This window comes from Euleptes europaea, chromosome 1, assembly GCF_029931775.1.
Source record: "Euleptes europaea isolate rEulEur1 chromosome 1, rEulEur1.hap1, whole genome shotgun sequence".
Classification (NCBI taxonomy): domain Eukaryota; kingdom Metazoa; phylum Chordata; class Lepidosauria; order Squamata; family Sphaerodactylidae; genus Euleptes; species Euleptes europaea.
This window is the reverse complement of record NC_079312.1, coordinates 91,877,272-92,013,636: the sequence shown is the minus strand read 5'-3', so window position 1 is coordinate 92,013,636 and position 136,365 is coordinate 91,877,272. Positions and strand designations below refer to the sequence as shown.

At 44.1% G+C, this 136,365-nt stretch overlaps 1 protein-coding gene and 1 pseudogene across 1 annotated transcript; one reads left to right on the top strand and one right to left on the bottom strand.

Annotated features, from left to right (window-relative positions):
- Window positions 1-24,129: 24,129 nt before the first annotated feature.
- Window positions 24,130-86,098, bottom strand: LOC130475842 (40S ribosomal protein S9-like; annotated as a pseudogene).
- On the top strand, window positions 65,098-117,101 carry TGFBI (transforming growth factor beta induced). Its single transcript, XM_056861397.1, has 17 exons — window positions 65,098-65,222; window positions 69,216-69,314; window positions 84,224-84,288; window positions 93,495-93,652; window positions 94,344-94,508; window positions 94,812-94,958; window positions 95,101-95,242; window positions 98,513-98,725; window positions 100,503-100,640; window positions 102,109-102,245; window positions 103,481-103,617; window positions 106,053-106,183; window positions 108,670-108,794; window positions 110,204-110,306; window positions 114,558-114,637; window positions 115,128-115,152; window positions 117,016-117,101. The coding sequence occupies exons 1-17, from the start codon at window positions 65,098-65,100 to the stop codon at window positions 117,054-117,056; spliced, it is 2,031 nt and encodes a 676-aa protein (XP_056717375.1). The 3' UTR covers window positions 117,057-117,101.
- Window positions 117,102-136,365: the final 19,264 nt, after the last annotated feature.

Below are 136,365 nucleotides of genomic sequence, written 5' to 3'. Positions count from 1 at the left end.
CCCTGTTGCCACCGTTAAGGATCAGATTGTAAGTGATGGGAAAGACCTCAGCCTAAGACTGAAGAATCACTGCCAGTCTGAGTAGACAATAGTGACTTTGATGGATCAGTGGTCTGGTTCAGTGTAAGGCAGCTTCATGTGTTCATTGGTAGAGTAACAATGTATACTTACCATGAAAAAATACCCTTGGTTTTGTTAAGTATATAAATGCTAGCTTAGAGATGCAAGCTGGAAAGTGGAGAGAAACCATTCCAGGTTGCAATATATCAGACCTGTCACTGCTGGCCAAGAAATAAGCATGCAGCAAAGATGTTTTCAGAGATGCTTGGTGTTAGAGTTGCTGCCAGAAGCACGTACTCCATACAAGCACTTTCCATACATTTTTTTTTGCCAGTATATGCTCTTCCTCATACAAGGACAGGTATAGAATACCCCCTGCTAAGCCTAGTTTACATATCAGAGCACAATTCTTCATTTGGCACACATTCCACTAATTAGAGTGAGAATCAGATTCTACATTGGTGAAAGGCTTCAGTTGTATGTATGCTTATTTTGTAGCAAGCCCATGTTACTTTGAACACATGAAATAGTAAAATGCATGTAGTCAGCCCATACTGGTGGCTGATACTAGTCTGTATTGTACTAATCCTTGCTTCTACAAAAGGGCAGTGCTGAGTGTCTTACTTTAGCGTAACATTTTCGCCTGAGCCTTTGGCATTAAACAAACCAGTCTTTTTATGACATGCAGAATTCTTTTTGAACCAAATTGTTAATCGACCTGTACACGTGTAAGCCTTAAATGAAAGTAAGCACTAAATGAAGCCCTAGTAGACACTTCATTTAAAAAGATGAGATAACATCCCATTTTCCTTAATAAGGCAAGCTAAATGCACATTTTCTTTGAGGGTTTTGTTTGTATCCATTTACGTTCTGTAACTGGATGGCTCAGTTCAGATCTGAAAAACAAAAGACAAAACTGAGATGACCCAATTTCCTTTGTTTAGAATAATCCATACCTACCAAACGTTGAATTGATTTTATACTGCAAATTGGAATATATACAAACTTAAAGACAGACCTCGTGTGGTTGGAAGAAGAAGAGTTGGTTTTTATATGCCGGCTTTCTCTACCACTTAAGGAAGAATCAAACCGGCTTACAATCATCACACCTACAGATGTATAGGCGGCCTGCAACAAGGACTTGGAGATAAAGAAGCATTGCTGCTTGTCCAAAGTGATGACTTCTGGTGAATTAGATTTATTAATTGCCTAATAACAGCTGCCTTGTTTGTTCTGTATCACAGCAATGAAGGCAAAGAGCTTGTCCTTTAAACAGACTGAAAAGCAATTCTCCAAGTTTCCGATTAAAGCTATCTGTATATAGGACCTTACATTATAGAGTCATATCAAGTTTTTAAAACCTTATAAACCCTCTTCAGCTCCTTAAGGAGTCTATTCCAGAATACGGAACCTATCACTGGGATCAAATGGGCTCTAGTGAATGCCAAGTGGACAATCTTAAATGGGGGATTGACAGAAGGTAGGGACTAAAGAATTTTAATCGGCACTCAGGATCATAGGCTGACAAACCTATTATGGGTCTCAAGGCTTCATCAAAGGTTATAACCAGCACATTCAATTAAATTTGGAAATAAACTGGTCCTCAAGCTATTGGTTGTGGGAATCTTTTAGCTGGTCTCTTCCATCTCTGCTGGCTTTGCCTCTACTGGTGCTTCAAAAGTGCCAAGGAAAGGAAAAATACTAGCATTTATGGCTGAAGTACTTTACATTTCTACATTATTAAACATAAGTAACGGCTTGCAGCTTTCTTGTCTATCCTTATTTTCACTGCCGCTGGTATAAACTGAACACTGTTATCCAATAAACACTGCTGCTATTCTTAATAGTGGTCAGCAGAGGGAGCAGCAGATCTTTTTAAAGCTTTCTTTTAAAATTGTGGCTCTTGCTGTACAAGGATTGAGCTAATACTTCAAGGGATTTTGCTGTCCCCATTTATTTAAAAGGTACAAAAAGCAATGACAAGTGGGTGTGGTTCATAAAAGCTGATGCCACAGTAAATTTGCTAGTCTGTCTCACAGTTTTTAAAATAATTACCATACATTTTTACATCATAAAGGTATGACATCAACAATCTAGTTGGAATGCTATCAAGTACATACTAATGCTAATTATCAAACACTCTCTTACGATATTCGATTAAACGTTTGATTTTTCTATCTTCCTGGATTTGCCGGGGGCGGGGGTGGTGGTTGTCAATAGGGATGCCAACTCCGCTTTGGGAAATACCTGGAGATTTTGGGGTGGAGGGTGGGGTTTGGAGAGAGGAGGGACTTCAAAGTCATAGAGTCCAATTGCCAAAGTGGCTATTTTCTCCGGGGGAACTGATCTCTGTCACTTGGAGATCAGTTGTAATGGCGGGAGATCTCCAGCTACCACCTGGAGATTGGCAACCCTAGGTGTCAAACACAAGGAGCTCACACACAGTACATGGCAAGTTAGCTGAGTTCTGTTCAGTAGGTTATAAGTCTGTCGCAGTAGCCCTCTACAACTGATACTACAGATGTTGAAGTCAGTGTGTGTAAATGGGGGAGGAGGCACGAGCACCCAGGCTCCACCCACTTCCATGTATGGTTGCAGTCTCATGAGCAGAAAGTACACGTGTAGGTTCCCTCCCTGTAGCTGGGGGCACTTTAAATAATCAGCATTCTGAGCCATGCAGACAGAGTTTATGCTCACACATTTTGTATGCATGCAGACTCTGTGAGCATGAGCTGGCTGTTGCGCAGAGGCAAGGACAGGGCCAGTGCGCTCAGGCCTACTCACCTGCTGCATATGTTGATTTCAAGGGTCGTGGTGTAATCTGTAGATGGTGGTTATTTTCTCAGGTTCACATGGTATTACATAGTTGGGTGGCACTCTGTGGGTCCTGGGATTTTTTTGTTTTCTAATTCTGGAGTATCCATATCCCCACTCTCCTGTACGTAGACACACCTCCTGGCCCAAAAAGTCACGCAACGAGCTTTACAGTTTAAGTGGGAATTTGGATCTGACTCTCTCCACTCCTATTTCAGCACTTCAACCACTGCACCATTCAAGCCCTACACTTGCCTGCCACCTGATCTGCTATTTGTCGAGAACTAGGCCAAGGTTTGTTCATGGCAACCTTATCAAACAGCATTATTTAGTCCAGTAGTAAAATACTTCCTTTTGTCCCTATCTGTACTACCAACTCCATGGAGACTCCCCACCAAGTTGGCAGTGGGGGCAGTACGGAAGTGAAGAACTTTATTGCAGGAAGGAAGTATGGCTGTTTCAGCATAAAGGTATGAATGCACCCACAGAGACTTAGTATAGTTTAATGGCTAGAGAAGGATAGGTGTCAGACTAGGACCTGGGAAATCCAGGTTCAAATCCCCTCACATGCCATGGAAGCTTGCTGGGTGACCTTGGACGAGTCACACACTCTCAACTCTGACCCTGGCTAGTATTTGGATGGGAGACTGCCAAGGGATACCAGGGTCATGATGCAGAGGCAGGTAATGGCAATATGCAGGATGTTTTTCACTGTGGTGGCCAGTGCTGAAGGGAAGGGTCTTCTGTCCATAGGCAAAAGCACTTTTATCTTTTTAACTGACATTACATATGTTCCCAGGCAATCTCATGACACTAAACACAGCAGGTACCAGGGCTGAGCCTGGCTGAAATTGTTTTCTACTGGTAGGCTATGGTTAGGCTATTCATATGCATTAGATTTTCTGTACCATATTGGTTTCCGGTGACAACTGCTGCTGAAGTACCAGTTTCCATTACATTGTCACAGAGCAATTGTTGCTCCCCACAGCTGAAAAAGCCAGTGTGGTGTAGTGGTTAAGAGTGGCGGACTCTAATCTGGAGAACTGAGTTTCCTCCACATGAAGCCTGCTGGGTGACCTTGGGCCAGTCACAGTTCTCTCAGAACTCTCTCAGCCCACGTGGAGGCAGGCAATGGCCAACCACCTCCAAACGTTTCTTGTCTTGAAAACCCTACAGGTTTGCCATAAGTCATCTGTGACTTGATGGCACTCTCCACCACCGCAGCTGGAAGAAACTATGACATCAAATGTCCTTATTTTAGTTCTAAAGGGTGCATCCTGCACAGTTCTGCAAAACATTTAATATTATCCCTTATTTCAAAAATATGAGGCCCCCTATAAGACAGACAGTCAGACAAGTTTCACCAAACCTCTTATTTTGATCTTCTGCCTGACAAACCTAATGGCATGCATTGTTGGCAGAAAGGTAACAAAATATTTAAAATAATTTGGTTTATTTCACATTAGATTAGACCAGTGGTTCCCAACCTTTTTTTGACCAGGGACCACTAGGACTTTTTTGTTAGGTGAAGGGACCCCAAGGTTCAAAATAAAAATTCCAAGAATTTGAAAATAAACTTTAATCATAACTGTTAGTTAAACATTAAATTTCAAATAATATTTGAATATATATATTTTTATAATACAGAACTTTTAATTGAAAATATTAATTTATTATGGGTTTATAACATTGTTTAGTGGACCTTAATTTAGTTCTCGCGGACCCCTGGGGGTCCACGGACCCCCGGTTGGGAAGCAGTGGATTAGACTGTGCTCATCTTCCAATGACTGCACCTACCACACATTCTCTTGGGGAAATAACAGTGATCATGGACAGAAACATGATGTACCTGTCACTATAAGAGGGTTTCTTACTGGCTACACTCCATGATTATAGCTAAATTTTATAATTTCTAAGTGCAAATAGCTGCTGTTGTACCTGTGTAGGAGTTGTGCTGCAACACTCCTAAATCCCCCTATGAGCCTCTACTTCTTGATACAGAACATCCAAAAGACATATCCACAAACTGATTTTGAAACTCCTCTGTTTCAAAGGGGCTTTGGTATATGAGGGATTAATGTAAAAAAATTAGTTTGAAGCTGCATAGGGCACAGAGAGCTTGTTCTTTGGGTTGTGGTTTGTAACAGGCAATAAAGTACCGCAGTGCAATCTCTTTGCTCTCCTGTTGGCAAACAAGCGCGTACATTATTTATTAAAACCAATATAGAATCCTCAGCCACAGGATGTAGATGAAACGCCTCCTATCCCCAAATGTGAGGCTAATACCTCTTCAGGGTCCGAGTTGCTACAATTACTGCTGCTGCTGCATTGATTGAAGCACTTGAGATACAGAGGTATTAACTCAGTTCTGTACTGCTCACCTGCAATCTGAAGCAACCATTACCGTATGTCCCTGAGGGACTTCTTCTCAGGCTGGGCTAGTGAGCCAAAGAAGAACCCCTCCTTCTTTTCTTCCAAATTCACCAGGTGACCAAGGCTAGGTATGTACGCAGACACTTCATTTGTTTTCAGATTATTTTGTTCTATATTATGTTCACACTCTTTGATAACATCACGGCACAAAGTATTTCATTCAGGTGACATTTGCTGATTTCAATGAGAAATATCCCCCTTAACTTTTTTTTTGTCTCCCAATCAACTGGGATGGAATTACCAAGGACTGTACACCTCACCAGAGGGATCTTCTCTCCCAACTTTAGGGAAGTTAGAGAAAGCATTCCCATTTTAGAGGTAATTAAATATTCACTTGCAAGCCAGGTGATTTCCCAGAACTAAACCATCACCTTATTGCTACCCAACATGTTCCTATGTCTGCCTTCCCTGCCCTCAGAGAACTAATAGCAGCATTAGGAGAGGTGATTTAGTTGAAATAAAGAACATGGGAGAAAAGTGTTATATTGTGGGCAGTTGTGAATTTGTTGATGTCCCCTTATTGTATGGTATAGTTATTTTAACATGATCCCTTAGGGTCAAAGCCTTTGCTTTATTTTCATTTTTCACTTGTGTTGTTGCTTGCTGGCTGTGACTGATTATGGCCTAGCAGGGACCAGACCAGGCCTTGGTTTTGTTCTAATAAATTCTGTTTTGGTACTGGGTGCTGTGGAGTTATTACAGAAAGGGTTAACATCTCATCTCCTGGCACCTCTTCTCCAATCTTCAAAGTAGTCATACGGGGCTGCTACTTAAAAACAAGAAAAGAAAAAAAGCTGAACATTTTAGTCATTTTCCCTGTCATATTTACGTAGACCCCCTCAAAAATCAGAACAGATGGGATGGGATCCTATTGGTTTCTTTAATCACCTGATCTCATCTGGGCTGGGTTTTTAGTATCACCCTCTGGCCATCTGCAGAGGGGTGATCAGGGTGGCACAGTTCAGATCAGGGTGACAATTGTCTCTGCTTGTAATCTGCAACAAGGGAATGGGGCGGGGGGAGTGGCCTTGGTCACCATCAAGTTTCCTGGATTGAGACACACACACTTCTGTTCAAGCACTTTATACATTAAAGAGTGCTGTATGGGAAGGGGGGGGGGACAAGCACCTGGACTTGGTTTGAATGGAATAGGTGTGTCAGCCTGGTGAGCAGCTACTGGGCCAGGGAGCATCCAGATAGTCTATATGGCCTCTTATGCATGGTCTGATTCCACTGGATCTGCTGCTCTCTAACTGTACAGTATTTGCAGTTGAATTCTCAAAACACTATGCACAGGGCCCTTTCCCCCTGAAAAAATTCCAGGAGTACCTTGTGATTCATTATGCATCCCCAGCAAAAATTTAGAGATTGTGCACCCTTCCCCATGAAAATACACTACTAGCCCCCATCAGCCTCGGAGCAGGATTCTTTGATTTTAACTGAATCAAGTGGCCATTTTACAGCCAAAGCACAGAAGAGTTCGGCTAACACCCTCTCCCAACAATTTTTTTTTCTGGCTATCTCAATCCAGAGGTCATAAGAACATTAAAAACACTCACACAGTCATTTCTACTTCATTGTTCTATCATAATCTTGCATTCGCAAACGAAAAAAGACTTTCATGCCTATAAGTGGACGTGAATAGGGGGATTGCAGAAAATCAGCCCGACTCTGTTCAATTCCCAAGGTCCGAAAACACTCATTGAGAAACTGACCAAGAGAGGGGGGAATCAGATCAGCTCAGTTCAATTCCCTAGGTCTGAAAACACTTGCTGTGAAACTGAACAATGGGGGAGGGAATCAGCCCAACTCTGTTTGATCCCTGAGAACGGAAAACACTTGCTGTGAAACTGACCAGAGGAGGCATATGAGGGGAGGGGAGGAAATCAGAAAATGGGCATAGGTAGACAAACCTGAAGAAAAACTATGCACATGATCAGCTTTCGATGTGGGATTGAGGCAGACTTAAAATTCATGGTGAAACAGCATCCGGAAAATGCTAGGAAAATGCAGTGGGAGAACAAAGTGACTACTGAAGGTCCAAAAAATCATGCATAATTCCAACGAAGCACCAAAGTGATCTGGCAGTGATCGCAACGCAAATACTCATGCGTAAAAGGCCTATGTGAAATTTGCTGATATGTGTAAATCTATGGACCAAGGTGTATGACTTTCCCCAATACACATGAACATGAGATCCCTCCCCCCAACTTTTATGAAAAGGGAATTCCTCCCCAAGCATCCCTTCTCAAATCTTCAAAGCAGCCACATGGGACTACTAACCAGTCACATCTCATTTGACACTCAATTGCTCACTCTGAGCAGCTCCGACATGATAAAACAATATATAGCAAGGTTTTCTAATCGAAAAGCTCTTATTTTAAAGGAAGTTAAAAAGAAAACCACCACCACTGCGGCTGCAACCCTATCCACTTTTATGGAAAGTAAACCCAACTGAACTCAGAGGAACTTCCTTCAAAGTAAACATGTATAAGATTGAACTCCATATTACTTTTCTTTTACCATCATCTAAGCTTACAATACTGTCTGAAATTAATTAATTCCCTGTTCTGCAGAAGGACAGCCGTTCTGTGGATTTGTTACATTAGTCAAATTCAATTTCTTTCCCAGAAAGCATCTCAGTATTTCCTTCTCATATGTGATTTCATTTCCTCACTTTCAACATGAATTAAGAGTCAGCGTGTCACTTCCAAGTTGGTCTGCCTCATATCCCCGTGGCAGGTTAAGTGAAAATGGTATCCATTTTAAACAATAGTTTGAATTGCCAGGATTTTAAAGCTAAATCATGATATGAATAACATGCACAGTTGGTTACCTACATTAACCTTGTATGATGAGATCATTTCCAGTAAACTCTTGAAATACAGTAATGTGAAAAACATCTGGCTGATGTACACTTGTATTTGATTTAAACTTGGACGCCTCAGACCAAGGAGACTACATATTTATGCATCAGTTATTCTCTTTTTGGAGGTTTCCATGCAGTTGACTCATTAGACATCAAAAGCAGGGAACGTCTCTGACTTATTGCTTCACGTTATTTACAATTCCTCTCCTGCTTTAAAATATTTTCTAAGCAGGCCTATTATTCTGTTTCTGACAGCCTCTGCTGCAAGGAACCCAAATGATGTAGCAGAGATTGCCAACCAATGTCACGTGAAGGCTAGTTGAAACCCTTACAATTCAGGGTTTACAAACATAGGTGTGAGAGTCCTCTGTGGCTTTGTTTTTTCTTAGCTTCCACCTGCCTACCCACCACTGAAGGTGTCACTCCTGCCACCACACACTGAACTGAACCCAGATCAGGGTTTTTTTTTGGAAGTTCAGTTCCAGAATTCTTCCCCCCCACCCCCAATGGTTTGGTTCAGACAGTTTAATTAAACTAACTATATTTAGGGTTATCATCTGAATGTGAGCCAACTACCAGCTAGAATTAGGACTGGAGACATCAAACCAAGACATTGTTTTATTAACCACAGTTAGCCTTAACTTGCCTTTGCATGATGTACAGCCATGAACTTCCTGGCTTAACCCTGGCTTGATCCCCAGTGCTGTTTCAGCTGTTACTCAGGCCAGGACACCACCAGCCAATCAGCCATTTTATATGGTAGATATAACAGAATTCCTCTGTTACAGGGGTTGTCCATGCATGGCTGGGGGACCTGAACACCTAATTCATGTCTTATTGCACTGTAAGTTTTACTTGTTTATATCAGACTTTTGTTTTGATGTTGAGTGCTCAAGAGTTTTTCAGACCAGCAGTTGGCTTGTACGTGCTCCAAGATCACGTGATCATATTAACAATGTTATTTTAATGCTTCTATAGATGATTTGGTTTTTGTAATCTTTTATAACTATGGTGTGATAAGTGTCTAATAAAGGCGGTGGTGATGATGATACCACCAGCCAAATCTCTGTGAGGAAAAGAGCAACAGCAACAAAAGCAGCATTTGTTGAGCAAACTAGAATTTGGGTTATTATTTGCAAGCCAAATACTCTCAAACTAAACCATGGTTTATTATTGAACCACGAGGGAAGGTGGGGTACAAATGTTTCAACAAAATAAATAAAAATGGGTTCATGATGCATCTGAACCTAGCCACTGTGATCAAGTAGGCTGGGGATAGAGGGCGGGATATAAATAGGAAAAAATAAATAAAAGTCTGATCTGGTCTTGACCCAAAAGATTTTGAACCCTTCAAAAATAATTCAAGATTCATAAATCATTTGGATTGGCCCAAGTGGGGCAGGGAGGATTCTTCTAAGGCTCAAATGTTTGAATTCGTTTTCAGTTTTCACATTTAACATTGAACTAGGGTTGCCAACTTCCAGGTGGTCAACACTGAACCAAAGTTACCTATGCTGAATAACGTTAGTTGCAAAAATAAACAGCACACAGCTCAATATTACAATAAATAGAAGCTATTTAGTAAAGTTCAAGGTAATAAACAAAGGCAAAAATAAATATAATCAGCCAAAGCCTTAATTACATGACACAAATATGAGGGCAGGATTCAGATTCTGTTGTCATGTCCAAACATAAATTCCAGAACCAAAATAGTCCAGTTCAAGTCAGTTTCAAGTAGCAGTGTTTCCGTCCAAGACTAGTGGAATTCTACCATCAGAATGCTTAAAAAGAAAAGTGTTCCACATACGGTTACTCCACCGCTGTGTCAAGAGTACAGAAAGTAATATAGTCGCAAACGGTTAACTCCACCGTAGTTCCAAGGAAATAAAGAAACCAAAACGATACTTCCGGATCTCGTGATCGTTTTGCGATAGCTTCTTCAGTCATGTATTCTTATAATTTATACATGGTGGTATTCAGACCTAAACCACAAAATTAAATGAACCAATAATAATGTCTTATAATATACAATATATCCAATAATACAATATATACAATATATACAAACAGTAGCCAAATCATATTATGATATGTCAAAGCTTACCAGTTACTGACCAGCGACCCATATGGGCTTCTTACTATCTCTGATAGCTGGTAATAGGTGAAGTTCTGCTACCTTGTTATAAGCAGAGTGGTTCTATCTACACAGCTGAATGAAATCAAAGTCTTAAAGGAAACAAGTCAAGTCAAACTCGCTGTTGAGTCCTGCAGGTGACAGTGATTTAAACAAATAGATATACCTCAATTCCTGTTGGTGTAATATTTTCACTATGTCTTCTTGTTGAAAAGGACGAGGTCTGTATTGCCACAGAGCAAAAAATAAAATATCATTTTCTGAATGGCCATGTTGTAAATAGTGTTCCGTGAGCGGCGCCTCCAGGGTCCTAGAGCGGATCCTGGCTCTGTGCTCACTGATTCGTATTTTTAATTGGCGAGAGGTGGAGCCAACATAAATTTTTAAACAGGGACACAGGACCGCGTAGATGACATTTTTAGATAAACAATTGGTAAATTGTTGCAAAGAATATTTAAACTTGATGCTGGATGAGCTGACCTCCTTAATGGGGAGGCTGAAGGGGCACATCGCGCATGTGCCACATTTGTAGTGACCTCGAATGTTAACTCTTGGTTTACTCACAGGGCTATCAGTACAAACCAAGAAATTACGTAGTGCTTTGGTCTTTCTCAGACCAAAAGTGGGTGGTTTGGAGCAGCCTGGAATATTGAACAAAATGTGCCAATGGCGTCTAATAATGCGTTGGATCTCATGGGTTAAATGGTTGAATTGAAGGGAGGCAAAAATGCCAGTAGAATCCTCTTGTTGAGCCAGGGACGGTTCCAAAAGAGATTCCCTATCCTTAAGAGCCACTCTGGCGAGGGCTGAAGACAGAACGGAGTCATCATACCCCCGCAATTTTAATGTGCAGCATAGATCTCGTGCTGCTGGACGGAAGTCTGATGTGAACGTAGAATTTCTTTTCAGCCTAAGAAGTTGGCTGAAAGGTAGGTTACGGCGCAAATGCAGAGGATGATTTGAGGCAAAATGCAGCCCTGCGCCCACGTCGGTGGGTTTACGATAGGGTTTCATGGCAACAGTGTTCTCCAGGGTCCTAAAGACCCATAGATCTAAAAAGGCAATTGCCTGTTTGTCATAAAGCCCTGTGAATTTAAGGTTAGGATTTAAAGAATTGAGAACTGAGAGAACGGAATCAAAGGCGTCAGCTGTATTCAGAATACAAAACAAATCATCTATATAACGAAAATAATAAAGAACATTGGTTCTTGTAGGTTATCCGGGCTGTGTAACCGTGGTCTTGGAATTTTCTTTCCTGACGTTTCGCCAGCAGCTGTGGCAGGCATCTTCAGAGTAGTAACACTGAAGGACAGTGTCTCTCAGTGTCAAGGGTGTAGAAAGAGTAATATATAGTCAGAAAGGGGTTGGGTTTGAGCTGAGTATTGTCCTGCAAAAGTATTGTCCTATAAGTATCAAGATAATGTGCTAATGAGGGTATGGTATGTTAATATGGAACCATTGTATCCTGAAGTGATCTGTTAATGTGTGTAATCCAAAACTAATCTGTATGGCTATTGTTGAATGTTGTCTTTGTCTGGAGGTTTTTCAGGGCAGGAAGCCAAGCCTTATTCATTCTTAAACTCTCCTCTTTTCTGTTAAAGTTGTGCTGATGTTTGTGAATTTCAATGGCTTCTCTGTGCAATCTGACAAAATAGTTGGTAGAATTGTCCAGTCTTTCAGTGTCTTGGAATAAGACCCTGTGTCCTGTTTGTGTCAGTCCATGTTCAGCCACTGCTGATTTCTCAGGTTGGCCAAGTCTGCAGTATCTTTCATGTTCTTTTATCCTTGTTTGTATGCTGCGTTTTGTGGTCCCGATGTAAACTTCTCCACAGCTGCAAGGTATACGATATACTCCTGCAGAGGTGAGGGGGTCTCTTTTGTCTTTTGCTGATCGTAGCATTTGTTGTATTTTCTTGGTGGGTTTAAACACTGTTTGTAGGTTATGTTTTTTCAAAAGTTTCTCCATCCTATCAGTGACTCCTTTAATAAATGGCAAGAATACCTTTCCTATGGGAGACTGTTTTTCTTGAGTTTTCTGATTTTTGTTTGGTTCAATGGCCCTTCTGATTTCATTCTTGGAGTAGCCGTTTGCTAGCAGTGCGTGATTTAGATGGTTAGTTTCTTCCTTGAGAAACTGTGGTTCACAGATCCGTCTTGCACGGTCCATTAATGTTTTGATTATTCCTCTTTTCTGTCGGGGGTGGTGGTTGGAGTTTTTGTGTAAGTAGCGATCTGTGTGAGTTGGTTTCCGGTAGACCTTGTGACCTAACTGAAGGTTTGATTTACGGATGACAAGGGTATCAAGAAATGGGAGTTTACCCTCAATTTCCTTTTCCATGGTAAACTGAATGTTTGGATGGATATTATTAAGATGGTTTAGAAAGTCCATTAATTTTTCTTCACCATGGCTCCAAATGGTAAATGTATCATCTACGAACCTGAACCAGACTGTAGGTTTGTAAGGTGCTGATTCTAATGCTGTCTTTTCAAAATATTCCATGTAAAAGTTTGCTATTACTGGACTGAGTGGACTTCCCATAGCTACTCCATCAATCTGTTCATAAAATTCTTGATCCCATAGGAAATAACTTGTTGTCAAACAATGGTGAAATAAGGCTGTTATATCTTCTGGAAAAATCTGGTTAATCAATGAGATTGTGTCTTTAACTGGAACCTTGGTAAAGAGGGATACAACATCAAAACTGATTAATATATCCTTTGGATTGAGTCTTAACGGACTGATTTTGTTGATGAAGTGAGTTGAATCTTTGATGTAAGAAGTGGTTTTTCCAATGTGGTCCTGTAGGAGGGTGGTCAAATATTTAGCTAATTCATATGTTGGGGAACCAATGGCACTCACGATGGGTCGGAGTGGAACGGAATCCTTATGAATTTTAGGTAGTCCATATAATCGTGGTGGTTGTGCTTCAGTCTTGCATAGTTTTCTGTGTGTGTCGGGATGAAGAGTGGAATTCTTGATCAGAATGCTAGTTTTCCTGGTAATTTTGCAAGTTGGATCTCGTTTTAGTTTTTTGTATGTGGCAGGGTCCAGAAGTTCCTCAATCTTCTTTTTGTATTCTTCTGTTTTCATGATCACTGTGGCATTGCCTTTGTCAGCTGGTAGAATAATGATTTCTGGATCTGCATTGAGGGTCTTGATGGCGTTTCTCTCCTTGCGTGTTATATTGCTAGCAGGGGGCTTTGCTTTTCGTAGAATTCTTGCTGTCTCTCCTCTTATTTCCTCAGCATCTTCTTCAGGTAGATTACGAATGGCAGATTCTACATTTGCAATGATGTCTTCCACTGGAATTTGGGTGGGAGTGACTGCAAAGTTTCCTCCCTTAGCTAAGATGGAAGTTTCTTCAGGTGAGAGTTGTCGGTCTGTCAGATTGAAGATAATCCGTTTGTTGTCAAGTTTTGGACTGTTCTGTCTTCTTTCCTGTAATTTGTTAAACTTTTGCTTCTGTCTGGAAGTATGGCTGGTTAACCCCTGTTCCATTTTTCTGTAGGTGAGATTATCAATCTTGTCCCAATCATGGCTTCTCATTTTGTGGCTAGTATTGATATGTAAGGAAAACAACTCCTTGTCTGTGGCAGCAAGTTCTCTGCGGGTAGTGTGAATTCTCTCTCGTAAGAGAGCCCGTTCTAGATGGTCATAAATGCGGTTAGCTCGTGAAGTTTTAAAGATTCTTTTACTTGTGAGAAAAGATGGTTCCAGTGTCTCTGCATCGCAGTAGAAAAGTTAAAGAACAAAGTAGATGTGCTTTCTTGTTCCGAAGTGTTTCCAATCTCCGGGTCTGTTGAAATATTTCCTCCTTTTGCAGTGTCCTTACGTGTACTAATTTAGGACTAAAATGGATTATACCATGTTTTAACAAATGTTCCACATTTTCTCAAGCAACTTTGGAGCAAAAGGTTCAGTTCCTCTTAGAGGACTCTGACCCTCAGTGTACTTATTTTGTTGCTCGTTTTTTGGAGGCTGCAGAGAAGAGTCGAAGGGAGGTGTTTTTAGAGATGGGTCTTATTTAAGTTTTATGATTTTATTGTTCAACACCTCTGTCTAAGAACAGGGGAGAAACAAAGAAAGAAAGAAAAACTACTATACATGAGAGAAAGAATCAGTCTGGCTGTCATTGGAATGTTGTCTTTCTGCAAACAGGAACATTGCTTGAATAGGGAAGCATATAAACCTGCAAACACCTCTCCTGATTAACCACCTGCCTTAAAAATCTAGTGTTGATGAGCTATGGGGTTAGGATATACCCCTCATAGTAACAGTTGAAACAATGCTGCAAATGACTGCAGATTAACATAAAAATCAAGAATTTCTTGAAAAGAAACACTGTTCTAACAAGGTATGGCATTCAGTAGTTTCCTGCCACGTGAAAAGTAGATTTGAAATAGCAAACTTTTACATGGAATATTTTGAAAAGACAGCATTAGAATCGGCACCTTACAAACCTACAGTCTGGTTCAGGTTTGTAGATGATACATTTACTATTTGGAGCCATGGTGAAGAAAAATTAATGGACTTTTTAAACCATCTTAATAATATCCATCCAAACATTCAGTTTACCATGGAAAAGGAAATTGAGGGTAAACTCCCATTTCTTGATACCCTTGTCATCCGTAAAATAAACTCTCAGTTAGGTCACAAGGTCTACCGGAAACCAACTCACACAGATCGCTACTTACACAAAAACTCCAACCACCACCCCCGACAGAAAAGAGGAATAATCAAAACATTAATGGACCGTGCAAGACGGATCTGTGAACCACAGTTTCTCAAGGAAGAAACTAACCATCTAAATCACGCACTGCTAGCAAACGGCTACTCCAAGAATGAAATCAGAAGGGCCATTGAACCAAACAAAAATCAGAAAACTCAAGAAAAACAGTCTCCCATAGGAAAGGTATTCTTGCCATTTATTAAAGGAGTCACTGATAGGATGGAGAAACTTTTGAAAAAACATAACCTACAAACAGTGTTTAAACCCACCAAGAAAATACAACAAATGCTACGATCAGCAAAAGACAAAAGAGACCCCCTCACCTCTGCAGGAGTATATCGTATACCTTGCAGCTGTGGAGAAGTTTACATCGGGACCACAAAACGCAGCATACAAACAAGGATAAAAGAACATGAAAGATACTGCAGACTTGGCCAACCTGAGAAATCAGCAGTGGCTGAACATGGACTGACACAAACAGGACACAGGGTCTTATTCCAAGACACTGAAAGACTGGACAATTCTACCAACTATTTTGTCAGATTGCACAGAGAAGCCATTGAAATTCACAAACATCAGCACAACTTTAACAGAAAAGAGGAGAGTTTAAGAATGAATAAGGCTTGGCTTCCTGCCCTGAAAAACCTCCAGACAAAGACAACATTCAACAATAGCCATACAGATTAGTTTTGGATTACACACATTAACAGATCACTTCAGGATACAATGGTTCCATATTAACATACCATACCCTCATTAGCACATTATCTTGATACTTATAGGACAATACTTTTGCAGGACAATACTCAGCTCAAACCCAACCCCTTTCTGACTATATATTACTCTTTCTACACCCTTGACACTGAGAGACACTGTCCTTCAGTGTTACTACTCTGAAGATGCCTGCCACAGCTGCTGGCGAAACGTCAGGAAAGAAAATTCCAAGACCACGGTTACACAGCCCGGATAACCTACAAGAACCAATGAACTCTGACCGTGAAAGCCTTCGACAATATTTTAATAAAGAACATGTTCCCGGAAGATGGAGTGGCTCATCCAAGTGTCCTCAAATGCGATCATATATACATTGGCCACCGACGGGGCGCAAGCCGCGCCCATCGCTACTCCTTTCGTTTGTAAAAAGAAAGAATCCTTATACCTAAAAAAATTATTTTCAAAATAATTTGGAGGCCTCCTGGGATTACAACTGATCTCCAGGTGACTGAGATCAGTTCACCTGGAGAAAATGGCCCCTTTGGAAGGAGGACTATATGGAATTATACTCTATTGAATTTCCTCCCCTCCCCAAACCCCATCCTCCTCATTTTCACTTAACCTGCCACAGGGATATGAGGCAGACCACCTTGGAAATGACACACAAACATGATAACGTCACTTCTGGCGCAACCCGTGATCATGTCACTCTGGTGCAATGTAAGGATGCTCTATCACTCTCCTCAAAACTCTATGGAAACCATAGAGTTTTGGGGGCAACTGCTAGAGCATCCCCCTGGTGTGATGCCGGCGCTTCCACATTAGACCAGAAGTGACATCATCACAGGTGCGCCAATCACCGCCCCCTGTACCTGTCCCCCCCCCAGATCGCCCACCATTTGCCAGGAGGGACTTGGCAACCCTAATTCCATCAGACCAAAAATATCATAACATTTCATGCTATCTTTAGCACATTAAGCTCAAGTTTTCTTTAAAGAGATGGCTTCTGTAGGCTGTTGGTTCATGGGGGCAGGAGTATCAAATTGCTGCTAGCTGTTTTAAACTTTCTGTGATTTATATATTTTTATTTATTTTTTACTTGCCTAAGATAAATTAAATGAATGAAAGAATGGTGGACTGGCTCTTGCCAAACATATCTGCTGACAGAAGGGGGCATTTTTTTTGCTGATTTCCCCATCTTGTACCAGACCTCTGACTCCCCCCTCATGCTGTTCTTGGGGGTTCCCCAGGAGCAGCATTTGTCTGGCATTTTGAGCTGCAGCAGGAGGGGGAAGGAGAGAAAGTCATGTTCTGTGAATAAAAATCCCTTCTATTTGCAGAAATTATCAGTGGATCCAAGCCATTGTCTTCAGTCTTCTGTACATCCTCCTTAGTTTTCTTTTTTAAAAGTAAGTTTCAACTTATGACCTGCATACATTACGTGAGACGTGCAAAAATAATTCTTGAAGGAATTGCTCCAAAGTACAGTATTGTATCGGTAGTTGCTACTTCCAAAAACTGTACACAAAAAAAGAGAGGAATAGCTATGCAGTGTATCAGTTACCATTATAAGTATGTATTTAGCAAACTGTATCATGGAAAGTTCTACAGCTGCCATTTGGCTCATTTAATGCAGATTCTGATACTTCTCTTTACAAATGTAGAAACAATTCTCTATTTTGGCATTTATTTATGTAGCATGAACTTTCATGAACTAGGAACAACTTACTAAAACACATGAACTGTTATCCTCAGTTGGCAGAATATATATATATCAATTTTTGCCAATGGAAGGGAGGGAGATTTTAGCTGATTTCCCCATTTCATTGGAGACCCTCAATTGGCTCCTCATGCTGTTCCTGAGGTTTCTCCCAATAATAGCAGTTTGGATAGCTCAGTAGGCTACAGCAGGAGGCAAGTGCCTTCTATCAACTGAAAAGGACCACTGGATCTTTGGGACTGTACTTGATTGCTTTGAGTTCCACAGAAGCAGAGTTGGAAGGGGTCTAACAGACCATCTGTTCCTATCTACTGTTCAATCCAGGAAATCTAGTGTTAGGACATCCCTGACAGATGGCTGTCCACTAGCCTTTGCTTGAAAACTCCAGCAACGCAAAGCCCACCTCACCCTCAAGTAACTGGCTCCTGTGTCAAACTGATTCAAATGTAATGTTGCTGTATTACTGCTTTTGACATTTTCTAGAAGACGACAGGCTTGGGTTCAGAGAGGTTCTCTTGGGTAGATAATTTCAAAGAACTTGGTTGCCCCCTAACTAGGATCTCCATCTCCGTATATAATTTGAAGAGGTGGACACATGTTTGAGAAAGGGAAAACACCAAACTCCTTGCACTCAGCCTAGAATCTTACTTTCATTCCTTGAGCCAGCATGGTGTAGTGGTTAAGAGCTGTGGACTTTAATCTGGAGAACTGGGTTTGATTCCCCACTCCTCCACATGAGCAGTGGACTCTAATCTAGTGAACCGGATTGGTTTCCCCACTCCTACACAGGAAGCCAGCTGGGTGACCTTGGGCTAGTCACACTCTCTCAGCCCCACCTACCTCAGAATGTCTGTCGTGGGGAGGGGAAGGGAAGGTGATTGCAAGCCAGTTTGATTCTCCCTTAAGTGGTAGAGAAAGTTGGCATATAAAAACCAACTCTTCTTTTTCTTCTTGTGATTGTACTATAACTTTGGCAGAGTTGCAGCTCTACCCCCTCATACAGTGCATGAGTACACATTTTTTCCTGTACAGAGAGCAGGAAAATCATCACATATGAAGAGCTACCTCAAGCCAAGAGGAAAGGCAGGGTATAAATATTTGAATAAATAAATAAGAGTCTGCACAAATAGGAAAGCTAGAAGCAACAGCAGTCTACAACAGAAACCTGGCACAGAGACTATTACTACAAGGCAACAAAAAAAAGTAATTCCATATTAACCTTTCTATTTAATCACGTGCTCTCCTTTTCCTATGAATATAGTGACTTTAACAATTAAGTTCTAACTTTGGCAGAGTTAAAACCCAGTCTAGGCAATTAAGTTGATAAAACTGACTGGGAGACTCAAACTAGAGGAGGTACTAGGTGTTTTTGTGTTTGGATCTTCCTAACATTTTTCTTTGTAAACGGCAACTGTGTGGGGACCCTATTTGGATCAGGGAGATGTAATAAGAGATGAAAGCCTTAATCCTTCCCTTTGCACAGCTTTCCTGAAGCAAAATGTTGTTGAATAACTACTATTTGCCTCTGGGGGCATGCATACAGATATTATATTGGTGTGCTGAACATTTGCCCTAGTGGGACAAAGAGCAGCTACAGAGAGATTGTTTTTCAGGTCAAGAAAATGATGCTGGATGCTCTTATCTGAATCATTCTCCTGCTACAGCCACTATTCACCAATAAAAAGACAACCACTGTTTCCCCAGTTTCTTAATTTTCATCTGACCCTTCCCTTTGAATGCTTTTTATCTATTTTCTCTCATCCTTCCCCCATCCATTCGTTAGTGGAAGGAGGTGTATTTAATTTTATTGTAAAATCTCAAAGATCCAATGATATATAAAATAGTCCTTGTCTTGAACAAGTGAAGTAAATAAATTCTTTTAACATATGAACTTCATAAGCTGTGATTTATCATATCCTAATAAACACTGCAAATTATCCACACGTGGCCTTATCAATAGGAGTATTTTGCAAAGGAATTTTCTAGGGGGCCAAATATTTTGAGAAATGTACTTGAATTAAAAAGGCTCTTCCATATAAATTGCTGCTGGGAACAGCTCTGCACAATACACAGAATCAAACAGCAGGACTCTGAATCCTAGAATGGTGAGAGGGTCATTTTTGATGTCTTCCCATGTTTTAAAAATCTTCCATGTGCTAAACAAATAGTTCAGGGACAGGGCTGCTCCTTTATACTGAAGTGCTAGTTTATAACATTTAGAGAATTATTATTACGCAAATCTAACTGTTCTACTGCAAACCAGTATGGCTACCCTCTGAAATTATCTTCATGGAATTATTGTATGTGGGAAACATGATACACACACACACCCTTCAAATCTAACACTCCTCCTCTTCAAAGCTGCAGTGGTACAGCCTAGAATCTGCTGTCAGTCTACCATCTCTAGGAATGGGTAGAATAGCTCTGTTTTAAGAATATAAGAGCCCTGCTCACTTAGACTGAATGTTCAGCTTTTCTAACATCCTATTCCTATTGCCAATGATCCTAAAATCCTTTATTTTTCCTGATTGCTTATTGTCAGCTTAAATGTTGTTTTGCCAAAGATTGCGCTGCTGTTTGTTCTAAAACAAGCAAGACTTACACTTTTTTAAAAGGAAGACTTCTTGCCTTTTATGCTTTCTTTGATCCAGCTATATAACCACATTGGCATTCTCAAGGGGCTTGGTCATACATTCTCCAAACTGTGATTGATTTTAAAGTTCAGCAGAGATTTGCCTTTTTCCACTGAAAGGGAAAACCATCATTTAATAGCGATGCCACTAAATTTCACACTTCATGAGACAAATTTCATGGGTCCCAAAAATCTCTAGCTTGGATGGTGCATGTGGTTTCCAACAGAGCTGGAGAAAAAGGTCCAGGGTTAATGTTATAAGAGGAGACCCATGGTGCAGAGTGGTAAGTTACAGTACAAGCTCTGCTCACAACCTGAGTTCTATTCCGATAGAAGTCCGTTTCAGGTAGCCGACTCAAAGTTGACTCAGCCTCCCATCCTTCCGAGGTTGGTAAAATGAGTACCCAGCTTGCTGGGGGTAAAGTGTAGATGACTGGGGAAGGCACTGGCAAACCACCCCATAAACATAGTCTGCCTAGTAAATGTCATGATATGACATCACCTCATGGGTCAGTATTGACCTGGTGCTTGCACAGGGGACTACTTTTACCTTTTTAATGTTATTAAACATGTGATGCCATTTACCCTTATGCCATTAAAAGCTTTGACTGCCCATTTCTGCCCATTTAACAAAGGGCTAGGACATTTTTATCAAGACTGGTTGGCAACCTTAGTGGTACATCCAAGTGGGAAAAGACCACCTTCCAGTTCTCCTCATCCTCCTTCCCCCCCCCCTCTTTCCTTCTCCATCTCTTACTTCCTATTACTGCGCTGCTGTGATGGTGGGGGAGTCAGTTAGCCAGACATCTGGCTGGCTGGGAAGAAGAAAGAAAAACCTCTTTCTATCCTTCCTGCACCTGATTTGTTCCATCATTCACTGAAATTCCCAGTGCATAATGGGAAACATAGTTTCAAGCCAGAAATGATGGGAGTTTTCTTCCTTTCCACCAGCCAGCTATCAGGCTGACTGGTCAGCTGGCCCACTGACCACTGCTCGCCTGATTGGCCCACCACCATCCCACTACAGCCATCTGCTTGGCTGACGCATCCATGGCTACAGCAGGAAAGCAGGCAAATTGGGTTGGGAGCTTCAAGAACCACATGGCTCTTCTGACGATGTCAGGGGGAGCACCATGTGGTTCTTTGCCCGCCTGAGTGCTTGTCATCAAGCTTGGAATAATAGCGGGGTTTATGCAAGTATGATTATGCTGCAAGCTGAGGAGAACTTGCCTATTTTTAATTTCATTTGGGGGAAAAAATAGAATAATCTCCAGAAATTGAATGGGAAAGGTTTCTGTGAACCATGTGAGAAAAGGTCGTACCCAGGGGACAGAGACAATTACAAATGGTCAGGTACTGGAAAATATTTCTCCAGCCAAACCATCTGTACATTTAGTCTGACTCATCTGAAAACCAGACCAACAAGATGAGTTACCTCTAGTAATAAAATAGCCAACGCATAAATATTCGTTTCAAGTAGCCACATTACTCTATATGTAAAGCATGTTTCAAACGCTGCTGTGGGTATTTTCCATGAAAGCACAATCTAAGCACGATAATCCCAGCTACTCTGACTATATAACATCTGCTCCCAATTTTCATGTGATTTATGTTAGCATATTGTAAAGTATACATAGGTTAAAATCCTAGCTTCATATTAAGTAGAACTAAATTATCAAAGTTTTATATTTTAGATTGTATAGAGACACCATGAGAAGGGCTATCCTTCATGTCACATGTTTTAATTGTGGCACATGTTTTAATTGTGTTTGTGGAAAGTGCCATCAAGTCGCAGGTGACTTATGATGACCCCTTATGGGGGTTTCAAGGCAACAAGGTGGTTTGCCAGTGCCTTCCTCTGCATAGCAACCCTGGTATTCCTTGGTGGTCTCCCATCCAAATACTAACCAAGGCTGACCCTGCTTAGCTTCCAATATCTGACGAGATTGGGCTATACCATGCTGCCTTCCCTCCCTGCAGGCTCATATACTGTTAAAAATATCTTCATACCAACGTTTTGCATAAGTGATGCATAAGTGATACATAGAGGACATTAGACATTGTGTTCCAAGGCTGTGGTTGCTGTTTCTTTATTGATAATGGTTTACCCCTAATAAGGCTGGGTGGTTCAGGGATGCACAGTCAATCAGTCTAATGGCTCAATATTTGTTTGCTGTCTTAACTTCACCTAAAGAACTCTGGGAATTTTAGCTTGCTGATGATCCCGAGAACTCTCAGCTACCATCTCTAACCCCTCACAGAACTACAATTCCCAGAGACAGGGAATGATTATAAAATCAATATATTACTTTAGAAACTCTGTTTTCCATATAGTCCTATTGTATGGTATACCAGTTTGGCATGGACACTCACTACCTATTAACATTATTATGGATAGAACCACTGGTTCAGATTATCTGTACTGATACGCTCATGGACATACATGCTTCTTCATCCTTCTCCATAGTCCATGCTGTGACAGTGCTCCATATGATTTAGGAGCTCTGTTTTCATAACATACCTAACAACGTGATGATGTTTTAAAATTTTAAGCTGACCAGCTTCAGGGAGCACACAGAATGTTGTTCTAGGTGGACCACTAGTCTGATCTTGTTCAGCAATTTCACCTCTCTCTTTATCTTTCTCTCTCTCTCTCTCTCTCTCTCTCTCTTCTTTAAGGTAGGTGAAACTTCCTAGCACTACATGGAATCCATCCTCACAAATCACTGCTGCTTCTCCCATGAGATAATAGGCAGTGGGAACCAAGCTGGGAAAAATATATTAATGCCTGTCATTCACCAGTTTTGGTTTATCCAGCATACATGCCCAGAGAGTGAGCTCCACCCTTGTTTGCCACAATGATGTAAATAGGGCCAGACATATCATTCCTCAAAACTGAGAAGACCAAGAATGATGACAGTTTCACAGGACCATGTGATAATTACATTCATCTGGAGCATGGCAATGCTTTCTGCATGCATCCATTTCATGGATTGTACAAGGCCTTTAATTAATTTTTGGAAGTCCACTGTCCCTTTTAAACTCATGAGATGCACAGAATACATTTACCATCTCTGCTACTCTGCTTTCATATCAATATATCTATTTCCAAACAGCACCATACTGAGGATAAGATCAGTAGAACCACAAAATGGAGCTAGGGACAGACCGCGGGATTCTCCACAAACCTCAAGGAAATTCCAGGGTTGCATAAAAATCTAAAAGCTAAAAAATAAAATACATCAAGGGATTAAAACTCCCCAAAATAACAGAAACAATACCCATGGCTTTAAGAAAAGAATGCCTGCTGAACTCTGAGTGGCTGTTGGGAATTGCTAGGCAGCCACAACAATATTGCCAAACCTTGGTTTCTGTAACACAAAGCCATAGGGGGAGCAAGAATGGATAAGGAAGCCAAAATAGATCTAGAAAAGGTCCAACCTCCCTATACTGTCAAGTCCTCTGATGGAGGAGGACTTGTCAGGAACAGGCCCAGCAACAACTACCAGAAACCCACTAGCGACAGAACTCAGCCTGGCCCAACAGTGGCTACCACGCAGCTCAGCCCAGCCTGGCCCAGTCCAGTGTTAACCACTGCACAACTGGTTCCGGTCACTTTGCAGCCTGACCTACTGCTACTTGAGTTGCCAGGCTGTGCCTGGAGCTTGAGGGTAGGGAGATGGGCTGGGGTACATGGCATCTCATGTACTATGATGTCTCTTCCAGGCAAACCATAACCTTTCCACGATTCCTAGAGCCACCCAATGTCACTTCTGGGTTTTCCCCAGAAGTGATGTCACAGTGCACACAATGCCAACTTTTAATCTTTGTCCTACAGCCACTCAGAGTGGCAGTGGGGCAACAAGGGTTGCCAGCAGGAAGTGGTTTCTAATACGAAACCACTTCCGTCATATCCTAAAATAGGTATACTATTTCAATCTTTTTTTTCCTTTCCCACAAGTATTTGTATTGTGTAATTATACAGTAAGGCAGGCATGCTCTCCCCCCCTCCCACTCCACAGCTTAATCCTCATCATCATCATCATCATCCCCACTGCCAGCACCGCCCTGGCCCTTCTTGGCATTCTTCCTCTTGACACATCCTGGATGGCCACCACCATACGGCGAACAGAGGGATGAAGGGAAGGCACCCCGAAAGGGCCTTGGGGAAAGCACGCATGGTGCTTTGAGGGAAGATGCATACAGTGTCTTGAGTTCCCGAGATCAATCTGAATTGCCCCAGTGATCTCTCAGTTTTATTAAGGAATATTACAATGGAATAGCAAATGTCAGTCAGTGATTACACAATGGAACTAAAATAAGGCATACCAAGATTAATGATTAATGAGATCAAGGCATAGAGAAGACAATGACACATTCCTCTGGTAGCCAGCATCCTTGAGCAAACATTGGCTGTCTGTTACATAGAATGATGAGATTAAAAGAAGCTAATCCCTTTAAGGCTGCTACACTGAGGTCATTAGGTCACTATACAGTCAGGAGACTTTGGCCAGGAGCATTTCCATAGACCTAGAATTTGTTATGACCAATATTTCAATATGGCAAGAATCAGGGTTCTGTGGAACCAATATTAAAATGGCTAGGGTGTGCCCAGCGGCCAATTAACATGATTTCATAAATCTCTACAGAGGGAGAAGTCAATATGCTTCTGAGAATCCAGGTGGACAATGAAAGAAGGGATGTCCACCATCTGCTTCCTTATGTGGATGTGTCTTTGGCAGATGAGCACCCAGGCATGGATGGATTTGGCCAGGCTCAGCTTGAAGTCCTGGGTTTGGAGACGTCATTGCAGGAAATCCCCAATTTTCAGGCCCAGGATGTAATCCAATTTAATCTTGCCCTCATTCAGCACCCCACTTCTGACGAGATGGCGTAGCAAGGCATTACCCTCAAAAAGGCGCCTCTGATCCTTCTCATCCAGGATGAGCAGCTCTCGGTTAGCTCTGCAGATCTTGGCCAAGGTGAACTTCACTCGCTGTACTTTGTGCTTGTTCGGCAGTCCATACTCACCAATCAGCTTTAACTCCTGGTCAAGGGCCGCCTAGGGGTGAGACATGCCTTCTGATACACCCAACTCCTTGCAACATGCATTCTGGCCTAAAGAGACTGAGACCAGGCCTCTTGGCACCACCGGCTACAACGGCTGGAAAAGGTATACGATTTCACTCTTGTATTTCCATTTAATAGATTCAGTTTAGACCAAATATTATTCATCCATCCATCCATCCATCCATCCATCCATCCATCCATCCATTTGACTTTTATCTCGCTCTTTCCCAACAAAAGTCAGGTTCAGAGCAACTTAACAATATTCCATATCATTAAATAAAAACAAGAAGTTACAAACCAGTATAAGACTTTAAAACTTGAATTAGCAATTTGTCTAAAATAATGAAAAGATGGTGTCCTCAGTTATCCCCTTAACATTAGGTGAACAAGCAGCAGCAGCAGCAGCAATGGTCAAAATAACAGTAACAAGAACAGGGGCACAGCACAAAGCAAGAGGTCATGACCCTGGAAGGGTCAAGCAGGGAGGCCGATATACAATCATCGCTGCCCTCGATCATAGGCCCAGTGGAACATCTCTGTCTAAAACCATTGAAGTAAAATTTAATTAGACTGTTATTTCATATTATAATGTTGTGTGGTATTCTGTGTTTTTTTTAAAGGCAGGAATTAAACAGTACTATGGCACACTGTATACTGAATTTATGTACAGTGTGTTACTTGGATTAGATTAAGATAGTCATATTTTCCAAAGCACAAAATACCCCCAACAGTAATCCCCCACTCATTTCCTCTGCTCCAAAGCAATTGATTTTGACTGACCTTTATTTTCCTCATTCCTTAGCAAGTCTGGTACCCAGCATGTCATGACTAAGCATGTTGTTGCAAAAGATGCCATAATGGCATGATCTCAGTTGCTTATAAAAATCTTTTCAATGTTGGTAAATCAAATGTAAGAGGAAGACTGATTTCAAGCATATGTGATAGATCTGTCAAACAATCCGAAGGGGGCAGCGGAGCCGCATAGGAGCCAGCGTGACCCCCTACACCGGTGCCCATGCCACTTGCGCCTGTTCCTTCTAATTATTAAAAAGACAATGGTGCTTTCAACACTGGGACAGGCATGGGTGTTTCCCCATTGCTGCTGCAGCTGCCAATACAGCCCAGCAGCAGTGGGGCTTCCACGTTTATTCATTATTTGTTAATAAATGTTTTAACCCGCCACCTTTCTCCTTTACAGAACTCAAAGCGGCTTACAATTATAAAAACACATCAAAAGCAATATAAATAAAACACAAACTATAAAACAGTGGCAGGTTTCCTCACAGTTGCCCTGCCCCAGTCCCCCACCAGTGGCCATTCCACCTTCCTTGAGCCACTGAGGCTTTTCTCATTTTCTTTTTAATATCTCCAATTGAATATTGTCACATCAATGTACCGTAATAACAATATGTATATTCGATTCTCTGAATTCTCAGATTCCATTTTTTTTAAAAAGTCTCTAGCCTCTTTCCTTGTAGAAATATGCCGTTCCCCTTGTATCTCACAATGTATGGGGGTAGTGACTTATCCATTTTTAATCAAAGCTTGGGAGAGAAGATGAAGGACGAGGTCAGGGAAAATGGCTGCCACGTCAGTGGGGAAATCCAAACTTTTCCACCCACACAACAGCCATCAAGGTTTCACTGCAGCCTTTCCCAAAACTTCACAGCAAAGAAGGTCTGAGAAAAATCAGAGAAAAGCTGGGAAACCACAGGAACTGCATGAGCGCACCGCAATACTTTGGGGGAGCTAGGGAGGACATCTGAGGCAAATAACCCACATGGAAATGGCCAATGTTATGACTTCTCAGATAAACGAAAGGAAATCACATCAACGTGTTTAGGGAATATGTCTCTTTAACGGTTATTACGCAAAGCCTACCAAGATATCTGAAATGATTACTAAGCCCATTCTTCTCACTATTTCATTTTAATGCTCACTACCTTGCACTATCATGTCTTTTATATGGCCAAATCAAGGCAAGATTACAAGGCAAATCGAGGCAGCTTAAAAGCTGTATGAAAGAAAGAAAAAACGGCCATGCCCGTAATTCAGAAGTGATTTGTACAGACAATTTACATTAATGCTGCTGGAAAATATGCACGTAGAAACCGCAGGAGTAACGTCAAGGAACATGTCAAAAAGCCCTGCTAGTACATTTATAGCAATATGTAATGATTTAGTCAGAGCACATGTCAAGAAACCAACTGCTTAAAAAGGGGGAAAAACTTGATTGAGTGCACAAGGACAGAGTCTGAAGTGGTTTTGATCATTAAAGGGGCGAAAAGGGAGAGCCCTTCTGAACCAGAACACCGGCTCCATGTTATTAAGCATCAACATTCAAGGAACATTTTCCATAAAATAGCCTTGGCATTTGAAGCGAATGCCTGCGCCAAGTGAAAATGAATGGTTGGGTATTAGTTTCTCATGTGGGTGGTGGTTTATGGAGTGAACGAAGCTAAATTTCCTTCTGACTCTGCTGCTGTCCATCCCCATAACATGACTGAGGTGGCATTTTGGAGTATTTCAAAATACTGAAGTATTTCAAAAAGCATAAGTGTTCCCTTGGAAGGGGAAAAAAAAAATTAGGGATGCTCGGGGCCTAATCCTGAAGGCACAGCATTTAGGATTTAGTGCTGGGCTAAGTAATGCACAGCCGGAATGACACTGTGGCTTTGGCCATGGACCTTTGGGCCAGAAATACCTAGTAAAATTGCTTCTGCTAGGGGCCAAGAGAGTGTGCCAGATGAAGTCATTATTATTGGTATTTGTTCAAAACTTTTGTATTGGGAAGAAGGGAAGGGCACACCTATCTTAGCCTCTTCCTGGCCTTCTCACACAGCAGTACCATAAGCCAGTTTACTTCAGAAAAGTGGCTGGGAGCAGCATAGCTGTTCTTTCTCACCTGAGCCAGCTGCAGTGTTGCCAGTACCAGCTTGGGAAATTCCTGGAGACTTAGGAGTCGTGCAGTACCTGGGGAGGGCAGAGCCTGTGGAGGGGAGGAAGTGTGGTGGGTATTTGATGCCATAGACTCCATCCTCTGAAACTGCCATTTTCTCCAGGGGAACTCGCCTCCGTAGTCTGGAGATCAGTTGTAATTCCAGGAGAACTCCAGTCTCCACCTTCAGGCTGGTAACCCTAGCAAGCTTTGACCCATAATTAGGGTTGCCAACCTCCAGGTGGTGGCTGGAGATCTCCTGCTATTACAGCTGATCTCCAGATGACAGAGATCAGTTCCCCTGGAGAAAATGGCCGCTTTGTCATTTGGACTCTATGGCATTGAAGTCCCTCCCCTCTCCAAACCCCGCCCTCCTCAGGCTCTGCCCCCAAAATCTCCAGGGAGCTGGCAACCCTAGCCATAATATAAAGGGCTATAGGGATTCATCTTCTCTTCTCTCATTGACTCTCTTGTACAAGACATCCTTTGCACAGCGAACCTTCCCTTACGGGGGAATCACAGTAGAGAAACTCAATTAACTATCTTCTGCCTGCTGATATTTCCATGTAATGTCTCCCCTTTTACATTTCTCACAAACACACAGTTTAAACTCTGCTGTGGGAAAAGCCACATGAGGTGATTCAGAGGAGGGGGAAAAGCAGACGGAGAAGCAGTTAAGGATATCCCCCTCCCTACTTCTTCATTCCTAATAACCCTTTGAGAGTAGCTTTTCATTCTGAGAACACCCAAGAGAACTTCAAGGGGGCATACACCTGTAGTCTGAGAGATACCGATTACCCTAGACATTTGTAAAATTTCCCCTAGAACTGGGGGAGGCAAAGAAGTATCCCCACACAAATAAAGCTGGCATCACATTGCTCAAATCACTAGGGCATATTCACACCTAGCTGTCAAATCTTGGGACATAAAGTATACCTAATAAGAGGCCAGCATTTCAGCCCAGAATAAGCCAAGGCCCAGGTGGGGTGGAATGTCCGGCTGCGGAGGTTTTGTTGCTGACTTCATGCTTCCATTTGGGTGAAGGCAAGGAATAAATATCAGTGCTTCAAGAATGCAAGTTTAATTTTCTAGAACTAGAGAAGGGCAAAGCTCGCAACCAAAGCCAAAAGAAAGCAATGCAGGAGGCAGGCCAGCCTAAATCAGGGCTCACCGAACTTTTATTTAACAAGAGCGACTTCTGAGTAATTAAAAATATCCTGAGCTCCCCCCCCCCACCTCCCCGGGCATATTACCAAGTTTTGTTATGTGCTAAAAATAGAACATGGACTGGGAAGAGCACTAGAAATGAAGCTAAGCAGCACAGAGAAAAATCCAATGAAATGCAAGCCTTTTTTAAAGCATAGAGTAGATTTTTTCACAATTTTGTTGTGGGTCTACTAGGGCCTACACGAGCCATTCCACAGTAGCTAGCAAGTGACCAGTAGCTCCCAACCTATCTTTTGGAGACCCCTGAAAAAACCCGGGTGAGCAAATCAAGTCTTCAAATGTTTCTGTTGGCCTGCTTCAAAGGGGTGGAGGACATCAGGAATTGTTGTCAAGAAGACCCTGATCATCACCTGTACAGATTATACTTCCAGGAGGACAAAAACCAGACCATGAGTTCAATCCACCCCAGAGGGGAGGGGCATATGGCAGAAGGCACCTGATCAAATAATTCAGTATTGGGTTACAAGGATGTGCACATTTATTTGGAAGTAAGTCCCAGTAAAAGTACAACTTACTTTTGAATAAACATAGGCCATTTATGCATGGCTGTTTCCTTGCGGTCACCCCACTGACTACTTCGGGACTTTGCTTTGATTATGCTTGCATTTTCTGACCATCTGAGGTCACCTTGCTCTCCCCACACATTTCTGCATGTTTCCTCCACATTTTCTGGATGCTGGCTAAACATGAATCCAGAAAATGCAAGCAAAACGTGCAAAAGTGTGCGGGGAGAGCAATACGACCTCTGACAGTCGGAAAAGGCAAGCATAATCAAAGCAAAGCCCTGAAGTAGTTGGCAGGGTGACCGTGAGGAATCTGCCATGCATAAATGGCCTTAGTTGAGATCAAGCTCTTAGCCATCTGTGTACATGATGTAGCAACTATGGAAGTAAAGGTAAAGGTAAAGGTAAAGGTCCCCTGTGCAAGCACCGGGTCATTCCTGACCCATGGGGTGACGTCACATCCCGACGTTTCCAAGGCAGACTTTGTTTGCGGGGTGGTTTGTCAGTGCCTTCCCCAGTCATCTTCCCTTTACCCCCAGCAAGCTGGGTACTCATTTCACCGACCTCGGAAGGATGGAAGGCTGAGTCAACCTTGAGCCGGCTACCTGAAACCAACTTCCGTTGGGATCGAACTCAGGTCGTGGGCAGAGCTTTTGACTGCAGTACTGCAGCTTAACACTCTGTGCCACGGGGCTCCTTAACTATGGAAGTACTACAGAAATAAAACCAAATTAAATGCAAATATATGTATTTTAAGATAGAAAGAAAAGAACTCTTTCTTCCAAGCCATGTTTATCTGAATGGAATTCCATTAAGGATATGATTAGTATTGCAGTGTAGCTTTAGTATTCAGGCAGGAATCATTTTGTGAAGAGTTTGATGGATTTGATTGCAGCAGGAAAAAGAAAGGCTCCTGCAGAATTACTTTGGAGATTGTAATGGAAAAGGTAAAAAGAAATCACAGGCTGCCCTCCTGGGAAACAGCAGCTGTCATTAACAAAGAGGGAGCAACTTGTCATTAGTTCATGGCAGTGTGTGGCAAACTCCCTGCACTAAACATCTGGAAATTATTTATAGGGGAAATCTCATTAAGACTTTAGATCCTGTGACAACGCTAATCTATTTTATTTTTCCCTTTCTAGATTCATCAGCAAACATTCCAAAAGCAGAGGCCAACAACAAAAAGAGAATAATATCAAAAATAATATTTAAGAACATTACATATATTGTACAAAAAGAATACAGCATTATGTTTAATCAACAAGCCAGAAGGAGAGGAATCAAGAAGAAGCTCAAGTAGGAGGGAAAATGTCTCTCCAGTGAGTTGTTGTAGAGGATGGAATGCGAAGAGCTCATAAAAAGAGGAATTGGGCTAGCTGCTATCACATTTGGAAAGCATCAAAAGATTTGGAAAGCAAAAGCATGATGAGAAAAACAAAAATCTCCTATATATGAGGTAATTACCATGCCAGAATATTGATATGAAGATCAGTGGTTAGAGACAGAAGTATTTGTGTGGCATCTTAACTAACAGATTAGGGGAAGAGCTGTGTCTCAGTGGTAGAGCATCTGCTCTGCATGCAGAAGGTCCCAAGTTCAATTCCCAGCTTCTCCAATTTAACGGATCAGGTAGCAAATGATGTGAAGGTGATGTGAAAGACCTTTGTTGGGCCAACGGTCTGATTCAGTATAAGGCAGCTTCATGTGTTTAAGTGTAGGCAGGCATTTGCACAAAGCAATCCTATCATTTCCTCAATAGCTCTCTGGAAAAAACAAAAGAAATGGGATGAGGGCAAGTCAGTCCTACCAGAAAGAAATATGCAAGTAGCACAAAATGGACCTTTTGGCCAGCCTCAGAACATCAGGAGGAGATAAGCTTCGAAATCCTAACTCTCTAGCCAAGCAGCTGTAGGATCACGTAGAAGAACAAGTCATGAGGTATGTGGAGATAATCCCAGATAATGGGATTAGCCATGACTGATAGCATTCTGCAATAGCACGGAGTAGTTTATGTGATTGAGGTCCCAATTGGAACACATGGATATGATTACTGACACATAGGATTGCCAGGTCCCTCTTTGCAATCGGCGGGAGTTTTTTTTCTTCCGGCGGAGCCTGAGGAGGGCAGGGTTTGGGGAAGGACTTCAATGCCATTGAGTCCAATTGCCAAAGCAGCCATTTTAACTAGGTGAACTGACCTCTATCAGCTGGAGATCAGTTGTAGTAGCAGGAGATCTCCAGCCATCACCTGCATGTTGGCAATCCGAGCAATGGGCAGTAGTTTTACCAACACAGAACATGCTAGCGATTAAGAGAGTCAAGCCATTTAGGTGCTCCTGCGGTCCCCATGCCTCATTCCTCTCCGGAGATTGCCTTTACTTTTAAATTCACTTTTGGGGAGGATAGCGTCGTTATTGGGACAATAATCGCCTTTCCACAGTTGTACAATACCGCTGGCTATTTCTTTATAATCTGCTGCATGTAGCCAGCTGGTGCTTTATCAGTGAACCACAGCCTGTCTCTATGTAAGTGTTTGGACAGCAGTTGTAATGACTAGAAAGGAGTGCCTTGTGTGGTGACCCACAGATGACTCCCTAGGGTTGCCAACTGCCAGGTAGTAGGTAATCAAAAACTGGCTACAAGTACACAGAGAAGATAAGCAATCAAAATTATGCACTTGCGAAGCTGGCAATACAAGCACAAACTGAAGTGTAATGCAAAATGGTCTATTCAGGGGAATGACCTGTATATACAAAATACAAACAACAAAACGTGCTCAACAGAGCAACTGACAAAGACTGACCGCAGTACAATATCAAAGTCACAAGGTAAGTATAGGTGTACAGTTACAATTTCCCAAAGGTAAGTCTAGGTGTCAATAAAAGCATCTGCAATTCAGTCAGAAATCCAACAATACAAAAATGATGATGCATAGGCAATAGTCCAACATCCAAAATTGGTAAGTATCACAGGGCAACGGAGTACTATTCAACCGCAATGGGCTTCCGGTAAAATCCCCATTTCACAATCTTTTTCAAGCTTTCAATGTTTCCGTATGCCAATAGAACCTAAACAAAAAGAAGGAAAATGCAAAAACCTCCAATAACATTATACAGTCTTAATATCAAGTTTATTAAAAATTCCTATTATATACATACCCTTTTGGGAATAAAGCTTATAAGCTTGCAATGTGGACAACTTTCTGAAGCGTCTAAAGTGACTTATGCCAAGTGCTGAATATATTTTTTTCTCTTGATTCCACAGGTGTCAGTAGTTCGCCATCTTTCCTGGTGTTACCGTATATTTTGGTGACAAAGCACCATTACAATTTATAAAAAACTTGAAAGATCCATAAAAGAATTTAAGCCATTTGGAATAATAGTATCAAATAAAAAAATAAAGCGAGACTCTTGTTGTGACAATATTCTATCCATGTCCTGATTTTGAAAAGTCCTCCCTCGGTACTGCCATATAACAAAAAACTGCATTTCTGAATCAGAATGTTTAAGAGCCTTATAATGCTCTGTGAGTGGTGCCTCCAAATTCATATTTCTGATCCTAGATCTATGCTCCCCGATACGAAGCTTGATGGCCCTCTTCGTCTTGCCCACGTACAAAAGACCACAGGGGCAACGGATTAAATAAATAACACATTTACTGTTGCAGTTGCTAAAGTGTCTTAATGTAAAGGTAAAACCCGTTCTGATATCCTTGAATTCCTTGACAGGCAGCGCCTGCGCACAAGCACAGAAAAATGGCCACTTTGGCAATTGAACTCTATGGTATTGAAGTCCCTCCCCAAACCCCACCCTCCTCCGGCTCCGCCCCAAAAATCTCCCGCCGGTGTTGAAAAGGGACCTGGCAACCCTATGACTTCCTGCTGCCTTTGCTGGTGCCTTGTGAAAGTTTACGCATGTATGTTTTATAGGCTGCAGACCTCCCCTTCCTATACAATGCCTGCTTTATGCCCCTTGTGGTCAGAGACAGTGCAATCAGCTGCTGAGGGAGAAACGATGGTTAAGCCAGTAACCACATTTTGCAAAGGAGTGAGACATGGGAGAAAGGCTCAGAGATCATATGTGGGAGATGGAAATTTTACTTGTGTGAAGCAGATTGTTCTTGCATTGGAAAGCAACAGAGGACAGAAGAGCAAGAGGGATGTTTCCGCTGGATGTTTGTATCCTGGTGCATAGTTCTGTAAGGGATTCTGAGAAGATGAGCTTGGACAATATGCTCTTCCTCCATTTGTTATCAGATGTGGCAAAGCGCCCTTTCCCCCAGAATTCCCATTGCCAAATTCCTGTTCATCATGTATTCTAAGTGTATTCTAAATGTATGCAGTGTAAAGCCAGAGTGATATTGTTCATGTGAAATGCCCTGTCATCTGAGATATGTCGGATTTACTTAGAATCCTGTGCTTTGTGAGGACCATGAAGGCAAAGTTACAGTTACAAATGGGTGCCGAGTGCCTTCTGCATATTGGTGACCCAGCTCAGATCTCCAGATGACCTCTCCCAGTGGTTTTATGGAGATGTTAAAAACTTGGCAGGGCCTTTTTGATTCTATATAACTAGGGAGGCCAGGTCTTCCACTTTGGCAGGAGAGCTCCCACCCCACCTGCTCGGCCTACCACCAGTCAGCTGAGTGGGGGTGGGGGATGCAGAGGGAACTCTGGGGAATCATTGTCTTGCCAAAGCCACGTCATTTCCAGCATCAGGCTGGCAATTCTGTATATAACAATGAGTCCTGGTTGCCTGAGCTGTTCTGGTATCTGAAACTGCATGTGAGCTAGACAGGGCAGGGAAAGGCAATGCTTGTATCCACTGGCACATGAGCAGGGAACATGGGGGCAGAAGAGGCAGAGGTTATGGTTTGTCCCCTCCTTTGTTAAGCAGGCAACATCAGCCAGCCCCATTATGTCCCGCAGAAGACAGAGTAATTTTTTTGTATCTGAGTGGAGCAGATGGGGTGTGTGTGAGGTAAAGAAGAGCCTGTGATTCCACAGCATAAACGAAGAAGGAAATGCTGCAGAGACAGGTGAGGGTCAGCCCCCACCCCAGCAATAGGATTAGTTTATGTTGTAGTTTAGAACATGCCTCTGCAATCTTCCGAGGTCTCTTGGAAGCCGATTCAATGTAAAAAGGGTTATCTGACGGAAACAACACTGCTTTATGATAATTAAGCAGGGTTGGTGTGTTGGAATATTACCTAACAAGTGAAAATGTCATCAAGAAGATCTGATATGCATGGCATGGAAATATTTCCAACTGTGTAGGCTAAGGTTTTTGTTTTTTTTCTTTTAGGCAGAAAAATAGAGCCTTTAAAGCAGTCATAGTGCTAACTTGCACTGGGGACCAAAACACCTTTCCTTAACAAAGAATGCAGGAAGATCAGTTAGAAACTCCAAGCTCTTCATCATCTGGTGTATAAGGTGCTGGCCAGCCATGGTGTATGTAAACAGCAACTATTGCCAGTGTGCACAAGGCATTTCATTGGCCAGCCAACATCCAGTAAACATTTAATACCATTGACTAGCACCTCTTTATTTAAACATATCCAGACATAAACCATACTAGGGAAACACCTGGCTGCTCCTCTGGATTACATCTGACAGCAGCCTTTGTAAACTTCTTGAACATTTTACCAGAAAAGGTCTGATCTCTAAACGGCTTATGTTTCTTTTGGAATGGAACCTATACAAGTCATGTATACTAAGTGCAGGAGCGCATGCAATTTCTACAGGCAGTATCCTGCTTGGCACCAGAAAGAACCATGTTGTAGTGAAAATTGATGGGAATCCTAAACAGAATTACACCCTTCTAAATCCATTGAAGTCAATAGGCTCGGAAGGATGTACCTTCGTTTAGGGTTACAGTTCAAATATATCATCATCCCTTCTCCAATACCCGTGATCAAGAATTTTTCTGTATTCTTAGAGTATTTTCCATCCACATCTGATGCAAGGAACTTGGGACCATATATGTTCTAAAGTTGCCAGACTTAAGGAATTATTTGAGTGTTGGCGACTATAGATTAAATACACCAGTGTTGCGCAACCGAAGAAGAAGAATTGGTTTTTATATGCCAACTTTCTCTACCTTTTAAGGATAGTCAAACCGGTTTACAATCTCCTTCCCTTCCTCTCCCCACAACAGACACCTTGTGAGGTAGGTGGGGCTGAGAGAGTTCAGAGAGAACTGTGACTAGCCCAAGGTCATCCAGCAGGCTTCATGTGTAGGAGTGGGGAAACAAATCTAGTTCACCAGATTAGCCTCTGTCACTCATGTGGAGGAATGGGGAATCAAACCCGGTTCTCCAGATTAGAGTCCACCGCTCCTAACCACTATAATACATATTGCACCACAAACCGTTTCAAGCTGAGTAGTCTTTTAGAGATGTATTGCACTATTCACAATATCTTTTCAATATAGGATAAACCACTGAAAATATCAAGACATGTCAAAGATGGTTCTAACCTTTTCTGCGGTGTCTGATTTGGTGTCTAAGCAGTGCTGAAGTGGAAGTAGGCAAAATGATGTCAGCTCTCCTCATATAGTTTTAAAGATTAAAACCACATGCCTTGAAAAAACCTTGTCTTCATAGACAGCTATTCCTTGCTGTATTGTCCAACAAGAAAAGCAGACTCCCTTGTTTCTTTTTTGCTCTGTTTATTTTAGAGTTTAACAGATACAAATGATTCTTAGTCTAAATTAGCACATCTCAGGGGGATAATAAACTACAGAAGCAAAAGTTTCTGCTTGCCAATTTAACATTCATACAGCGATTTTTACTGAAGGTGCCAAAAACCTTCTGAACTGCAGACTCCGATGAGCAAAAGTGATAAACACCAAATCTGTCTGTTTCGATCAGGCTACAACATATAGATGAATCCTGCTGGAATTTTACATAGATTACATCATGTTATTCATGTACAGTATATATCACTGATGACTTTTAAATATTATAACTGTAGAAATTACTTTCCCCTTGGTAATAACATGAGACGGCAACAGCTTGCTGTAATGACATTTTCTCGTGCTTGGGTTATACACGTCTCAGGATGGAAAAATTCACACAATAAGATCCCTGAGTTCTAGAGGGAAGGACTAGTAGCATCTCAGTCTCAGCATGCATAGCACAGTGATTATAGTGAGTCACCACCAGGTTGTCAGGATTGGAGGAGGGGAGTATACTGTGTAACCTAAGAAGTGAAGAAAGGGGAATGTTTTTTGAATTACACTGTGAACTTGGAAGGCCTTCTGACCATAGATGTTCCAAGGATAATATGGGGGGGGGGTTTAGGACAAAATACAACTTTGTGATAGACAAATCAATTCTACCGATTACTCAGATGATCGGTTAAGGGGAGCACAATTTGACCTCAATTTGTCTTGTCCAACAAATACTGGCTCAAAGCCTGAGCTCATAACTTCTGGCCTTTCTACTCGCACTCTTACATTCTTATGTTTAGAGACTTTTGACAAATTGTTCCAGTAAAGGTGGTACAAAAGTGTGATGCTTGGTTGTTTCCTTCTAGGCTTCCAAGCATTCACAGATCCTGTATAGGATGTCTGAAACCACTGGACTATAGCAAAGTAAATGAATTTAGGATTTGTGTGCAAGGGGGGAATCAAGAGGTGTGTGAACTTAGTGCTCAGCTAAATCAGAATTGATTTTTATAGGAGAATACATAAAAACAGTTCTGCAGATATCTGAAGAGACAAAAACGGCACATCACATTTAGTCTCATGTAATTGTTTTTCCTGACTCCTTTCGTTTTTTCAAGATGCTGCTGTAGAGGCACATCTGCAGTGGAGGGCCCACAGGACGGAGGGGGGAGGACTTCTTAACCCTTTTCCCCTCCAGATTTTTTCCTGCTGATAATAATTCTCACTATCCTGTTGGAGCCGCTATTTCCACTATTGGTAGGGTTACCAACCTCCAGGTGGTGGCTGGAGATCTACCGCTATTACAACTGATCTCCAAGTGCCAGAGATAGGGTTGCCAACTGCCAGGTAGTAGCAGGAGATCTCCTGCTAATTCAACTGATCTCCAGCCGATAGAGATCAGATCATCTGGAGAAAAATGGCCGCTTTGGCAATTGAACTCTATGGCATTGAAGTCCCTCCCCTCCCCAAACCCTCCCCTCCTCAGGCTGCGCCCCAAAAATCTCCCGCCGGTGGCGAAGAGGAACCTGGAGTGTTCACCTGGAGAAAATGGCCGCTTTGGGAGGTGGACTGCCTGGCATTATACTCCACTGAATTCTCTCCTCTCACCAAATCCTCAGGCTCCACCCACAAAATCTCCAGATATTTCCTAGCACAGAGCTGGCAACCCTACTCATAGGGAGAATATATGTGTGTGTGTTTCAAGGCAAGAGGTGCTTGGAGGTGGTTTGCCATTGCCTGCCTCCATGTGGGCTTAGAGAGTTCTCAGAGAACTGTGACTGGCCCAACTGTGACTGGCCCAGCAGGCTTCATGTGGAGGAGTGGGGAATCAAACTCAGTTCTCTAGATTAGAGTCCGCCACTCTTAACCACTATACCATGCTGGCTCTCAGGGGGAAAATATACAGCTACTCATATCGTTTAACATGTAGTAGAATAAGGGAATAATGTTTAGAGGAAAAACTACTAGATGGGAAATCTGCAGTGCAATCCTAAACAGAATTATACCTTTTTAAGTCCATAATAGTCAATCAGCTTAGAAGAGTATAACTCTGGTATTAATTTCTTTATTTACTGGCGTCACTAGCTGCATTACAACAGATTTAAAATATTTTTAAAATTCATTTATTTAAACGATTTATTAACCGCCTTTCTACCTTATAGGAACTCAAGTCTGCTTACAATGTAAATAATGATAAGATACAATACAAATAAATACATAAAAACCACTAATTAAAATAAATAATTTAAAACTGCCAGTCAGCAGAACTAATCAAATGTTGTCATGAATAAAACTGTCTTCAGCCTAAAGATTGTGAGTGGGCCAGGCGCACCTCCCTGGGAAGGTTGTTTCATAATTGTGGCCTGCCAATGAAAAGGCCCTCTCTTGTGTACCTATGAGACAAGCTTCTTTGATAGATGGGACAGTCAATAGGGCCTCTTCCTGTGATCTTAGTTCCTCGGCAGGAACATATGGAAGAAACGGTCATTTAGATACCCCAGTCTCAAGCCATGTAGGGCCTTAATAGTCAAAACCATACCTTGAATAGGGTTGTCAGCATTGCCAGTGACTTGGTGACATCATTACTGGTGCACACCGGAAGGGACATTGCCATGTTGCCAGCGGTGCAGGCTTAGGCATTCTTTTGCTGGTGGTAAGTCCCCCGCTGGCCAGTTGATCAGTGTCAGGGGAAGGGCTTTGAACTAGGGGGATCCCCAGGCCCTGGTGGAGGCCTGGCAAGTCTAACCTTGAACTGGGCTCAGAAGCATCAGTAGCCACTGTAATCGTGGTAGGATTGTATCACATGATCCTGGTAACTGGCCCTGACCAGCAGTCTAGCTGTAGCATTTTGCACTAGTTGCAGCCTCCAAACACTCTTCAAGGGTAGCCCCAAGTAGAGTGCCTTGCAACACTCCAGTATAGATGCAACTAAGGTATGGATCACTGTGGCTAGATCAGACTGAAATGGGAACAGGCACAACTGGCACACCAGCTGGGCGAAAGCGCTCCAAATCATAGCATCCACATGATTTTTGAAGGTGACCACTGTGTTAAGCAGCACTCCCAAGTTGTGAATCTGACTTTTCAAGGGGAGTATAACCCTATCCAAGACATGGGAGATCTCAAGTCTGTGCTTTGCCTTTCTACTAACCTAGGGCACCTCTGTCTTGTCAGGATTAAGTTTCAGCCTGTTCATCCTCATCCTGCTCATTACTGATTCCAAGCACTGGTTTAGAGCATCAAAAGCTTCCTCAGAATTAGGTGGAAAAGAAAGGTAGAGTTGGATATCATCCGCATATTGGTGATACCGTAGCCCATACCTCCTGATGATCTGTCCCAGTGGCTTCATGTAGATATTGAATTGTGTGGGGGATAAGATAGAACCCCACAGGCCAACAGCCATTGTGAAGAACAGGAATCCCCTCGCATCACCTTCTGGGACTGGCCTCCCAGATAGGACTTGAATCACCATAACATGGTTCCCATTAGTCCCAGCCCAGAGAGGCAGCCCAATTGGATACCATGGTCAAAACCACTGCAAGATCCAGCAGAAGTGACAGGGTCACACTCCCCCTGTGTAGTTCTCGGTAGAAGTCATCAACCAAAGTGACCAAAGCAGTCTTTGTTCTCAATCTCAGCCTAAAGGCAGATTGAAATCTGCTCCAGAAAATTAGACTCTTCCAAGAACCCATGGAACTGAGAAGCAACCACCCGCTCTAGCACCTTTCACAGCTCAGTGAAATGCTTGTGGAGATGGTGCCAAATGAACTTCTCAGGGCAAAGAATTTCACAGCTCAAAGGGTTAAGCTTAGGGTTGCCAGGTCCCTCTTCGCAACTGGTGGGAGGTTTTTGGGGCAGAGCCTGAGAAAGGCAGGGTTTGGGGAGGGACTTCAATAGAGTCCAATCACCAAAGCGGCCATTTTCTGCAGGGGAACTGATCTCTATCAGCTGGAGATCAGTTATAATAGCAGATCTCCAGCTAGTACCTGGAGGTTGGCAACCCTAGTTAAGCTGCCCTCCTTGCCAGTTGTCCTTCTCCTGCACATTGTAGCCTCTGCAGTTATTTTTTTTAAAAACGTGGAGGGAAGAACTCCACATAACCAAGCATCTCATGGAGTTTGGCCACAAGGCACCACCATAGTGGCGTGAAATGCTTTGAAACGTGCTATGAGAAACATTTTTGAGCTTTTTGAGATAGACAATATTGCTGTAATTAATGGCTGACCTGAAAATAAACTGGCTTGTGCATTAAGCTCTCTTTATGTATTATTTATACAGAGTGTAACATATGGTAGTCAAATTTAGCTAATGAAGTGGGATATGAAAGGATAGATCTAATGTTCTTTATCTGACTGGTTGTTAATCAAGAAGCTTTTATAAGAGTCCTAAAAAGTCTCTTTTTTACTTCTCTTCCTATAAACAGTTAGCATCTTTTACCAATTATCTGTTTAACTGTAATCTACAAAATTGTTCTTGCTAAATTAAAACATATGTTTTTGAAATAGAAAGATAGGAATATATATATATATATATATTCCTGGGACTGGCTAAAATGTACTCAGAGTAGGGCCCAAGGGTGAAGGAGATGGCTGGCTGCCATTTTTCCACTCTGAGCCTGGGCTAACCTAGAGTCTAGCATCATGATGTAATGGAGCAAAGGAAAGAACTCTATTAAACATCTCAGTGTCCAAGAAATTAATTAAATAAATAGTCACTTGGCACAGCAATGCTCAAACACATGGACGTTTAAAAAGATTCAAATTCACAGTATAAACATATTGGGGATGAACACTGTTTGGAACTCAGAAAATCCTTCCCTAGCATAGATGCCAGAGATGGGGATGAAAACTGGATGGATGGAGACTGGAGCTCATTCAGTTCAATGGGCTTAGACTGGAGTAACTCTCAGTAGGATTGCACTGTAAATGGCATGGCTAAACAGAGCCTCCCTGTTAAGGAACAGTGTACCTTGTACTATCAGATGCTTGGCTTAAACAACGAGCAAATAGTATTGCCTTTGTGTCCTGTTTGTGAGCTTTCCAAAAGCTTCTTGTTGGACAAAGAATCATATGGCCATTGGTTTCATCTACCTAGGATGTTCTTACATCTCTCCCTTTCCATACTTTATTCACACCCTTCATTCATATAACATAAAGTTGCAAAGAGATTATTTGTCCTTCTTTCCTCCCACCTTTAGAATCATTATATTGCAACTTTCCCCAATATTCATTACTTCTACCTCCCAGTACTAAGGTTCTTCCATGGCTCTATGATCCCGCTGCAGTCTGTATTCCCAAACTATCTCATGAGCTCCCACACTCTTCCATATTCAGGTGTCACTTGAATAGATCTCTGAATAACATTCCCACTGAAAAGATGATCAGGCTGCTTACCGAACCCATTTCTCCAGGGTTGATTCTGACATATTGCTTATCTTCTGAGGATATGCATATACGATATACCGTATATAGTCGCGTATAAGCCGAGTTTTTCAGCCCAAAAAAAGGGCTGAAAAAGCCAAACTCGGCTTATACGCGGGTCAATACGGTAGAGGGGGGAGGAGGGAGGAGGGAGGAGGGAGGGGGGAACTTACCATCACCGCCGCCGCCGGGCCCAGGCGCCTTCCTCTGGCCGGGAGAGGCCTGCCTGCGCAGGCAGGAGGCCCCCGCCGGCCACATCGCCACTGGCCGCGCGCCTGGCCGCCTCCCTCTGGCCGGGAGGGGCCTGCCTGCGCAGGCAGGAGGCCCCCGCCGGCCGCGCCGCCGCCGACCATGCACCTGGGCGCCTTCCTCCGGCCGGCAGGGCCCTCCTGCCAGCCCAGGAAGGCCGCACCACCGCCGCCGCCGCCGCCGATTCGCCGCCTCTTCAGGTAAGTAGGGGGTTCAGGGGCTCTTCCCCCTCCCCCCCTTGGATGGCACTGGGGTCGGGGTGGGTTGGGGTGGGTTGGGAGGGCCCAGAGGCTGGCGGGAGGGGGACCTGGGGCAGGGGCCCTGCGCTCTAAAATGGCGGCCGCCATTTTAGAGCGCAGCATTGCCGGTAAAGGGAATTTCTTATTGACCCTCGGCTTATACGCGGGTCAATAAGAAATTCCCTTTTCTGGCCTCAAATTTGGGGGGTCGGCTTATACGCGGGTCAATAAGAAATTCCCTTTTCTGGCCTCAAATTTGGGGGGTCGGCTTATACTCGGGTCGGCTTATACCCGAGTATATACGGTATGTGCTGAAATAAAGACTCCTCATTTACTTTGCATTCCCACATAATGTTTCTGCATGTTTTCATATAGGTTTCCCTTCATGGAAGAAGAAAGTTACTTTAGAATTGGCCTACTTTTTCATCTGAGGTTTGACCTGACAGCATCAGACGCTTGACTGATGAGTCGGAGAATAAGAATCTTTGTACATAAAATTTTGCTAAGAGTACAATCTTTTAACTGATTTAATTTTTACACAACCAGTGAATAGATATGGGACTTAAATAATTTAAAAGAAAGGTAACAAGGTGTCTTTCTTGTTCCCTTGTCTGTTTAGGGTACAGTAGTCACCTGTCATTTATGTATTTATTATCCTGCCTTTGATCCAAGAACTACAGGGTGACACACCCAGTTCCCTTCTCCTCCATTTTATCCTCTCAACAAGCATGTATAGTAGGTTAGATTATGAGAGAGTGATTTGCTCATGGTCACCCAGACAGCTTCATGGAAGAGAAAGGATTTGAATCTGAGTTACCCCAGTGGAAGTACTGCACTGTAACCACTAAACCACACATATAAACAATGATATCATTAGTTAACATATCCTGAGTGCATAGTGACTAATGTATACACCAGCAGGTTACATCATTTTTCCCATGAAGAGATTCTGTTACATGCCCTTTTCCGACCACTCAATTGCAAGCCTGGGACTCTGCTTAAATGTTACATCAGAGGTGAGGTTGCCACCAGAAAGAGCAATCTCACATCTCCATCTCTTCTATCCTCTGTAATGTCTAGGGATCCTCAGCACATGATGTTAGGTAACATGGCTGGGCTGCGAGTTTCCCTATCCTTGTTCCATCTTATGGAATGCCATTTATGGAGATACAGAATCTCTCCGCACAATGACATCATGGCATGCACAAAGGGCAACAAAACACGGGACGGCTGCTTTCTCCAACAGCCTGATATCTCCTATAAAGATGAATTCTAACCTTAGATAAGAACATTTATATACGTGTATGTGTGCACACGCATGCACATGTACATCTGGAATAGCCCCACCAAATTAACCAGTTTGGATGCTTGAGCATGCAGCCAGCGTGGTGTAGTGGTTAAGAGCGGTGGTTTGGAGTGGTGGAGTCTGATCTGGAGAACCGGGTTTGATTCCCCACTCCTCCACATGAGCAGCAGACGCTAATCTGGTGAACTGGATTTATTTCCCCACTCCAACACACAAAGTCAGCTGGGTGACCTTGGGCAAGTTACAGCTCTGTTAGAGCTCTCTCAGCCCCACTACCTCACAGGGTGTCTGTTGTGGGGAGGGAAAGGGAAGGTGATTGTAAGCCGGTTTGAGTCTCCCTTAAGTGATAGAGAAAGTCGACATATAAAAACCAACTCTTCTTCTTCTTCTAAAATCACTAGTAATTCCCAGGTCCTATGAAATATTGCACACACTGCCATCTGATCACTGTTGTCCAAGCTCTAAGAAATGGCGTTTTGTTGTCACGCGCTGACATCTGTCCTAGTAAAGGAAATGAATTCAGACTGGAAAGTATAGCCTTTCAAAGCGGCTCAGACAACACATGAAAAAAGTTATTTTGCTATATTGCAAAATAAACTGGAGCCAAACAAAGAGGATAATCACATCAGGCATCTGTACAACACTGACATCACTGAAAGAAAACCAGAAACATCTTTTCTTATCTGGTTCAGACTTGGCCAACCAATTCCGAATATGGCTTTTCTCCAGTAGTGACACAGATTGTTCCGTAGCTAATGCAAGAGATGGATATCATCTGGTGGAGTCTATGGGTATAAATTTTGATTTCCCCATTCCCCCTTAACCATTTATTCATTGAAAATGAAGGGCATATTTCAGTATAGAAAATAAATATTGGAACAGACAGAAGGCAAGTACTTTTAGTCTCCATGTCAGTATTTCTGACAGCGTATTGGGTACTGTACAAAACTCAAAAGTTACATATCCGTGCCCTGAACATGTAAAATTGAGGGCGGACAAAGGGACAGATAAGAGTTTTTTTTTTTTTTTAAGTAATATACAGATGGGGTTAGATCCAGCAAAAAATTATACTAACAGAAGTGGGGGGATGTCAGGCTGCTATCTCGGTTTCAGTATTGTTTCTGTGTCGGTACTGTACTGTCTAGCCTCAAGGCCGACCACACATACCAAGGCCTGGGAATACTGCTCCTGGGAAAGTTGACTCTGTCTGTGTATGCTGATGTTGTATAATCTCCCGCCATTTACTGCCTTATATTATCGTTCGGCTAGTGAGACTCTCATAGCTGCCATAGTTCCCTGTATGCACTGTATTGCCTTTTTGACCAGTAAAAGCCATCTGCTTGGATTCTATATGACTCTGTGGTGATTTCTGGTTCGAAGGGTCAGGAGCTTACATTATGGCAGCTATCTATCATCTTCTTTATTGTACTACTAGTCAGGCTGGAGCCCAGGGGGGTTCGCCTGCCGCTTGGATGGGAGCTGAGAAGCTCTCCGAGTGACCTACTATCCTGGATTCCTCTCGGAAGGATCCCACCCTGTTACAGGACATAGTCGCTGAACTCTTCAGAACTACCCTAGAGGTTTGCCGCTTGAGGGGACTGGTACAGGAGCAGTGGCAATCTCTTAAAGGGACTCTCTGGATGTTGACGTCGGAGGATACTGATACTCGTTTAGATCTTCAAGACTTGGATCAATTACTGGACGATGCCCGGTCGGCAACTGAGGATTTACAAGTACTAACTGGACTTTTGGATAACCTTATTTCTCGAGAGACTCTTTCCTCTAGTTCTACCATAGCAGGAGCCCCACCGGAGGGTTTTTCCCTGATCCCGGATGCGGCCAGCTGTCAGGCTGAAGCCAAGCGAGTCGCTATTCACACCGCTCTTCTCCTTGTGGAATGTACAAAGGACACCCCGGTCGCCACCTTGGCTCAAGCTTTGACCTCGACTTTTGGAGCCGATGCACCTGCACTGGCGGTTCGAATACAACCCTTGCTGGGCGGGGAATCCGACCCCATACTCTCACTCCTGGAAACAGAACTTTTACCGCACATTACGGCGGAGGCTGCCCTAAGACTTGAGAACGCCAAAGTTCTTGCGGATAAGGATGCTGCCGAAGCGGCTAAGATCGCAAGAGAGAGAGAGGCTGCTGACGCAGCCAAGGCGGCAGCAGCAAGGATTAGGGATCGGGCGAGAATGGATACGCGCCCCAAGGGCACTGTACAAGGGCTATCAGGTCTGTCTTTTTCCCCGGCGTTTGTCCCGTCGCGCGCGACCCAACGCGCACGTCGTTTGGCTGACCGACGTCGAGACTCAGGAGAGTCTGAAGACGAGGATCTTTATGGAGATAGCTCTCAATGGGCCACGAGCTTCCGGACCAGTAAACCTCATCTCACTGGTGGCCCAAGTGAGGAGGTTCACCTCTTACGAGCCCAGAATCGGGAGCTCTCCGACCGTGTTGATCAACTCCAAGAACTAATGGAACGTATGCTTCAGGATAACAGGCAATTACAACAAACCCTGATGGCCCAAGCACAGCCTGTTCCGATACCGGGTCAGGGGGTGCCCATCCAGCCACCCCAACCACCCGCTAATGTGCCTGCTCCACCCTTGCCTCCCGGAGCTCCCGTTGTTCCTCCGCCCGGACCACCCGCGCAACCGGGCCAACCTGCGCCCCGCCCTTGGAAGCAACTTAAATTGAGGACTACGTACGACGGATCTCTCGAGACTTTGCCTTGTTTCTTGCATCAAGTGGACAGTTATATGCGAGAACAAGGACAACTTTTCCCCATGGAAGATAGCCGGGTGCGTTATGTAGCTTCCCTTCTGACAGGTAAAGCAGCTGACTGGATGGTCCTCCAGTTTGACACCCGCTCTCGGGCTATTCGTTCCCTCAACAACTTCATGACTGCCCTGAGAAGGAGGTTTGAAGACCCCTTCCTGGGGGAAAGAGCCAAAACGGAACTTTTACAACTAAAACAAGGCTCTGCTACAGTTCGAGAATTTGCCGATGAATTTCAACGACTGGCAAGCAAAATTGTAGGCTGGCCCGAGACCACCCTAATTCATCATTTCAGGGAAGCCTTGCACCCTGACGTTCTGAACTGGTCCTACATGCGGGGCGATCCCGATACCCTTGAAGACTGGATTCTATTGGCCGAGGAAGTGGAAAGCCGCCGACGCTTTATTTCCCTAGTCCGTCAAAAGCACAAGGAAAAAGGCACCCAAAAGCCTCAATCCAAGGCACCACCGCCCGTCCCACGAAATCCTCCACGTCCGCCCCAGGAACGTGAAGTCCGATTTCAGAGAGGTGCCTGTCTTACTTGCGGAGAAATGGGCCACTTTGCAGCTGTTTGCCCGCACCGCCATGAATTATTTCGTCCCAGCACGACGACCCGCGCCAGAGGTCGTCCACCACGCAGAGGCACCGCGGCCACCCGCAGCGCAGCTCCGGGAAGACCCACACTCTCTGCACTCCATGCCGGAGACCCAGCCTCCCTGCCTACTACCAACGACCCCGCCGGGTCTCGGATTACAAGTGCCCCATTGGGGGACAACTTTCCCTCTTCGGATGAGGAAAATCCTTGGAATTCTCTCGCCTTAAACCTGGAATCTCCCCTCGACTTGTCAAAAAACGGCTCCGGTCTGTGGTGAATGGAGCGTCTCCACAGACCTCTCAGGATCCTCCTGTTAAACCGAATGCTCCTACCAAAATCAAAGAAGTGGACTCCACCGTCTACGTGGATGCAGTTTTACAATACATTAACGGTGGCCCACAACTACCCGTCAAAGCACTAATCGACTCCGGTTGCTGTCGCACTCTCATAAGCGAAGCCACTTTTGCTGCACTCAGAGCCGAATCTGAGGCTTTACCCGCCCCTGTCCAATTTGCTCAAATGGACGGGAGCCATTTCCAGGGGGGTCCAGTTGATCACCGCACCATAGGGGTGGCAATGGGAATTGGCTCCCACTGGGAGCAAATAGACTTCACTATAGCCCCTATCCGTTTTGAAGTGGTCTTGGGTATTAACTGGATTAAAGGACATAGTCCCAGTATTAACTGGGAAACAAACACTATCTCCTTCGCCAGCCCCATGTGCAATCAGCACCGGCAGAACTTTGCACTGTTATATCCGCCCGTACCAGCATTGGCCTCCGATGTCCCAGCACTTCCAGTCCTACCTAATGTATATCGAGACTTTGCGGATGTCTTCGACCTTAAAGAATGTGATACCTTACCTCCCCACCGGGCCTCGGACTGTACAATTGAGGTGGTCAAGGACTGCACATTAACCAAAAGTAAAATTTACCCTATGAGCGCTTCCGAGCGCACTGTTCTCCGGGACTTCCTTGACAAAAATCTCGCCAGAGGGTTCATTCGCCCATCGAATGCCCCGAACTCGGCCCCCGCGTTTTTTGTCCGGAAAAAAGAGGGCGACCTTCGTTTATGCATTGACTTCAGAAAACTCAATGCGGTTACCCAAACCAACGCCTATCCTATCCCATTAATATCTGATATTTTGGGACAGTTACAGGAGGGCCGGGTGTTCTCCAAGTTAGACTTGGTGGAAGCCTACTACCGAGTCCGCATCCGCGAAGGAGATGAGCACCTCACTGCCTTCTCTAGCTGTTTCGGTATGTATGAATTCCTCGTGATGCCGTTCGGATTAAAAGGGGCCCCGGGGGTCTTTATGCAACTCATCAACGAAATCCTTCATGACTTGCTGTATCGCGGGGTGGTGGTTTACTTAGACGACATTCTTATTTATTCAAAAACCATGGAAGAGCATGTAACTCTAGTCCGAGAAGTTCTGCAGCGCCTGTGCGACCACCAACTCTTTGCAAAACTGGCTAAATGCGAGTTTCATCAAAGCCAGCTCACATTTTTAGGATACATAATCTCCCACCAAGGTCTTCGCATGGACCCTGTCAAAGTCCAAGCCGTTCTCGATTGGACTCCTCCCACCAACCGCAAGCAAGTGCAACAGTTTTTGGGATTTGCGAACTTTTATCGAGGATTCATTCCTAACTTCGCCCAAGTGGCCCTACCCATTACTGATCTACTAAAAACCAAAGGGAAAGCAAACACAGCTACCTTACCCTCCGCAAAAATCCTGTGGACTGATCAATGCCAAGCCGCGTTTGTGGCTCTCAAACGCCTCTTCACATCCGAACCCGTACTACAGCACCCGGACCCAAACCAAATGTTTATTGTGCAAGTCGATGCCTCCGATGTAGCTATGGGAGGTGCCCTCCTCCAGAAAGGTCCGGATGGCCTCCTTCACCCGTGCGCTTACTTTTCGAGAAAATTTGCGCACGCACAATTGAACTGGCCCATTTGGGAAAAAGAGGCAGCGGCCGTTCACCATGCCCTGACTCTATGGAGACAATTCTTAGAGGGGTCTAATATCCCCTTCGAGGTTTGGACCGATCACAAGAATCTAGCTGCCCTCACGGGGTCCCATAAACTGTCAGCAAAACAACAACGTTGGGCTGAATTCTTCGCTCAGTTTCGTTTCGTCCTCAAGCATGTTCCCGGGAAGCAAAACGTTCTCGCAGATGCCCTCTCCCGGTTGCCACAATACCCGGTAAAACTCGAGAGACCAACTGACTCTCTGTTCACCCCTACGCAAAGGGGAGCCCTTCCTGTACTGGCCGTGCACACTCGATCTCAGCAACAGCATCCCAGATCCAGTTCTCCAGCACCTCCAACCCGAGCGGCTACCCAACCGCCCTCGCAACAACAACGAACCGACGATTCCACTCCTCCAACCCCACCGGCTGCCCTACCGCCTACAATCTGCGCACCACCGCATGTAAGCACTACCCCCATAGCTGATCCTAAGACTACTATAGCCGGGGGGGGGTTCCCGCCAAGGTTCCCATCTCCGAATCCTTTTTAAATACCCTTCGGAACCACTGCCTTTCTGAACGCTCCACTCACACCCTACCCCCTGGGGTGATAGAACAGGGAGGCTCATGGTACAAAGACTCTAAATTGTATGTACCCAAGGCACTTCGAAAAGACGTCTTACACTTAGCTCATGGAGTAAAAACAGCTGGACACTTTGGATTCCTAAAAACTCTCCACTTATTGCGCAGACAATTTTGGTGGGGGGGAATGCGTTCCGACGTTGACTCTTTTATTCGCAGCTGCCCTGTTTGCGCCACAGTGAAACGATCACAAGGCAAACCCCCGGGGCTACTGCAACCTCTAGAAACACCCACCAGACCATGGGAAGTGATTGCTATGGACTTTATGACTGATCTCCCTCTCAGCGGGGGAAAAACTGTATTATGGGTTGTTACTGATTTGTTTTCCAAACAAATCCATTTAGTTCCATGCGCAGGGATCCCCTCTGCTCAAAAAATGGCCCGCCTCTTCGTGACACATATCTTCAAATTACATTCGTTTCCGCGCAAAATAATCTGTGACCGCGGCAGTGGCTTTGTTTCCAAGTTTTGGAAAGCATTCCTCAAGTTGGTGGGGGTTGAACAAGGATTGTCTACTGCGTACCATCCTCAAACCGATGGTCAAACTGAACGTGTAAATGCTGTCCTCGAATGTTATTTACGCTGTTATGTAAACTACCACCAAGATAACTGGGTAGAACTGTTACCTTTTGCAGAATATGCCTACAATAATGCTGTACATCAATCTACAGGTTTTAGCCCATTCTATGCAGTGTATGGACAGGATTTTGGTCCTGTTACGCCCAGAAGTAATGTGGAGGGGGAGGGAGATCCTGACGTTGCTTCCTGGGCACACACCCTCCGTACCACTTGGCCTTGGCTCGTTAGCAATCTCGACCGAGCCAAGCGCAAATACAAAGCACAAGCTGATAAACATCGTTCCCCCGGGGGCGAACTGCGAGTAGGTAAATTGGTCTATCTTTCCACCAAACACCTACGTTCCACCCGTCCGTGCCTTAAACTCAATGCTAAATTCATTGGCCCTTTCCCCATCACACGGGTCATAAATCCTGTCACGGTGGAATTAGCTCTCCCGAAAACCCTGAGGCGTGTGCATCCCGTTTTCCACATTAGCCTCCTGAAGCCCCATACGGCCTCTCCACAATGGCATCCCGATCCGCCCCCCGCACAGCCCATTATGGTGGGGGGGGGAAGAGCACTTCGAAGTCTCCAAAATCCTTGACTCTCGTGTTCACCATGGAAACCTACAGTATTTGGTCCGTTGGAAACACTTCCCCCCTGCCTACGACGAATGGGTTCGCGCACGAGATGTCTCCGCCCCCAAACTAATCGATGCCTTTCACACTGCCTACCCGGACAGGCCATCCCCCTTGCAGACAGGGAGGGGGCCTTAAGGGGAGCAGGATGTCAGGCTGCTATCTCGGTTTCAGTATTGTTTCTGTGTCGGTACTGTACTGTCTAGCCTCAAGGCCGACCACACATACCAAGGCCTGGGAATACTGCTCCTGGGAAAGTTGACTCTGTCTGTGTATGCTGATGTTGTATAATCTCCCGCCATTTACTGCCTTATATTATCGTTCGGCTAGTGAGACTCTCATAGCTGCCATAGTTCCCTGTATGCACTGTATTGCCTTTTTGACCAGTAAAAGCCATCTGCTTGGATTCTATATGACTCTGTGGTGATTTCTGGTTCGAAGGGTCAGGAGCTTACAGGGGATCATAATTTTGACAGTATTTTCTCCTTCTGCTGTACTCAACCCTCTTTTTGTTCCCTGAGGTCCCCTCTCCCCCAGAAGCAGCATTTCAGGGAGCCTTTTGAACTGCAGTGGGAGAGGGGAGGCAAGGAAGATCAGACCCATTGATGGAAATCCAAGCCATAGAAATTATATAGTGCTTTAGAGTGTTTAAAATAGTTTACATAAATTATTTCTTTAATCTTTATAACAACTCTGTAAAGTAGGTCATATTATGAGAGCCAGCGTGGTGTTAAGAGCGGTGGACTCTAATCTGGAGAACTGGGTTTGATTCCCCACTCCTCCACATGAAGCCTGCGGGGTGACCTTGGACTAGTCACAGTTCTCACCGAACTCTCTCAGCCCCAACTACCTCACAAGGTTTCTGTTGTGGGGAGAGGAAGGGAAGGCAATTGTAAGCCGGGTTGAGACCCCTTAAAGGTATAGAAAATTGGGATATAAAACCCAACTCTTCTGATTGGCTAGCTGAGACCACAATATAGTTGTTTGCCTAAGATTTAATTTTTACAGCCCACTAGATCTCTGGATCTAACCCATGGCATCAGGTATGTGTGACTGGATCCCCCAGCACAAAATATAGCCACAAAAGTAGCTGTAAAGGAGGGGTTTTAATTGGGGCTGTAGCACTGGGGAAAGGGAAAGGTTAATTTTTACTTGTACACTGTTTTCCTGAACTAAACTATACCCCTGGGAGCTTTTAGTCTCGTTATGGTAAAAAGTCAGGTATCATACATTAAAAGGAAAAAAACCGAGTATTGAAGCACCTTAAAGATTAACAAATTTATTATGGCATAAATTTACATGAGCCAGAATCCATTTTATCTGAAAGTTGAAGGGGGTTCTGATGTATGCAAGTTTGTGCCATAATAAATTTGCTATTCTTTAAGGTGCTACAAGACCTTTAGTTATTTGGGCTGCAGCAGACTAACATGGGCTTTCCCTCTATATTGTGCATTCCCCCCCCCCCACTCTGCCTATGCTTAAAACAGCTTAGGGGAGCAGTTTTGTCTGATGAAATAGTATGGAGGGAAATAGCTAAACCCTCTTCCCAAATGTCCATACTGAGATGCTTCCATGGTGGCTTTTGAGGCTAAATCACACGTTGGATTATCTAGCCATGGATTCCTGAAGTCATGTATAATTTGACCAAAAGATTAATAATTGGAAATGCAAGTGATACTCTTCACTTCAGTCATTATGATTTTGTCACTTCAATCTCACATAACAAGATAGCAAGCTACTCATAATCATACAGAAATGTATGACCACCATTTTGTGTGAATAAGGCAATATATATATATATTGAAGCTTTGGTACATGCAAAGACGTACCCTCAAAAATCTGGCTTTCCAATTGTGATGATTGAAGCTGGAAAATATATGTGTTGCCCTATTCACACAAAATGGTGACTGTTCATAACATGAACTCCCCTTCTTTGTGGTTAGATCACCAAAATTGTAATCACTGAGCAGGGCTATAGTCAGGAGCAAAAGGTGAACAATTAGGCCTAAAAACTTGAAGAAGGGGCAGAAGCTCTGTAGCCAAGGACAGTTACAACACTGGGAAAGGAAGAGAACAAAGGCATTCTGGGGAGGAATAGCAAAACAGAAGGCATATAGTTACCAACCTCCAGACGAGGCCTGGAGATCTCCCAGAATTACAGATGATCTCAAGATGACAGAGATCAATCCCCTTGGAGCAAATGGCTGCTTTGCAGATTGAACTCTATGCCCTTATACCCTATTGAGCTCCCTCCCCTTTCTAAATTCTGCCCTTCCTAGACTCCACTCCCCAAAATCTCGAGGAATTTCTTATTGGCAACCCTTGAAGGCAAGCCAAGAGGGTAATGTATCTTAGATAATGAAGGACAGTGAAAATTTAGGCAGTACTTCCCCAAAGGAAAAGTACCTGTGACTGATGGGTTCTGAATGTATACATTTGCACAAGAAGTAGCACAAACATGTGGGTTAGGGTGGCAATATTTTTTTTAAGGGTTGGATAAAGAAGAAACCCCCACACACAAAACCCACATCCAAGAAAGGATGGAAACACCAAACAAACAAAAGGGCAGGGCTATCAATACTTACAACCCTGGACTACTACTTCTGCTTTTTCCACAGTTAACATTTTACAATAAAATAAAACAGAACAAAATGGTTCAGATATATGAGGATGCCTGTCAGGAATATGTCATATTAATTAGATGTGACTGCAAGGGACAGATTGGATGAAATGTGAAATATGAGAGATCATTTTAATCGGTAAGGAACACCTGCAGGACTCCCTGATTCTATCTAGTACACTTTTATCCCCCAGGAACTCAGAGCAGTTCTCCTCCCTAATTTTGTCCTCACCACAACCATGTGAGGTAGGTTAGGTCCAATGCCTCCCAGTGAGCTTCATGGCTAGGGTTGCCAGGTCCCTCTTCACCACCAGTGGGAGGTTTTGGGGGCAGAGCCTGAGGAGGGCGGGGTTTGGGGAGGGGAGGGGCTTCAATGCCATAGAGTCCAATTGCCAAAGCGGCCATTTTCTCAAGGGGAACTGATCTCTATCAGCTGGAGATCAGTTGTAATAGCAGGAGATCTCCAGATAGTACCTGAAGGTTGGCAACCCTATTCATGGCAGAGGGGGGATTTGAACCCACATTGAGACCACAGGGGATAGGGAAGATGAGAGTTTAGCCCTTTGCTCTTTCCTGACCTCAAGTGGTTCTCTAGACTTGCCAGTTGCCCCACTGGGGCAAAGTACAGGTTGAACCAAAGTAGAAACAAAGACTGTTTATAAAACAAAGTGCATTCTAAGTGCTTAAGACACACAACCACATTTTAGATTGCAAGTGCAATAAGGATTACTGTGTTGTTTGCAGCAATATCACATTTTCTTCTGGCACAAAATATAATTAAATACACAGTTATGCCCACAACAAAAGAACTATCTGAAAGCAAACTGTGTGTAATGCAAACTTATGTGGAAGGAACCACATGGAAAGTGCTAACTGCACCACAAACCTATACTGACTTTATGAGTTTCATTGTTGTGATTTTGACCACAGAATTGTAGGAACTGGAGGCTCTAATTCCCCCTTACAGGATGACAGTTACTGGCCTTTGTGGGGGGGAAATCGGAAGATGGAGACGTTCCTTCACAGCTTGCATTCCAATGCATGGCGATTTTAAGCTGGCAGGATTCCTTGAACCAGTATGTTGGCAAGAACTGTACAAGTGCCCACACGTGTATCATTTTATCCTGACCACATGAAGCTACCTTATAGCATTAGACTATCTAGCCCAGTGTTGTCTGGCTGTTTGGGTTCTTGAACACAGGAATGGTCTCCCAGCCCCTGCTGCCTGGGGTTCCTTTGGCCAGTGGCGGACTGGCCAGGGGGTCAGCTTGCCCGATGGCAAGTGGGCCCTGTGGGCCCCTGATGAAATGACCCCCCTTAAACATTAGACAATATGTTAAAAATGTTAATGACCTTTTAGTAGCTTGAAAATATAATACAAGTTCCAATACTATTACTGTATGCAACTAAAATTTTAATTGTACCTTTTTTCCACTTATGTATTTTTTGACAATTTTATTTATTTCTTACAAAAATTAAATGATAGTCTTATAGTTGTGGGTGGGCCCACCTTTGTCTCCTGACAACCAATATTTTTAGACCCAGTCTGCCACTGCCTTTGGCTAGAGGCACCAGGAATTGAGCCTGCATGCAACCCACATGCTCTGTCGATGAGTCACCATCCCTCCTTCTCTTGTGCCAGCTGATTTTTTCTGACCATCAAAATTCTCTCTTGGCATGAATTGGGAGGAGGGAATGCAGGGGAAGAGTAAGAAGGCAGTGTCCTGGAAACAGCAGTTGGACAGCCATAGTAAGCAAGGGCAAGAAAGGTGCAGGCGGCTAGAGATGTTCCTACTACAGTTGATCACCCAGACAGGCAAGCTGGTTTTCAACAAAAACCTGCGCACCCAAGAGAATCCACAAAACTGCGTTTCCATTTCCAGCTTGTCCATTAAGCCAGGTGATTAGCTGCATCAAAAAAAATAAAAAAAAAAACATCCAAAAGACTTCCAGCTGTGTGCATGTCTTTCTCCTCTGCCTGGGCATTAATTGTATAAAACTTTAGCCAAAAAAATAATCAAATGCCCATTTACATGTAATTCTGATATGATTTATACCTGCCGTTCACTTCTTATTGCCAGCAATGGGTTTATATTTACACGGAAAGAAATCTGATTCTGCAAACTCACTTTCCGTTTGTGTTGCCTTTGTAGCCAATGACTCCTCTGTCACAGGACAAAGTACCCAATCAGTGCCCCAAGAAAGCATGCAGTAGTGAGAGATCAAGCATCTCTGGGAAAAATGCCTTGACTCGGAAAAACTGCATTGGAAAGGTATTGAAGAAGACGAAGAAGAAGAAGAAGAGTTGGTTTTTATATGCTGACTTTCTCTACCACTTAAGGAAGAATCAAACTGGCTTACAATCACCTTCTCTTCCCCACAGCAGACACCCTGTGAGGTGGGTGGGGCTGAGAGAGCTGTGACTAGCCCAAGGTCACCCAGCTGGCTTCGTGTGTAGGAGTGGGGAAACCAACCAGGTTCACCAGATTAGCCTCTGCCGCTCATGTGGAGGAGTAGGGAATCAAACCCGCTTCTCCAGATCAGACTCCACCGCTCCAAAAACACCACTTGGATAATATTCGAATAAATGCAAAAACCATTCTTGATGAAAAGCCAGAAATTTCACAGGAAAAGCGGCAGCTCTTCTCAGAGGTAAAATATATGGAGAAAATATAAGATGTAATGTAAAGCTTGATGGAAAAGACTGTGGTTATTGGATCTGTAAATATTTAGTAACTGTTTGACAGCCATTGTGCCTGACCATTTTTTCTGCTTTGTTTCTGTGTGGCTGACCAAACATCCCACCTCTTGCATCAACACATGAAAACGGTGCTAGAAATCCCCTAGGAATGACTACCAACCGCCTGGCCTTCCTACGCAGAAGAACAGCAACAGTATTCTCCTTGCAAATAGTCCAGTCATTTGTTCTGCGCATTTTGCTTACGGAAGGGGAAAAAAAGGCTTTCCAAATAATAAAGCTGTATCACTGCTAAAGGCTTCTTCTGTTTGGCTCTGCGAGGTACCTTGGGGAGAAATTTGCTTCCTGACTTGTTCTGGAACTGCTGCCTTTTCTTGGCTGTTACTTTGGCTTGAGAAAAAAAGCACAAAAACATTTTTGGTACGTCCGTGTGCATAGTCAATATTTCCAGTATATCCACAAAAGTGAGACAGTTAGAAAAGTATTCCCGAATGAATGCTTATAACAACACTTGCTTTTTTCAGAAAATAACAACCGCATTGAGAAACTGCAATGCTTACTGGGTATGATACTGACTTGGGATCAGTAGTAGTGCAGTCCCAAGCATATTCAGAAGTAAGTCCCATTGAACTCAACAACTTAATTCACTGGCTTTATCTCTAGTAATTGTGCTCAGAATTACAGCCTGGGGCGGGGGGCAAAGTATACATTATGGTTTTTCCATGAGTTGTATTTTGGATATCCCTGAATTGACCAATTCTCAAACATACAATTTGGACAAGACCATGGTGTGTGAGGAGAAGTGGCTTCAACCTGGTGCTATTTGTCCCATTGGGGAACTGTACATTTAGCACATTAGTATACATGCAGCTGTCAATGGGGCAGATTGTGCCCCTGGAGCCATATTGAGGGGAAATGGTATGGGGAGACTTAGGGTTGCCAACCTCCAGGCACTAGCTGGAGATCTCCTGCTATTACAACTGATCTCCAGCTGATAAGAGATCAGTTCCCATGGAAAAAATGGCTGCTTTGCCAATTGGATTCTATGGCATTGAAGTTCCTCCCCTCCCCAAACCCTGCCCTCCTCAGTTTCCACCCTAAAAACCTCCCGCCAGTAGCAAAGAGGGACCTGGCAACCCTAGGGAGACGGAAGCCCCCCCCCTCCCAGGCTGTGTATTGTGGTCCTGATCTCAGTGGGGTTACACATGCTTGGAAACTGGATTCCTAGCAGGAAACTTGCAGCTGACATCTGACTGACTGAAAGTCAGGTTGAAGAGCCCAGTCACAACCTGTAGTGTGTAGTTTGACCCTTGAATCTTTGTCCTCTCTGTAGTTTGTATGCTATTGAGTGGAACACAAACCTATCCTATGCTCTTGCCCATCTGCGTGTTTCACAGAAGACTCTGGTGCATTCTATATTTCCCTGCTTCCTTTTGAACTAGGGTTGCCAACCTCCAGGTGGTAGCTGGAGATCGCCTGCTATTACAATTGATCTCCAGGCGACAGAGATCAGTTCACCTGGAGAAAATGACTGCTTTGGAATGTGGACTCTATGGCATTATACCCCATTAAAGTCCCTTCCTTCACCAAACCACACCCTCCTCAGGCTCCACCCCCAAAATCTCCAAGTATTTCCAAACCCTATTTTGAACTGCCCCTTTGGACCATATATTCATTTGTGGTGAAAGGAGGGTGGACACATGCTCAGGAGGTGCTTTCCAAGCGGAAGGCTTTCCAGATTATGAGAACAGGAAGGGAGGAGGGGGAGGTTAGAGGTGAGGGAGGTAGTTTCAGAGGGTAGCCATGTTGGTCTGTCACAGAACAGCTAGATTTGAGTCCAGTAGCATCTTAGAGACCAACAAGATTTTCGGGGTCTGGGTTTTCAAAAGCTCAGCTTTCAAGAGTTTGACAAAGGGAGCTTTGACTCTTGGAAGCTCACACCCTGAAAATCTTTGTGGTCTTAGCCTTAGAGAGGTGCTACTGGACTCGAATGTAGGTCAGTTTTGGGAGTAAAAGTCATTATGTTAGTAGCTGAAATTGCCAGGGAGGTTTTGTTTGGCAAGATCAAGGACCTACATTACATCGTTTTCATGTTGTTCCTCTCCCTCATGTCCACCAATGTCCTGTTGACCAGACATTCTCTATAAGGTCTCTAGAGGGACCGTAGGTGGTGCCTCAGGTGAGAAATGGCAGAGGAAGGTGGCCCATAGTGTTCCTCAAAGGTGCTGTTTAGGGATAAAGTGATTTATGGCACTGAAGAGATTCCAGAGGAGCCTGTAGTTTGAATATTTCTTCTCTCTCCCTCCCAGTTAAAGAATTCTGTGAATTACAACTCCAAATTAATAAACTGGCAATATTCTCTCTAAACATTACCTGCTGATGTATGTAACAAAAGCTTGATGGAAATACTGAAAAAGCAATTAGACAGGGAGGAAGGGAACCTCTGAAGAACACAGTCACAAAAAGGTGGATGACATCAAACAAGAGTGTGTGATCAAAGGTGATAGAGAGATCAAGGATACTGAGGACAGAATATTTGGCAGTGAGGAAATCAATTATTTTAGTTTGGACAGTTTCAATGGAACACACAGAGTTCACTTCCCAACCATACTGTCCTAAGGTGTAACTATGTCAATTGAAATCACTGGGTATCAAAGGGGGTAACTCTGATTAGGATTGTTTGGGAAGTTCACGGAATCACATTGCTGACAAATGGCCATCTAGTCTCTGCTTAAAAACCTCCAAAGAAGGAGAGCCCACCACCTCCCGAGGAAGCCTGTTCCACTGAGGAACCGCTCTGTTAGTAAGTTCTTCCTAATGTTTAGCCGAAAACGCTTTTGATTTAATTTCAATCCATTGGTTCTGGTACAACCTTCTGGGGCAACAGAAAACAACTCCACGTCATCCTCTACATGACAGACCTTCAAGTACTTGAAGATGGTTATCACATCACCTCTCAGCCGTCTCCTTTCCAGGCTAAACATACTGAGCTCCTTCAACCTTTCCTCATAGGACTTGGTCTTCAGACCCCTCACCATCTTCATTGCTCTCCTCTGGACACGTTCCAGCTTGCCTACATCCTTCTTAAATTGTGAGGCCCAAAACTGAACACAGTACTGTAGGCGAGGTCAAACCAGAGCAGAGTAAAGCAATATCACTTCACGTGATCTGGACGCTATACATTTGTTGATACAGCTCAAAATCACATTTGCCTTTTTACCTACCACATCACACTGCTCACACTGCTGACTCATGTTCAGTGTATGGTAAGATAAAAAGGAAGGTCACGGTGTGGTTTTTTGAGACTGTGGGAGCAATGACATGTTTGAATGCTGTAAGGAAGGACTTAGAGAGTAGTAGAATATTGTTGTAAAAGAGAATGAAGGTCACGGAAGATGGCAAATAGAAGCTGGGAAGAGATAGCATAAAAATGAGAGTATAGTTTGTTTTGTCAATAGGATAATCAAATGAGATGAAAGAAAGAGGAAAAGAAATGAATGAGTGCAGGAAGAAGAATATCTCAGAAGAGGTTCAAGATGGTGGAGGGAGAGAAATCAGATATTCAGCTTTATCGCTGAAGAAGGCAAAGTCTTGAGTATGGAGAAGGTGGGGAGAGGAGTTGGAGTAGGCCTTAGTAGAGCATCAAAGGTGGAGAGAGAAAAGGTGGGGGGGGGCTTTTTAAAAGGGGGAATAGTGGGAGCAGTTGTCCTGGGCCTCACACAAATAAAGGGCCAGACCAGCATTAAGAGAACAATATCCGAAATGATCAGATTCTTTCCCCTCCAGAGCAGTCACACTAGTAAGTGAAAATGTAAACCCAGATCCAAAAAAATTCAGTACTTTCAGTTGGTTCCACAATCACTAGGGTATTAATGCTAGTGAAGAGATTTGCTCTTACTTTCTTGTTAGACTGAAAGATTTAAAGCATACCACAGCTGGATCCAGTAATCCATCAGTGCAAGTAGTTGACGGAAATTTCCCTTAACCCCCCCACCTCCACACCATTCTTTCTGACCCTGAGAAAGTTGACTCCTGGAATGGCAGGATCTGAAGGGATGAATAGCCCTATAGTTACAGGGATGTTCAGAGGAGGGAAAGGGGGCAAAATTGCTCCACCTTCCCACTTTTGTCCACAGAGCTGCTGTGATGGAAGAGGCAGAAGGGGGGTGACTTTGCCCCCTTCACTTTCTTCAGCACAGCCCCTCAACCCACATGGCTATTATAAGTCCATGAGGGTCCTGCGACTCTGGAGATCAACTTTCTTGAGGTCAGAAAGTTCAGCTGGGGAGAGAGGAAAAAGGGAAAGATGTGCATTCCTTGTACCCATGGATCTCTGGATCTAACCCACAGCCTAAGGCCTTTCTGAACCTCCCCATTCCCCATTTGTCTGATAACCTGGCTGAAAGGAATAAGCAATTCCAGCCTTTACCAGCAAAGAATACTTACTAGCTCAGAACAAGTTTCTGATAAATAGTGTTGTCAGCTTTTTTCCAAGTCACATTATTTTGACTTCTAAAAACTACTACAAATGGGTGCATCTCATTTGACAGAGTACTACATTTTGTGAATCAAACTGCATTTTTTCTTTAAAAGATGTAGAAGAAGAGTTGGTTTTTATATGCTGACTTTCTCTACCACTTAAGGCAGAATCAAACCGGCTTACAATCTCCTTCCCTTCCCCACAACAGACAACTTGTGAGGTAGGTGGGGCTTAAAAAGTTCAGAGAGAAGGTCACCCAGCTGGCTGCATGTGTAGGAGTGGGGAAACCAACCAGCTGCTCATGTGGAGGAATGGGGAATCGAACCCGCTTAGCTTCCAAGACCTGAAGAGATCAGGCTAGCCTGAACCATCCAGTTGACATCCATTACTCCAGTATACATCCATTAATTTCAATGGACAGACTAGAGTAACTTAGTTTAGGATTGCACTGATAGTATTGCTTAGCCTGATAAGTGACAGATGAGGAGAAAATGACCCATTTGTAATGGATAAACTCAGCCGAAGTTTAGGTAGACCCTAACTGAAAGGGATCTGAGCAAGGCCTCCATGTGTTCTCTAAAATATAAGGAATCTACACTGAGAAGGGTTTGTTTAACACGGTCCAGGTGTGTTTATCTCATGTATGAATGATGGCTCCTATGCATCACTAAGCATTTTTAAATCTGGCAAAGAAATTCCTGCCCTGCATTCTGTATCACTCCCCTGCCTTTGCCCTAAGAGGCTTACCTCTTATTCCTTATATTGCACCTTATATTTTTCCCTGTTAATATTTACTTGAGCATAATCTGCATAATCTGCAACACAAAAAAACTCCACTGAAGAACAACAATGTTAAGCTGCAGCACTAAAACCATTGGTTGTGTATAGTTCCTCAGTTTAGTTTTTTACTTGGAAAATGGGGGCAAACAAAGATAATACGAGAAGTGGAAAGGACGAGGGAGACACAGAGGGGAATGGGGACAAAATGCCCCTTTCTGCCTCTTTCTTCAGTATAGCTGCACTCTGCTTTCTGATCTGCCTAGCTATGAATCCATGCAAGTCTCACAACCCCAAGAATAAACTTTCTTGGATCAGAAAGGACTGCTGGAGGGGACACACGGGAAAGATCTGCAATCCTTGTGTCTGCAGGATCCAAGCCTACTTTGCACAGTACTAGAAGGGTTGCTAGCATGAGAGCCAGTGTGGTGCAGTGGTTAAGAGCGGTGGAGAACCAGGTTTCATTCCCTACTCCACCACATGAAGCCTGCTGGGTGACCTTGGGTCAGTCACAGTTCTCTCAGAACTTTCTCAGCCCATGCAGAGGCAGGCAGTGGCAAACCACCTCTGAACATCTCTTACCTTGAAAACCCTACGGGGGTCACCATAAGTCCGATGTGACTTGACGGCACTTTACACAGGGGCCAGAGGAAGTCTGTGTGAGGAGGCAGAACAACTTGTTTGACTGGAAAAGGAGAGACATGCAGAAGAAGCAAGCAGCCATTGCTGAAGATGGTGAGTGCAGGATCTCTTTTGCCCTGGGGATCTGTGGGGTTGCCTTGTAGGAGAACATCTATTCCTCTCCCCATCGCCTTCTGTCTGTGTATCTGTGAATAAAGCAAAATGCAGCTGTTTCCTCCCAAGGGAACCAACCCATGTAAGCTTGGAACTTGTCACTGCTCAGAGATATGGGGAACACTTGTTTTTTTGGCAGGGCTTATGCATCTTTAACAGTTATATCAGAAGCAGCCTTTCAATAACTTAATATGCAAAAATGAGGACAGCATCAGTAATCTAATTTCTACCTGTTATGCCTCTGTACAAGGCACACATTAACCTGCTTTATACTGAATAATACCCTTGGTCTATCCAAGTCAGTATTGCCTACTCAGACCAGCAGTGGCTCTGCAGGGTCTCAGGCAGGGGCCTTTCCCATCGCCTACTTGCCTCATCCCTTTAACTGGAGATGCCGGGGATTGAAAAGGATCTTGGGGTCTTAGTAGACCAAACACTGAACATGAGTCAGCAGTGTGATGCTGTAACTAAAAAGGCAAATGCAGTCTTGGGCTGCATCAACAGATGTATAGTGTCCAGATCACGCGAAGTGATGGTATCGCTTTACTCTGCTCTGGTTAGACCTCAACTAGTGTACTGTGTTCAGTTTTGGGCACCACGATTTAAGAAAGATGTAGACAAGCTGGAACGTGTCCAGAGAAGGACAACAAAGATGGTGAGGGGTCTGGAGACCAAGTCCTATGAGGAAAGGTTGAAGGAGCTGGGTATGTTTAGCCTGAAGAGGAGAAGACTGAGAGGGGATATGATAACCATGTTCAAGTACTTGAAGGGCTGTCATATAGAAGAGGGTGCCGAGTTGTTTTCTGTTGCTCAAGAAGGTCAGACCAGAACCAACGGGTTGAAATTAAATCAAAAGAGTTTCCGCCTAGACATTAGGAAGAATTTTCTAACAGTTAGAGCGGTTCCTCAGTGGAACAGGCTTCCTCGGGAGGTGGTAAGCTCTCCTTCCCTGGAGGTTTTTAAGAAGAGGTTAGATGGCCATCTGTCAGCAATGCTGATTCTGTGACCTTAGGCAGGTGATGAGAGGGAGGGCATCTTGGCCATCTTCTGGTCACTAGGGGTGTGGAGGGGGGAGGTAGTTGTGAATTTCCTGCATTGTGCAGGGGGTTGGTCTTGATGGCCCTGGTGGTCCCTTCCAACTCTATGATTCTATGAACCTGGGACCTGCATGCAAAGTAGATGCTCTGCCACTGAGCCACGCAAAGAGTCCAAACAACTTTTTTACTATTTGTATTAACCTGTGGGTACAGCGTAACACTAAGGGTTTTAATGGTAAATTGTGTTGCGCTGGTCTATGACTGTTTTTAATAAAGATTGAAATTGAGACCACTGAGCCACAGCCCCGACCCTGTCTGGAAGGCACAGTCCACCACCAGAGAAAACGGTGGCAACCTTCACGGAAAGTTCTCTAGAAATGACAAAGGACTGATGCTAACAGCTTATCACACCAGCACACACACTTTGCATCGCCTATGTCGCATCTGAGCATTACTTGGCAGTCTGCACTTGGGCTGAGAGCCTCACCATAACTTCACCGAGGTAGGCCCTGTAGACTGAACACGGAGGCGAGGAGACTTGCCCAAGGCCACGCGACCAGCCGCAGCAGGCCGCAAGTGTCCGAGCTTGAATCTCTTCTTCCTGCCATGTAAACGGAACCTTCTCATGGGGAGGGGGGTGGGCAGGGGGGGCAGGCTGCCCAGACAGAAAGTCAGGAGGGACCAGCTTCAGACAACCCAACAGAACTTTTTTCAGGACGTACTAAAAACTAGGAACAGCGCTTGCCCATAGACAATGCATAACTGCCCATAGGGAATGCATGCTTACCCATTGGGAATAGTGGAAACCACGCTTGCCAATAGGGAACAGAGACCACACTTGCCAATAGGGAATACTGGTGTCATTGTTCCCTATTGGCAAGCAGTGGGGTCATTATTCCCTATTGGCAAACGTGGTTTCCACTATTCCCAATGGGTAATAGAAAAGAGCAAGAGTCCAGTAGCACCTTAAAGACTAACAAAAATATTTTCTGTAGTAGAAAAGAGCAGTAGCACCTTAAAGACTAACAAAAATATTTTCTGGTAGGGTAGGAGCTTTCGTGAGCCACAGATCACTTCTAACTGCCCATAGAGAATGCCTGAATCTGAAGAAGTGAGCTGCGGCTCCCGAAAGCTCCTACCCTGCCAGAAAATATTCTTGTGAGTCTTGCAGGTGCTCCTGGACCCTTGCCCTTTTCTACTACTGCGGACAGACTAACACGGCGACCCACTGTGAAAAATATTTCCTGGCAGGGTCTGAGCTTTCGAGAGCCACAGCTCACTTCTTCAGATACAGCTAGAATGTGACTCCATCGGTCTTTAAGTGGAGGAGAGTGAATTCAGACAAGCGGATGGAGTCACATTCTAGCTGTATCCGAAGAAGAGAGCTGCGGCTCCCGAAAGCTCCTACCCTGCCAGGAAATATTCTTGTGAGTCTTGAAGGTGCTCCTGGACCCTTGCCCTTTTCTACTGCTCCAGACAGACTAACCCGGCGACCCACTGTGAGTTGTCCCAATGGGTAAGCATGCATTCTCTATGTGTTGTCTATGGGCAAGCGCTGTTCCTAGGTTTAGTACGTCCCACTTTTTTCTCTCTCTCTCTCTCTCGGGATCTCCGGCCGGCTTCGCCTGGCAGCCCGGCGGGACGGGGGCTGAGCAGGCCGCCCCGCCCCGGAGCGCCGCCCCCTGGCGCCCTGATTTAACGGCGCGTCCCCCCTTGGCCAGGGGCTCCTTCGTCCGCGCCGCCGCCGCCGGCCTCGCTCTCCCGCAGCCCTCGAGATGCGCGCGGGGCTGCTGCTGCTGCTCCCGGTCGCCCTGGCCGCCTGGGTCACCGTCGCCGGGGCGGCCAGGTCGCCCTACCAGCAGATCCTGCACCACAGCCGGATCCGGGGCAGGCATCAAGGGTAAGCGTGGGAGGGGAGGTCGCTCTGATCTTGGAGCCCAGCGGCCCCCGCTTGCGTTTTGGCAGCGCGGCCCGTTGACGCCTTGGGTCTGCCGCTCCCTAGATGCCCACTTGCCCCATCCGGATTCGCAGAAACTCTGCAGGGGGGCTGATGAGAATGGGGATGGGGGAAATGGGCATCTAGAGAGCGGCAGATCCAAGGCCGAACTTCCCTTGCATGTGTGACCTCAGTTGTTGCGGGGGGGGGGGCGGGGGGAGGATGCTTCCCAAGTTTTCCTAGAAACGGAAACGAAGCCGAAGCCTCTAGGCTGGAGTTTCTCGAAGGCAGCGCTCCTTCTGTGCAACTGGACCAGAAAGGAATCGAGATTGCTCCTTTGTGAAGTTTGCACTTAGCCCTGCAGGCTTATCCCGCGGAAAGGTGGGTTTCACCATTTATTCATGGAAGGTTTTGCACTGGGTTTGCCACTCTTTAGATGCACTTTTCCCCCATCCATATTCTCAAAACTCAACAATAAGCCTCCATGCAGAGTTTTGAGAATTCAGATGGGGAAAACGTGCATCTATAGAGTGGCAAATTCAATGCAAAACCTTCCATGAATAAATGGCCTTTGAAAGTTGCCTTGCTGGCCTGCAAGTGCATGGCTGCTTTCATGGGTATGGAATGGGGGAGGAAAAGTTTGTTTTTTAAAGGAAAAATAGTCCGTGCAGTGTGGGTAGACTGCAGTTTCCATGTGGCTTGCCTCGGAAACAAGTGAGGAAACTGCTTGGCCTGGGGGCTATAAAGATGAGGAGTCCTGCTGAAAAGGTGAGCTGCATCTCCCCTGTTCCTAGATCTCAAAAGAATAGTCTTTGAAGTTAAGAAAATTAAGGTTTCTTATGCGGTGTGAGAAGTTTTCAAGTTATGCAGAACTCTTCCTGCCAAAGAAAAGCTCTGCACAATAAGTACATTTGCCATGGATGAGACAGTATTTAAAACCAGAAAATAAAATTCAAAAACACTTGCGCTGATATTTAAACAGAACTTTGTTGAGGTTAATGTGCAGACTTTTAAAAAATGAATTTACCTTCAAGTTGTTTTGGATGCTAGATGGTGGTGAGATGACTGGGAGCAAATCAGCAAAATCCCAATGGAACTTCTAACCAACATTTGGTGGTGGAAAGTGCCATCAAGTCACAGTCAACTTACAGCAACCCTGTAAGGTTTTCAAGGCAAGGGATAAACAGGGTTGGTTTGTCATTGCCTGCCATTTTGTAGCAACCCTGGGCTTCCTTGGTGGTCTCCCATCCAAATACTAACTGGGACTCATCCTGTGTAGCTTCTGAGATCTGATAATATCAGATATGATGTCAGGGCAACCAACATTTGCTTGACATTAAAAGGGCCAAACTCAGTGTTTCTGAGAGTGTCTGAATTGTGGTTCCCTTCCTAAGTGGACTGTACCTTTTGGAGATCCTCATCCCAGTGCTACTTATTTGTTGGGATGAGGCATTGGGAGCCTTATGGGGAGAGACAGTTCTTCAGACATGTGGGCTCTAAGTAATGAAGGTCTTAAACGATCATCCCTAAGTAACAGCCCACACAGTATCAAGCGGTTCTCATGTACTCCCAAGATGCAGAGGGGGTTTGCCATTTGCCTTCCTCTGGAGAGTCTTCCTTGGCGGTCTCCCTTCCAAGCACTGACCCCCCCTCTTGAACCTAATGTAGTACCATTAATGCCAACCAGGACTATTTTGTATCTATGTACATATGACAGCAAAAGAACCAACTAGAGGAGGGCATCTTATACTTTCCAATCTTGCTGACTTTTCAGCTCCTGTGCTGTAGAGGACAAGAGCGCTTTTGATATTCTTAGGGCTAATATGATTTGCTATTTAAATATGAGTTATTTGTCTCTTTTGTGTCTAAAGCCTTCTGGAACTTCAATGTCCTGCATGTATCAGTTTGATTTAGTTTGTTTAAATGTGTAATTCACTTTCCTTGACATCCTTTAACTTAAGAGCATGTTCTGCAGCAGCAAGCATTGGGCTCAGATTTCAAATGAATTAAAGGCCCAGTTTACACATGACTAAGGCTGCAATCCTGAAGGGAGGGAGCTGAAGCTCGTTAGGAGCTGGCATGATTCCATGCCAGCGTAGGTGCCACCATGCCGATGTGGGGGCACACACGCCAATGCCAAGGAGCTCCATCACCGGTGCTGCTACACCGGCAGCGAAATCCCAGAAATGGGAGCCTGCGCTGGCATGGGGCGAGGCATTCCTGGGGGCAGAGCTGGGGCGGTACTTGGACGGGAGACCACCATTCTTCACACAAAACGTCCCCTCTAATACCCACCGAATGTTCCATGCAATACAATGCAGTAGTTTTGAGAGATAACAATTGCCTGAAATTCAAGAGTAAGCTTCATTTTTAAGTGGTGATTCAAATGGAAAGCCAGTGTGGTGTAGTGGTTAGAATGTCAGACTAAGATCTGGGAGACCCAGGTTCGAATGCCCACTCTACCAAGGAAGGGTACTGGGTAACCTTGGGGCAATCACATACTCACGGTGTACCCTACCTCATAGGTTTGTCAGCCTACCCTAGCTCATAGGCTTCCCTATTCCCCCCCCCCTTCTGTATTATTTGCTGGAATCCATCTGAGGGAGTGGCCTGCCTGTCTACTCGGTCAAGTTGGTTGAATTGGAACACCACCTTGAGACTTGCCTTGTTTGAGCTAAAATGTTATTTTATTGTTTTAAATTTTTATGTCTGATATACATTTTAAATGATGTGACCTGGCCTCTGCCGGGGAGTGCGGGCAAGAAATCAAACAAACAAACAAACAAACAGAGGATAACAATGTGGAGAAGAGAATGATGTAAGCTGCTTTGGGTCTTCATTGGGGAGAAAGTTGGAATATAAACAAAGTAAAGAAATAAATGAAGACTTCCCACATCCAAACCTAACACTGAAGCCATTGTACTACAGTGGAATCCCTGAGTGATTTGTCTGGCTACTTTTGCTGCCCCCCCCCCCCCCGCTCTTTTCCACTCTCATGCAACTTGGGAATTTCTTCCTTCTGCTGCTGTTCTGTGGAATTGTCAAGTGTGTGAATATCCAGTATGCAGGCGGGACTGATCTCACCCCTTCAGCCCTAGTGCTGTGCTATCGTACCCGTATCTGAGAGACACCCATTCCATCAGTCCAGCCCATATGGGTGCTTATTCTCTCTCTGCCTCTCTCCACCCCTCTCTCGCGCGCATACACACAGGTTCACAGAGTGTTGTGGAATTGCACCACAGGAAATTGTCTCTCCCCCATTAACCGGTGTGTGAGATCATTAGATAGAGTGCTGAGTTATATAAACCATTCATCTAACCCAATATGGCAGTTACATACAGGAAATCTTAAAACAGTTGGGTGGTGTTTTTTTGTGCATCTGTGTGCAGTGTGCACAGCATCACTGGTATATGGTATAAAAGCATTCTTATACTAATGAAGAGTTTAGCATCTCAAGCCTTAGACCAGGCAACTAGTCTAGAAATGTATGATTGTTTACATTTTGCAACTCTCTGAAATGTGTAGGTTCTCTTTGATTGTTTTTGTACAACTAATCCTTTTGTTTTGTACTTGCTGATTATTTAAGTAGGAACCAAATTTTATTCCTAAATTGTAACTTCCAGTGACTAATGGAAATCTTTACACAGTTGTAACTGAAGCTTTTAAAGTTATTGTTATTGTTACTGGGGGGAAGAAGAGGTCAAGATTTTGCATGCATTTAGGGAAGTCTTTGAAAAACCTGGCTTGGTAAAGAGGAAGCTATGCCACATTCCAGTTCAGTTTATAATGGCTATTTTATATTCTGATCTCCTGGAAAGTTAAACTGCAGGAATAAAAGGATTCCTTCTTTATAAACACAGTGGTTCTTTTCAGACTTATTATTGACAAGGCATCTTTAAACATCGTGGCACGAATGGGAAACTTACAATGTCTTTCCCCCCTTTCCTTCATCTGTAGTCCCAATGTCTGCGCTGTGCTGAAGCTTATTGGAACAAACAGGAAGTACTTGCCAAACTGCAAACTGTGGTACCAGAGGAAAATCTGCGGCAAATCAACGTAAGTTCTTGAGGGGGTTAAGAAAAGGACTATGGTATGAAGGTAGATGATGACTTGTGGGAGGGGGAGGAGGGGTTACAGCATCTGCTTGACCACCCAGCCAAACATGGCGTCTCAGTTTGTGCAGTCCCGGGCAGAGCACAAAAACAAGATGATGATCAAGCTCTTGGTGGCTCCCGATGAGAGCTGGCTGAAGGGCATCAGAACTTATTCAAAGACAAGCTATTGGTACTTCACAGTTTTCAGAGATCTAGCACTGGAAAAAACTTTTGTGGCTGCTAAAGCCTAGTTTGGATTCACTTCTAACCTACGCAACTGTGTTTCCCCCCATTTCCTTGATGATGAGATGGCTCTGACTGTCCAGGCTCCCAAACCACAACCTGCACTCCATGCTCTTTGTCGCCCTTGTATACAAGTTGAGGAGAATATGTTTTGCATGATGTGCTGTTGACATCAGAACATGCCATGGTAATAACACGCAGCCCCACTAGCTACATTGGAGAAGTAGTCCTCAAGATACAGGCAGCTGCACTGTAAGATGTCCAAGGCATCTTCCTTAATGGTTCCATATTACCTTAAGCCACCTCACTCTTGGAACGGCAAGGATAGCAAGAATGGGAGATGCATGTGGCTGCGGTGAGAAAAAGGACAAATGGGAAATGTGAGAGTCGGGGGGGGGGATTCCCAGTTTGGGAGGCCAGGCACTTGCCAGCCAGCCTGTCCAGCTGCAGCTCCACAACAGCTACCTCCACCTGCATGGAGGTGGTTAAGCCAGTGTGGTGTAGTGGTTAAGAGCAGTGGTTTGGAGTGGTGGAGCCTGTCCTGGAGAACCGGGTTTGATTCCCCACTCCTCCACATGAGTGGCGGAGGCTAATCTGGTGAACTGGATTTGTTTCCCCACTCCTACACACGAAACCAGCTGGGTGACCTTGAGCAACTCACATTCTCTCAGCTTCACCTACCTCACAGGGTGTGTTGTGGGGAGGGGAAGGGAAGGTGATTATAAGCCGGTTTGATTCTTCCTTAAGTGGTAGAGAAAGTCGGCATATAAAAACCAACTCTTCTTCTGTGTGGCTCACGTGGTGGGGTCTACCGAGCATCCGCTCCCCCATCTCAAGTGGTGGGGTGGTGGCAGCAGCCGCTCCTGGCCCTTCTCCCCCACTTGACTCCCGCACCACTTTGGTGGCAGAGGAGTGGGGCTCCTTATGTGCTGCCATACCCACCTGAAGCACTGAGCGGGTAGGAGCAGCGACAGCGCCTGTTCTTCCTCCCCAACCGTCCTGCAGACTGAAACTTTGGTGGTAGCTCCCACTCCTCTTCTCTGCCTACCAGCCTGCAGAGGAAAGGTGACAGTGGCAGGGTTGTTGTTGGCAGCAGCGCCTAAGCTGGGACCCTAGGCATCTAAAATGAGAGAGTATGATGGGCCCAGAGTCACCCAGTGAGCTTCTGTGGCAGAGTGGGGATTCAAATCTGGTTTTCCTAGATCCTAATAACAACTACACCACACCGTCCATTGTTAGGTGGCTGCTATTGAAGAGTAGTGAGCAGCCAGACCTGGGTGAGTCCTGGAACTCGCATGATATCAAGTTGCCCAGTGATTGCTGCTGGGCCTATTGCTGCTGAGTCCTCCTCAAAGGCCAAAACAGCCATGCCTCTTCCCCACCTTTTACTGACAGAAACTGAGGTTTGAAGGCTGGCAACAGCCACTGAAGACATTCAGTGAAACAACACTTGCTGCTTCCATTATTTTTGGAGGGTTTTAACCCACCAATGTATGTTTTTTGTTAGATTTCAGATTTTTCTGAAAATCTGTAGAGACGTTTCTCAGGTTTGTAGCCCAGTATGGCCCCAGTATATGGATTTAAATATCCACAGATTGTTGAGAATTTGATATATGATATTAAGGCAGGGGGTGTAATCTACCTCTTAGCTGAACATGAGTTTCCCCCAGATGCATAGTTTTTCTGAATAGTTTACAAGATCTCAATTTCTATAGAATCCTGGGCGAATCACAGTCTTATTTCTCAAGATTAGTCATTATCCACTCCCCTGGGGTATTCATTCATTAGTTTGTACTGTATAACATAGAGGTTACTCTTCTTGTATCAAATGCTTTGTTAGCTACATGTAATTTCAGCGCAGGAAAAATAATTTACATTCTGATATGTAAGGACATTGCCAGTGTTTATTTTGTCACGGCGACACATGTTTGTGTCGTAGATCGTACGCCAAATAATTGCCTTGTTATTTGACAACCTCATCAGCCGCCATGAGCGAGATTTACAAATCCAAATGAGGCCCATGCCTGCAGATGTGAGCGCTCAACGGACGTTGCATAAAGCATCCTATGTAAGCGGCCTAGACACGTAGTTTTGGAAGGGGTGGCCTGCACCTAATTAAGAATGTGTACATGTTTGGCTGACTGCCAGTCTTGAGCTGAAGTCTGCTAGTCTTCTATGGAAGATGTAAACTCCTCAAGGTCATGGAAACTCCAAAGAAGTGAAATTTGGGGGACGAGACAGTCTCACAAATGTAAAAGAAAGACTCTAGACAGCTAACTTCATTTGAGCAATTTCTATGTTTGTAAGCAAAACAACTATAAATAAAGGTTTCTGTGTGATCGGAGGCAAACGCAGAAGCAGAAAGGGTAAACTTGTGTTAAGTGAACAAACATCTCTTCAGAACTAGTACGTATGTGTGTAAACTAGCAGCATTTTAATACTTGGCGTTATGTAGCGAAGAGGTCTGGCCTTGGATCGAGAAGACAGACCCAGTTTCAAATTCCTATTGAGCCATGAAGCTGACTAGGTAAGCTTGGGTCACTCGCTTTCTCTCCACCTGACCTAACTCACAGGGTTGTTCTGAGGATTATCTGATGTTTCTTGCCATGAGCTCACTAGAGAATAATATATTATCAGACAAGTGATAAAAATAGGATATACCTACCTTTTTGTGCATGTGTTGCCATGGAAAACCTGTTCCCCAAATTCTGCGGTCGGGTGCAGTAGGAAATCAGAGCACACTTCTTGCCCGGTATAAAACTACTGCAGACTCCTAGACACTGGGAAGATTAAGGCCCAAACTATCTTTGGCCTAATCTTAAGACGTGCAACAGAATGAGGTGGCAGAGTGGGCTTTAGACTGTAGGTATGGGAATCCCAGTTTTGAGTGGTCTTTCACTGGAAAAAAAGCCTCTCTGCAAATGGAAAACTAGCACAGAATGTAAAAGATTAGGTGGAAATCTTTCTTCCTGATGAGCTAATTTTTATTTGCAGTGAGTTGTTACATGGGGAAACACTAACGATCTGACCATATCTCCTCATTCAGCTACATGTGTTGACCAGGCCTTTGTGACCAAGGAATGTTAATAGTTTAGGGCCGAACATATGTGGATTGTAACACCCCAAAGTAAATGCCTCCTTATCACCCTAGGACAGCTAAATGCCTCTCATTTAAAAAGTGCATTAGGCTACTACAATGTGATGTGTGCATGAGGCTGCACTTAAAAGAATGTCTGGAAGCTACAATTGATGCAGAGTGCTGTGGCCAGAATTGTGGCTGGAGTGGGTGATAGGGACCGTATCAGTCCAATCTTGTTCCACCTACCTTGGCTCCCAGTTTCCTTCTAAGCCCAATTCAAGGTACTGGCCTTGACCTTTAAAGACTTATGCCTTAAGGACCACCTACTCACATATGAACGTACCCAACCACTGGTATCTTTGGAGGCTCTGCTTTGAGCATCCTGGACATCTGAGGCTTAGACTAAGGTTGTGCACCTTTTTGTCCTGGTATTTTTTTGGGTTTAATAATCCTGGAAATTTTTGAAAAACCTGAAAAGCTGAATACAATAGATCTGGCTTTTCCAGAAAATCAAAAATTTTCGGGCTTATAAAACCCAACCCCCAAAAATATATAGCACACAGCTGAAAAATACATGGCACACCTGCGGAGCCCAGTGTTCAGTTCTGTGCTGCTGAGGCATTCAGAGCCCCGCTGCCTGCGGCCTGATTTCTACGTGGAGGTCGGAGCCAGAAGACAGTGGAGCTCCAGCCCAGCACTTAGTTCACAATCATGGAGGCTGCGGTGTGTGTGTTTGTGTGTGTGTGTGTGTGTGAGAGAGAGAGATGTAAGCACTGGGCTGTAGCCCAGCACTGAGATCCCACCCCTGCTGCCCCGGGTTTTTTTTCTGGTTCGGCTTTAACTGAATGCACACCCCTAGCTTAGACCCAAGAAAAGGCATTCTTGTTATGGTACCAAAATCATGGAATTCCCTCCCCGGGAAGATCCATCCGTCCCTTTCTGTCATTTCCATCCATCAGTGGGTAAAGACTTCTTTGTTTAGTCTGTCATTCCCTTGCTGATTCTCATTGACCTTTGCTCCCATTCATTTGTTTATGCGTATTGTTTAAGTGTTTCATATATTTAGATGTGTTTTAAATCTTCTTTTAGTATTTTTATTATTCACCACCTTGGACCCCCTACGTTAGTGGAAAGGCAGCTTAAAATGTTGTAGATAAATAAAAAATAGCGTTCACAAAGTGTCATTTATGCTTGCTCTGTAGAATCCATAAGCACCTTCTTCAGTGTACCTTACTTTTGAAGCTTTGTTCTGGTAACTCCACTTCTGCAAGAGGCTATTCGTACAGCTTCCCTTTAGTCACCAGCTCTTAGCCAGGCACAGGCTATTGTCTACAGGCCCATATTCCTTTGGTGGTGGCAGGATCGTCAGTCCAAGGCCAGATTCGAGTCCAGTAGCACTTTAAAGATCAACAAGATTTTTGGGGTTTTGGTCTCTAAGATGCTGCTTGACTCTAATCTAGCTATTCTACTGCAGATCAACATGGCTACCCTCCTGTAACTATTCCCAGGCCGGCGTCAGTAGGAAGTGACATGCTTCCGACAGTGACATTTAGAATGGGAGCCATTTTCTGGTCTCCATCTCTACGCGTCGTTAAAATTAGGCACTCCAGCTGGGAGGAGATGAGGGTTCTTTAGCTTCAGGTGCACATCAGACTAAAGTTTGCATTGCTCGATTCTCCCTCACTGACAGAGAACATTCATAGACAAGGTTGCCAATTTGCAGCTGGGAGCAGGAGACAAAGTAACTGTCTTCTCTGACTCTTCAGCCCTTTCCTACCTCTTGAAGTAATCAGGATTCCAGGTTTGCATAGAGCAGGTGTAGGATATGGTGGGTGATGGAAATTGTACAAAAGCTTTGGTTGCTGCATAAGGGGAATTAAAAGAAAGGCACAGTCATGGCGGCCTGTCAACCCTACTCATAAGCTATCTCTTATGTAGTTGGCAACTCAGTAACCAGGGAGAACTCCTGCTCTTGTTTCCCTGGCTCCTTATCCAATAATGAAAGAGATGTGAGTCAGGAGTCCCTGGCATTACCAAAGATTGCTGAGTATGCTTCAGTTTAGTTCAGGCTCTGATTCATTCCTCATATACATACACAAATCAGTGATTGGGAGCAGTTATGCAATGTGTTGTCCTGGGATAAGCGGGCTGTCCATGCCCTGGGGCGTCAGTTTGTTAACTATTGAGATGGAAATCCAAAGGGACAGAAGCTTTACACTTCATCAGTTTCAGTCCTGTTTCTTGTAGATGGGCTTTTTAAGATATGGATCCCTTTGTATTTTGCCAGGATACACTTTCCTTGATTAAAAGAGGACTGCGGTTTGTGACATATTTAAATATATAGAACTTTACAAAAGAAACTGCAGCTTGTTTTTATAGTTATAGAATGCTTCCATTTCTTTTCCCTTTCAATTCTTCTCTGCCATTTATCAAGCTCCCTGCAGCATCCGCCTGTCTTATGTGTTCTGTGATCTTGAGTCATCACCCAGAAAACATTAAGTTGTCTTATTTGGTGCGTGAGTTCAGTGAGATCCCCTTACCCTTCTTCAGGCTTGGGAGGAGGATGCGATCTCACCAGCATAAAAAAGCACTTGCTACTCGCCTGGTGGTAAACACTTTTGTGGACCCCAGTGCATGAAAGTTGTGTCAGTGCTGTAGTATCTTTTTCTTTGGTGGTTCATTCACTCGTTCAAGTTTTCAGTTGATACCATAATCCCCAAGCAGTGAAAATGCACGTGTAAAAGAGCCTTGTGTGTGACACTAGATAACTTTACTTAAGAGCCTGTTTGGCTAACAAGAACTGCAGCTGAGCTGTTTGTACAAGTTAAATATATTCAAACTGTACATGACATGCTTAGGAATGTACTATGGCTTACTGTATTCCACCACAGCTGATCAGGACAAATTGACACATGCATGCTCATTAGGCAATGACTTGCACAAGTAATACAGCCATTTGTGAGCAAATAGCACAGATATATATTTCATATTATGTAGCATAAGTGCATATGCAAAACAAGGACTTTATAAGTCATTTATGAGAGCAGTGAAATAAACTCTGGGCATTTTCCAATATATTCCTTTTTTTGTAGGGGAAAGAGAAGGTTGCTGTTACTTAAGGCCTCTTGTTCCATTCAAGCATGTAATCTAATTACCCTTTGATGTAAGAAAATATGTGGGTGTCCATTTCAAGCAGTTGGAGGGTGGGTCTCCTACCTAGGAGTCATTAACGCACACATTATTTTCCTTCATCGAACATATTTTTGATGAGGCATCTGGCTGAAAGGAAAGTTTATAACTAAGCTCTTTGTTGATATTAGTCATGCAATTATCTGCTTTGCAAGGACTTGTATAAATGTTATTGGGCCTTGTATTTAGATAAGGGTACTGTGACATGGTTAAATTATTTTAGGGCATGTTGACTTGGTTGTAATTTAGGGGATCAGACACATTGATTGAGTCTTTTCAGTTCCCACAGTCTCCATATGCAGAATGCTGCAGGGAAGACTGGTTCCTGCTTGTAGGAGCCAACTCAGAATATGCATTCTATAGGTGGCTTCCTATATTTATACAATACTTTGTATCTCACTCCAGCTAGCAGAGTTTTGAGCAGTTCTCAACTGTAAAGAGAAGAAAATCATACACAATAAAAATCATGTTAGATGCTGAAAACCATAACAACACCCAGAATGTTGACTGGAGTGGTTCATAGGGACCCTCTCATTCCAGTTTTGTTCCATCAACATTGACTCCGAGTTTGCTTCTGGGCCTCATTCAAGGTGCTGGTATTGACCTTTAAAGTCCTATATGGCTTGGGGCCAGCAGACCTGAAGGACTGCCTATCCCCATATGAACCTACCCATCAATTCCAGTTATCTTTGGAGGCCCTGCTTTGGGTGCTCCCACCATCTGAGAAAGGGCCTTCCTGGTCATAGCAACACAACTTTAGAACTCCCTCCCCATGGAGATTCATCTGTGTCCCTCTATCATTGTCTTCTGCCAGTGGGTGAAGACTTTTTTGTTTTGTTTGGCGTACCCCCAATAATGTTATTGGCCCTCCTCTCTTGTTGTGTTATCTGTGTTTATACATTTTATTGAATTGTTTCAATGTTTTATATATACTTTATTTTCGATGCTGCTTTAATGTCTCAAATGTTGAAATGTATTAATGTTGTTTACTGCCTTGGGAGCCCTATTTGTGTGGACAGACAGCATAGAAATGTTTTAAATAACCTGCAAGTCCTCGGGCCAGATACATAGGAGATTCTGGTCAGATCATCTGAGTGTTTAAGCTTTGCTATATAGCAAACACTGGAATGGGGAGGGAATGTAGAGTGGGACTGCGGCACTGGACAAGGGGCCCATGCCCCTTTTCTAGTTTTCAGTGATGTGTGTCTCCAGCCTGGATCCCTGAAAATCAGATACCTATTCTAGTTTCTTGTGTTACTGGAGGTGTTGGTTGGAGCAAGAAAATGCAGGCAAATATGGCTGGGACATTTACAAAACAACCCAGAATGTTCCTTGCTTGGGAAGTTGGGTGTCTATGGTGAGCCAGTCTATTTGTCTGATATACAGCTTTCATTTCCCTATTTCTTTAGTTCGGACAGTTTGTCATTATGGTAGGTCACCAGGTTCTCATTTTGCACTTGGAGACTTCCTGACTGGCTTGCTTGCCCACCACAGGATAGTTGCCTGTCCTTGGGTCAACCCCTGTAAGACCTGTAAAGCTCTCTTGCTGGATCCACTGGGGTGATCAGTCAACTAGTTTCACTGCTGTGCCGACAGGCTTCTTGCAAGCTGGCTGAAATTTTCTTACCCCTGACTTCCTCTTAATAGATTCTGCCAATGTCTTGAGTCTTGAGCACGTCTTATGTTCCAGTTCAGGTATAAAATAGGCCCAGGCAGCAGCTGGCAACAGGATTGCACATTTTTTCCTGTTTTGTGTGAATTCTGCCTGTGCTGAGTTTGATGTTGTGTGAGGTTGCCAGTTGAAATGAATGCTAGACCCATATAATGATAGTGAAAATGCATTCTGACCTTGTTCACCTACTTTGTGGTGGGGGAGATCACAGAAACCCCCTAATCTGTTGGGAAGCTGCTGCACTGAAGTAGAAGAAGACTAAGGTATATATGGGTTAATACAGACATAGCCCTCAAAAAGAACTGGCCATTCTTTTAGATAATCCACATTTTGGAGTACATGCTTTGATTGGACATAGAACTGGCATAGACATAGTAAGTTTGGCAAAGATGTGCATAAATTGGCATGCGAGAAATTGCAGCTAATGTGACCTCATGGAATTTTTAAAAGTATATTTGTGGAAGAAAACCCCTGTTGTGCTAATCATGTAACTTTCCATAGTTGGATGTTGCAGGAAGAAAAAGAAATCACATTTCCTGACATTTCTGTATACTTGTCTTCTTGGTTGTTTCCCCAAATCCCCCACCTATGGTTTAATGCCATAGAGCCCCTCCTTGAAAGCAGTCATTTTCTCCAGGGGGACAGATCTTTGTTATCTGGAGTTCAGCTGTAATTCTGGGGGATTTCCAGGTCCCACCTAGAGGTTGGCAACCCTAGGCCAGACAGCAACCTCTAGGTGACTTGATACCACTTGACTTGCATGACTTAACTAGGCCTAGCTGCTTGCTACTGTCCAACAGCAGCCACTCTATACCACATTGTTATAATGTGGTATAGCAGTTAAAGCTTCAGAGCTGTGTCTGCGAGACCCAGGTTCAAATCCCCATCCTGCTGTGGAATTTCACTGGGTGATTTTGAACCAGTCACTTACTTTCAGCCTAACCTGCCCCACATGGTTGTTGTGTGGATAAAAAGGTGGAGGGGAAAGTAATGTAAGCTGCTTTGGTTTCCACTGTGGAGAGGCTACCAGCGGGAGGGCGGGGGAGATGGAAAGCTTAAGACAAATGGGCAGTTAAAGACAGGTTTGCTGTTGGGTGGGAAGGAGATAGGATTGCCAACTCCAGGTTAGGAAATACTTGGAGATTTGAGGGGTGGAGCCTGGGGAAGCTGGGGTTTGAGGAGGGGAGGGACCTCAGAAGGGTATAATGCCATAGACTCCACCCTCCAAAGCAGCCATTTCCACCAGGAGAACTAGCGTTGCCAACCTCCAAATGAAGGCTGGAAATCACCCAGAATTACATCTGATCTCCAGGTGACAGAGATCAGTTCCCCTGGGAAAATGACTGATTTGGTGGACTCTATGACATTATACTCTGCTGGGGTTGCTTCCCTCCCCAGACCTCACTCCCCCAAGGCTTCATCCCCAAATCTTCAGGAATCTCCCAACCTGGAGCTGGCAGCCCTAAAGGTAACTGATCTCTGTAGTTGGGAGATCCACAGTGGTTCCGGGAGAGCTGCTGCCACCACTGCTGTTGTGCGGGGGCAGACGGATGGGACAGGAGACAAGTGAGAGGCCAGGAGGGTGATGTGGGGCACACAGAGAGAGTGATGGGGGTGGGAGGCAGTAAGAGAGAAAGTGACAAGCATGGAAGAGAGAGTAAGAAAAGGGGTGGCAGGAGGGAGAGAGAGTGAGAGACTGAGAGAAGTATGGGGTGGGGAGGAAGCAAAGGTGGGTTGAATGGGAAAGCTGCTCCTGCAAGTTTCTTGTGTGTCACCACTTGTGAAACTGAATGTCTGTTGTGTACAATGGAAGTCTTTGCTTGAGAGTGAACTGTAATTGTTTTATTTGTAGTTGAAATATGTTGTATCGACTGTTCTCACGGTTGCCTACATTGAGGAGGCTCTTACTGTAGCTGAATATGCCCTGCGTTTGTGCAGGGAATTTCGGGAAATATATTTTAAAGATGGTTTAGTTTATTCCTGGAGGAGAAGCTACGATTGCTTAGAAATTAATGATGAAGGCACCATTTGGGAAGATCACAAATACAGGCTTGCTGAGGTAATTTTTACAGGACCAAAAGCTGATAAACACTACAGTGGCAGCCAGGATGAATTCAGAAACCAGAAATTTGGTACTTAATAGACTGCATATCAGGCTGGGAAAGGAGGCAGGAACCATGCCAAGAGCAGGGGCACGGAGCCAGAGGTGATAAGAACTTGGCCCTTCTGGCATGGAAATCATCATTCCTTCGACATAGACTGTGATTGTATTTGGCCTAGCTTGGAATACCAATGCAGAAAAGAGCTCTACTGAGCTGAAAGCACAGTATAAAGTACAAGAAATTCTGAGAGCCATGTCCTCCATAACTAGAGCTGGAGCCCTTTAGCTGATCTAAGAGATCTTCCTAGGTTATGTTGAGGTAAGAGAGCCAGGGATGACCAAGTAGGCCATTGTGATTTCCAGGTAATAGTCTGAGGGTTTGCAGTGGATTCTGCCATATAAACTGGCATTCAATTACTGTGAGGGTCCACCTAGTTCAAAGAGATTCATAAATAAAGCACATATGTATGCAAGTATAGCATGTGCAAAAATCAGTATAGTTACATATATGTACAGTCCAACATAGAGGCAACATTAGAGTGTGGACTGTCTTTTTTACACTTAGACAATAATTTTTTTGAAGGAACATAGAATCATAGCGTTGGAAGGGACCTCCAGGGTCATCTAGTCCAACCCCCTGCACAATGCAGGGAATTCACAACTACCTCCCCCCCCCCCATAACCCCAGTGACCTCTACTCCATGACCAGAAGATGCCCAAGATGCCCTCCCTCTCATCATCTGCGTACGGTCATAGAATCAGCATTGCTGACAGATGGCCATTTAACCTCTTCTTAAAAACCTCCGGGGAACAGAATTGGACTAAACTTTAGTGGCACTGTCAGAGGACACATTAAAAATAACTTGGTGGTGATGGGGCAGAGCCAACTCCAGGACCATCAGATGACCGCCCTTATGTTAGAAAGCAGTGATGTAGCAGGGCAGCAAAAAAACAAAAAAAAATCATTTATAGCCCTCTGCAGTACTACTTCACACCTATGGGCCTTGGGCACACCAACTTTAATACCACTACTGCTGCGCACTTTGAGAAAGGCATCCGCTGAAACTACATGGTGATATCGTAACAAATACTTCAGTTGTGAAATTCTTTCGATGTACAATTGAAACTGTAAATATTAACTGTGGCAAAAAAGACACAGATACCTTTGTCAGGGACCCATGGATGGCTGCAGTTGCCTGGGTTGACAAACTCAGGTGTTTGCCTCTGTGAAATGACCCTCAGAACCATATTGGCCAAAGCGATACCTTTACTGTTAAGCCTTGTGTTGGGAGCCTTTCTTCCCCCTGCAAGTTAATTTGCAGCCTGGTTTGCTTCCCTCACCCTCTGGTGGGTCTTCCCGGTAGGATTTGTTCCCAGAGGGTTTAGGCTTTGTGTAAATTAAGTTCCAGGCCTGTTAGTCAGAAAATCATTAACTTCCCATCTCTATAAATAAGCCTTTGAGAAACAACGTCATATGTTAAGAATTCTTTATTCTAAACTTTGGACTTGATTTTAATAATCTCTTTGAGCATTTATTCATGGAAGGTTTTGCCTTGGATTTGCCACTCTTTAGATGCACTTTTCCCCCATCCATATTCTCAAAACTCAACAATAAGCCGCCATGCAGAGTTTTGAGAATTCAGTTGGGGAAAATGTGCATCTATAGAGTGACAAATCCAATGCAAAACCTTCCATGAATAATGGAAGTTTGTGTTTAATTCCAGTTTTAAAACACAGTGCTGTCTAGACTTTGGGAGAGTGTATCTTTAGGGTGTGTGTGTGTGAGTGAAACACAAAAGACATGTAGGGCATACAACTGGGATTGGGGGAGGGCGTGAATGCACATTTCCTAATGAGACAAATAGGGTAGTGGAGATCAAAATGGGGGCCAGTGGGGTGTTGAAACTTCCAGGAGTCAAAGAAAGCAATTTGCTTTAGGCAAAGCTTTTCCCACGTGGAATATATAATGTCTAGACAATCGGTCTGGGTTTTTCTGTGTCGGTTTGCTTGGAAACTGTGACACAGAATTTATTTGCTTTTATAATGGAAGCACAGGTATGTTTTAGTCACTAACACTTAATTGCCTTGCTGAATTCTGTTTCAGCCTGCGGTGTTCCCACTAGTGATTTATAGGTCCAGATCATGACATATCAGACAGGCTGAATTATTCACTCCCCACCCCACCCTTTGTCTTTCTATCCTTGCAGCCCAGTTCTTGAATATATTTGTCTCTGAGGCAGTTCTACAAACCACCTCGGTGGTGTGTACACTGTCAGTCTTTGCAGTTTTGACACTGATGGTTATATAGCTTTTGGAAGCAGACAAACTATAATCTAGACATAAAACAACCCTGAGGAAACCATTGTTTTAATCGACTTGTTTTAAAAGGGGGCTGAGTAGACCCCAGAGTATTTTTTTAAAGAAACCTTGGAAGTTGCGTTGAACATGCCACCCGCAACCGAGAAAATCCCCAATGTTTTTTTAATACTTCCCCTTGGTAGTAAAGAACTGGAATAGCATTAGTGCCGGGGGGGGGGGGGGGATATAAGAAAAATAAGAAAATCCTTAAAAACATTTTTTACCCTGCATGTTAATTTCCTTTTGATACAATTGGGGGTAAAAATGGCCCTAGCACTCTCAGGTTATAGGCTGCAAATTTACAAAATTAAACATGGGGTGACATAAAACAAAGGGCAGCTGTCTTTATTGTGATTGAGAAATATGAGCAGTGTGGCATTATAGAAGATCAAAAACAGTTTTATCCATTTTTTCCTTGGGAAATTTCGACCTGATTTTTGTATTTATTAATAAGAAAATAGTTTTTCTGCTTTGTACAAAGATTTAATAGCACAAGGGGGGACTGTTGGGGGAAAGGCAGCTTATATAAATGTGCTAAATAAATAAAAGACAGAAAGAACAAACTGCTGGCTGTTAAATGTTATCAGACTGTTCATTAGTGCATAATTGACCAACTTTTTCTGTAAAGCTTTACAATATGTCTAATTGGAGTGGCAATTTGGTTTATTTCGCAGGGTTATGTTTACCACTTTATTTGCTTGACTGCTGATAGCATAAATGAGATCTTTGCTGTACTCATTAAAATAGGTACCAAAGGCAAATAAAACCACCTACACCTATGGATAAAGTCCTAGCGGGAGCTCTATTAATGTACATGAGCTAAAAGGATCTCTTGAGAGAATTATGGTTTCAGTTCTGGGACCTGAGGATAGAAAACATTAGCTTGCTTTGTTAAGATAATAAACATAATGGAATTACAGTGTTATCCAAACAGTGATTAAATATGGTGTGCAAGCCCAGGGGTTTCCAAAATAGCTTAATCTGATAACAAAACACGGCACTTGCAACTTCGTTCCCCGCAAAGTCAACACAAGGGACTGTTACTAGACAAGAGACTTGCAGCTAAACAAAGTACTTAAAGCTTCTAAAATATGGGAAGAGGCGATGAGTTGGCAGAGGCTTCTGGGGAATAGCCTGCCCTGCCAGTCAATTTGGTATTGAAATCTGACAGCTTGGAAGCAGACCAGAAATATAAACCAAACTATTAGGCCTGCCCTGACCTGGATAGCCCAGACTAGCCCAATCTTGTCAGATCTCAGCAGCTAATCAGGGTCAGCCCTGGTTAGTATTTGGATGGGAGACCACCAAGGAAGCCCAGGATCCCTATGCAGAGGCAGGCAATGGCAAACCATCTCTGAACATCTCCTGCCTTTAAACCTTACAGGCTCTGTATAAGTCAGCTGTGACTTTTTGCCACTTTCCACCACCATGATGACACTACAGCCCCCCATCAGCGTGTGGTGATGATCTGTGGCAATCACACGCATACTTAGGCTTCAGAGCACCATGTGCTTTCTTGACCTTGAGGGACTTGAGTGCCCTGTATAACTCCGTACCCGTATCCGTGGCTTTCAGAAAGAAATCTAAAGGATGACGAATAAGAAAATATACATGTTTGCTGATTTTGTCCAGTTCAGATTTCAGAATTGAAATTATGTTTAGGACTCAAACAGACAAGACTAATATTTGGTGTTTTGGCATGCACATATTTCCAGTTCACATTGCAAATGAGAGCCTGAGAACATCTGGATATAAGAGATCTGGCTTATGTGAAGCCAAAGCTTTTGTGATCATAGGCATCAACATAAGCTCCACCCAGTCCCAAATGCCCCCCAAATGCTTCTGGGGTTGCAGCAGGAAGTGGGAGATGAGACTGTCACACTTTGCAGGCAGAAATCCTTCTGTTGGTGGAAATGCTCTGGTGGATTCAAGCCAATTTCCAAGCTGAACATTTAGACACAGAATTACTAGGTTGAATGCCATCCTATGTTCAAAATCCCCTGCATGCAGAGAGCTAGCATCTCATGGAGAACCTAGTCCTCTACCTCACATGTTTGTTTCCGACGTGTAAGGAAGGCTATTTTTTTTTAATTCAAGCATTCAAACATGTGACCATTTACCTGCTATATCAAGGCATACAGCCCTGGGAGGGTGATACTCTACAATTTTTCTGATCGTGTTATGGTTAGTAGTTTCTGTTAATATTTTTGTGTCTTTTTTTCATTGCAGGGTGATTGCCTATGAGTGCTGTCCTGGGTATGAAGAAATTCCAGGGGAAAAAGGCTGTCCAGCTGGTAAATAAAATAGAGCAAAATAAAAGCTTATGCAAATTTGGAATGGTTGGTGGCAGGAGAAGGAGTTCTTAATCATTTCCTTAACTGCAGATTACCTTCTCCAAATTGCAGATTACCTTCTCCCTTTGGTTCCTGTCCTCCAACCTGTATAGAAGAAAAAAGGCTACCAGGAGGGGGCAGTTTGGACTTGGGGTGGACAAGTGAAGCTTTTCTATTTTACTCTGCTTGAAGGCTGTTGTTGTGTAGTGGTTAGAGGAACAGACTAGGATCTAGGCTAACCATGTTCAAATCCCTCCCTCAACCATGAAAGCCTGCCAGGTGACCTTGGGCCCATCACAATCTGTCAGCCTTCACAAAGTGGTTGTTTTAAGGATTGAGGGGAGGATCGGGGGAATTATGTGAAACCTTGGTGTACCAGATCAAGTGAGATATATATTTAAATACATTTTTAAAAATTTCCTCAGCATAGGGTTGCCAGGTAGTGCCTAGCAACCAGTGCTAGGGGTGGTGGGGGCACAGCATTACAGGTAGTGCTGCCAGCTGCAGGTTGGGAAATTCCTAAAGATTTTGGGGGTGGAGCCTGAGGAGGGCAGGGTTTGGGGAGGGATTTCAATGCCATAGAGTCCAATTGCCAAAGTAGCCATTTTCTCCAGGGGAACTGATCTCTGTTGCCTGGAGATCAGTTGTAATAGTGGGAGATCTCCAGCTGCTACCTGGAGTTTGGCAACCCTAAAAGGAGAATTTTTTTTTTTTAAAAAAAACAGCCTCATGTTCATTCCAGAAGAATATACAGCAAGTGACAAAGGGTCGCACTAGTGATCACCATAAGTTCTGTGGTAAAACCATAGAGGTTCTAACAATTCTTAGAGCTATCCCAGAAGTTAGCTCTAGGAATCACTGGAAACTCTATGGTAAAAATATAACATTTGCAATTCCTAGAGCTACCCTTTCTCACTTCCTGCATAAGCTTCTGGTAAGTATGCAAGGCTATTTTATCCCTTAATTTTTCTTCTGCTACCACTTGGCATGAAATGACTGTTCAGATTTTTAAAAGGGTTTCAAATCTTTCCTTTCTATGTAATTGTGGTTTGACCCTAAAATTTCGTATTGGTGGTGGTAGCCATGACTGAGCTGATGGAGCTGGTGTTGCAGGCATCAAATCTTTTGGTGTTGGGGGACTTCAACAGACACTCCTTGTCTGGTCTGCTTCAGGACCTCAAAGCTACTATGGCAACCACGGGGCTGTATCAGGTTGTTTGGGGCCCCACACATGAGAAATGTTTTGTGTTGGATCTTATTTTCTGCACCAGTGTTGATCTGGGACTGATTTTATAATCCATGCCACTGTCAGATCATTACTTGCTGAAGATGAAGGTTGTGTTCCTTCCCCCTCTCCCCAAGGGCAGATTGGTTAAGATGGTCTGTCTCCAGAGGCGAATGAATCCTGTAGGATTTCTAATGGCTCTGGGGAGTTTTGAAAGCCTGGACAGTGATTCTGTAGAGGCCCTTGTATTGGTGCAGAGTGCTGGGTGCTATAGGAAGGGTTGTTCTTAGTGCCCTTTCCCTCCCTCGAGAAGGACTCAGACCCTGTGTTTTCCAATGGAGTTGGGGTTTATGAAGAGGTTGAGTAGATCACTATAGAGCCGTGTTGGCGAACCTGTGGCACGTGTGCCGACTCCGGCACACGGAGCCCTCTCTGTGGGCACGCGCAGGGGCCGGAGCCAGCTGGCAGCGCCCCCCCCCCGGCCATTCACTCACTCCGCCACCCAGGCAGGCAGGCAGGAGGAGGGACCTGACCGCTGCGCCGGCACCACAGGAGAAGAAGGGACCGCTATGGAGCCGCTGCCACCCTTGTGCACGGGGGACCTCTCCGGCGCGCCCTGCGCCTCTCCATCCAGAGCGGCCTCGGGGGAGCGACCGGGCAGCCCTGCTCGTCTTCTGCTGCCACCGCCGGGCTGCTGGGGCCTCTGGGCTGCCGGCTTCCCCACGCCACACTCGCCGCCTCCTCCTCCCGGGCGGGCTGGCAGGTGGGGGAGGAGCGTTTAAAAGTCCAGAGTCTGGGCTGAGAAAATGGGGGGGTGGTGAGGGAGGAATTTTCTGCCCATCCGTCTGCGACCCCCAATTGATCTTTTGGTCAAATTATACATGACTTCAGGAATCCATGGCTAGATAATCCAACGTGTGATTTAGCCTCAAAAGCCACCATGGAAGCATCTCAGTATGGACATTTGGGAAGAGGGTTTAGCTATTTCCCTCCATACTATTTCATCAGACAAAACTGCTCCCTAAGCTGTTTTAAGCATAGGCAGAGTGGGGGGGGGGGGAAATACACAATATAGAGGAAAAGCCCATGTTAGTCTGCTGCAGCCCAAATAACTAAAGGTCTTGTAGCACCTTAAAGAATAGCAAATTTATTATGGCACAAACTTGCATACATCAGAACCCCCTTCAACTTACAGATAAAATGGATTCTGGCTCATGTAAATTTATGCCATAATAAATTTGTTAATCTTTAAGGTGCTTCAATACTCGGTTTTTTCCTTTTAATGTATGTATGATACCTGACTTTTTACCATAACGAGACTAAAAGCTCCCAGGGGTATAGTTTAGTTCAGGAAAACAGTGTACAAGTAAGAGTTAACCTTTCCCTTTCCCCAGTGCTACAGCCCCAATCAGTGGCGTAGCGTGGGTTGTCAGCACCCGGGGCAAGGCAAGTAATTTGCGCCCCCTAACCCGAGGATTTTAGCACTCGAGTCTCTTCCACTAGATTAGTTAAAGAAATCCTTACCCCCTAAGCACATGTATTGTTTGTTATGAAAATACTGATGTAATTAAAGTAAAATGCATCTAAATACACGTTTATTTTCAAACACTTTATTGAGTGCGAACATGCATTACACATTCTCCACATTTTCAGCAGGTCTATGAATACAAATCTACAAATGTAGTAACCTAGCATGGGCCATGCTATTATATGTCGTCTCACAACCATCGTAAAAGACAACAAATAACAAGAACAAAAACTAAACATCAAAATGGAACCATACCCTGGAGATGATCCAAGACTGGGCTAGATGGAGCCAACTTCCTCAATCCTGTACCTCTAATTGTAATTCTTTAATAGAAGTGCAAGATATCAATCTGTATATACAGATTAATTTAAATTCGCCTGCTTTTAATTAGCGCAAATTTTTCAACAACGGAATTGAAATCTACATTAAAGTCTCTCTCAATGGACAGTATTGCTAGATTACTCACTCTTTCTTGGCTCATTGTAGATCTCTGATATGTTTTAATTAGTTTAAGTTTTGAGAAACTTCTTTCACAACTCGCTGTAGAAACAGTGATAGTAAGAAAGATTCTTAATGTGACAACAAAGTTAGTTAAACTTTCTTGCAGCTTCCACTTATACACCCAGCGAAGCAAATCTAAAGCTGACCAGTTTGCAACCTGCTCATCAGGATTGACCTCCTTATACAAGATAATGTGGTGCCGAAGTCGAGTTATTTCGGTGAGCATAGATGCAGCATTCAATTCTGTGTACTGAGCACACGTGTGCTGAATTTGTTTCTTAATAAAATCATCTTTTTCAGTATCCAACAATGTTTGGATTTGCAAAAAAGCAAATCTCTGGTGAAGCGTATTCATCTGCGTAGTAAGTTTTTTAATTTCTGCCTGGAGCTGATCAATTGCTTCCAGTTGTTCTCTGCTTGTTTCCTGTATTAAGGTCAAGCCAGCATCGCAACTGTTCTCACCATCCATCTTCTTGCGTCTTCCAACTCTTCTCTCTGTAGGTATGCGATAGGTTTTGCATACCTGCAGAGCTTTCTCAGTTGCCTTTGACACTAGACTATCACGTTTTTCATGACAAAATAAAGCCAATGCTTTTAACTTTTGCACGCATTGATCAAGCGCAAGTCCTTCTTGCTGCAGGTAGATCTGAGTATCATTTACTTCGGTTAGTACTGGGTTCCAAAAATGCAAGAAAGAGAAAAAAACATGTCATTATGCAAACTAAAAGACTTCCTGCATCACCCCTGGTTTCAGAGGTTTCTTCCGGCCTATCTCTCAACGCTTCCAAAGCGTCTATTATTTTCTCAGTGTGTTCAGCAAGTACGCATACAGCTTCATGCTTTGAACTCCATCTTGTGTTACACGATCGCTTTACATGAATTGGTACATGTTTCTTAAGGATATCCCACCTGTGGGTGGAGCTTGAGAAAAATGCATACACCTTTTCCACAGTGCCAAAGAAAGTAACAGCCTTTGTCCCAACACCAACTACATGCATCCCAGCAAGATTGAGCGAGTGATTGTTACATGGCACAAACATTGCTTTGGGATTCATATCCAAAATACGTTTTTGTACACCACTAATGTATCCAGCCATAGTCGCAGCATTGTCGTATCCTTGGCTGTAGCAATGCTCTAGTTTAAGGCCATCAGCTTGCAACTTGTCACAAATTTGTTTTGTAATGACATCAGCTGATTTCCCATATAACTGAATAAAGTCAATGAAAGACTCTGTCACATGGACTCTTGAATCTTCAATATGCACATATCGAATCACTTGGGACATTTGATCAGTGTGTGAAATATCAGGAGTGCTATCAAACATTATAGCAAAATACTTGGCCTTTATGATATTTTGAAAGATGACTGTTCGAATGTGATCGTCGAGCAGGCTAATAAACTCATTCTGGCTCTGTGGAGAGAGATAGGACACAATGTAACCATCTGTGCGTTGTACTCTGTGAAGATGTTGTTTGGCAACTGGGTCATATTTGGCGAGTTAACTTGAAAGTTTCTAAGAAATTTCCACAGTTATCATCTGTATTTAAATCTTCAGAGTGACCACGTAAGGGTAAGGTTTGCCTGGCTAGATACAGAACACAATCAAGTATTCTGACTAAGATTGCCTTCCATTTTTCAAATGACCTCTGTTGTGCAAGCTGGGCAGCAGCATCAATAGTCTCCTGTTTATGCAGCCGCATTTCTAATTCTTTCCACATTGTAAATGCACTCAAGTGATATGAACTGCGCTCATGCTCTAGTAATCTAGGGCTTAACTTTCTCCATGCATTAAATCCACCTGACTTTCCAAATGAACTTTCCCCTTTAGCCTTCTGAAAAAGCATGCAAGGAAAGCAATCTGCAGCATTGTTTACAGGAGAAAACACCAACCATGTCCTTAACATAGTCTCACCATTCTCCAAATGTATGTAGAACCAATCCTTGGAAAATGACCTGCCATTACTGTCTCTTGGAAACCATGCATCCTTATTCTGCAGTTCCTCTGTCCTTCGCCTGACAAGTTCAGTTTTCAAGGTTTCATCCATGGTTTCAGGCCAATAGCCAATATCAGTATAAACTTTTTGGTCAATATTTTCTGGCAGATTTGGCTGAGTATAAACATCCTTAGATGAAACTGTCTCTGCTTCTAATGCAGGAACAGGAATGTCCACCGACACAGGATCAGGATTATGAGTCTCCTGTGGTGCTGCTGATGGTCCTGCTGTAATTTCAGCAGTACTCACCAAAAACCGGTGAAGGCTTCCAGCTAACTTAGCTTGTTGCTCTGTCTCTATTTTTCTCCTTTTCCTGCCTTGTGCACCAGATTCTTTTTTGTATGGCATGATATAGGTGTAGTATTCTGCTAAAATTCTAAAAAAGAAAAAAAAGAAAATCACTTTCTTGCCTTGCTGCACTTTTAGTACCCCTTCATTGTATAACCATTTATTTACTCTTAACATAATGTTTATTCACCTTCATGCCTATTGCCTTACTCTTTCAGCAAAAAAAATAAATAAATTAAAGGTTGCTAGACCCACTGGCTTACATCAACTTATGTTGAGCTGGAGCAGCTACATATGGATCAAAATCTGTCTCGTCACTGTTGAACCAACCAAACTTACCTGCAGCGGCGGCTTCTACTCAGTTCCCCGCGTCTCCTCGAGTCCTCCCGCCTCCTGCTCGGCAGCTCAGCCAATTGCATGCTGGTTCTCTCCCGCGCTCAGCGCTGCGCTGGGCGGCTGCTGCACTGTCCCTCCCCCAGATAGTCCCCCTCTCTCTCCGCACCGCACCGCACGCCTGGCACGCACCCCCCCCTCCACAGTGGGCGGCGACCCGGCGGCTCAGATCGGATTCGCACAGCCAGCACTGCAATGAGAGTGAGTGAGTGAGCCAGGCAGGGGCAGAGAGCTGCGAGTGCGAGCGCGCCCCCCCAGATGTTGCGCCCGGTGCGGCCGGGCCCCCCTGCACCCCCCACGCTATGCCACTGCCTCGCGCGCCTTGCACTGAGGCCACAACTGTCTCTCCCGGGCTCGTTCCCCTCCGCCCACGGCCAGGGAAGCGAGCTGCTAGAGGCGGCCAGGCCTGACAAGCTCTGAGCTGCTGCTGGAGCCTGGAGACCCGGCCTCATTGCTGCTGGCCTCACCGCCCCCGTTGTCATCCCCCGGGCTGGGCTCGGTGCCGCTGCCACTGGCGGGGGCCTTCCAGGCGGGCGGCAGGGAAGAGCGCCAACACAATGCCTTTCTCCCCCCCCCCCGTGCGTGCGCACGCGCGCGCATCAGCAGGGCTGAAGGCTTCTTGCCTCACACGCATGCGGCTGGCTTCTTCCTCTTCCCCCCTCTCACCCCCCAACAGCTGACAGGCGGCGGGGAGGCCAGCAGCAACGAGGCCAGGCCTCCTCCTCCAGGCTCCAGCAGCAGCTCATCCTCGCCGCCTTCCTCCTCCTCGTTCCCCTCAGGCGGCTCCCAAAAGTCCAGCTCCAGGCTGCCGCCACCATCGTCCTCCTCCTCAGGTGCATCTCCCCCGGCCGTTTTCGCCTGCCTCCTCCTCCAGGCGCTCATGGAGGGCCAGGCGGCCCCTCAACAACCGCGCGTCCGCCAGAGAAAGGCCTGCCGTCCCCTGCCGTCCTCCCCCTCCCCCTCTCCTTTCTCCCCCTCTCCTTTTTCCCCCCTCTCCTCTCTCCCCCCTTTTCTTTCTTTCTTTCTTTCTTTCTTTCTTTCTTTCTTTCTTTCTTTCTTTCTTTCTTTCTTTCTTTCTTTCTTTCTTTCTTTCTTTCTTTCTTTCTTTCTTTCTTTCTTTCTTTCTTTCTCTGTCCCTCCCCCCATTCTTCCTTCCTTCCTTTTCTTCCTGCCGTGTTGGCACTTGGTGATAAATAAGTGGGTTTTGGGTTGCAGTTTGGGCCCTCGGTCTCTAAAAGGTTCGCCATCACTGCTATAGAGTGTCATTGGTGGAAAACTAGTTCCAAATAGGACAGAAAACACTGTAGAGCCCATTTAAGGCCCTGTGAGGTAGCACGGATGGCAACATTCTTTTCTGCTACTATGGCATCAGCAGAATCTTGTCCAACAAAATTATTTAGGGTGGTTCAGGGCCGAATGTCATGTTTGCCAAATACTCTTGATTTTGATCTGGATATTAGCTGTTTTGCGCTCAAAGTTGATAATTGCCCCATCAATCAGTCACTCTCATCCAACTTAGATACCTGTTTGAGGGTAGACCCTGTGCTTGGTTTCTCAGATTAAATTCTATGGAGCGTTTCAAATTGGTCTCCTTGATTGATGCCAACAGAGCGCTTGGGGCTGTGAAGGCCACTACGTGCACATTGGATCCTTGCCCATCCTGACTGTTAAAATCATCCTTGAAGAAAGGTATCACTCCATTAGGAAAGGTTGTTAGTATTCCCTTGTTTCAAGGGATTTCCTTCACAGCTGAAAGAAGCTGTGATTAGACCTCTTCTTAATAAATCATCTTTGGATAAGAGTAGGGTTGCCAGCTCCAAGTTGGGAAATACCTGGAGATTTTGGGAGTCTGAGGAGGGCGGGGTTTGGAGAGGGGAGGGACTTCAATGCCATAGAGTCCAATTGCCAAAGCAGCCATTTTCTCCAGGGGAACTGATTTCTTTTGCCTGGAGATCAGTTCTAATAGCGGAGACTGGCAACCCTAGATAAGAGGGACATGGGCAGTTTTCAGCCCATGTCCACTCTCCCCTTTCTGGGCAAGGTGACTGAGCAGGTCATGGCAGAGCAGCTGCAGGCATATCTGGAACAGCCATCTTCCCTTGGCTCATTTCATTCTGTCTTCAGCCTGGGTTTCAGGACTGAAACAGTTCTGTTGGCCTTGGTGGATGATTTTTGGCTACAGTTGGATAAGGGCATAGAAGTAGAAGCAGAAGAGTTGGTTTTTATATGCCAACTTTCTCTATCACTTAAGGCAGACTCAAACCGGCTTACAATCGCCTTCCCTTCCCCTCCCCACAACAGACTGTGAGGTAGGTGTGGCTGAGAGAGCTCTAAGAGAGCTGTGACTAGCCCAAGGTCACCCAGCTGGCTACATGTGTCTGCGTGGGGAAACAAATCCTGTTCACCAGATTAGCCTCCCCCGTTCATGGGGAGGAGTGGGGAATCAAACTCAGTTCTCCAGATCAGAGTCCACCATTCCAAACCACCGCTCTTAACCACTACACCATGCTGGCTCCCATACCATCACTGCTGAGGCTTTTAGAGGGAGCAGCAGCCTTTAATATGGTCGACCACGATATTTTGGTGGATTGACTGTAGGAAGTGTTTAGAATAATAAGAACTGGCCTTTGCTGGTTTCGCTCTTTTCTTGTTGGTTGGAAACAAAAAGTGTTACCCAAGGAGAGGCAGCGGCAGTCAGTTGGGACCTGATACGTGGGATACCCAAGGGCTCCATTTTGTCCCCAGTGCTCTTCAATGTCTGTGCAAGGCAATGGGCTGAGAACATTAGGAGTTTTGGAGTGGGTTGTCAACAATATGCTGATGACACTCAGCTTTGAATTGCATTATTCAAGCCTGTGGAGGCAACTTTGGGGTCAGTGCCTTGAGGCTGTGGTCAGCTGGCTTCATTTCTACAAGAAGGAGGCGATACTAGTAAGGAAGGCAGAGAGTTTGGCTGATGCTGGTTAAGCATTCATTGGTAGGATCGAGTTAACAGCTTGGGGATGCTTGTGGGCCCAGCCTTGTTGACGGATAAGCAGTTGGGTGCTGTTGCTAGGAGCACCTTCTTTCAGTTATATCTGGTTCTCGAGCTGGCTCCAAATCTGTTCAATCTCATTATCTTGGTCTGCATCTACTCAGCATTGAATCTGTGCCATCATCCTATTTTATTTGACGTATGAAATATTATTGTGAAATAGTATAATGCTACTGTTGTCTTGTTAATTTTTTTTAAAACAGCTTTGCCTCTTGCAAATCTTTATGAAACCCTTGGCATTGTTGGGGCCACTACCACTAAACTCTATTCCGCCAGCTCTAACCTGAGTGCTGAAATCACCGGGCCTGGAAGCTACACAATTTTTGCTCCGACCAATGAGGCCTGGGCGTCTTTGCCTGCTGTAAGGAAAATTATATCTTCATTTTCTTGATTGTTGGTTGGTGTGGGCAATGTGAAAAACAGAAATCCTCTGTCAACTGAATAAAAGCATTGGAAATGGACAATAAGACATATGTAAGCTTTTTGCTGTAAGGCATTGGATAGAGACACCAATAGAAATATGACCATCCAAATACCATGGGTTAGACTCTACACTTCACTCACCTCAGTGCAGAGCCTTCTTCCAGTGCAAGAAGAAGAGAAGGTTCATGGTGCTAGAGGGAGGCTCCACACTTAGTATGGCAAAAGGGTAACAACCAAACCATGATCCCTATTTGGGAGCACTTATTGCTGTCAAAAGATTTACAAAAGTAATTGCAATTGCATATTTTTTTTCATGGCAGACTTGATCAGTTGGCCAGGATCTGTGTATTCTATGGACTGATGATTCCATGTTTCCCCTTAGCACAATGGCCTACTGGAGGTTGCCTAATCCCTCACATCTAAATCTATGAGTGGAGCAGCAACTACACTGGTAGAGTCCCTTATCCCCCTGCAGGGTAACTGATGCAGACCAGGTGCTCATTTCCCTCTTTCCATTTACAGAGGTAGCCAGAGATAATCGAGCACTATTGCATTGGTATATCTACGATTCTTTCAGAATATGTTTGGTGGAATTGAGTCATCATTGATACGATATTGCTTGTTCTTAGGAAATGCTGGATTCTTTGGTGAGTAATGTTAATATTGAGCTGCTCAATGCTCTTCGCTACCACATGGTGAATAAGCGAGTCCTGACTGATGACCTGAAACATGGAACAAGCCTCCCTTCGATGTACCAGAATATTGATATCCAGATCCATCATTATCCAAATGGAGTAAGTGACTGGTAAAGCTCTTAACACTACCGAAGCTGTGTTTTCTTTTCATGGTACCAATTATTAAACATGTGGGGACAAAAAAAATTAGGAATATCGATTGGTTTTAGATGGATTGATCATAGTTGAAGGGCTGTAGTAGGATGGGGGAATCAGTGAAAATTCCGCCCTTCCCTCCATCTGTAGAAGTGGATCCGAGCAGGGATCCTAATGACATAACTCACGACATTCTTGAAACTACTTTAGTGTTAATAATATGTACTCATCTCAGTTTTGGACTTAGCTGTTCCATGTTCTTTGCAGATTGTGACAGTGAACTGTGCGAGGTTACTGAAGGCTGACCATGATGCTACTAATGGAGTGGTTCATCTCATCGACAAAGTCATTTCTACAACAACAAACAGTATCCTGCAAATTGTTGAGATTGAAGAAAGCCTGGAGACCCTTAGGGTGAGTTTCTGGCAGATAGTTCCATTGTATCCTTCGATGCCAACTGAAGGGGGAATTGTTTTTTTGGCCATCTATTGGTTTGCTTTTTTCACAGAATGAACTCTAACATGTCTAATTCCATCTCTTTCACTTTTATTTACAGGCTGCTGTGGCAGCTGCTGGTCTTAACAATCTGTTGGACGGTGAAGGGCAGTTTACATTGTTGGCCCCTACCAATGAGGCCTTTGAGAAGATCCCACAAGAAACTCTAACCAGGATCCTAGGAGACCCAGAAGCTTTAAAAGGTGAGCAGCCACTTGACCAGACTCCAGTGCATGGCTGTCATAAATAGACAGAGGAAGTGATTAAGCCTAGACTTTGTGTTTTGCAGGAAATCTCATAACGTGATAAGGGTACTCTATAGTTAGTGAGGAACGTGGGCAGGCTGTATTTCTGGAGCTTAATGCTGTTTTGCTGGCGTTCTGTATCTGTCCCATCCTGCCCATTTTAACCAGTTGGTAGAAGAACAGTAGTGAGTAGTTGCAGAAGAAGTGGAAACAGCTGTACAAATCACTGAAATAGTATCTGAAAGGGTAGTGACCTGGGCAGTTGCCCTTAGGGATGAACGAGTAAGCCCTTTTCTTTCTTCTTTTTGTGTGTGAGCCTTTTGTTTCATCTTGTTTTCATTGCTGCTGTTCCTGATTAGCTTGTTTCTTTTATGCCATTTCCTCCCTGTTTTATACTATTTTTGTTATATGCCATTTATACACCATTGATGCAAAAATAACATCAACATTCGGTGAGAGGGAACAGAAGGTGGTGCAAAAATAAAGACTCATTGGCTCCGTTTGCAGAAAGAATAAGCAAAAATGAAGTGGGGAGTTTTGAGCTGAAGATCAGTAGCATTCCCTTTGTTCCAGTTGACTCCATTATTAATCCAGCCCCTTAGATGGGTATTGAAAAACATTTTTCACAGTTCAAGAATGCTGTTTGCAAAATCAGAGCATGCCCATGTTAATAATGAGCATGATCCACCCTAAAGTATGCTCTTCTAAGTTCCATTGCTGGTAAAGAAAGATGCACATACTTATGTCTCCCTTACTAAAATCCATTATAATTACCCAGTAGCCGATTGGAACTCCCAAATTTAGATTAGCATTTGAATACTTGTACTTTTCTAGCAATTAATTTACAAGCCTATAGAACAATGAGCATGGTCCATGTGTTTCTGTTAAATTCCTCATGAAGATGTTCAAATGCTGCTCCAAATTTGTGAATTTCAGTTGTCTATTGAATCATTTTCATGAAAGAGGGCAATAAATCATTATTTTTCCAGATCCAGGAGCTGAATCATGTGTGAATTAAGCTCACACAGAGGCAGGCAATGGCAAACCACTTCCGAATGTCTCTTGTCTTGAAAATCCTACAGCGTGGCCATGAGTCAGTTGTGACTTGACAGCACAAACACCCATGCACACCCAGTAGTTTGGTGGGAAAGAGGCTGTCAGTAAAAGGTGGACCTCCCCACTTGCAACTGCCATTGGAGCTGTTTCCTATGTGACTGCCTTGGACATTTAAAGCTGAGACTTGCAGCCACCCAAGTGAAGAAGAAGAGTTGATTTTTATATGCCGACTTTCTCTACCACTTAAGAGAGACTAAAACCGGCTTATGATCACCTTCCCTTCCCTTCCCCACAACAGACACCCTGTGAGTTAGGTGGGGCTGAGAGAGCTCTTAATAGAACTATAACTTGCCCAAGGCCACCCAGCTGGCTTCATGTGTAGGAGTGGGGAAACAAATCCCGTTCACCAGATTAGCCTCTGCCGCTCATGTGGAGGAGCGGGGAATCAAACCCAGTTCTCCAGATCAGACTCCACCGCTCCAAGCCACCGCTCCTAACCACTACACCAGTGCTGTCCTCTTTGCTTTCAAAGGCAGAAGACTGATAGACCACACATACAAATCCATCTCCCCAGGGCCAGGGTGGTATGCTGTGTTTGTTGTAGATGCTTTGTCCTAGGGTGGTATGCTGTGTTTGTTTTAGGTGCTTTGTAGGTCCTAGCTCCTTCTTACGATGGTGCTTCGTCCTAGCTCCTTCTCATTCCTGCCTGACAGATAGAGAAAGCCATGAGGAAACACTGTACTAGCACTGACTCATCAACCAGGAGACAGACTGGGAGTCCAAAATCAGGGGGAATTAGATGAGCAACAGCAAGCTGAACAGCACTGTGCTTGGGGAACTAGATGAGCCATAACTAGCAGCAGCCACAAAGTAGTCAGCACTTTGAAGGATTTACTAAGTCAGCACTAGTCTGGCCGTACTAACCTTTGCAAAAGCAAGGCAGGAAACATTTTTTTAAAAAATTCTTGGGAATCTGTTCATTTCCAAAAGAGAAGCAATGCACAATTAAAGCCAGGGCTTTGTGCCTTTTTAATGGGAATAAGGTGCAAATGTATCCAAACTAACATGAAAAATAACCGTGCAGAAAGCCCTCACAGGAAAAAAAAGTGTAATCTGCTTTTTAAGGCCAGCATCCTGAGCATGAATGCCTAGGGTTGCCAGGCATGGCTTGGCAACCAGTGGGAGATGAGGGGAGGCGGGTACTTACTGCGGGGTGGGGGTAGTGATCGTCATCGCACACACTACTGCCACAACCTGGAAGCGCTGGCATCATGCTGCGGCAGTGTTCTAGCACTCACCCCAAAACTCTGTGGAAACCATAGAGTTTGGGGGCAAGTGCTAGAGCATCGCCCAACACAATGCTGGCATTTCTGGGTCATAGTGGAAGTGATGTCATCACAGCGTGGCAACGATCGCTGCCTCCCCAGTTTGGCCGGCTGCTTCTGCCCACTGACCAGCTGAGCATTGGCGGGCAACGGGCACAATTATTGAGAATTTGCTGCGGCCGCCTAGCAAGCCTATGCATACCACCTTCAGTAAGAGGGAATTATTTGTGCAAATAAAAATGAATGATCTACATTTTCTGGCTACAGGAGAACATTACATGGGTGCCAATGTCTATAGAACTTCCCTCCATTCCAACCTCTTTCCGTTTGTGTCTCATGGAGGTTGTGATCATCTCCCTACAAACTGACATATCCCTGTACTGAAACACTGCACTGTAAATAACACCTTTCCTCCAGTGTAGTACAAAGGAAAATCTTTCTCCAGATCCAGAGAAGCTGCTCTTTCTCCTATCAGACACCAATCCTGATGTTTCCTACAAAGTGTCACTCTTTGCTTTACCAGCTAAGAAAATCCAAATAAAGCTGTTTTTAATCAGGGATCTTAACATATTTAATTATTAGTTTCTTGTGGGTCCGACTGTTTTAAAGTTATTTTAATGTTATTTTATGATAATTTTATGTTATTTTAATGTTTTGTATGGTGGATTGTGATGGCCTTTGGCCACAGACAATAAACTTTATCACTTACAAAGGAAAATCAGAAGTGTCACTTTTCAGGCCATTGTAGTACGTGAGTGGTCATTTTCAATCAGCTTTTTCAAATCCCTGTTTATCATTGATTGATTTGTTTGTTTATTCATTTCGATTTCAAACCCGCCCTCCGTAGATATGTTGAACCACCACATCTTGAAATCAGCTATGTGCGCTGAGGCCATTATTGCCGGCTTATCCATGGAAACGCTGGAGGGTGACATGCTGGAAGTGGGCTGCAACGGGGATGAACTGACTCTCAGCGGAAGGCCCATCATTGCAAACAGAGATGTCATAGCAACCAACGGCGTGATACACTTTGTCAACGAACTCCTGATCCCAGACTCGGGTAAAGCTTAAAAAAAAATATTTTTTTTATCGTCCCAAAGCAAGCATGCCATCAAATGTAAACAGTGCCATTTAAGTGCCGTGACTGTTTTTCTAGATCTGTGGAGAATAGATTAAGGCCATTTATGCAGGGTCAATTTTGATGCTCACTCAAAGCTCTTTTTTAAATGCGACCATTAAAATGCCTATCCTCGGTCTCCACTCGCCTGCTCCTTCGTTCCGTCCGTTAGCAATAGTTGTTTGCGTAGCTAAGCCGTGGCTGTGTGATTTTGCACACTTCCTTCAGGGGATTCTTCGAGGCGGGGGCGGAGCAAACACAAAAGGCCGCGTTAAAGGGGCTCTTAAGAAATGTGAAGCAGGTATGCGCCGGCTTCGCAGTCACTTCCTGAATGACGGTTCAGCTTCCTGAATGACATTTCAGCGTGAAAAACTAAAAAAAAATATGTGGGGACTTCAGCTTGGAATGCGCTGCTAATTACCAAGCATAAATGGCCTATGAGAGCCTGCTGGCAAAGCAGACAGTGTTCCTCAGTTCTGTCCATTCACTTCCCTGTTTGTGGTTGCAAATTATGCAAGGCTTCTGGAAAAGCAGGAAGTTGTCTGCAACAAAATGGCCTGGCTGTGCTGGAAGACCTCTGTTTGAACTTAATTTCCAGCTTCTCTTGAATTAGGCAAACTACCCGGATATACACATGCACAAAAATACATTTAGGGAGAATCATTTTTTGTGCCTTGGTAGAGGGAAGGAGCAACTATCTCTGCTGAGTGTTTGCTGCTTCAGCTGACCAGCCCCCCTCCCCCCAAAAGGTGCTTTCCTCCTTGTGGAGTTCCAGCTTTGTGTTTGTCCTTGCAAACATTGATATGAAACCCGGCAGGGGGGGGGGGGGCTTAAGTGGTAGAGAGCGTTTCAGTGGAAAAAGTAGTGGCAAGGAAAATAATAATGCCCCCTTTCTCCTTCTGTTGCTCTGCACAAAAATACCCTGTCCTCATTTATTTATTACAAAAATGGCACACTGGGGTTTTATTACATGCATCTGCGTAAGTTTGTCCCTTAGCCACTTGTTTCCATGACAGCCCACCAATATGTGTGATTTGATAGTATGTGCCCTAGCATTAGCAAGATACTTTAAGGTGGATTTTACATAAAAGTATCTTTTTTTCCTGTCCTCACAGACTCTAAAGTGCGTTAGGAATAGATGATGATGACGTTTAACCATTTTGCAGAGACTTACCCCCAGTCTATGGAATCTCAAATTCATTAGAAAGCTATTCTCAGTTCAATCAATCAAGTACCTTTATTGGCATAAAAAAGAGAAAACATTTAGCTAATACAGTAACACACTGAAGAGCTATTTTAGGCCAACCGAATTGCAGTCATGCCGACAAGGAAATTAGGCGCAGCTTCTGTAATATTATAATCCTGATTATTGAGAAGAGTGAGAACCATTTGGTAATTAGGGAATCTCACAATCTGGGTTAAAATAGGATTTAAAAATGTTAAATGTAGCGATTGATAAAAGGGGCATCGGAAGAAAACATGTTGAATAGTTTCAGCCTCTTCATTGGAACAATTGAAAGTGAGAAATAACTCATTAGAGCTGTGAATGGTTTGTTTTGTTTTTAAAATACACATATAGCATTGAAAATTCATGTTTAATAAGTCTTTTCACTTGACAACTGTAATTCTTTCACCTTCTGTGGTTATTCATAGATTAATACTTCCTCAATAATTTCTTATACCTCAAATAATTTTAACTTTTTGCTTTTAAAAAATCAAGCTAAAACTTTGTTGGAATTGGGAGAGGAATCCGAAGTCTCAACAGCCATTGGCCTTTTTAGACAAGCTGGCCTCAGTTCACACCTCACCGGAAATGAACGGCTGACGCTTCTTGCCCCGACCAACTCATTCTACAAAGGTAAACTTTGGAAATTCTTCTATCCTGAGCAGAGTTACACCCTTCTGTGTCCATTGAAATCAAAGGGCTTAGAAGGGGGCACCTCTGTTGGTGGTCGGTGCTCACGTCTTCTTCATTTCAAAGCAGTTCCTTCTTGCACAAGGACGACTCCTGGCTCTTTGCTGGGAGGATTGCATTTACTGACCACTACTGATGGGGGTGGGGGAAGGGATTTGGAATATTTTCTGGAGGGCATCAGGAGGTAGCAAAGGAGACACTGGTGGTACTACTAAGGAGGAATTACCAGGTGGCTGCAGATGATGACATTGCATGCTGGTGCAGGGTTGTGCTAATTATGCGGTAGTTTTGTACCAACGCAGTGCTGCAAGAGCAGCCCTGGTGCCTCCGTGACTGCCTTCTTGTGCCCTTTGCTGAAGGCACCAAACCCTCTTTCCCACCCTTAGCAGCACTTAGGAAACTGTAGTCCTCCAAGTGAACCACCACACAAGCTATCCCTGTGCATAAGGGGCCTCTTCCATGCCATTTCCCTACTGTGCATTCCTTCCCTGACATTGCTAGTAACCCCGCTGGGGGAAAATACATATAACCAGCATGGTGGTTGTACTTATTTCCTTAGTGGCACTAACAGCAAGTTGGGTTCTCTACCAAAGTAAAGAAACACTCCGCATTTGTTACATTTGGGTCCTGCCAAGGTCTGCCTAGCATTAGGTTCAGCTGGCTTTAGATAGAGTACTCAGAGAGTAGACAGAGTACTTAGATATCAGTACTCAGGGCCTAGTGACATGTTACAAAGTTGTCATAACCCCTGCATGAACTGAGGTGGACATGTGGGGAAGGGAAGACTTTGTAATGTGGGGTTAGGCCCTCAGTGAGCCATTAAGTGCCACAACACTCTTTTGTGTTTGTTTTGTGACAAGAAGACTACCACTGTTGTCCCTCTGGAATTACTGTTCACTTATATTATTTTGGAAGGTGGCAGGGCAATGGAAGAATATAGTAATTGTGATTGAGCCATAAGCTACAGGGAAGATGGCCTGTATCACCCAAAAAAAATAGGGGGGGACGTTGACCAATATTTTTTCCTCTTCCATTTTAAAGATAATTAGATTGTAAATATTTTCTGAACTTTGGCTAAATTAAGTAAGGCAAGAATAGTATTAATGAAATGTTTTCTGTCACAAATCTGAGCTCTTTTTAATATAAAATATCAGAATTATACATCGAGACTAGCCCCCCCCTCACAAGTTTTCCATCTGCAAGATGTCTTTACTCATGTATAACCTCCCCGATATAGGTGCGGGGGCAGACTTAGTTTCTCTACTGGCTGTGTTTTAAAAGGAAAGCATTGGGCAAAAGTATAATTTTATTCTTTCCCTTGTTTGGTTGGTGTTTTCGGACCATTCCTTCTAGAGCGATTTTATTTCTGTTGTTGTAAATTGAGGCCTCCTGATCTTACTTTGTGTTGCAGATCACACTCCTTCTGCAGACAGGAACCTGCTCCTGGATCACATTGTTAAAGACCAGCTTTCCTCCAAGTACCTTTACCATGGACAGAAGCTAGAAACGCTAAGTGGCAAGCAGCTGCGAGTGTTTGTCTACCGCAATGTACGTTCCCGCCAAATCACCTCCCCCTTGACTTATTTATTGGCTTCCTCTCCCGTCTTTCTTCTACCCATGAAATTCAAAGCAGCATCCATAGGAGCCTCAGGAGGTATCCTGCCTGGGTCCTGACAAGCCCCAGACAAGGTTGCTACATCATGTGTCTTTGAAACATTCCCTGACAGCTCTCAAAAAAACAAATATAGCTCAACTCCATAGAAGTATCAGCATGGAGTTTATACCTTGATACGTCAGTCTGTCCTATCACATTTGTACTCTAGGTAAAAGTAAAGGTCCCCTGTGCAAGCACCGGGTCATTCCTGACCCATGGGGTGATGTCACATCCTGACGTTTACTAGGCAGACTTTGTTTACGGGGTGGTTTGCCAGTGCCTTCCTCAGTCATCTTCCCTTTACCCCCAGCAAGCTGGGTACTCATTTGACTGACCTCAGAAGGATGGAAGGTAGCCTTGAGCCGGCTACCTGAAACTTCTGTCGGGATCGAACTCAGGTCGTGAGCAGAGCTTGGACTGCAGTACTGCAGCTTACCACTCTGCGCCACGGGGCTCCTCCATTTGTACTCTAGCCTTCCTAAAAGAGTCCACAGCAGCATGTGGGTTATAAAAATAGTAGCTGTTAGGCTAGTTTCTTTGGGCCTGGCTTTGGCCCCGTGTGCCAAAAAATGAGTGCCTGTTTGATTTTGAATCTAGAGTTGTTGGCTTTTAAATCAGTATTTAATTATTGTATTTTTATTGTATTTTATGATACCTTGATGGTTGTAAGCTGCCCAGGGCTCAGCTTCGGCCGGTATAGAGGGTGAGATATAAGTCCAACAAATAAATAACCTTAATGAGGTGACGCACAAATATTTTTTACCCTTACAATAATATTATATGGAAGGCTAAGTGCAAAATCAGTCAGTGGACTTCATGATAGTACAAGGATTTCAATCCTGATCTTCTCCCAGAAAATTCTGCACTTTACCTGTTTCTGACTCAAAGGGGAAGTTTTTCAAATGACATAGAGTTGATTCAGTGATACTGAGTATTGTCACTTGAATACCACCCAGAGGGTAACCTGTTGGTCTTGATTGCAGAGTTACTACTTGGGTAGACAGTCCGTGTTCGGATGCTTTCAGGAAACACAAAATGAGCCCTGATCTGCTCTTGTTTTCCACACAGGAGCAATCATTTAAAAATCGGTCATAGCCACACTGTAATTAAAATGTAATCTTTCTTGTAGAATCTCTGCATAGAAAATGTCTGCATTGCAGCCCATGACAAAAGAGGACGATTTGGCACCTTGTTCACTGTGGATAAGATTTTGACTCCCCCCATTGGAAATGTTATGGATGTTCTCAAAGCAGATGATCGTTTCAGGTGAATTTTTTCCCTTGCTATTGCCCCTTTCCCCCCCCCCCCAGAAGCCTCCAAAGCACCGATGCTGCAGAACTCACGTGGACAAAAAAGACACACAGACTTTTCTCCACCTCCCCCTTCCACCAGCAGCTAGTTGAGCCCTCAAAAAAGGTAAGGCCAAGGCTTGACAGACCTGCATGAAAGAAAAGCCATTCAACAAATGGGGCTGCAATGACGATGGGAAAGCGAGTGAAATCTCCCTCCTGTCTCTTCTTCCAGCAGTACTTCCGAGGCTCTCATGCCAGACGAGATTGACAGAAGGGGTAGCAGACCAAGCCAGTTTCACTCGCTTTCCTCTCCTTGCTGCAGCCACCTACGTTACGTGGGGTTTTTTATCCATAGAGGCCCTCAGCATTTCCAGTCCAGTGCAAAAAGAGCGCCTGCATGCAAATGAGCATTTAGGCGTAACTTGATTATAACTTTCGGCGTATCTTCAAAGCGGCTGTTAAGTAGTAAACTATGGATAGGGTAACAGCCTTATCATTACCAGACAGCAAATAGATTAAGTGGTAGTCACGAGAACATACAGGAAAGTGTGAAATCAATGGAGTAATCAAAGATCTTATAGAAGAATATGAATCACAACTGAATAAAAAATGGATAAGTGTTTCTGACTTTGCCTTTCCACACGGGCGGACTCTCTGTTCGACTGGGGTTTTCAAAAATCTGCCAATTAATTCATTGAAGGGGTAAGGCATTATGTCTGGCCAAGAAGAAAAGTCTTCAAAAAGTTGGAATGGTTAAGAATTGAAGATAACCTGGGAGCACAGGAAAAGAGGGGGTGCTCTGTTTCCAGAAGGGAGGGCCTCTGCATTTCAGTGCTCACAGGGGAAGGGGGAGATAGGAAAAACCTCTTGCACTGGTGCTGCATAGATTTCCACTCATGATACCTGCAATTGTAACATCTCTGTGAAGTATGTCAGTATTATAGATGGAGGGTTGAGGCTAAGTGTTGAAGTCTTTTGCTCCAGGAATCTCAGTCTTGTGGAATTCGTAGCCAGCGGGCATAGTGATCACAGTGAACATGCACAGCTTCAGGCAGATTAATGGAGGATAGATAGGTCCTTCAGTGGCTATGGTCAGAGTAACCTTCATATGCAGAAGCAGCAAACCTCTGAATACACCTGTTGGGGGGCAACATCAGGGGAAGGCTTTGGCCTCTGTATCCTGTTTGTGGGCTCTCCAGGGCAACAGCTTGGCTATTTTATAAAGCAGTTTGCTTGACTAAATGGACCACCAGTTGGATCCAGCAGGGCCTTTGCTATGTTCTTTGTTATAGAGGAAAATATCAGAAGTCCTATTGGGTAAAATTCTGGCTCCAGAGTGTTCATATTGCTAGAGAGACTTCTGAATGAGCATCTCCCTACTTCACCTTTATGTCATAATGGAATAGGCAGCAGGCTTTTAGATTAATTCTGGGCTTTTGTATGAAATCCTGTTTCACGATGTTAAACTTAACTTTTGTTTGAATATGGAGTAAAAATACTTTCATTTTGGAAAAATTTCATGTCCTATAATGATTGGATTAGGACTGAGACTAAAAGAAGATATGGTTCCCATATTCATGCAGGAAAATCAGTGAATCAACGATTACTTCTGTAATTTAAGTAGACATTAACAGTGCATTCCTAAGGAGAGTTGTTCCAGTCTAAGCCTATTGAAATGAATGGGCTTAGACTGGAGTAACACTCCTTAGGAATGCATTTAAATCCCCTATAATACTTTTATCCTCACCAAGAACGAAGGCAGGTTAGTGAGTCGATATTGATTCCGTTTTTACAGTTGAGGACCTCCTACTTAGAGGTAGAGATGACTAAGTTTGCCCCTACTGAGTTCTTCACTGAGCTGAAATTTTGAACCCATGTTACCTCTAAGCAAGTCCGTGTAGTGTTGGATCTGGGAGACCCAGGTTGGAATTCTCACTCTACCCTATAAGCTTGCTGGATGACCTTGGGCCGGTCACGCACTCTCAGCCTTGCCTACCTCACAGCATTGTTGTGAGGGTAAAATGGAGGAGAGGAGAACAACGCAAGCCATTTTGGATCCCCACTGGAGAGAAAGGCAGGGTATAAAGGAAGGAAGGAACTCTTCACCTGGACCAACAATTTATTGCAAGTGCAGGAGCTCGACTGAAAAGTTTACCTGAACAGAGTTGCATCCTCAAATGAAATCAATTGAAAAAGATCTGAGTACTCGGAAAGTTCATGTACATGTTGTAACACACATGAAGCTTTAGATTGGAGGCTTTTGTATTTCATTGAAACATTGTTACTAGTTTTTGAAAAAATACTTATGTATAATTATCCTTCCCCCCCCCCAAAAAAAAAGTTGGGTGTGGACTTGAACAAATGATACTTACAAAGGTTTTTGTGTGTGTTTGTGTGCATGTTTTACAGCACCTTAGTGGCCGCCATCCAATCTGCAGGCCTTACAGAAACACTGAACAGGCCAAGATCCTTCACGGTATTTGCGCCAACAAATGAAGCTTTCCAAGCCGTGCCGCAGGGAGAGCTGAACAAACTTATGGGTAACTAAATGTCCATAGATCTCACTGGCCGTGGATGGTATGAAGATGTGCTGACTATTTGAATAAATAGGTTTCTAGCACTTCGTACACTCAAACAGGTTGCAGCATTTCAGTTTTCCACAGACGCTGTCAGGAAAAGTATGCACAAAATGCTGCCGTCGTCACTTCATCTAAAATACATCAGTCTTGTGGTTGGATTGAATACAACCTTTATTTTATTTGTGATGTTTCTGTGCCAAATTTTTGCCCAACAGTGGCACCCAATAAGGCTAACAAACAAATTCATTCAGCAGAACGTCTAATGACCCTGACACCTTCTAGGAAATTATGTTTTCCGTAACTGAGAATTAGGGAAAATAGGTGAAGAGCAACTATTTCTTGAATAAAGACACTGAGAGATTATGTATGTATATATCTGTCTATGTAGGTACAGATAATACTGCAGGTGTTAGAGGAATCATAGACAGCAGTAACTGTCTGGTGCAGTGGTTAGGAGCGGTGGACTCTAATCTGGAGAACCGGGTTTGATTCCCCACTTCTCCACATGAGCGACGGATTCTAATCTAGTGAACCGGGTTGGTTTCCTCACGCCTACACATGAAGCCAGCTGGGTGACCATGGGCTAGTCACAGCTCTCTTAGATCTCTCTCAGCCCCACCCACCTCACAAGGTGTCTGTTGTGGGGAGAGGAAGGGAAGGAGATTGTAAGCTGGTTTGATTCTCCTTAAAAAGTAGAGGAAATTGGCATATAAAACCCAACTCTTCTTCTTCTAACTGTATGCCAGTCGGGTTAGTACAGGTAAAGACCAAATGGTCATAAGTACCAAACCATTTGAAAAAGCGCCAGCTTGTTGCTCTATTCGGCATAAGTATGTGGTTATGTTCAATCATGTAAATGCTGAAACATTCTGTCTCCTGAGTTTGAATATAGTTGTGGCTTGGAAGGAATATGAGTTGGTTGAGAGCAATGTCTTTTCATTGGCTAAAGCCCAACCAATCTGTGACATCAAAGCGCGGTATTAGCTTCCGGGAGCTGGTTATCCTTTTATGTTCGCTGCGCAGCAGTCTGCACATTTGTTCTGTTGCTTAATGCACAAATATTTCATAACTGATTTGTAACCACCATAAGCAGCTGTGGAACTGAAACGTCCCAGATGTGAACAGTTGAAATGTTGTTGAACTTCATAAGCAAAATATTTAGCTTATGGTTTTAGAAACGGTGAATCACAGTTGGTGGGAATCTATAGCTGACTTGTGCAAGAGGGGGAGAAAGAAGGAAGAAGCTGGCTGAGACTTCGGATTTAAGCAGTTTTATTTCTTGATGGTTAATGTAACAGGTATTCCACAAATCATAAAACTGGTGCTTATTTAGTTGTTATGCCATAAGCAAACATGGTATTGGAACATTATTTGAGAATTGAAAGTCTGCTGGATTCTGGGATGGTCTGTGTGATGTATGAAAGTTGGGTTGTGTTTCTAGAGGCGAAAATCCACAGGAGTCTTACTAGACTGACTGTGAATTAAATTTTGTTTGGGTAGTATTTACTACCGATTTAAAAGGGGCTTAGATCCATATAATAGCTATGATTCAATTCCAGTTAGATTCCCACTGTCAATTACAGAAGAAAAGATCTGTAAATACATGGTCTGTCTTCAAGAAGGGGAGACCCCAGCTGAGTGAACGGTAGATGAAACTGGCCAATGAGTTCATTACCATTTGCTCCAAATAATCCTCAGGAACAACCAAGGGAGGCCACTGTATGTGACCACTTAAAGTGATATAGATGATATCTGTGCCTAAAGGCAGATAACCTTCAACATGGTTAGGTTTCTATTGGCAGCTGAGCAAAAGTAAAGTCTCCGCCACAGTTAAGGCAAAAGAGCCTGAAATTCTTTGTTTTCCCTTTGTGAAATCCGGAATCAAGTGTTTGATGTGAAATCCGGAATCGAGTGTCTTTACTCATCATTCTGTTCAGTCACCAAATTACATGGACAACGAGTGGGGGGAGGGGAGGGAGTCAGGGGACCGCATGCGGGACCGTACTCACCTCTACATATTCACTTGAACTTGTGCACTGAGCGTGAACGTGGTTTCCGTAAAAGTCTGTTTCTGCAGATCGTTCATACTTGCCCTTCAGCTGCTAAATCCAATGATGTCTCAGTATTGTAGTCCTTCCTTCAGCTAAACGTCATGCTTCAGCAGGCATGTGCCAAGCAGCAGTTGATTAGCAGGAAGGAAAACTTACTGGCATCCAAGAGAATCTGGAAATCGGTACTATCGAGAAACAAGGATGTATTCACTTCTGTGGATCAGCTGCATGTTTTTAGTGGGAGAGGAAACAGTTTTGCATTTTTCCCCCCTTCCAAACTGCTGAACTCAATACACAAGATTGCTGTTTGGCGTTTTAGTTTCTTTCTAAGGTATCATGAAACATGGGAAAGAAGCTATAAAAATGCATGCACGCTTGTTGACTTTTCCTCCCCAGGCAATGCGAAAGAACTTGCCAACCTTCTGAAGTATCACATTGGAGATGAAATATTGGTTAGTGGAGCAGTTGGTGCTGTTGTACGGCTGAAATCTCTGCAGGGTGATAAACTTGAAGTCAGCACTGTAAGTCCTTTTTTTTTTAATTTTGTGCTCAATCGCTCCATTCTAATGCACTTTCAAGAGCAGCTTCCAAATTTACATCCCTTCCACCCAAATGGAACCGCAAGGGCCCAACTGATTGAACGTTGCCATATGGAACCCGAGGAAACATTAAACTCTCGTGTCAGGAGCAATCTGTTTTCCATCCCAGATGTCTGAAGCAAGACATTACTGGGCTGATCTTTCACAAATACCTTGAAAAGTGGACAGTCTTTCTTATTGTTGAATAAAATATTTTGATTTCTTGTTTCCTCTCCTGCTGATTTCATGATTGCAGGAGTGCGTTTTTGTTAAAAAAAAAATCAGCAGAACAGAAAAAGAATGCAGCTATTCTTAATATTGAGTAGCAAAAAATCTCCAGGATCAGAGGAGCATGCCTATTATATTAGGTGCTTCGGAACACAGTCAGGTCAATGCTGCTGCAGTCATCTTGTCTGTGGGCTTCCCAGAGGCACCTGGTTGGCCACTGTGTGAACAGGCTGCTGGACTTGACGGACCTTGGTCTGATCCAGCATGGCCTTTCTTATGTGTTTGTCTCCTAAGATTCTACTGGGACCAGGAAGAGAAGGTCTGCACACCTTTTCCTAATCTCCTCGCCTGATTTCTCTTGTCGGGTAATCCCCAATTCAAGCACATAGTGGCTCTTCCTGGCTTCTCTTGGCAGTGGAGGGGGCAGAGGTCTCGCAAGGCTTCTGTTGCAAAATACGTTTGAGCCCTGCACCTTATCTCTTACCCTATTCTCTGATAGAAGCCAAGGTGCAAGTTGTCATCTGAAGACCCCTGGGGTGAGAGGAATGCAAAGCCAGGAATCTAGTGCCATGCTGGATAAGAAATTCCAGTGGGCGTGATTAGGAAACAGTGCTAACTCTGCCCCTTTATCCCGTGCCCCCCAACATGATGTATGTGATATGGCCATATTAGCTTGCTTGCTTTTTATTACTTCATTTATACCTCACATTTTTCCCCAGTGGGAACCCAAAGCAGCTTGCATAGTTCCTTCCAAGTTATCCTCACAACCACCCTGTGAGGTAGGTTAGGCAGAGAGTTTGTGGCTTGCCCAGCATGGTAGCGTAGGGATTTGCATCTGTATCTCCCAAATCTTAATCAAGCACTCTAATCACTGTGTTTCACTGGCTCTTTCCAGTCTTCAGAAGTTTAGAACATGCTGTTGACAGTCGTAACCTAATGCTCCATAGGTGGTGGGATGGTAGTTATCTAGAGGCTTCTGCAAGAGTTCTTAAAAATGCTGTCTGTATAGGGTAGATAATTGGTAGATATTTGTATCTTCTACAACATTTCTTGTTTTTTTACCTTTCTGCTTATGTATATTGCCTGATCATTTTCCCTACCTTTTTTGTCCTTTTTAACATCAGAAAAGAAACGTAATAAATGTCAATAAGGAGCCTGTTGCCGAGGCAGACATTATGGCTACTAATGGAGTGATTTATGCCGTGAATACAGTTTTACAGCCACCAGGTAGGTTAAATTGGATTCACTGTAAATTGGATTCTCCTTCCCAGGTTTTGTAGTCTTAGTTGTTAAGGACATCAGCATTGTACAACACCAGTAAAATGCCTGTTTGTGCAAGGGAGTTCATTTCCTCTGCAGAAGGAAATAAGCAAGTAATTCTTATCTTCCTGAGAAACACTACTGTTTGCCTCCAAATTCCTCATTCATTCCAGTGGGGCAGGCATGCAACATCAACATTCTTCAGTTGACTTTTCATCTCTCCCCTTTTGACATATAAATCTATTGCCTCTGTGTCTGACATAATGCCTTTTTTTACTAAGTGACAGGGATCCCAAGGCTACATTGTCAGTGGCAAGATTTGTTTCAGTCCTTATATCCCTCAAACATTAGATGTATGCTGCACAAGTTCAATGGATCAAGGAGCTTCTAAGGGATAAAGGAAAGTTGACTTTTCAAAGGTGAAACTTAGGAAAGCAGTGCAGGCACTTTTATACCTGTTGGCTGAAGATGTTGGGAGGAAAATACAAACCTGATTATACTATACCATAAATCATTATTTCCTTCAACAGTAATTTGGTCTTGTGCACATAAGAGATACTTTGTAGGTCTTCCCTGGGCGAAGTCCAGAGACTTGCTTATGTGTGTGGAGCACTCTGTATAGATTCAGTGGTTCCCAACCTTTTTCGAGTCGTGACCCCCTTTTACAATTGCCAAGTAACCTGCGACCCCTGCCACATTTGCATAATAAAGCCATAAATGACATTTTCAATAGGATAAAGAAAACATAATACAAATAGATTTTTCAAAATATAATTCCAATGTAATATTTAATTAATTAATTTCATTAAATAATTAATTAACATTTAATGTGATGGTTGTGCTTGCGTCTGGGTAACCAGCTTCAAATTTCGTGGCTGAGTGTTTGTTAAAGCCAACCTCATGTCATCCTCAACATTTAGTCTGTTTCTTGTCTTTGTTTTGATATGAAGAAGCATTGAAAATCCACTCTCGCAGAGATATGTAGAGGCAAATGGAATTAAAACTCGGAAGGCGAGCATGGTGACATTTTTATGCTTTGGGCTGGTTTTACCTGATTACATTAAGGCAGGGGTGGGGAACCTTTTTCCTGCCAAGGGCCATTTGCACATTTATAACATCATTCGGGGGCCATACCAGGCATTGATCTCCCGGCGTGTGGGGGGGGAGAGGCTAGGGTTGCCAGGTCTCCAGCCACCACCTGGAGGTTTGCAAACCTAGCAGAGGCTATGCAGGGGGGAAGAGAAGGAACAGAAGGAAGGAAAGAAGGGAAGGAGGGAAAGGAAGAAAAGAAATGAAGGAAGAAAAGGGAAAGAAGGGAAGGAAGGAAGGAAAGAGGAAAGGAAGGAAAAAAATAAAAAGGAAGGAGAGGGAGGGAGGCTTCCCCCCCCACACACACACACACACGCACTCGCCAGCGGCCCGGGGATCTCGAGCACACACACACATACACAGGGAGGGCTGGGGGGGACCCTCTGGCCGCAGCGCAGCAAGCGCGCGACCAGGAAATGGAGCACAAGGAGGGGGGGACCCTCCGGCCGCAGCGCGGCAAGCGTGCAGGCCGGGAGAATGGAGCACAGGGAGGGCTGGGGGGGGGACACTCTGGCGGCAGCGCAGCAAGCACGCAGGCCGGGGGAATGGAGTACGGGAAGGGCTGGGGGGGGACACTCTGGCGGCAGCGCAGCAAGCACGCAGGCCGGGGGAATGGAGTACGGGGAGGGCTGGGGGGGACCCCCCGGCGGAAGCGCGGAAGCCGGGGGAATGGAACACATGGAGGGCTGGGGGGGACCCTCGGGCGGCCTCAAGGGGGACCGTCCTCTTCTCCTCCGAGACCTGAACGGGCCGAGCCAGGGGAGCTTCCTTGGCCTCCCACACATCCCGCTGCGTCATCCGCCTGGCGCAGCCGCGCCCGCGCCCAGAGCGGGCCCACCAGCCTCTCAGCTGGGCGGTGGGGCTACAGCTGGTGTGCGGCTGCGCGCCGCCGCCTCTCTGCAGCCCAGCTCCTTCCGGCTGTCAGTGGGCCGGTTCCTCGCCTCTCTGCTTGGGGTCTTCCCTGCCCTCGTGGACGGATCAGGGTTACGGGGCGTCTGGGTTAGTCCTGGACAGCCCGGGATGGGGGCTGTCCCAGGACAGTGGCGGCGACCCCCCAGAAAACATGCTGCGACCCACAGGTTGAGAACCACTGGTAGAAGTAGAATCTGCAGAGGCTCCCTTAGAATCCTTGTGTAGTCTAAAACTCCGGCGTGAAAACATAACACAGCTGCATGCTGGTCGCCATCTTGGAATCTCCAATCATATATATCATGGATTGTAAGTACCTTAGTAACCATCCTTCTGTTTATTTTGCATAGTGCACCTAGATCTGTTCTCGTAGTATCCTGAGTTTGTGCCTTGTAGAAACAAAGTTGTTTAATTAGAGAGAGTCTGCACAAATCCTTTCCTGCCTGCTTTGACCCCTTGGCACACTACAGTGCGATACTGCCGCAGAGCTTGCCTTGGGCCTTAGTTGTGCAATTGGAGCCCCTTGTGATGGCTTTAAGGTACTTTACTTTTACTGTTATTACAGCCATTGACCAGAAAATACATATTCTCGTATATAAAACATTCAAAGCTTTAAGGTAAGATTGCTTCAGCATAAATAATTTTGCTTCAGCATACATGAACACATGAAGCTGCCTTCTACTGAATCAGACCCTTGGCCCATCCAAGTCAGTATTGTCTACTCAGACTGGCAGCAGCTCTCCAGGGCCTCAGGCAAAGGTCTTTCACATCACCTACTCTCCTAGTCCCTTTAACTGGAGATGCCAGGGATTGAACTTGGGACCTTCTGCATGCCAAGCAGATGCTCTACCACTCAGCCACAGCCCCTCTGCTAAATAATTTTGAGGTTACAATCATGGTTTGTATGGCCCAGTTCATATACGCGGCAGCCCATGTGGACTTTACACACCGGCTGGATAGTGGAGAGCAGCAACCTATTCTATGGAGTTCCAGTTTGCATGCTTAAAATCTACTCAAATCTCCTGGTAAACCTTTAAGATAAACCACTCCCTGCACAGACGTCTGTCCATCGTGTAGCTCTATGAATGGTTGTTAAAACTATAACATTTAGTCTAGGGGCCTTAAATTCCAGTGAGTTAGGCATCCTAAATAACAGATGCCATTTAGCTGCATTCTGTGTTTTGTTCCAAAAAAGCTCAGCGTTGGGAGTGCAGTAACACACTAGTAGCTAGCTTCTAAAAATCCCCTTTGATGTTCTAATCTCTGTGACAGCCTTGAACATCTTGCCTGCCAAAAACTGCACACACCTTGTCCCTGTCATCTGAGCCTTCTTCCCCTCTGCCACTTCTTGACTGAATCTTCTTTCATGCCAAAACAAGCGCCCCCAACCCTGCCAGATGATATACATCCCTATAGACCAAGACTCCTTTTTTGCTGACCAGAGGCAAGCACCACACTTTTCCTCTTTGCCATCAAATGCTGGCAGATTGCAGCTGGCTCCTTTCCCATTGTCCTTGATACCAGTGTTGGTATAATTATAGCTGACTGGAAGAGAGGTTGTACATAAAGCCAAAATTAAGGGAGCATGAAGGATGATATGTGGAATTTTCTTGGTCTCCACATAACTTTTTAATGTTTTGTTGCTTGGACAGGAAGGTACATGCTGTAGCATTACTGTAGGGTTACTCCCCGAATACTTCTGTTGATTTTACCGTATACCTTTGTATCGAGCCTCCCCCCTGTATTCACGATGGTTCGTGTCAGTATATGAACACAAAGTGCAAATATTTAAGACAAAACAATACATCTTAGGACCAAACTACACGTGATACTGAGAGTTCTATGAATGATCTCCCAAGCTCTTTTTTCCCCTTTTTCTAAAATATCTGTATGGGATGCCCCTGATTTACACTGGGTTTCCATCTTGAATTGTCCTCAGAGATTTGCTATATGAACCACTGAAACAAACGTAAAGATCTTGGCCGAAACCCATATAAGGACCTGAATTGAGCTCTGCGGTGCTTTTTTAAGTTGGGGGGGGGGGGAAGAGTCTTAAACCCCCTTGCCCATTCCATGGTCCTCCTGACAAAAGAAAAAGAAGGCTTGGGGACTCAGGGAACCCCCGGTTCTCACTTGATATAGCCCCTACTCTCTTAATTAGTGGAAGGAGAAAATATTTATAAATGTTTCATTAATGGTGGTTTGAATTGTGTCCTTTAGCTTTGAGGCCTAATGAAAGAGCTGATGAGCCCGCAGATCCGGCAATGGAAATCTTCAGGCATGCCTCTGCCACATCCCAGGTAAACCTCATGCGCAGCCAACATCTAGGGATGTGTCTAAAAGAGGAATTCTTTTTAAACATCTGAAGCTTCCTCATACCAAGTTGTACTGCTGGTCTACTCGGACTGGTAGCAGCTTTCCAGCATCTCAGGAAGGGACAGGTTTCCACCTACCTGAGATCCTTTAACTGGAGATGCCAGGCACTGAACCAGAGATCTTCTGCACGCAATTAATCTGCTCTACTATTGAGCCACCAGAGTGGATTACAAGGCAAAGTAGATCCCACGTTCAAATAAACATAGTATCTCCTCAATCAGTTATATTCTACACACTGAGAAAGTCGGGGGCGGGGGGGGGCGCTAGTGAGCTCAAAGTATGTCCTTAATCTCATGATGAGTATGCATGAAAGAAAGATTATTTTATTTTTGTTTTATTTGCCATATAAGCTATGTAAATATGGGGAGGGGTGTTAAACAGTGCACATTAAACATCTTTTTCTTTTCTTTTTAGATTTCTCAGAGGAGTGCTCGGCTAGGTAAGTAAGGTTGACAGGATTCTGGACTCCCCTAAGTATATATTACCCTATAGGCTATCTGTTGGTACATACTATTTTGCATACTACCCTGCCCTGTCCTCTTACTCCCGAGTTACATACTTGCCTGAAATATTATGGAAAATTGGTCTTATTCGTTTTAGCTGGCAAGCATAATTGAAATGTTCCTCCTTTCAGATGTGATTACCAGTGCTATAGTATGTAGTATATGCCAGTGGCAGCTGAGCAGCTATATAGAATCAGATCAATGAACCTGAATTGAATTTGGAATATGTTACATTTTCTGAATGGGGACTTATATATGTTTCAAAAGTCAGTAAGGTAAAGTTGTATTGCTAATTATGCTGTAGCAATACAGGGCCTTTTTGACCATATTCACATGACCAGATCTTCAATGCTTCCCTCCTTTTCTCCAGAACAGCTGGCCGGTAGTGAAGACACTGTACAGTAAGGTTGGTGGGGGGAAGGATCATGGTTTCTAGATATAACCCAGGGAACTTGTGTTGTCCAAACACGTTCCCTTCCTATCCAAATATGTACCTTTCCTACTTGGTCATGTCATCAACCTCTTCAAATATTGTTGTGGTCGATGATGGAAACTGCTCTCCATTTTTGCTCATGAGTGCATAGTCCTGGCATGAGTATAGGAGTGGTTTTGATCTGTCAGCTAAACAGATATAAATAGAATACATTGTCCAGGTTTCAAAATATTTATTTTCAGAGTTTATGGAAGTAGATGTAGCTTTGGGTTCTTTTTTTCCCCTACTCCTTTTTTTTTACCATGTGTACTTCATCATTTGCAAAGTGTTCAGCCAGTGCTTGTTAAGTTCTGCAGGCCCACTGAATGGTTAAAGTGCCTGTTGGAGGCAAAACCAGAATCCCCCTAAACTGTAGAAACCCAAATAATAAATCGACAGGCTTTCTTTCGCACACACGTACAAAACCAGCATGGGGCAATCAACTATCTTAGTGGTGATTCGATCACTCATAGTATATGATGGTTTGTCCACTACAACTGGAAGCAGCAGAATGTTTCACACCCTGGTTCTCTCCCAGGAGTCTTTTGTTTTCTGCCTGCTAGTTCTTAAAGCACCTGCAACACCAAAATGAAGTGGTAGAATCCTGGGTGGTAGAGCAGATGGTACCACTGCAGGCTGTAGCTGGCACATGCTATTTCTGAATGCTTCCCAGTCTAAAAAACTCCTTGCATGTTAAAACCAAGCCATCGTGGAGAAAGTAGCCCAGTCTATGAATTCTGATTTCCTAATTTCCTACTAGCAATGAGTTGGTTATGTGGAGGAGCATTAAAAAAATGTGATTCCCCCCTCCACTTGTAATATCTGAATGGTACAATCCATTCTGCCACATCTGGACACTACCTGTTCATTACCACCTGCTGATCAGCAACTTTAGTGTTCACCTCAGGGCCTTGGTGCACACCCAGAGATGCAAGGACCAATTCATTCTCCCTGCTGCCAAGGAACAAGCACACAGTATTCCCTGCTCTGGTACAACTTTCTGGACCCAGCAGAGCTCAGCAGAGCTTCAGATTATACCCTAAAGGATCCAATTACACGGTGAAGCACAACAGCTTCAGAGGAGGCCTCGATCATGGACTTGGTGTCCAAAGCCAATACTGTAGGCATATTCTAAAGCCAACTTAGAGCAACTCAGACTTCCATTAAATGAATCAATGTTACAAAGAACTGTACTGAAACAGAAGAAAGCATAATGATTATTGGTTTTAATTCAAGTAGAGGCGAGGATCCCCTTTGAGTTGTAGCCCACAGGGATCATTAAGCAGTTTCTTTTCTCATTGCATTTGCTTTCTTTTCTTTTTTTCAGCTCCTGTGTATTCCAGACTGTTAGCAAGGATGAAACATTAAAGTGAAAGCCATTCTACACGTAAAGCACAATTAGGGGATTAGCCAAAGGTTTTTTATCATTGGGTTTGCTGAAAAGAAGGACTCTGTTGTTCATCTGTTGTTGTTTCTTTTTTAATAAACCAAGTATTACACAAATATCATGTTTTCCAATTGAAATGAAGGAGAGAAAATAAAAGCCATACATATTTAAACCATTGATAAAGGTAATTTTGTTCCCAGCTGAAGCTGAGAATTTGTGGTGGGGGGCTGGAGTATGAGCATCATCTCCAAAACTATTTAAGCCCAAACTTCAGATGTGCAAGAGTTAAGAATGACTGTCATTGAAAGGCACACCTGGTCCATGTAAATCTTCTCAGGTTAGCACTTAATCATTGTTGAAGACTAAGCAAAGGTTTGGATGTGCTGTCAGAAAAGGAACATACAAAGCAACTGCCTGCTGAGTCAAATGACATCTCCAGCCAGCCAGTGTTGTCTAGCCTACCTGGTAGCAGCTCTAAGCAAATATTTTTCCCTAGCTCTGCTATCCAAGATCCTGTTGGCATTTGAATCTGAGGCTTTATACACACAATGCTTGTGCTCTGCCATTGAGATATGAACTTTCTCCAGTGGGAGGTTTTCCTAAATTAAAACACCTGTCAAATATTTCAGGCTGCAACCCTGGAAAAGGAGATTCTTGAAATCTTGAACATTCTAGACTCAAACTTTCAAGGATCCAAAGTTAACTTCGATTTGCCATGATATTTTGTCTGTGTGACTTTTGAGTTTAGTCATTTAGACTGATCCTGCACTTAGGCACATTCACATGAAAAACAGAGATGGAGGTAGCTCATGAGCCTAAAACTGAGGCCAGAGGGATAATAGCCAGTTTTCTGTAAGGAGATAGTAATAGCACTTCCCTATTTCACAAGGTTTTGTTTTGAAATACACTATTAAGTCACAGAACCATTTAGAAAGTTTCCGGTTAGTATAAGGGCACAGAGTCATTGGCTCATGTTCAGTTCTGCCATGGGTAGGTAGCCATTTTGAAACACTGGAACAAAGAAACCTTGACTTTAGAAAAAGTCCAGCTTTGTGACGCTTTCATTGCCACCTTAAGCAGAGTTACAGCCTTCTAAGTACATTAGAAGTCAATGAGCTTAGAAGGGTGTGACTGCATAGGATGGCACTGTTTTAGTGGTCTTCATATTGAGGTTACAACCCAATCCACAAGCTGGGATGTTCAGATTGAGGGCTTTTCTTGTGGAGAAGTGGGGGTTCATTGGAACTTTCGACTAGATGTGTTTGGCAAACAAAGACCAGGCATTTAATTTCATCACTCGGATCTAAAATCTTAATGTCTCTTTCCAGACTCGCTACCACTGTAAATAAAGTTTCATGGGGACATTTTGCAGGAAGTAGATTATCTCTTTAGAAGGGGTGGCCTGAGTAGCTTTCAGTCTGATACATGACCACCCTCTGCATGCAGAGAAATCTGTCCCCATCCCAGCACACAGAAAAGCCCTTTTGAATTTCAGGAGCATTTCTAAAGTGTTTTACTATGTAATGTGGGAGGCTGCTGTGAGGGGAAATAAAAGACAAAAGCCAATGCACATACTGAAAGGAGCTCTCTGAATTGTGGCCTGTATTCTTAAAGGCCCTGCAAGGCACTGTCTGAACAATGTCATTGGTGTACTTTTACAGGAACATGTGGTTTTTATTTTCTTCCCTCCTGTGCTTTGAAAATCCTCCGTGCAATTCTACATTTTAATGTTTTTTTAAAAAACTCACTGTTGATATTAAGGAATTTGCATTATATAAGCTATGGTTTGATCAGTGCTGTCAATTAGTTTCTGTTTACACATGATTCTTTAATACCTTTTGTTCTTCGGAAGACCGAAAATGCAACATCTCTGTAATGTGGTCACAGAACTCCCCCTCACCACAACCGCCAAATAAACAATTCCTTTGTAATAAAGTTTGCTTTTTATTTTTACAATCCATATTTGCCTTGTAAATATTACGAATGGTGACAAGCGGTTTCATTATTTGAGAGCACAGTTTATACCCCACAGGGCCAGTACTGACGTTATGCTGAATGGTGTGGCAGACGTAGCCATGCTTCTGTTTCCTGCACCACCAGAGTGAGAGAAGCTTATTAGGGAAGGAAGTAATGCTGTGGCTCTTCACATCTCTATTGACCTAGTTTTTCAAGGATTGATGTTGTCATGGAATGGAGCTACAGTATGGACACCTACTACAAGGTCGATAGAGCTGGGGTCCACCAACCTTCTTGAACCCATGGGCCTGTTTTAGAATCTTGAGAACAGGTGCCATGACAAAATGGCTGGTGACAATCATGTCCAGTCACAAAACACTGGAAGATTTGACAGTGTGTTAGGAGGTTCCAAGGCAAGCATCATCGTATGATGGAGAAAGCTGTTTCCAAATAGGTGCTCCCTGCAGTCACAAATGTGATCCCTTCTGTGCTCTTCCACAACACTTCCTGCTCCAACAAAGTGGATGAAAGATGGGATTATCTCTGCTTTGGGGAAGTGCCAGGAAATGCATTGGTTTGTGCCATGGGACCCATGTGTACCACATTGGGGTTGATAGACTGGGGCTTCTTGTGTTAGTTCAGCAATATGGGAAGGAGTAGCATTACTGTAGATCCCACGCCATTAGGGTAACTTGCCCACTGGGCATGGAGAAAAGTTCTGTCTGTTGCCAAATGGCCATCTAAGAACCATCTATTAATGTTTATCCTGTCCTTCCTCTAAGAAGTTCAAGGCAGATTTCATACCTCTCCCATCCTCACAGAACCCTGTGAGGAAAGTTACTCCAAGAGAGAATGACTGGTCAAAGATCACTCCGCTTCAGGGATCAGGGTAAATTTGAATCCACATCCTCTCAATCCTAGTCCAACACCACAGCCATGTCACCATATGGGCTATCCAATGACTGCCAAATTAAGCATTCATTATCCGAGGTGGTAGTCATCTTGCTCAGTTTGCTCATGGAGAGTTGCTTGTTTGAACGGGTCTCTGAAAACCTGGGTGCACCCACATCAGAATTTACAATCTCAGAAGTTGTGAAAACTCCATTTCTCTCTGATGAGGTCAGTTTTGACACCGCCTCATGATTTTTATGCATAATCAATATAAAACAAGCCTATTTGTGCATGAAATCTGGTGGCAGAGTCAGATGGCAATATTTATTTATTTATTTATTTGAAGATTTTATATCTTGCCTTTCTGCCTCCTCAAGGGCTGCTAAAGCAGCTAACAAGTTAAAACATGCATGATAAAATATGTATAAAACCATTAAAATAACCCCCCTCCCAAACAAGCCGCATTAATACAATTTTTAAAAGAGTTAAAAGACAGTTACAATACATATAAAACATAGGTTAGGAAGGAGAGATCATTGAGGGAATGCCAAATGAAACAAAAAAGCCTTCACCCACTGGCAGAAGATAGCAACAGAAGGGGAAGATGGATCTTTCTGGGGAGAGCGTTCCAGAGCTTTGGTGCACGACTGAGAAAGCTCTACCCCAGGTAGCCACCCACCCAAAAGAGGGCCTCTGAAGATGACTGTAGCAGTTGGGCAGGTTCATGAGGGTTTAGACGATCCTTCAGGTATATTATTCCCAAATCGTATAAGGCTTTGAAGGTCAAGACCAGCATATGGTATCACTTCAATATTGTACCACTTCAGTTAGTGAATCTGTGCTTGAATTGGCTGAGGAGTGCGAGCTGTGAATGACGACTTTACACTATTCTTTTTTTTTTTTTGTATGTGTTTGTAGGCTGTGTGTGTGTGCACGTGCTGTCAAGTCATAGGTGACTTTCAGTGACCCCATAGGTTTTTCAAGGCAAGAGACTTTCAGAGGTGGTTTGCCATTGCCTGCCTCCGCATGGGCTGAGAGAGTTCTGAGAGAACTGTGACTGGCCCGAGGTCACCCAGCAGGCTTCATATGGAGAAGTGGGGAATCGAACCCAGTTCTCCAGATAAGAGTCCTCCACTCTTAACCACTTCACCACTCTGGATCTCATTTGTAGGATAGCTTGAAGTAATAAATAAAATAAGGACATGATGACATAATGAAACCACAAGTATTTACTTCATGGACAAAACAAAGCAAAACAGCCAGGGATGGGTTATATGAGCAATTTCTTTGGTTGATTTCTCAGAAGATGCTAGATACACCTCTTAAACACAGAAGCTCTGTGATGTACACCATCCAGCACATGCAGGAATTAGAGACAAAAATATTTCCAGATCTAAATTCTATAGAGCTAGATAGTTAAACTGCTGGCTAGGCAGGTCACTTTCCAAAATCTTCAGCATGCCAACTTTTTTTTTTTTTGGCTTGTCAAGCCATTTCTTTTTAAACTACCCCCAAGTCTCTTTTCTATACCCTGTCATAGAATCATAGAATTGGAAATGACCACCAGGGTCATCTAGTCCAACCCCCTGCACAATGCTGGAAATTCACAACGAGCTCCCCCTCACACCCCCAGTGACTCATACTCCATGTCCAGAAGATGACCATTTTGGTACATTTTGCCATTTTGGTACATTTTGCTGTGGCAGGGTATACTTTTTGACTTCATATTATAGATCCCATTCAAATTCTAGAGGTATCCATATTAATCTGTTGCATTCCTGAAAAGTAACCAAGTATCTTGTGTAGCAGTTTAAAAACTAACATATTTATCATCACATAAGTTCTACTACTTATTAAATACAAAAACAAAAACCAACACTTTTTAAAGAGACCATCATCAACAGCAGGCAGCAAAGCTTTTCCTGGGTTGTACTCTTTCAGGCTTGCATGTTTGAATGCTCTTTCACGAAAATCCTCCTTGCACATTGAAGGAAAGCATATAAGAAAAAAAGCTAGCCTGAACTGTTTGACTTGAAATGCCAGCTTTGGATGTGAAGAGGGGCCTTTAAAAGGGGGGGGGGGGTATCTCAAATATGCAAAAAGCCTGAACAGTCCAATTTGATTCTGTTGATGATATAAACTGACCCAAACTTAATGGAAAAGATTGTTCTATCATTTTCTTCAGATAAGATTTGTGAACTCATTCTGTGAACCAAAGAGCCGATTCCAGAATCCTGCTATGTACAGGTTTTCTTTCAGAGATAAGCATCTGATATATACTGCACATCTTGTACTTCCAAGGACAGAGGTAGATGTGAAATGCTGCAACTTGGAAAAAAAGGGCTGAGTGAAAAATGGGGTGTGGAGATATTAACTAAAACTCTGGAAAACAATAGCTGTGGAAAAAAAATTTCCTTGTGTTACAGCACTTCTGAGGAACAATGAAGCCAACACAATCCTCAAAATGGAAATTCACATTTAAGGGCAGAAGAAACAGGATGTACCAAGTTTCACAATTTTTTTTAAAAAAAACCCACATAGCACAGCAAAACATATTCAGTCACAGCTGTTTTAGGGTAAAGAGGGAAATGAAAGAGGAACAAACATTTACATACTTCATACAAACTTTAATCGTTATTCTAGTACCACTTCCGAACAAAGCTATCTTTTTCTATCCTGCCTGTTAAGTTTCCGTTCTTATTTTTTGTCAGAAACTCACAGCTACAGGAGTCATCTATAGTCCTTTCCTCCCAAGGAACAAAGTCAATGACATCCATAGTCGCATGATTACATCTGTGGATTGATGACTGTACTAGCAAAACCCATAAGTAGCCTGCGGCTGCAGTATGTATAAACTAGGCATGAGTTTGTTCTGCTGTCTCAGAGAACAGTCTGAAAGCACATGATGGACTTCTACTGTTGAAGTTAAGTAAGTTCCGGTCCTGAAAGCTGTCAGGATAAGAGACCACCTGGGAACCAATGAAAGTAGAAGACAAATGAGGCATCCTGAAGCCAGTATCACATTTGTTGACCAAAAGCCATTTAGCACATTGGAGAAACCTGCTGTGCTCTTCAGTGCAGGCTTACTAGCAATAATTTCTGTTCCCGTGGTGTGCTTTTGCTTCTGGGTTTCTTTTCGGTGATGTCTCATATGTTATTCCATGTGATGTTAGTAACTAAGATTTTGTGGGTTTTGTCCTGATGACAGAAGTCATGCCAAAATAATTCACATCTCTGCACTTGAGGAATGGTAACTTTTTCCTTGCCAGTTGATACTGGGGTCCCATTCATGTACATCTGCAGCAACATGGGAGCTGATCTTCTCCCTTCAATCCAGATTAGGGTTGTACCAAAAAAAAAAAAAAAGCTGTAAATTTTGGGTCCGGGTTTATTGGGCCAGGTTTTTCCGGTAAAGCCAGAATAAATAAATATCAGTATTCAGTTTATTTATGGGTTTATTGAAAAATTCAGGCCCATTATACTCTATGGGGACTTTTTTCCAAGGCTCCTGGGGTGCATTTTTGGAGGTAGAGTCCCCAAATTTGCAGGGTGGCTTCAAGGGAATCTCCTAGGAAAGTCACTGAAGTTTGGTGAACTTTGGGACAGGGGTCCAATTTTATGAGTCAGCAAATTGGTCACCCCATCCTCTAAGCATTTGCGAGCCAAGCTGTCCATCAGTTTTTTAGGTTCAGAAGTTCAGCATTGCTGAGGAGTGGTGAAAAGAGCCGATTGACAGGCTTGCACCTCAAAGTCTGGGGGCTCCATTCATATCTGGGGTGCGTAGCATGATGTCCATGCCAATTAGCTTCCAAACTGAGGGAAAAGGCTTAAATGCAAGAAAAATAAGGTCAGGAAACATTTCTTTTGGTGGCAAACGACATCCTGTGAACAGTCCTTTATTATGGTAATCAAAAATCTGATTTCAAGAGATGGTCACGGTGTGGGGAAATGAAGCTTCTACTCGAGGTGACCTTCAGTTTGACAGCAGATTTTCATGGGGTGTTTTTTTTGTTTTGTTTTTTTATTTTATAATTTTTTATTATTTCTATAAGAAAAACATAACAAATTATAAGTCACATAAAAAGAAAACAAAAAAACAAACATACTAAAAATACAAAAATACAAAAGGAGCACTTATACTATAGTTTTACATCATCTATTGTAAAATTATAAAATAAACAGTGCCCAAATACCCACCACCCATCTTAAAAGTGTATCCCACCACCAATGGACGTCCGGAGAAGTATTCTGACAGTATTTAAAGTTACTTTATACTATTATTATATAAACAACATTACACTTTATAATTCATTAACTATATTTGTAAAATTCATTTTCGCCAGTTCATCCCAAAATGCAGTGGCCTTTAGCCAAGTTTTTTTAAACTCTTCCATATCTTTACCATGTAAAGAATCTGTAAGTTTGGCCAACCGCATATACATCCACAGTTTCTCTCTTCAGTCCTTAATTGAAGGTTTATTTACTTGTTTCCAGTTTTTTGCTATTGTAATTCTTGCTGCTGCAAAATTATATTGACATATAACTCTATCATATTTATCCATATTATTTTTAGGAATTCCCAAATTCCTAAAAAGTTTGACAGCAGATTTGACAGCAGATTTTCATGGGGTGTTTTTTTGTGTGTGTGATATCGGAGCCAGCCGAAGTCTCGACCATGGGCACTGTCTGAAGAAGATTGCTCATCCGTGCGGGTGAGGGAGTCTCCTTTGGAAGCCTGGTAGTCAGCAGCTATTGAAGCCAGTTCTTTTTAGTTGGAGGGTATATCCCTCCAGACAGGACTGGTGAGCCCTGTTTTTTAAAAAACCATTGTGCTTGATCCAGATCAACCCACTGAAAGGTTGGTCAGATCAAGTTGGCTCTGATTACACAATCTCGACCATGACCATCTCTTGAAATCAGATTTTTTATTACCAAAACCAGTCAAAAAAAGAAAGCAAAAGGGGAGAAAGCACAGAGCCAAACCTCTGACCCAAAGTGAATAGCCAAACCCAAAAAATTCAAATAAGTATCCAGCTTTTTCAGGAATCGCCTATTTAGCTTCGGGCAGACCCCCAGGTTTTGGCGTTTGGTAAACTCAAAGCCAGAAAATTACCAAAATGGCTAGTTTTGGGTTTATTTTCGGTTTGGGTTTATTGATATGCACAACCCTAGTTCAGATGATTCAGTAGAAAAGACTTAGGAGAATAGCCTCACTCACTGACCTTGGTACTGGTTTGGTGGAAGAGCCAGCATACCCCCTTCCCTCCACCACACAGTTAACATAATGTATTATTTATCTGGCTAGTCACATAGATGTTTGATCTGTGCAATCCCCACTTTTTAAAAACTAAAAATATCCCTTGAATCCATGTGTAGCTCCCACACCATACATGACATTATATATGAGGGTGAGGGGACAGGATGCGCCTGCTTCCCCATCATGTGAACAATGTCATCATCCAAGTTTAGTGTCAAAACTAGCTAACAAAATGGTAACTTCAGAGTACATGCAGCAACCTGATAAGCCAGCTGCCTAAACTGCCTCCCAGTAATTTCAGTTTGTGTATTCATTTATATCTTGCTTTTCTCAACAATATGTCAGTGTAAATAAGGGGAGGGGCAATTTCTTCTTTGCAATACCCCCTCTCACCTTCTGACTAGGATATAAGAACTCCGAGATCTCCATTCCAACTCCTGTCTGACAAAGGGAGCTTTAACTCTTGAAAGCTCATACCCTGAAAATCTTGTTGGTCTCTAATGAGCTACTGGACTCAAATCTAGCTTTACTCCTGCAAGCAAACATGGCTACCCTCTGAAACTTGGTACAAGCTAGCAACCATCATCCTACAGTTCCCCCTCCTGTTGAAAATGAGAATTCCGTCTCTTCCCAGGCTCCCTCGACTTCTAAGCAGGGGCAGAAGTATGGTAAGATTCTTCTCACCACAACTTTGCAGGATCTCATGGTTAAACTGTTGTGGTTTGTGCCCACTGCAGTAAGTTACTACTTGATAAAACTTTGTATTCTACCTCTGCATTCTCATGCCAAATAGCAATGCTTTTACCCACCCCGAGTGCAGCTGTGTAGTAAAAGTGACATTTTCATCCTTCAAGTTCTATCGACACCTAAGAATTCCATTTAGTGAATGGGTGATAGTCACTGAAATAGCATCATGCTATTCCTCTGGAACTTCATGACATTTTGCATATATACTAAACCAGTCATCATTATTATGGCCTCAGAGATTCTGAATTCCACCATAAAAAAGGACATAAGCAAGGATTGTCAACCTCCAGGTAGAGCCTGGAGATCTTCCAGAATTTCAATTGTTTTCCATACTACAGTTCTCCAAAAGGAAACGGCAGCTTTGGAGGATGGATTCTGGGGTAATGAGGTCCCTGCCCTTCCCAAACTCTGCCCTCCCCAGACTCTAGCCCCAAATCTCCAGGAATTTCCCAACCTGGAGAAGCTCATTTGCCAACTTTTACACATCTTTATATGCTGGCTGCGTAATTCCACCCAATTGCACCCTGGATGTTAAAAACGGAAAGGAAGTTCCATTTGTTTAAAAGATTGACCAACAGGGAAAAATGTGATTTGACAACGGCTTCTGTTATTGTGCTCTCCCTGAGAGAAGTCCAGATATTTACTGAGGTTTATTCCTTGCCAAGTTCAGCACCACCCCAGGCTTTATGTCTGTGAAACACTTTGCTCTTGGCAGAGGAGCCTCTGACCCCAGCCAGCAGAAAAGCTCGCTGAAATCTTTATGCTCTGCACTAGGAATACATTTCAACCATTGCTAAAGTGGGTTTCAGAGCTGCAATAGTCCCCTACGCAGTTCAGAATTCCTTTTCTGAAAACAGGCTGAAAATAGGCATGATTTACCTAAATACCTTTGTGAGTCATGGAACTGAGGTGACTGACTCCTAACTATACTTCTACAAGAACGCTCCTGAGGGCATTTTTGCACACAAGGTTTAACCTCTTGCTTCAGTTGACTTATTTTAATGCAAATGCAAATGAAGAAGATGAAGAAGAGTTGGTTTTTATATGCTGACTTCCTCCACCACTTAAGGAAGAATCAAACCGGTTTACAATCTCCTTCCCCTCCCCACAATAGACACCCTGTGAGGCAGGTGAGGCTGAGAGAGCTCTAAGAGAGCTGTGACTAGCCCAAGGTCACCCAGCTGGCTTCATGTGTAGGAGTGGGGAAACCAACCCGGTTCACCAGATTAGCGTCTGCTGCTCCAAACCACCGCTCTTAACCACTACACCACGCTAGCTCTCTACTTTACCCAGAATGTGCATTTGCATTACAAACATCTGTCATCCATGTGAGTAATAATTAAATGTTCAAACAATAGAAGAAAGCTCAACGGTGATTGCTAGGATTGCCAACCTCCAGGTACTAGATGGAGATCTCCTGCTATCACAACTGATCTCCAGCCAATAGAGATCGGTTCCCCTGGAAAAATGGCCCCTTTGGCAATTGGACTCTATGGCATTGAAGTTCCTCCTCTCCCCAAACCCCTCCCTCCTCAGGCCAGATATTTCCCAACCCAGAGCTGGCAACCCTAGTGATTGAAGCCTCTCAAATAAAAAGCAGTCTCTGCCTTACCATCCTGAGCCAAGTTACTCTTTGAAGCCCATTAGGTGTAACTCTTAGAGCTGCATTGCTAATCACCTTGCCACAGAGACCATGCAAGGCTGGCTGCTTCCAACTGGTACAATTGCTGTCATAATTTTCTAGGATAAAAGATCCAATAACCCCAACAGCCCAGGCTAGGCTCCCACCTAGTGAGCTGTTATGGTCTATGTGCACTCATGTTGCAGAAACGTCTTCAGGCCCAGCAGAGGCTATTCAGCATTGACTCCTCTGGTTAACTGGCATAAAGTAGTCTGTGGATAGGCCAGGCATGTCAATACTAGAAGCCCGACCTTCTTTTGCTTCATCAGATGAGCAGAAGCTTCTGCCCTCCTTGGTCAAACCACTGTCCTAGAAGACCTTAGCCGGAGAACATTCAAACAGAAATGAACCAAAAATTAAAATTGGTGGTGGTGGTGGTGGGGGATCTCTGTGCACATCTATAACATGGAGTGTCAATTCAATTTTTTTTAAAAAAAATTGATAATTGAAGTTTCAAAGAAGTCACAGGCCTGGATACCAACTGATAATATTTCAACTCTGGAAGATCCATTTCAAATCTGTTTAAATGTTTTCATCGCCTCTGTAGTTTTTGCCTGCTGGTACGGCCTGATCTATGTCCTTTGGAAGTGATTCTCCAATACTGCATCAGGACCCGCTGGCAGCTCATCAGTTATCAGAATAATGGAGCTAGGGAGAAGAACAGAACGTCCAGGGAAGATGTGTGGGCCCTCATCTATGACTCTTCCGATCATAGGTCCTCTTAGAAAAACAGCTGGAATCGACAGCAGTTTTAAAAGTGGCTTTATGAGTTTCTTCACAGAGGATGTCCTTCCTTAAGCCTTTTTACTGCTCCTCTGCAAATGTATTTAAATATAAGGAAGGAATGAAAGCATCGTGCTGTGTTCCAGCACAAATTCCATTCAGTTGAAAAGTGTGCATTCTCTCAGCCATGCAACAACAACAAAAAACAACAACGGAGCATTGTTCCCCTAGCTTACAAAGAGGGCTGGGAGTTGCTTTGACCCCATGGGCTGAGGTTTGGGTGGTCGGTCTAAGAACGCTGTGCGGCAGGCTCGAGCAGATGCACTATTGACGCCGACGTGCATCTCATTAGGCGCTCCCTCCGCACTTTTCGTTGCTAAACGTGTAACAGCGGGAGCATTCATTTGTCTTAAAGGCCACCCATGGTATACGAGCCAGGAGAGAGAAAGGGAAGGCTGAGAGAGAGGCACGATTCCGGAGACCTTTCAGACAGCGAAGGTGAAACCACCCACACACTGTTGTTGAGAGCAGCGTGGTTCCCCCACCCCCCTACCCCGCCCTCAATATACACATTGGCGCATTATTATTTGGTTACAATAAATGACCAGTCACAGCATCACCTAAAAGACTGGTGGGCTGTACCCTTTTAGGTTGGGCAGCACAGCAGGGGGAAGGTGGGAAAGGACTTAGAAGAAGATGGATCCTATCCTATGTCAACAATGAGAGCCTGTGAGATGCAGCCACAATAGCGTTGACAGTTTTGTTTCCAATGGAAGCGGAAGAAACAGCTCAGAGGAAGACATGGCTTGCCTGATAAATTCCTAGAGGAGTGGGGGGGGGGGAAACCTGTATTTGATGTGAAGTTGCTTGCAGCCTTTTAGGTTGAAAAGCAGGTCAGAAAAGCAACAGCTCTCATTCGTTTGCATTAATGTACCATTGTTTAGCCCTGAATGCTCAAATGGCTTGAAAAACATCCATTTGAGTGGGTGGTGATAGGAAGGTCTGAGGTGTCTGTAATGCCTGGTTTGTATGTTACATTTTCAGTCAAGGAGTCATTCCTTCACTCAGCCGGTTCCTGTGGCCAGGTATCTCCTTTAACCAGTGATGACTGAGGATCAGTTTATAGATTCCTCAAAATGGACTTGAAAGATTTTCTAGGATTATACTACCGTACTTCAGGATGCCGAGGATGTTGTTTTGTTTGCTTGCTTGTTTTGCATACGTTAGTGCTCCACTTGAACGGAAAACAAAGAAACAGTGCCTTATCATATGTTACAAATTCCTTGGGTTCCCACACCTGCCACGAGTCCTATTGACAAAGTGCTCCCCAAATACCTCGATATTTGGGGGGGGTGGAGCCTGGGGAAAGTGGGGTTTGGGGAGGGATGGATGGGACTAGGGTTGCCAACCTCCAGGTAATCGCTGGAGATCTCCTGCTATTACAACCGATCTCTGGCTGATAGAGATCAGTTCAACTGAAGAAAATGGCTGCTTTGACAATTGGACTCTATGGCGTTGAAATCCTTCTCCCTCCCCAAACACTGCCCTCCTCAGGCTCTGCTCCCATCAGTGGTGAAGAGGGACCTGGCAACCCTAGATGGGACAGGATTTCATTGGGGTATAATGCCATAAAGTCTACCTTCCAAAGTGGCATTTTTTCCCAGGTGAACTGATCTCTGTTGCCTGGAGATCAGTTGTAATAGTGAAAGATCTTCAGTCACTACCTGGAGGTTGGCAAACCTAACTGGTCTACTTAGTGCAAGCCTCATGTCTCCAGCTCCAGGCCCAGTATCCCTGCAAAGGCAACCTGACTGCAAAGAGCAGGACTCCCCCCTCCCCTCTTCCCTAAAAAGCACCCACCATGCACCAGACAGTGAGCCTAGGGTTCCCCATAGAGGCCTTCATTCTTTAGTGTCTCAGACTAATGCAGTGCAAACCACATCAGCTACACGTAGGGTTGCCAGGTTCCTCTTTGCCACCAGCGGGAGGTTTTTGGGGCAGACCCTGAGGAGGGTGGGGTTTGGGGAGGGGAGGGACTTCATTGCCATAGAGTCCAAAGTGGCCATTTTCTCCAGGTGAATTGATCTCTATCAGCTGGAGATCAGTTGTAATAGCAGGAGATCCCCAGCTAGTACCTGGAGGTTGGCAACTGTGGCTACACTTTAAAAGCAAGTTTGAGAAAAATGGTTGTCTGGTCTTGCAACACAGTCTAGGCCGCAAGGGAAGCCTGAGGCAATGCGAGGTTGGGGCCTTATTCCTTTCCCCCACATCTGATGTTGAATATTTGAGATGCAACCACTGCCTACAAGCTCAGATTACAGAGGGTAGCTGATCTTATAGGGCCACGGCTCAAAAGACTCCTAATCAATCTCATCTCTTCACTGTAGGAACTTTGCCTGGAGAGAGAAAGACATTTCCTTGTTAGTTAACAACTTCTATCCAGAGCCCAACTGAATGGGGGTGGGAGTCCTGGAAGGATTTTCAGAGCTGCTCATAGAAGCAGAAAAGACAAGCATTACTAGGGTTGCCAACCTCCAGGTACTAGCTGGAGATCTCCTGCTATTACAACTGATCTCCAGCTGATAGAGATCAGTTCACCTGGAGAAAAGGGCCACTTTGGCAATGGGACTCTATGGCATTGAAGTCCCCCCTCCCCAAACCCTACCCTTCTCAGGCTCTGCCCCAAAAACCTCCAGCAGGTGGCAAAGAGGGACCTGGCAACTCTAAGCATCACACAAAACCTGTACTTCTGATATTAAGTTGAAAAATGTAATTGACTATTGTGAACCATGGACTAAGAGTGGTGTTTATATCTCTGTGCCAAAATTATGTGCATTGGGAAACAGAGGGGGGAAACCCAGCACATTTATCTACCTGTAGTAACTATGATGCCTGTATTAGCAATATACCCCTTGATGTAACTCAGCCAATTAGAATTTTCTGACTACTGTACAGAATAACTAGGTGACTGTGACTGGCAGCACTTCCCTTGAGCCCCTGCCCTTCAAATGAGGGAGACAATCCCTGCTCCCCCTTACTAGAACACTGAGAGGGCTCCATTTTTATATCAGCCTGGTGGGGTTGAGAGGGGCTTGTCCCCAGTCCTTGCAAAAGGCTCACAGATCCCCTTAAGTGTCACCAGCTCTAGTTTGAGAAGCACTGAATTACAGTGAGGGGGGAAAGTATTTGATCCCCTGCTGAATTTGCCCGTTTTTCCCTCTGACGAAGAAATGACCAGTTCATAATTTTAATGGTAGGTTTATTGTAGCTGTGAGAGACAGAATAACAACAGGAAAACCCCCAGAAACCCAGAAGACAAAAGTCAGAGATTGATGTGCATTATAATGAGTGAAATAAGTATTTCATCCCTTTGCAAAACATGACTTAGTACTTGGTGGCAAAACCCTTGTTGGCAATTACAGAGGTCAGACGTTTCTTGTAGGTGGCCACCAGGTTTGCACACATCTCAGGAGGTATTTTGTCCCACTGCTCTTTGCAGATCCTCTCCAAGTCAGTAAGATTTCAAGGCTGATGTGTAGCTACTCGAACCTTCAGCTCCCTCCACAGATTTTCGATGGGATTAAGGTCTGGAGACTGGCTAGGCCACTCCAGGACCTTAATGTGCTTCTTCTTGAGCCACTCCTTTGTTGCCTTGGCCATGTGTTTTGGGTCATTGTCATGCTGGAATACCCATCCTTGACCCATTTTCAATGCCCTGGCTGAGGGAAGGAGGTGCTCACCCAAGATTTGACGATACATGGTCCTGTCCATCATCCCTTCGATGCGGTGAAGGTGTCCTGTCCCCTTAGCAGAAAAACACCCCCAAAGCATAATATGTCCCCCTCCATGTTTGACGGTGGGGATGGTGTTCTTGGGGTCGTCGTAGGCAGCATTCCTCCTCCTCCAAACACAGCGAGTTGAGTTGATGCCAATAAGCTCGATTTTGGTCTCATCTGACCACAACACTTCCACCCAGTTCTCCTCTGGGTCATTCAGATGTGCATTGGCAAACTGCAGACGGGCCTGTACATGTGCTATCTTGAGCAAGGGGACCTTGCGGGCTCTGCAGGATCTCAGTCCTTCACGGCCTAGTGTGTTACCAACTGTTTTCATGGTGATTATGGTCCCAGTTGCCCTGAGATCATTGACAAGTCCCCCCCGTGTAGTTCTGGGCTGCTTCATCACTGTTCTCATGATCATTGCAACTCCACGAGATGAGATCTTGCATGGAGCCCCAGACCGAGGGAGGTTGACAGTTAGGGTTAGGGTTGTCACCTTCTCACCAAGCTGCTTGGCAATAGTCTTGTAGCCCAGTCCAGCCTTGTGCAGGTCTACAATCTTGTCCCTGACATCCTTGGACAGCTCTTTGGTCTTGGTCATGGTGGCTAGTTTGGAATCTGATGGATTGATTGCTTCTGTCGACAGCAGAACCCTAACCCTAACCCTAATCTGGCTGGTTGATAGGGGATCAAATACTTATTTCACTCATTATAATGCACATCAATCTCTGACTTTTGTCTTCTGGATTTCTGGGGGTTTTCCTGTTGTTATTCTGTCTCTCACAGCTACAATAAACCTACCATTAAAATTATGGACTGGTCATTTCTTCGTCAGAGGGCAAACGGGCAAATTTAGCAGGGGATCAAATACTTTTTTCCCTCACTGTAAACCCTAGTGGCTTATGCATATGGTCCACAGCCCATTGTAAAGGAAAAATGTGGAAAATCAACATCAGAGCTACTGGATTAACTGTCATTGTCTTTATTGTAGTTGGATGGTGTGGAAATGTCAGTCACAGTTTTATATTAGGTGCTATATTCCCTTGGCAGAAATTGAGTGAACTGATGATGAACTTGTTGCTTGCAGCAGATTTCCTTGCAGTAACAAGAGAATCAGCATTGTGTTGGATTTTCCTGTATTTTATGGTCTTTTCCATTATTTGTGATATGTTACCAGTATGGGCAGGGCAGCAACATAGCCTAGATAAGAAGGTGATGAATTCCTGCTTCCATCCACTAGCCAGTGAGCAGGGGGGTAATTTTCACCTTGACTGTTTTGGGAAGCAGACTAATAGACAAGGCTACTACATGCTCGTGGAACACAGTGTAGGCTTAGGTTTGACAGCCTCCAGGTACTAGCTGGAGATTTCCTGCTATTACAACCGATCTCCAGCCGATAGAGATCAGTTCACCTGGAGAAAATGGCCACTTTGGCAATTGGACTCTATGGCATAGAAGTCGTTCCCCTCCCCAAACCCCACCCTCCTCAGGCTCCACCCCAAAAATCTCTGGGTATTTCCCAACCCAGAGATGGCTACCCTAACTAGGCTGCAAAGGATGCCTGAGACAACGAGATCTCTCTCCCCTATCCCTTCCTACCACATTTGATGCATGCTAGAGATGCAACCATCTTGGGGAGGTAAATTGACTGGCACCTGGTCCAGTCAATTGACTCCCTGTTATTTGATCACAGTTAAATATTGTCAAATATTCCATGAGATCAAGAGTATCTCTGTGCAAGTGGCAGCTTGCCTATTTATTGCTTTATGGTATCATCTGTTAGCAAGAACAGTCTTTACTGTTGTTACTATTACTTTGCTGGGTTTGCCTTTTAATCAGAGATACTCAGTTGCCTCTCAGTTTAGATCGTAATTTGTTTTCAGATTATGAACAGGACTCTTGGACTCATAACCCATCAGTGACCCATGCCAGTAACGAGGCGTGCCCTTTCTGTACTGTCTTAAGAACCTAGATAAGGGCATTGGTGCTCCTTGAATTCATTGCCAAACTGAGTTTGTATCGTCTGAGATGCCGCATATGGTGGTGGCAGGAGCATCATCATAAGCCTGGTGGGCACCACATAGGCAAGAAAAAACAACACAGGTCTTTCCCAAGCCCAACCAAGTTCAGGAAAGTGCTGACTGGGTTGATCTTTGCAATTAGTCTTTTAAAATTTCAGCAAAAAATGTACAAATGTGCTAGCAAGGAGGAAGGGATTGTGTTACTCATCACTACTGAGATCATAGCCACTAGCCAGGAGGTGCCATCATCTCCTACAGTCACATTGCATACAGAGCTCTTGTCTGAACTGTATACCTAAAGGCTAAACTAGATGTGATGGCATCCACCGGTCTGACTAGTGGACTCAGGATATCAGCCTCCAGGTGGGACCTGGGGATCCCCTGGAATTAAAGCTCATCTCCATACTACAGATATCAGTTCCCCAGGAGACAATGAATGCTTTGGAAGGCGGACTCTATGGCATTGTCTTGCACTGAGGTCCCTATCCTTCTCAGGCTCCTCCCCCAAACCTCCAGGAATTTCCCAATCTGGAGCAAGCAACCCTACCCTCCTACCCCCTGCCAGCAACCCTCCAGTGGTCACTGCTGTTATGTATTGCCACCATTTTAAAGTGATCCAAACATTCCACAAGGGCCCAAGTGCACAGTGTAGTGGGGCTGAGGTGCTCTCTTGTTCCCAACCTTCCCCCTTTCCAGTGCTGAAATAGCCATACTCCCCCCCCCCCCCACCCCAGTGGCTGTTTAGGCATTTCAAAAGGCATAGGGGAGAACATGAGTGCCCCAGCCCACTGTTCTGCAGGCCCAATCAGGATCACTGCCTCACAGCATTTTTAAATTGCTTTAAAATGGTGGTGGCATCCATAGGGTTGCCAACCTCCAGGTACTAGCTGGAGATCTCCTGCTATTACAACTGATCTCCAGCCGATAGAGATCAGTTCCCCTGGAGAAAAATGGCCGCTTTGGCAATTGGACTCCATGGCATTGAAGTCCCTCCCCTCCCCAAACCCCGCCCTCCTCAGGCTCCGCCCCAAAAACCTCCTGCCGGTGGTGAAGAGGGACCTGGCAACCCTAGATGTCCATGAATCTGACCCATGGACACTGTCACAACTAGTTTGGCCCCTAGTCAGAAAGAGGGCTGCATTTTTCAGTGGACTAAATGTCACTTGAGTGCTGGGGAAACGACTGAAATAGAACCGCTGGGGGAAAGGCCGTCTGAAGGCCAGGCATGTATGGACAGAGGGCAAGGTGCAGCTGAAACCTGGCACTCGTAATCAAGAACCAGTAGTAGCATTCTACAGCTGAGGTTTCAGAAAAAGAGCAAGTAACTAAAGGTCAGTTTCCACATTACAGACGATATAGGTTGGGTCAGTTGTGTAACATGAGTGCCACATGCAGAACTAGATTCCTTTGCATGTCCTGCAACCCTTAGGGCTTGGGGACAAAGGCAGGCGATAAGACTAAATATAGGGTGCTCTGATAAAGTTATGGCATTTAGGAGGTACTGCTTTAATCCTTTCCCTACAACCCATCTCCCTAGGAAACTAACACCACAGATGATAAATGTTTGAAGATCTGTTTTCAGGAATGGAGAATAGCATTTATATTGTACAGGGATATTTATTTATGGTATCATTTCTGCGGGATATATTGTACAGAACATTCTTAGTTCCCGAAGTATTTCGAGTTTCCAGTTGCATCTGGGGATTTTCCGAAACAAAGTACACATCAAGTATGCTGCCACTGTGACAAATAAAATGGAAATGTTAGTGCCTTTCCAAATAAGCTTATACTTTTTTTTGGGTATAGAGGTCTATTTAAGTAACACAATACTGAAGTAAAATTGCTTAGAAATAGAATGGAATCCTTGTTGATTTAACTGTCGGGCATATGACAGTGCTTTGAAATGACAGAGGCCTAGGTCACTCCAAAGGCTCCACAGACAATGCTCCAGCTCTGTCTCTGTTTTTGTCTTATACTCACATAAACACACATGAAGCTGCCTTATACTGAATCAGACCCTTAGTCCATCAAGGTCAGTATTATCTACTCAGACTGGCAGCGGTCCCGAAGGGTCTTAGGCAGAGGTCTCTCACATCAGCATCTTTTAACTGGAGATGCTGGGGATTGCACCTGGGATTGGAGATGCTGGGGATTGCACCAGTGTGGGGCTGGGTTGCATGTGGGGAAGGGGAGCAGGTGTTGCTGGGTGGGTGGGTGTGCCATCAAGGGAGAAGA

What these genes read in the sequence shown, in the direction of transcription:
- TGFBI (XM_056861397.1), top strand. Translation starts at nt 65,098, where the DNA reads ATGCGCGCGGGGCTGCTGCTGCTGCTCCCGGTCGCCCTGGCCGCCTGG. An exon ending in AGAGCTGAACAAACTTATGG is followed by an intron (nt 106,184 to 108,669) that starts GTAACTAAATGT and finishes TTTCCTCCCCAG; the next exon opens with GCAATGCGAAAGAACTTGCC. An exon ending in TCAGAGGAGTGCTCGGCTAG is followed by an intron (nt 115,153 to 117,015) that starts GTAAGTAAGGTT and finishes TCTTTTTTTCAG; the next exon opens with CTCCTGTGTATTCCAGACTG.